Source organism: Gopherus evgoodei, chromosome 4 (genome assembly GCF_007399415.2).
Source record: "Gopherus evgoodei ecotype Sinaloan lineage chromosome 4, rGopEvg1_v1.p, whole genome shotgun sequence".
In the NCBI taxonomy this organism is placed as follows: domain Eukaryota; kingdom Metazoa; phylum Chordata; order Testudines; family Testudinidae; genus Gopherus; species Gopherus evgoodei.
This window is the reverse complement of record NC_044325.1, coordinates 153,826,488-153,928,698: the sequence shown is the minus strand read 5'-3', so window position 1 is coordinate 153,928,698 and position 102,211 is coordinate 153,826,488. Positions and strand designations below refer to the sequence as shown.

At 48.8% G+C, this 102,211-nt stretch overlaps 3 protein-coding genes across 3 annotated transcripts; all 3 read left to right on the top strand.

The window, feature by feature from the left end:
• The first annotated feature begins 5,651 nt into the window (after positions 1-5,651).
• LOC115651474 (pyrin domain-containing protein 1-like) lies at positions 5,652-11,521 on the top strand. The gene is made up of 3 exons (XM_030562564.1): positions 5,652-5,814; positions 9,378-9,683; positions 11,331-11,521. Exons 1-3 carry the CDS (start codon positions 5,706-5,708, stop codon positions 11,366-11,368), a joined length of 453 nt encoding a protein of 150 aa, XP_030418424.1. The 5' UTR covers positions 5,652-5,705; the 3' UTR covers positions 11,369-11,521.
• A 4,591-nt stretch (positions 11,522-16,112) lies between these two features.
• Positions 16,113-83,506, top strand: LOC115651398. The gene is made up of 21 exons (XM_030562348.1): positions 16,113-16,211; positions 27,057-27,159; positions 27,254-27,299; positions 28,104-28,456; positions 38,236-38,469; positions 39,372-39,620; positions 43,110-43,271; positions 51,014-51,250; positions 52,151-52,399; positions 56,104-56,271; positions 63,568-63,624; positions 64,146-64,208; positions 64,539-64,595; positions 65,111-65,187; positions 68,798-68,862; positions 69,995-70,218; positions 73,038-73,291; positions 76,608-76,736; positions 79,933-80,074; positions 82,743-82,784; positions 83,080-83,506. Exons 4-21 carry the CDS (start codon positions 28,174-28,176, stop codon positions 83,334-83,336), a joined length of 2,949 nt encoding a protein of 982 aa, XP_030418208.1. The 5' UTR covers positions 16,113-16,211; positions 27,057-27,159; positions 27,254-27,299; positions 28,104-28,173; the 3' UTR covers positions 83,337-83,506.
• Positions 83,507-94,908: 11,402 nt separating this feature from the next.
• LOC115651308 (apoptosis-associated speck-like protein containing a CARD) lies at positions 94,909-97,887 on the top strand. Its single transcript, XM_030562243.1, has 4 exons — positions 94,909-94,928; positions 95,844-96,157; positions 96,581-96,646; positions 96,841-97,887. Exons 1-4 carry the CDS (start codon positions 94,909-94,911, stop codon positions 97,095-97,097), a joined length of 657 nt encoding a protein of 218 aa, XP_030418103.1. The 3' UTR covers positions 97,098-97,887.
• The last annotated feature ends 4,324 nt before the right edge of the window (positions 97,888-102,211 follow it).

The following is a 102,211-nucleotide window of genomic DNA, read 5'->3' as shown; positions in this document are numbered from 1 at the left end:
AGATAGTTTTTAATGAGTTTTAGTTTTGAGAAACTCCGTTCTCCTGATGCTCCTGTTACAGAAATTGTCAGTAGAATACGAGTGGCAATGTACAGGTTAGGATATATGTCAACAAGTTTGCTGGTATGAATAAACTGTACAATGTCCATCATCGATTTTGCATGTGTCAACAACTCAATTCTTCGTACAGTTCAAGTCCATTTAAATCAAAACAATCACCGTGCTTCAGGAGGCTCTCTAGGTCAGGGGTCCCAATGCAGTGCCTGCAGGTGCCATGGTGCCCGCAGGGGCCTCTCAGTGCACTTGCGTACTGGCCGGAGGACGAGCATCTGCCGAAATGCCACCAAAATTCGGCGGCATTTCAGTGCTGACACCCCTGGATGTCACCGCTCGATGCCGACAAGCAGTGTCATCCAGAGGCTTCGCCACCAAATTTTGGCAGCATTTGGGCAGATGCACATCCGCCACCACAGTCCTTCGTCTGGTGCCCGCCAGACGAAAAAGGTTGGGGACCACTGCTGTAGGTTCTTGCATTTTGTCATTAGTTGCTCTTGTTTTCCCATTTCGTTGAATTTGGTCCCGCTCACCCCGCTGCCAGCTGAGTGAATGGAACCCCAGGCTGACAGCGGGTTGAGTGGCTCAGCTGGGATCTCAGCCACTGGCCTGCTCAGCCCGCTGCCAGCCTGGGGTTCCTTGGGGGTCCCTAGGCCAGCAGTGGGTGCTGAGTGGGGCTGGCAGCCAGGACCCCAGGTGGCAATGGGGCAGCAGCCGGAACCCCAGAGCAGCGGCAGGCTGTGCCGCTCAGCCTGCCGCTGCATGCCATCAAAAATCAGCTCGCGTGCCACCTTTGGCACGTGTGCCGTAGGTTGCTGACCTTTGCTCTATACACTAGTAAGGAGATGAGCATATTACAGTTGTTTGGAGGGCTCTATTTAGCAGTAACAGGGCTGTGGAAGAGTCAGTCAACATTTTTTTGACAGGTATCAGAGTAGCAGCTGTGTTAGTCTGGATCTGCAAAAAGAACAGGAGTACTTGTGGCACCTTAGAGACCAACACATTTATTTGAGCATAAGCTTTCATGGGCTACAGCTCACTTCTTCGGATGCATAGACTGGAACATATGTTGAAGAGATATATATATATACATACAGAAAGTATGAAAAGGTGGGAGTTGTCTTATCAACTTTGAGAAGTCAATTAAGTAAGAGAAAAAAACTTTTGAAGTGATAATTAAGATAGCCCAGTACAGACAGTTTGATAAGAAATGTGAGAATACTTACAAGGGGAGATAGATTCAATGTTTGTAATGGCTGAGCCATTCCCAGTCCCTATTTAAGCCTAAATTGATTGTATCTAGTTTGCATATCAATTCCAGCTCAGCAGTTTCTCATTGGAGTCTGTTTTTGAAGCTTCCCAGCAGCCAATCCCCTCCCTCAGACTGTGCTGCATTCGGCTCTCTCTAGGACCCAGCAGCCCTGCTCTTACATGCTCCACTGTTTCTCGTCCGTCCGGGCTCCCAGCATAGCGGTGCCCCCAGACCTAGTGGTGCCCTAGGCGGCTGCCTGTTCTGCCTATGGCTAAGGATGGCCCTGGACCCAGGGCCCCTTCAAGGGCTATCAGTGATCTGACAATGAGGGATGCTTAAGGCTGCCCTCTCTGGGCCTCTTCCAATCATATCCCTCCCACACAATTGTCCCAAGGTTTCTGGCTGGACTCAGACTGTGTGAAGAGCATGTGCTCACCACCAGGGACCTTCTCTCTCGGCCAGCCACTGCCTCCTCCTGTGGCATGGCCCAGCCTCCTCGGACAGCTCAGCCCTTGGACTTTCCCCCGCTGGGGTACCAAACACAGTAAAGGGGAATTAACAAAACCCAGAGTCCGTACGAGAGAGGGGAATGCTTCCCTTTCAGACTGTCTGTGTTGCAGGCCGTCTCTTACCTCAGGGAGGGACCTTCGGGCAGTTATGAGGAGAGATTCTGTCTTGCCCTCAGCCCTTCTCTGCTGCAGCTGCAAGTCTGCTCTCCTCCCAGATCTGCCCCTAGTGAGCTGCTCCTCTGCCTTTTCACTCTTCCTCTAGCTGATGTGTTTCCCACAGACATGGCAGGGCTGGGCAGGGCGGGCTGAGCCCACAGTAGTTCCAAAACCCCTAGTTGCCCAGTGTGGAGTTTGTAACCCCCATCACGGTATCACGGAAGGGCTGGTTCTGACTCCACCACTCATATTGATGTCTGCATTGTGGTGAAAATGGGCCATGATTTCCTGTTCTTTCTGTGCAGGTGGCTTGTTAAGGTGCAAGGCTGTGGGTCCCAGGCTTGTGAACGCAGTGTTTCCAAGCTCGCACTTGATCATCCTTGCTGCATATAAATTTAGGATTATATGGGCAGGACTGGCCTTAGGGAAAATGGGGCCCTGGATGAACTTGTATTTTGGTGCTCTCAATGCTTCCTTCAATGCCCCAGAGCTCCATAAGCCTGGACAGCCAGCTCAATCCCCTCCACCACCCATCACTACTTGTCCATGACTGATACGCTGCATGGATGGAAAGATCAGCATCATGCCCTGATCCCCTAATGGCCCCAAAGACACCCTGCCCCAGAGCTTTATGGGACCACAGTCCCTCCCACAGAGGCACTCACCATGGAGCCTGGGGGAGTCCAGATTCTGAGGTGTCAGCAGGATAAGGGCTCTAGTCTGTGTCCCAGGGTTCTTTTCATGGAATCATAGAATATCAGGGTTGGAAGGGACCTCAGGAGGTGATCTAGTCCAGCCCCCTGCTCAAAGCAGGACCAACCCCAACTAAATCATCCCAGCCAGGGCTTTGTCAAGCTGGGCCTTAAAAACCTCTAAGGAAGGAGATTCCACCACCTCCCTAGGTAACCCATTCCAGTGCTTCACCCCCCACCCCCATCTATGTTCTCTTGATTGAAATCCTTGTGGCTCAGGACTCCAGCTGGGAGTGGGCATTCCTGTGCAGCTTGGGGCTGGAGGGAGACACAGCACAAGGCGGTGTTCCTCATCTTCCTTCGCTGGCTAGCCCCTGCCACCCAGCCAGGGGCAGGAGGGTGCAGGGGGAGCTCGTGGCAGCTCGAGCCAGTGGCAGCGAGAAGCCCCAGACAGCAGCAAAGAAAACAACAAGCCTCATCCATGCCCCTCTCCCCTGCCCCATACTAGCCTCCCATGGCCCTGCTTAAATCCTCCCTAGGACCCTGCGTGAGATCTGAACAAACACTGGGACAGGCATCTGGCACCATGGGCCAGCAGTGACCTCACGGCAGGTCCAGCCTTGGCCATGTGTGGAATTTGCCCCGACACGCAGCCCCGTTCTCCTGGCTGGAGCTGCCTCACCAAATAGAGATGTCAGACTATGCCTGCGGATAACACATAATTGAATGGTATTTGGGTATAAAACTGCAGTTCCCACCTATAGAGACGGCACAGGCTGTAGACAAAGGTGCTCTATTCTATAGGTATTGTCTGCATTCCTCATGTGGCCAAGGTTGCTGTCTGCCATAAATAACTTTATTCGATTAACAGGTTTTTCTGTTATTTGATGAGCCCTTCTGTTAAAATGGTCCTAGTTACACACACAGTAAATGGAAATGATTGTGTATGTTTACACAGCAGCTCCTCTCAGCGCTGTCACTCGAACATTGAGGAATCATGAGTCAGGCCCACAAATTATCTGATTGACTTTAAAATATTATTTCACCATAAAATAATACTTGGTTTTGTTTTTGTTTTTTAAATTTCCATTTTGGTTTCTGAGTCTCCAGGATACTTTCAGGTCAATTGTCAGGCTTGTATCTGTACTTATGAGGTCTAGGAACTTACTTTTCTGAAGTGAAAGCTGCAGTTCTTGCATAATGACATGAAGCCAGGAACTGGGGCTTTAAGAAGGACACCAAATATCGTGATTTTCCTAATACAGTTGTGACAGTTGGCAACACCGCCTAACTTCAGAAATATGTTGGCATTGGCTGTTTGCATGAGAAGATCTGTGCAAATGCACAGACGTAATGGAGCTCTCCTATCTGGTATTTCCGTGCTCAGAAAGGGAGAATGTTCTTTGTCCCCGTTGGCTTCTCTCATTACTATCAGCGTTCTTCTAACAAACGTTTTGGAATACGAGGGAGGTAAACAAAAGGAGGGATTTAGATGACCAGCAAGTCACACTTCTGGGTGTTGTTAAATATTATATATTTGCTTCTCTATTTGCATTGCTGCCACAATCGCTAAAGCTCTGACCAAGCTATGAGCAGATACCTGCTGTTCGTGGAATTAATTCCCATTTCTCAACTCCTACTCTGGCAAACTCCCACTGACATCAGGGGAAGTTTTGCCTCAATGAGGACTGAGTAAAAATTGAGTCGAGCTGAGGATTGGCCCAAGCTTTTTCATTCTAGGTTAATTTCAGATCGATTGTAATAAAGAGCAGGGCCTCCTTTCTGTTCTCTGTTGGTGATCACATCTGGCTCCCAAGTTGTCTGTCTGACCTGTTGGCATCTCTGAAGGACAGAGATAAGTCAATACGGATCTGAAATTAACAGTTTCTCAAACCAGGAAGTGCAGTAACTTCAGGGAAACTGCTTTGCAGTTTTTATTCTGCTATTCCTGGAAGTGATTTAGTGAGAATGGAATTTCAGCATCTGGAAAGATTGTTCCTCGCCCTGACACGTAACACCAAAAGTAGATCAACACTCTAGTAACTTGCTTTTAACCATTTGGAGACATTCTCATCTAGCCTAGCTGCACCAGGCATGCCTGAGATTGTAGTTCCTCTGCTGTCCTACCCATGTGTGCCTGATCACACCTGCCATGTGGCATAACTCTGATCAGATGAGTAGATGCTGTATGCAGTTGCAGGGGTAATGCCACTTCCCCCCACTCATCCCCCATTTCCCTCCCCCAGTCTCTGCCAATGGTGTTATATTAGTGATTAAAATGCCAGGTTTTGGGAAGCCAAAAATAATATAGAAAACAGGAAAAATGTAGTCAGGAAAGTCCTCAGACCAGACCCTTCGGCCCAGATTGACCAAGGTATGCTGGTCATGACTCTCATGGATTTCAATGGGTACTAGGTGCTTCAGTATCGGGGGTGGGGGGTGGAGCTTGGATTATTTCAGGGATGGTTTATTAAGAAGCAACACAACTCATTATTAGTGGTGACCCCTAGGAGCCCTAGTCACAGTCCAGGACCCCGTTGTGCTGGGTGCTGTTCAGTATTGGTTAGACATATTATGGTAGCACGAGGAGCCTCAGGCATGGCCCAGGACCCCAGTGTGTGAGGTGCTAGGCGCTTTTTATTAGTTGTGCCTGATATTAAGAGATGGTCAGTTAAGGCACTGGATGGGACTGGAGGAGATGGGGAGAGGGCAGGAAATGCCACAGAGCAGAGAGTTAGAGTGACTGTGGAGTGTATTGTGGGCCCCTCCCATTTCTTGTAATCACTTTCTCAGTTGCTCTTTGACAGCACAGAAGCTGTTTCCTGCTTCTGCTCTTTGCTCCCATGGCAGCTAGCACAGGAGTCATCTGTGAAGGCAGCATGCCCAAGACGGTGAGGGATCACCTGCTCTCTACCCTGGCTAACCTGGGAGAAGCTCAGCTGAAGAATTTCTAAACTCAATGAAATCCCACTGCAGAACAGTTATGATAACATCCCGAAGGGCGTGCTGGAGAAATCACATCCCATTGAGCTCACTGACAAGATGATCCAGAGTTACCGGGAGACCTATGCAGTGGTGGTGGCTGTGGACGTGCTGAGAGCCATCAACGAGAGCCAGCTGGCATCAAGGCTTGCTACAAACACGAAAATCGGTAGGGAAAGAACCAGGGAGGGGAGATGAGCCCAGGGCCAGCACTTCCATTTAGGCAGCCTAGGCAATCGCCTAGGGCGCCAGGATTATTGGTGGGCAGCATTTTGCCGGAGGGGGCGGCAGGCGGCTCCGGTGGAGTTGCCGCAGTCTTGCCTGTGGACGGTCGGCTGCTCGCGCGGCTCCGGTGGACCTCCCACAGGCACCACTGCGGCAGCTCCACCGGAGCCGCGGGACAAGCGCGCGGGGCGGCGAAATTGCCATGCGCCTAGGGCGCTAAAACCCCTAGCGCCGGTCCTGGATGAGCCCCCTGCATCTCCTTCCCTGCAACCTCCCTGGCTGCTCTTCCTAACCTGCAGGAACCTAGCGAATCTGTTCCCTGCTCCTGTCCAGAGCAGCTATGGGAAGTTCAGTAGCAGGGGGACTCCTTAAATAGCCCAGGATCAGGGGCAGTGAGTTGTATGGGCCCGTGGTGCCTGTGCTCCACCAAAATGAGAGCATGGGGACCTGGCTCCACCAAAGTTCAGGGCTGGGTCGCTTCCTGCCTGCCCTCTTTGCTTCCGGAAGGTGCTGGAAGCCGCTGGAAGCCGCCAGCACATTCCGGGGGCGGGGGGGCGGTGGTCAGGGCTGGCTTTAGGAAGTGCAGGCCTAATTCGAATATTTTCGGCAGGGCCCCGGCAGGGATGACTTAAAAAAAAGCCTTTCATTTCTTAGCAACCAGTTCCCTATAAAAAGTTCTGATTTAAGGAATGTGCCACAGTATGTATTTTTTGTACGTCCGTATTTTCCTCCTGGATGGTGATTTAAGAACCAAAAAGCCTGACATGTCTGGGAAAATACAGATTTATGTTAACCTTGCCTAAAGTTCTTTTTAAAAAAGATGGACCTGAACTAGAAATGAGCTAAGTTCCACATGTGTGGGTCCCCGCCACTCCCTGGGAGTGTGCTAGGGTGACCGGATGTCCTGATTTTGGGATCTTTTTCTTATATAGAGTCTTATTATCATATAGGGTCTTATTATCCCCCACCCCCTGTCCTGATTTTTCACACTTGCTATCTGGTCACCCTAGAGTGTGCACATGTGTGGGTCCCAATTGCTCCCTGCCCCCCTCATTGAAGCAGATGTGCAAGGTTACTGCCCTGGGAACTGCAGGGCACCAGTGGACATGGGGCTGACTGGAGGCAGGACAGGGGCTGACTGGAGGTAGGGTCTGGCTGCAGGCAGGGCAAGGGGTGCGGGGTGGTCTGGCTGGTTTTAGGCAGGGCCACAGGGTGGTGCGGCATGGGTTGGTTGGAGACAGGGCAGGGGGTGCGGGGCTCCCTGCGCGGTAGGGGGTGAGGCAGGGGGTGGATGGAGATGGGCTGGCTGCGGGCAGGGGGTGCAGGGCTGGCTGCAGACAGGGGCTTGTGCGGGGCTGGCTGCGGGCAGGGCAGGGGGTGTGGGGCTGGCTGCAGACAGAGGCTGGCTGGAGACAGGGCAGGGGGTGTGGGGCTGGCTGGAGACAGGGGCTGGTGTGAGGCTGGAGGCAGGGCAGGGGGTGCGGGGCTGGCTGGAGACAGGGGCTGGTGTGGGGCTGGAGGCAGGGCAGGGGGTGCGGGGCTGGTTGGAGACAGGGACTGGCTGCGGGCAGGGCAGGGGGTGCAGCAGGGGCTGGCTGCAGGCGGGGGTGCAGGTACAGGGGGCTATTTAAAGGACCAGGGTGGCAGAGGCAGCTGGAGCACCATCCCTTTAAATAGCCCCCGGAGCCCCCTGCTACCCCAGGACACTGGCGGCTCTGGGTGCAGGTACAGGGGGTACAGCCCACCCTGTATGGTGAGTGCCCCCTCCTCCTCCCTCCCCCACCAGGGTAGCAGCAGCAGCCCAGGGCTCAGGGGCTATTTAAAGAGCCGAGGGCTCCCCTTCTTCTACCGCCCCAGCCCTTTAAATAGCCCCCGGAGCCCCCTGCTACCCCAGGCCACTGGGGGTTCTGGGTGCAGGTACAGGGCGTACAGCCCACCCTGTACGGTGAGTACCCCCTCCTCCTCCCTCCCCCACCAGGGTAGCAGCAGCAGCCCAGGGCTCAGGGGCTATTTAAAGGGCCGAGGGCTCCCCTTCTTCTACCGCCCCAGCCCTTTAAATAGCCACTGGAGCCCTGGAGAAGCGGTGGGGCTCCAGCGGCTATTTAAAGGGCTGGGGCAGTAGAAGCAATGGGAGTCCTGGACTTTTTAAATAGCCCCCAGAGCCCCACAGCCCTACTCCAAGGCTCCAGCAGTGGGGCTCTGGTGGCAATTTAAAGGGCCTGGGGCTCCAGCCTCTGCTGGGAGCCGCAGACCCTTTAAATTGCCTCCTGGGGAAGCTGGGCCACTCTGGTGCAGCACACTGGCTCTTGCTGGTACACCGTACTGGGGCTTGGGTGTGGGGCCCTCTTAGTGGCGGGGCCTGATTTAGGGGAACTGGTTGAATTGGCCTAAAGCTGGCCCTGGGGTGGTGTGGTGTGGTGTGTCTGTGCGCTGCCCCCACCCCGAGCACCGACTCTGCAAACTGCAACCAATGGGAGCTGCAGGGGTGGTGACTGCGTGCAGCGGCATGCAGAGACCCCTCCAGCCATCCACCTAGGAGCTGCTGTCAGAGGGGGCTGCGGGTTGCTTTTGGGAGCCGCCTGAGGTAAGCGCTGCACCGCTCACCCTCTCCTGCACCCCAACCCCTTGCCCTAGCCCAGACTCTGCCCCCAAACTCCCAGAGCCCATCCCCCACCCCTACTCCCATCCCCCAACCCCCTGCCCTAACCCGCACCACGCACCTGCTTCTGCACTCCAACCTCCTGCCCCAGCCCAGACCCTGCACCAAACTCCATCCAGGATCCTGACCCCTCCCCACTCCTGCACTCAAACTCCCTCCCAGAGCCTTAGGCCTGTTCTGGGCACCACCAAAAATTGTACAAACCTGCGGCCCTTGCCCAGGATGTATACCTTCAATCACTTTTGTGTGTTCACCTACTGTGCTCGTCAGCTGCAGCACTTTCATTGTCACCCCTCCCCTTTTCCTCACCGATTCCTGCTCACACTCATCAGTCTGGGGTGTGTTTGCTGACTGGGGGCTGGACTGGAACAGGCATGGTCCAGGGGATATTGTCAACAGGGAGGAAGTAGGGGCCTGCCACTGCCTGCCATGGTCTGTTAGTTACTCAGAGGCATCTGCCCCGGGCAACCAGAAAGGTGCATGAATGAGAATGAACAGTGGTCCCCATCCTCTTTACGCAGAGCCAGGGTGTGTCAGGTCACACCACAATGAGAGGGGGAGCATCCGGCATGCTAGATCATGTTCAGGAATAGCAGACTAAAAACTGGAAAACATTTCTGGATACTTTTTATTAATTATGCCTAGTGTTAAGGGATGATTTTGTGGCTAAGGTACTGGATGGGACTGGGGGAGACAGGAGAGAGAGCAGAAAATGCCACAGAGCAGAGAGTCAGAGTGACTGTGGAGTGTATTGTGGGCCCCTCCCATTTCCTGTAATAATCACTTTCTCAGTTGCTCTTTGACAGCACAGAAGCTGTTTCCTGACTTGCTCTCTGCTCCCCTGGCAGCTAGCACAGGAGTCGTCTGTGAAGGCAGCATGCCCAAGACAGTGAGGGATCACCTGCTCTCTACCCTGGCTAACCTGGGAGAAGCTCAGCTGAAGAATTTCAAATCTAAACTCAATGAAATCCCACTGCAGGACAGTTATGATAACATCCCGAAGGGCGTGCTGGAGAAAGCAGATCCCATTGAGCTCACTGACAAGATGATCCGGAGTTACAAGGAGACCTATGCAGTGGTGGTGGCTGTGGACGTGCTGAGAGCCATCAACGAGATCCAGCTGGCATCAAGGCTTGCTACAAACACGGGAATCGGTAGGGAAAGAACCAGGGAGGGGAGATGAGCCCCCTTCTCCTTCCCTCCCTGGCTGCTCTTACTGACCTGCAGGAACCTAGCGAATCTGTCCCCCGCTCCTGTCCAGGGCAGCTATGGGAAGTTCAGTAGCAGGGGGACTCCTTAAATAGCCCAGGATTTATACCTTCAATCACTTTTGTGTGTTCACCTACTGTGTTCTTCAACTGCAGCACTTTCATTGTCACCCCTCCCCCCTTCCTCACTGATTCCTCTTCACACTCATAAGTCTGGGGTCTGTTTGCTGACTGGGGGCTGGACTGGAACAGGCATGGGCCGGGGGACAACAGGGAGGGAGTAGGGGCCTGCCACTGCCTGCCATGGTCTGTTAGTTACTCAGAGGCATCTTCCCTGGGCACCTACAGGGGTGGACACAGCACCCAGAAAGGTGCATGAATGAGAGTGGATAACGGTCTCCATCCCCTTTGCATAGACTCTGGGTGTGGCTCACCACAGCACGACGAGCAAGGAGCATCCGGCATTTGGGACAGACTGGGCCTTTTTTTTCTGGAAAATTTCCCACGGCAGCTAATAGTGCAGCAACTGATTCAGTGTTTTCCACAGTGGGGACAATTTCAGAGGAAACGCCAGTATCGGCAGGGTCCCTGAGGCACAATCTGTCCCCAAACTCTACATGGAGCAATGTGGCTCTGCAGATGCTCTATTCAGCCCAAGGGCTCTGTCCCATTCTGGGGTGCAATTCAGCCCAATGGGGGCTGTGTCACCTCCTGCCCTGCAACCTTGGGTGCCTCTCAGTGCTTTGCTGCTGTAACTCCCAGCCTGGGCTGCCTGCAAAGAGCCTGCAAGTCACACCCTGAGTGGCTGTGTATAGCTACTGCCCACCAGCAACACTTCAGTCACACTCTCTGGCTTCCGCCAGCCTTGGTTACCACTTGCAGAGTGACCCCCAACACATGCCCAGTCCTGGATTCTCCCAAAGGACGTGTGTTTTGCACTGTCCAGGTATTAGAGGTCCATTGATCTTGTAAGGGATCAATATCCAAGAGTTTGGCACTTGAATTGGCGTTACCAAGCAATTCATTTTACACACAACCATGAATTAGTTTTGAGTAAAGAATGAAATACATTTATTTAAGTACAAAGAGACAGATATTAAGTGAGAAATGGTTACAAGAGAAATAAAGATAAAACACTTTCCAGTAGCTAAAGCTTAATATGCCAGGCTTGGTTCAAGGTACAGTTCCTATCACAAGTTCACAGCAAGATTGCTGACCAAATTTTCAGGTCAGGATTCCCCTCCCCCAGGTCAAAGGGCGTGTGTTTGTGTGTGTGAGAGAGAGAGAGAGAGTGAGTCTTTGCTCCTCACTTTTATAGTCCTGTCCTGCTTTGAAATGCATGTCCTGAGGGTTACTCCTAGATACGGTCTGTAAAAGCAACACCCTTTAGCAAAAAGGGATTTGATTACAACATTATTTCTGCTCTATACTCTGAACTCTATATATTTGGCTCTGTTTTCTTACAGCAAATGTGGAGAAGCTGCCATTTCTTGTGTATGAGCTATAATATGCAGATCAGCAAGCTAGTTCATGAAATTCTTTCATCCTACTATTCTGAACATAGTTCTTCTAACTCCTTTTTCTCTGTCTCAGGTTCTGAAAGCTCCTCAAGCAATGGCGACCTCAAATAATTTCTTTGCGTTAAGATGGGCTTCGTTACCTGCAATACTCTGTGACTCAACAGCTACTTTCAACTTGGTTCCTATTGTCAGTTACTGAGTTAAATTCCTCTCCAGGAATTTATTTATGATTTACTCATACAATAAGAACAACATTTCATTCCCCGCCCCTGCCCCCGCATTCAAGTGATTTGTAACCCAACCGCAGTCTATCACCTGGGCAACACAGCTCTGTTTGCTGGATACTTAGGTAGATTAGGTGTGAATGTAAATATAATCTGGCCCTGAAGCCTTTCCCCCTAGCCCCAGCTCATCGCTAGCTGTCAGGGAGAGCTCATTTAGACTTTGCTTACAAATCATCATTTGAAATTATGATGTTGGCCAACATCACCAAAATGAATGCACTGACATTGTCATAAAAAAACAGCTGTATAAGGAAGCTAGTCTATGTTCATACTTTTCAAATCTATTATGCTTTTTCAGATACACATAGTTTATCATACACTGCATATGTTTTTAAAGTGTATTAATGTTTCAGTTTCATTCAAATTTCCAAACAATCACTAAATTAGCATGTAAATAGTTCACAAAACTGAGGCCAGGGGGGAATTCAAGGGGGATATACAGCCCCATAGAGGGATGTAGGGAAATCCCTGTTGGAACATCAGCTCTGAGCCCAAGAAACAAGCACCAACTGGTGGGATCGCATTATAATGCAGGCTTGGGATGATGAGCACTGGCTGCAGAATGTTTGGATGCACAAGCCCACATGCCTGGATGTGTGTGCCAAACTCGCCCCAGCCATACATAGCAGGGACACCAGCATGAGTGCTGCACTGACCAGGAAGAAGCAAGTGTTGATTGCACTGTGGAAAGTTGCAATGCCAGATTGCTACCAATCAGCCAGAGGTCTGGTCTACACCACAGTGTTGGGTTGATGTAAGGCAACTTACGTCAACCTAACTCTGTAAGCATCTGCGCTAAAATGTTCCTCCCACCGATGTAACTCACCCACTACACCGACCTAACTCCACCTCTGTGAGAGGCATAGCGCTTAAATCTGTTGTTAGGTCGATGCAGTGTCAGTGTAGACACTGCATTGCTTACATCTACTGTTGCTGCCTTTCAGAAACCATCCCCCAATGCCCCACATTGGCAGTTAAATTGGTACAAGCGCTCCTGGTGAGGACGTGCACCGCTGACACCAGAAGCGAAGTGTGGACGTGTAAAGCCAATTCAATGACTGCAGTGGCTGAATGCTGACATAACTTAGTTTGACATAAGTTTGTAGTGCAGACTTGCCCAGAATATCTCAACTAAATACAAGCTGGAATAGATTGTTTATCATAAGTAGTTCAACTGAATGATCTCCTACCATAGGAGTTAAGGGGCCTGTTAACGTCTCTCAAGCCATGTGACAACAAAACAGTGTTAGTGGGTTTCAGACTGTTGTCTCTTTACAACTTTCCTAAGTTACAGTAAAACTGTATAAGAGTTGATGATTGTGATAGCCCCAAAGCTGTGAGGACACTTTCTGACAGGCTGCAAGAAAAATGTAGTCAGCTCACTCATAATTCTGTGATGTTGTGTCTCTGCACGTGAGCAGAGTGCAGGGCTATCAATACCCCAGAAACATCCATGCGTGCTATGTCTTTTTTCCTGACAGTTTTTGTTATGGGCATGTTGCTCCCTGTTTATTCACCTGATAGCTGAGCAAATCAGGTCTCCAGGGACCTGCGGGTCCCTGACTCCAACTACACCAGGCTTTTCTGTAGGATTGTATGGAGGAAAGTCTGAGGGTGGAGTGACTATTGGGGGAATAGAGTGTACAGTTGTTCTAGATAATGGCTACCAGGTCACTGTCATCTTCAAACCCTTTTAACAGCAACATCTGCCCCTGCAAACCCTAGCTGGATTGTTCATATGTGGGTTAGGAGAGGACCAGTACCCATACCTGAGATATGTGGGTCACATTTTGGGGTTGTGATAAATGAGGGGGGGGGTAGCACCCTTGTGTAACTCTCTAAGGTGCCATAAGGACTCTTCATTGTTTGTGCTAACAATGTAGCATCCTGACATTGATACTTCAGCCCAAGTGACCTGTGGGTTGGATTCATTGTAGTGGGACATGGGACATGTGGAGGCTAATTTAAACTCTATTTCCTTACGGTTTGCCTTCCATATACTTCTATGCTGGTGCGACTTCCGACCATTACAGTTCATCAACTCATCAGGGAGGCACAGGCAGCAATGCACTTGTCCTGTTGCCTTGACTGAGAAAGGTTCTGATCAAAACGAGCATAGATTTCAGCCAGCTCCTGGGGTAATATCTCATTGGAGATGAAAGGGCTTGTCCACCAGCACAAACATCCCTCCTACCACCATTGCTTGAAGATGTACCACTGTCTCCTGCTCCACACCATTGCTCAAGATTGAGAGCCGTAACTGAGCTGTTGGTAAAGTGCTCACATGACGTAGGATGATTATAACTGTTGCTACTGAGGATCGCAAACTCAGATAACTCTTAGTGGGAAAGCAAAGAGTTCTATTGAAAAACTGATGTGGTGTTTTTGGTGAGGTGAGTAGCTTTTTAGAGGTTCAGGCTTCTCCCATGAACAAACAAATGAAGCAGCCTAGCAAAATAAACAAACCTACCCTGCTATTTACATTAGGACGATAACTGATGTTGAGTACTGCAGGTGACAGGAGGTTGTATAAACAAGTATCACACAGATCTATCAGTCCCAGAGCTTTTGGCTCAGCTCTGCACATGGCCAGCCCAGTCACACACCCTAGTTTCATCTGACTTCTCTCACTCAGCACAAAACCAAATGCACACAAGATCACAGTTCGAAAGATGAGAGTTTCAGTTTATGAACCTGCTAGATAATAGCTGCTTATGGAAATACATCAGGGGAGTATACCAGAGAGATTAAATTAATCAAGCCTTTGGACAATTTACAACGAGAATACAGAAAGTTTATAAATTGAGATTCTGCAGAGAAGTACAGGGAATTAAGAGCCAGGATTTACACTGACTTGCTGTGTAACCTTGGGCAAGTCACATCACCTTGTGCGCCTCCAGTTTCTCTTCTCAACTTTTAACTCCTTCTGGTCCAGAGGTAGCAAAGTGTGACCAAGGGGGTACCTCTGTTGCAATTTTCTGTGAATGTGACAGAGCATCAACTCCAGAACACAGCATAAGAAAGTTCAGAGGTAGCGAAGTTTTATGAATGATTGATGCCCTTTCACAATTTGTTACTATTGTGAAATCTCCATTGTAAAAGTGGACACAACTATAGAGAGGTATTTTTCAGAATATAAAACCTTTATTATTGTAACAAGCTATATAAACAAGAACATTTTAATTTTCATTTCAACAATTTTTAAAAACCAAGCATCTGAACGTATTCATAGTTAACACATTTTTTCTTTACTGAAATGTACAGTAATGTTACTGTTCTCTACTTCTCATTTATATTTCAGCTGTGTTATAGGAAGAAAGCCAAAATACTTCTCTTAACAAAATCATTGTACAATGTACAGTTTAGTTAAATATCTGAACTATGCACACTTGTTGCTCCTGTAGTCTTTCTTCTCATCAGTTAGGTTTTCTTCATCGGTTCCCTCTGGAAGGCAGGGAACATGTGACCACCTCTTACAAGAGTGACACTGGACCTCTGCTACGTAATAGGTGAGAAGATGAAATCACAAAACTAACAACAGTACAAATAATTTTAATTAAATGGTAAAACTTACAAAATAATATTCCTTGAACACATAATCATTCCTCAGGATACGAAATACTTGCTCCTGTGGAATTATTACAAGAATCCTGATCCTTAGGTTATTATGTTGGGTCAATAGGCAACTGGCTACATCTTTGGCCATGAGTTTTGTTCTTGTACTGCAAATAATCATATTCTCCTTACTTATCTGCTCCAACATATGGTGTATGTTTCTCATACCATTTTGTGTTTCTTACCACCATGCCATTTTTATTTTATTTTTTGCAAATCACATCATTGCAGTATAAGCAGTAGTCCTCCATGCTGTCTGAAAAAAAAAATCAATCACATTTAGTCAAATGATGATTGTGACCAAAACTGTAAATAGACATCTTGATTTATTCATTAGTGTCAATTACTCAAAAATTTAATTGGTTTGCAAATACTTTTTCTTTTGGGGGGTCTTATTTTAAATTATATTTGGAGCCCCAGTCTATGTTTCTCCAAATTTTGGTTTACAGCTGGTGGATATAACGATATCCAAATAGATTTAACTGCTTTATCAATAGCAACCATTCACTCTGGCCACATTTTTAACAGTACTTAAAGATATTATTCATACAGATTCATGATTAAAGAACCAAATCTGTGACATCTTAATACACCTACAATGGGATAACTTTGTGATATGACTTTATTCCACCCTTTCTGTTATCCTCCCATATACTATGGGCTCACTAAGTATATGTAATAAAGTTATTACCTGACTCTTTCATTAAAATAATTGCTATGTTTCTTCTAAACATACTTAGATCCTCCTGTGTGATTTCTATAGTACTGATGTCTTTATGCTATAAATATGTTTCTGCAAACTAACAACACTTCTGTAGCAAGGAGGCATGGCCCCACTCAGAAGTGGATGAGGAGGGAACGTCGTAAGCCACCAGGTGGGCGGGACCAAGAGGGTTGTGGTCCACATGCTGGAAGCAGAGGGGCGGAACGGGAAGGGAATATAAAAAAACAGCCCAGCAGCTCAGTTGGGAGGGAGCAACCGGATGAGACAGACATTTCTTCCCTGCTGCTGGACTGGAGCACCAAGGAGAATCACTGTTGCCCCAAGGACGAAGGTGAGATTCCAGGGAGCCCTGATGCTCTTAACGTGGAGGAACTGCTACCGCTACCCTTGGAGTGTATCCCAGGGAATCTGAGGATGACCCCTGGCCACAAGACATCCGAGGGGGAGAGTAGGAAGCAGCCCAGAAGAACCAGGCAATGGTCTGGTGGAGAGCGAGCCTGAAACAAGGTCAGCGTGTTGTGGGTGGGTCTCCACTGACCTACTGGTGGACCACTTTGCCACTGTCAGGGCCTGGGTTGGGACACAGTGGAGTTGGGCAGCCTGCGTCCCCCCTGCCACCTCACCCCAGGGGTGGCAGCACTCTGCCTCCTTCGGCTCACCCCTACCTGAGCCCCATAGACTGGGCTGGGGCTACAGCTCTGCCTGCAGGCCAGAGCTTTAACTGCTTGTTGCCTTGGCCCAGTGAATAGACTGCTGCAACTCTGCCTGATTGCTGGTTGCTGCCCCTCCCTGCTTAACATCTGGGCTGACAGCCTGCTACCACTTTCCCTGGCTACAGGCCAGAGCCCAGATTGTGTACTTCCTGCCCTGCTTGAAGGACAGGCCCCTTGAGAACAGTTCATTTCCCCTCCTTTTTCGCTGCTCAGAAAAGGCTTTAGCAGACCCAAATTGCGAGGAGGCATGCCAACCCCCCCCCCCCACCTGGCTCTGATATAGAGAGACGGCCTGCCAGTCTACAACTTATCATTAGAAAAAACATGCCTCATTAAGAATCAATATTGAACATTTGGCATTGAATACCTTTAGGACAGTGGTTCCCAAACTGGGGTTTGGGAACCCCTGGGGAGTTGCAAAATGTTACAGGGGGTTCTCAGGGGGGAAAATCCCCTAATGGCGGACAGAGCTGTCCCTAGGGACCCTGGGCAGCACAGGGCCAGCAGCCCGGAGCCCCTGGACTTCCAAGAGCTGAGCAGATCAAAGCCAGCATATCTATCACACTGAGGAGCTTTAAACTTCACGACTCCTTATAAGAAATGGAAAGGGAGGTGGATATTTTTTGCTGTTTTTAAAATGAAATAGGCAGCTAATATAGTTTTTAAAATTATTATGAAGAACAAGTTGAAGCTTTGCTGTAACGCGCGTTGTTTGCCTGGACTGCTCAAGCCCTGAATGCTTGTGTAGGAGGAACTCTGTGAGTTGGCTTCTTAGATACCTTTATGCTGTTTCACATCTGATACTCCGTAATGAAACATAGGAGCCTTGTCTTAGAACAGGCTTATTCAAAGTGATACAAGCTATGAAAGTGAGATCTTGGAAGAGTGGTGCCGTTTTCATAATGTAATAAAAATACTGTAATGATAATAAATAGTGTGTAATAAGCATGTCATAAAAACAAATGTTCTATTTCCAAGATCGCTGCTTTTATAATTTATACTCAGGTAAAGGAGAAATTCCCTGGAAATATTTGTTTTTAGGAGGAGGTTCGCGAGACTTGACATTTTAGTGAAAGAGTCTCACAGGTTGTTAACGTTTGGGAACCGCTGCTTTAGGATTAGTGGTCCATAGTTGTGCCCACTACTTTGTCTCTTGTGTTCCACTATTTTGATTTTCCAATCTGCTGTGAGTTTTCCAGTTCCTTGGTTGATGAAAGACCTGAAATTTAAAGGGAGGCCAGTAGCTGAATGTATAAGAGGATTATGCTTTTTCTTTCAATTTCTGTACATGTTTTGTTACCCTTTCTTTTTCTACTTCCAATGACAATGTTCATATATATATATATATATCCACTTGGTTTCTTATTATGTGTATCTGAGTCTTATGCTTATATATATCACTTGATCTGATGTCGCCAGTATTGCTACTAACACCCTATGACTCATGCAAAATGCTAATATTTTCTGCCCACGTTCAATGAAATAGTTAGCCAGGATCAAATTGCATGAGTTGGGGGAGGGATAGCTCAGTGGTTTGAGTGTTGGCCTGCTAAATCTAGGGTTGTGAGTTCAATCCTTGAGGGGGCCATTTAGGGAACTGGGGTAAAAATCTGTCTGGGGATTGGTCCTGCACTGAGCAGGGAATTGGACTAGATGACCTTCTGAGGTCCCTTCCAACCCTAATCTTCTATGATTCTAAATTCACTCAATGTCCATTGTTAAGCACCATCAGCACAAGTGTATGTTTCCATTTCTCTTTGTCTCTATCTGGAAGATACCCTCGTTGTTACAGTTTTTTTAAAACAATTTTCACAATAACACTATATGTGAACTCTGAAAATAAGTGTCTAAAAAATCACCTTCAATTCCTTAGGAATTTGCTTTCATATGTCATCTCATTACCCAATTTTTTGGTTTCCATTAATGTTATCTGGAAGTGTACATGCATAAATATAGGTTGTTGGTAATATGATAATTTCAACAATTTTATAATGATTTTTCTAAACATTGCATGCAGATAACATTTGTAATGTTTCACTACCCCAGAGAAAATCATGTTGTCAATTCCTTGAATACAACAGTGCAGCCTGTATTCTTTACATTTACAGTGCCAACAGAATAACACAGTCTTTGCACTTGCATTTTATTTTCTAAACTGCAGTCCTCAGAATTTCAAGGCTTCTATTACAATTCCATTTTCATGTATTAAAGTTATTAAAATCCCGCAATACAGGAAATTGTATCACTGGTACACAGCTGTATTTGAATCTTATGTATAAATTAAGTGCAGACAATCCCAAAGTATACCAATGGAAAACATCTTAGCACAATAACCCAATGATTTGGTGCATTGAAAGGAAGCAATAATATATTACTTTGCAGAATTCCACTCTGTGATCATTGAAAAAAGAACTGAAAATGTGGTTATACTTGCCTGTGAAGTAAAGCAGTCAATGTGGAGTATATTGTTTTCCTAGTTTCGGGACATGCTTACTTTTACACATTCCCCAACATAGCATTGTTTTTGCTGTTTAAGACTGTGCTTAACTGCCTTCCTGAAAATGGGATTTGCCCATGTTGGACATGAAAGCCTGTCAACATTTATCTTCTCCAGTTTCATTTGCCTTGGACTTCTTGACAGAGGAATCAATCCAGTCACCTTCCATGTTTACAGCTATTTCAATTACCTCATCACCTAGCCATCTTCCTAGCATCAGGTCACGAAATGCAGTGTCATACAGACCCATTTTTTTAACTTTGGTGTCCACGCTCCATGTAACCTTGTGGGTTTGTACAAATTTTGCTAGAAAAAAAATGTAACGCATATTATATGCATGGTAACACAATTACTTATTCCTCTGTTTGACCATCATGAATGCTGCCATTCTAACATGGAAACTTTTAACATGCTTCACAAATGGAAATATGTTAACAAATTGTTTAAAAACAAACATGTGATAAGCAGTAGCTTTTGAGAAACCGTTCTTTGTCTTCCCCATCCTCCATAAACACGGCATTAACATGGCTTGGATCTCTGCTTGCAACTTCTGCCACTAGACATTTCTCGTCTTCTGCGCCTGTCTTGATATAAACCCCCACTCTGAACCTTAGCGTCCAAAAGATAGGGTACCAGCATGCATTCCTCTAAGCTTAATTACCAGCTTAGAACTTGTAGCGCTGCCACCAACCAGGAATTCCAGTGCCTGGTACACTCCGGTCCCCCCCCCCAAAACCTTGCCCAGGAACCCCCAAGACCCAGACCCTCTGGATCTTAACACAAGGAAAGTAAACCCTTTCCCTCACCATTGCCTCTCCCAGACTTCCCCTCCCTGGGTTACCCTGGAAGATCACTGTGATTCAAACTCCTTGACTCTAAAGACAGAGAGGAAAATTCACCTTTCTCCCTCCTTCTCTCTCCCCCTCCCAGACTCTCCCTGAGAGAGAAAGTAATCCTAACACAGAGAGAAATTAGCCTTCCCTCCTTTCTCCCCACCAATTCCCTGGTGAATCCAGACCCAGTCCCCTGGGATCTCACCAGAATAAAAAAACAATTAGGTTCTTAAACAAGAAAAGCTTTTAATTAAAGAGAGAAAAACAGTAACAATTATCTTTGTAAATTTAAAATGGAATATGTTACAGGGTCTTTCAGCTATAGACACTGGGAATATCCTCCCAGCCTAAGTGTACAAGTACAAAGTAAAATCCTTTCAGCAAGATACAAATTTGAACTCCTCCCAGCCAAATACACATTTGCAAATAAAGAAAACAAACATAAGCCTAATTCGCCTTATCTACCTAGTACTCACTATTCTGAACTTATAAGAGCCTGTATCGGAGAGATTGGAGAGAAACCTGGTTGCATGTCTGGTCCCTCTGAGAACCGAGAGAGAACAACAACCAAACACTAAGAGCACACACAAAAACTAACAGCACACACACAAACTTCCCTCCCTCAAGATTTGAAAGTATCCTGTCCCCTGATTGGCCCTCTGGTCAGGTGACAGCCAGGCTCACTGAGCTTGTTAAGCCTTTACAGGCAAAAGAGACATGAAGTACTTCTGTTCTATTAACCCTTAACTACCTGTTTATGACAGCGCCTTCCACCTTTATCATTTTGCTGTCATCAGGCTTGTGAGATACATCACCTCCCATTTCTCCTACCTCTTCTGGGGCGACTGTTCTCCCAGTATCACTCACTGCAGTTTCTATTTCCATGTTTTCCTGCAATCTGTTTTCAGTGTCTAATGTTGGAGGCTCTTTAAATAGTTTTAAGTGGGAGATACTGTACATAAATCCTTGAAGTTTCCCCGAGATGGTTGCCAATGTAACTCTTTCCCCCTCAATAGTGGAGACTTTGTATGGTTCATGGTATGTAGGTTGCAGCAGCCCTCTCTTTATTGTTTTCCTTCTTGCATTCAGTAACATGACACTGTCCCCGGCCTTCAATATTATTTTCCCCATGTTTACAAGTCTTAGTTTTGGCATCCTCTATTTGTTGTTTATCTTGTGCTTTAGAAATATTACTAATAGCCAGGTCAATGTCAGCATCATTTCAATAATTCAAATTTATGCTGTACTCTTTGTAGTATTCTTTACCGAGTTCCTCAAAATTTGGTGGCTTTGTAAACAAATGGAGAAGGAGTTGTACTTGCAAAATGAACAATCACAAATAACATATGCACCTGAAAGCTGATGGTTTTTAAAGACACTTATCCTGGAAAGCTGATGGTTTTTAAAGACACTTATCTGTCATAAACAGATAGCTAAGGGTTAATGTCTCTTTCACCTGGAGCACCTGACCAGAGGACCAATCAGGAAACCGGATTTTTTCAACTTTGGGTGGAGGGAATTGTGTGTCTGAGGTCTTTGTTTTCTGGCTGCCTGCTTTCTCTGAGCTTTGGAGAAGTAGTTCTGTTTTCTAATCTTCTGTTTCTAAGTGTAAGGACAAAGAGATCAGATAGTAAGTTATATGGTTTCTTTTCTTTGGTATTTGCATGAATATAAGTGCTGGAGTGCTTTGATTTGTATTCTTTTTGAATAAGGCTGTTTATTCAATATTCTTTTAAGAAATTGCCCTGTATTGTGTCATCTTAATACAGAGAGACCATATGTATTTTTCTTTCTTTTTTTATATAAAGCTTTCTTTTAAGACCTGTTGGAGTTTTTCCTTACTTCAGGAAAATTGAGTCTGTACTCACCAGGGAATTGGTGGGAGGAAGAAATCAGGGGAGATCGGTGTGTGTTGAATTGGCTAGCCTGATTTTGCATTCCCTCTGGGGGAATAGGAAAGTCCTTTTTGTTCCAGGACCGGGAACGGAGAGGGGGAGTCACTCTGTTTGGATTCACAGAGCTTGTGTCTGTGTATCTCTCCAGGAGCACCTGGAGGGGGGGGGGAGGGAAAAAGGATTATTTCCCTTTGTTGTGAGACTCAAGGGATTTGGGTCTTGGGGTCCCCAGGGAAGGTTTTTCAGTGGGACCAGAGTGCCCCAAAACACTCTAATTTTTTGGGTGGTGGCAGCAAGTACCAGGTCCAAGCTGGTAACTAAGCTTGGAGGTTTTCATGCTAACCCCCATATTTTGGACGCTAAGGTCCAAATCTGGGACTAAGGTTATGATATGGTGTAGCAGCGGTGGGATATAGACAGAATCCAGAAGCCAGTAGGAATATTATATTTTTCTTTTCTCTGCTAAGGGCTTTTTAGCAGAGAGAAACAGTTTGGTTTTAAAAGGGAACCAGAGAGAATTTTTTTTTCTGCTCTTTTCTGCGGGCCAAGAGAGTGGGAATGGTTACACGTAGCCAAACCAGGCAAGCTTCCAGACTCATTCCTGTTCCTGAGCCGTCCACAGAGGCCCCGTCTGTGTTACCAGAGACCCAGACAGAGGCAGTGGACCCGGATTCCATGCCTACCACTGAAACAGCCACAGCATCTCCAGTCCCAGGCCCGGAACTGGAACAGCAACCAGCACCAGCAAGTGCAACTACATCTTCAAACTCAACGCCAGAGGGCGCCAGCGAGCCAGAACTGGCAGAAGCAAAAGACAGCCATACCCAAAAGGCTCGGCCAGAGCCTGAAATACCCTCAGGTGCACCAGCGGAGAGCGGTTCACCAGCAACGGAAACAACCCCATCACCTACATCGCTTCCAGAGGGACCAAGCCCAAGTCCACAGTCTGAGGAAGAACTGGTGACCCCAGCCTCAAGGGAACAGTTCCAGGCTGAGCAGGAAGCAGATGACAGCCTTCAGAAAGCGTGGGCGGCGGCACGGAGCACCCCACCGCCTCTCAGCTCTTCTAATCGATCCCGGTTTGTTATAGACCAAGGACTTTTATACAAGGAAATTCTTTCTGGTGGACACCGGGAAGAATGGCAGCCGCAAAAACAGTTGGTGGTTCCAACTAAGTACCGGGGGAAGCTCTTAAGCTTAGCCCATGATCATCCCAGTGGCCATGCTGGGGTGAACAGAACCAAGGACCGGTTGGGGAAGTCCTTCCACTGGGAGGGGATGGGCAAGGATGTTGCCAAGTATGTCCGGTCTTGTGAGGTATGCCAAAGAGTGGGAAAGCCTCAAGACCAGGTCAAGGCCCCTCTCCAGCCACTCCCCATAATTGAGGTCCCATTTCAGCGAGTAGCTGTGGATATTCTGGGCCCTTTCCCAAAAAAGACGCCCAGAGGAAAGCAGTACGTACTGACTTTAGTGGACTTTGCTACCCGATGGCCAGAAGCAGTAGCTCTAGGCAACACCAGGGCTAACACTGTGTGCCTGGCCCTAACAGACATCTTTGCCAGGGTAGGTTGGCCCTCTGACATCCTTACAGATTCAGGGTCTAATTTCCTGGCAGGGACCATGGAAAAACTGTGGGAAACTCATGGGGTAAATCACTTGCTTGCCACCCCGTACCACCATCAAACCAATGGCCTGGTGGAAAGGTTCAATGGAACTTTGGGGGCCATGATACGAAAATTCATCAACGAATTCTCCAATAATTGGGACCTAGTGTTGCAGCAGTTGCTGTTTGCCTACAGGGCTGTACCACATCCCAGTTTAGGGTTTTCACCATTTGAACTTGTGTATGGTCACGAGGTTAAGGGGCCATTACAGTTGGTGAAGCAGCAATGGGAGGGGTTTACGCCTTCTCCAGGAACTAACATTCTGGACTTTGTAGGACTACAAAGCACCCTCCAACACTCTTTAGCCCTTGCTAGAGAGAACCTAAAGGATGCTCAAGAAGAGCAAAAGGCCTGGTATGACAGACATGCCAGAGAACGTTCTTTCAGGGTAGGAGACCAGGTTATGGTCTTGAAGGCGCAACAGGCCCATAAGATGGAAGCATCATGGGAAGGGCCATTCACGGTCCAAGAGCGCCTGGGAACTGTAAACTACCTCATAGCATTTCCCAATTCCTCACTAAAGCCTAAAGTGTACCATGTTAATTCTCTCAAGCCTTTCTATTCCAGAGATTTACAGGTTTGTCAGTTTACAGTCCAGGGAGATGATGCTGAGTGGCCTGACGGTGTCTACTACGACGGAAAAAAAGACGGTGGCGTGAAAGAGATGAACCTCTCAACCACCCTGGAACGTCTGCAGCGGCAACAAATTAAGGAGCTATGCACTAGCTTCGCCCCATTGTTCTCAGCCACCCCAGGACGGACTGAACGGGCATACCACTCCATTGATACAGGTAATGCTCACCCAATCAGAACCCCACCCTACCGGGTGTCTCCTCATGCCCAAGCTGCTATAGAACGGGAGATCCAGAACATGCTACAAATGGGTATAATCCGCCCATCTACCAGTGCATGGGCATCTCCAGTGGTTCTGGTACCCAAACCAGATGGGGAAATACGCTTTTGCGTGGACTACCGTAAGCTAAATGCTGTAACTCGTCCGGACAACTATCCAATGCCACGTACTGATGAGCTATTGGAGAAGTTGGGACGTGCCCAGTTCATCTCTACCATAGACTTAACCAAGGGGTACTGGCAAGTACCGCTAGATGAACCTGCCAAGGAGAGGTCAGCATTCGTCACCCATGTGGGGGTGTATGAATTCAATGTCCTTCCTTTCGGCCTTCGAAATGCACCCGCCACCTTCCAGAGGCTGGTAGATGGTCTACTAGCTGGACTGGGAGAATTTGCAGTTGCCTACCTCGATGATGTGGCCATTTTTTCAGACTCCTGGCCAGAACACCTACTACACCTGGAAAAGGTCTTTGAGCGCATCAGGCAGGCAGGACTAACTGTTAAGGCCAAAAAGTGTCAAATAGGCCAAAACAGAGTGACTTACCTGGGGCACCAGGTGGGTCGAGGAACCATAAACCTCCTACAGGCCAAAGTGGATGCTATCCAAAAGTGGCCTGTCCCAAGGTCAAAGAAACAGGTCCAATCCTTCCTAGGCTTGGCCGGATACTACAGGCGATTTGTACCACACTACAGCCAAATCGCTGCCCCATTGACCGACCTGACCAAAAAGACCCAGCCAAATGCCGTTAAGTGGACTGATGAGTGTCAAAAGGCCTTTACCCAGCTTAAGGCGATGCTCATGTCTGACCCTGTGCTCAGGGCCCCGGACTTTGACAAGCCATTCCTAGTAACCACAGATGCATCTGAGCGTGGTATAGGAGCAGTGCTCATGCAGGAAGCAACAGATCACAACTTCCATCCTGTCGTGTTTCTCAGCAAGAAACTGTCTGAGAGGGAAAGTCACTGGTCAGTCAGTGAAAAGGAATGCTATGCCATTGTGTACGCCCTGGAAAAGCTACGCCCATATGTTTGGGGACGGCGGTTCAAACTACAAACTGACCATGCTGCACTAAAGTGGCTTCATACTGCCAAGGGGAACAACAAGAAACTTCTTCGTTGGAGTTTAGCTCTCCAAGATTTTGATTTTGAAATTCAACACATCACAGGAGCTTCTAACAAAGTTGCTGATGCACTCTCCCGTGAGAGTTTCCCAGAATCCAGTAGTTAAAAAGTGTTCTTAAAATGTAAAAGTCTGTTAGTTATATACTTAGTAGTATATGTAAAGGTGCATGTGTTGTATTAATCTGTTTATTTTCAACTTCTAGAAGGAAATCGCCGCCAGTGAGCTTCCCCACTGTCTGCAATTTGGGGGGCGTGTCAGGCTTTGTAAACAAATGGAGAAGGAGTTGTACTTGCAAAATGAACAATCACAAATAACATATGCACCTGAAAGCTGATGGTTTTTAAAGACACTTATCCTGCAATTATCTGAGACTAGGTCTGGGAATGTTGCTTCAAAGCCATACAGTAGTCAAAAGGGTGACATTTTGGTAGTTATGTTTGGTTTCGATCACAAAGAAAATGTCACCAAGAAATTCATCCCAATCACTCCCAGTGTCATCAACCAACTTCTGCAATGGTCTGTAACAAATGGTGATGGATTATTGAAGGGGCTATCTTTACTGAGACAAATTATATGGAATCCAAAAAGGCATAAGGAGAAGGCCATCCTAGTGCATTAACATGCACTGCATTCATTGCGAATTAAAGGCCATATTATGTAGCAATGATAAAAACAGATAATGATAAACAATTATCTTTGGCTCTCTCTTTATAAGATTTCTTAAGTTTTTAAAGGAAGTGAAAGAGACTTGTTATCATGTATATGCAATCCACACTGGAAGGAAGGTAAAAAAAATTTCTGAAGAAATTTAGTAGATATCTCAAAGTCCAAAATTCATCTTTATGCTTGTCAAGGTGGTATTCAGATTTAATTCCTTTCTCACTTTCTGGCAATGCAGACATCATGAAACCTAGCTTAGATGGAATAATAAGATGACAAATTCTTTCATGAAAATATTACTTCAAGGGAAGGGATTGTACATTTTACAGCAAAGGTAAAATTATTATTCTTTGCAATGTAAATATAAATTTTGCATTTAAAATGTAAATGACATATTGCAGGATTTAGTTTTATTCCAGTACAGACCCAACTGGCGATGGTTTTTGTCATCTCAGGCCAGTAGTATCTTGTGCTCAGGGCCATTGTCGGTTTGACTGTTCCTTGATGTCCACCCCATAGACTGTCATGATACTGTTCAAAGAGTTGTAGGGCTTGTTTCATGGTGTGCATGACAACGGTTCTTTCTTTGGCAGAATGGAAAAGTGCCCCCTCTGATAATCAGAGAAGATGGTGATGTGATGCTGACATCACCTGCTGCACTTAAGCCATGATCAGATATTTTCAAAGTCATAGATTCATTATAAGGCGTATGCATATGAAAGATATCTGAATGCAGAATGGGTAATCATGCCTTTGGTAAGGTGGGGTGGGGCGGGATCAATGTCTTACTATAAGTAGATGTTGAAAAAAATAAACTAAAAGTAATTGCTCAAAGAACATAAATGGACTGTTTGTAGGATACCCTGGATGACATACTTAGGAAAGACAAATACATTTTAGACTTTTCTGGTAATATTCCATTTCATACACTTTTGTCAGGTAACTGAGAAATACATTGCTACAGCGCCTACATATGTAGGCAAAGGAGATTTTTCTTGGAAATGTGAAGAAAACTGTGATCCTAATCCTGGTCCCAGAGAAAGTAAATTTAACACTTCAAATAATCCCCATGTTGGAGGATCAGGACCATCATGTACATGCTGAAGATTCCCTTGTGTTATGTGTCTTTATTACAGGAGAAAAAGAACCTTCCAAAGAAAAGTTTGCAGCAAATCGACATAGGTTATTATTGCTTTATTCATTCCTTCAGGAGATGTGTTATGTCTCTTATTTGTGCCTTTAAGAATGGAGCCCTGGGAAGCCCATGCTGAGAGGTACTGTCTGAGGGGAAACAACCAAAAAAAACCCCTCTGCACCTCTCTCATTTTTGCAAACACTGGTGTCTCAGTCCACCAGGGTAATTTGCTCCCTCTGCCCCTGCCTGTGCCAGGATTTTGCCCTCTGTCACCCTCTGCAGCGCCTCACCCCTGGGTTTAACTGCAGCTCTTTCTTCCCATTCCTGATTTTGCCCCTCAGCCCCTATCCTAACCCAGGCTCCAGAATGACACTTCCCCCCAATCCTAGTGAATTCCCACCCTCTGCTAAGACCCTGGCCACCCTCCTCCGATTGGCTCCCTTTGCCATATTATAAACCCTTGTAAAACTCAGTCTGCAGCAGGGCCAGCTCTGGCCTTTTTTTTTTTTTTTTTTGCTACCCCAAGCAAAAGAAAAAAAAGGGCAGCCATGTTGCCCTAAGATTGGCTGGAATGCTGCCCCATAGAATCTGTCGCCCCAAGCAGGAGCTGGCTCGGCTGGTGCCTGGAGCCGGCACTGGTCCGCAGATTCTCATGCCAAGTGACGGGAGGGTGAAAGGCAGTGGTATTAGCAGATGTTACTGAGCCTGCTCAGCTCCTGTGCATGCCGGCTGCACCCTAAGTAGCAAATTCATGCATTTTCCAGCTGTTGCTGGGCATGCTCAGACCACTCCAGCAAACCAGGAGCGGAACTGAGCAATGTGTAATTTCCTGCTGCTGGTTTCTGTCTCAGATGCAACAGCCGTTCTCTGTCTCTGCAGTTCCTGTCTCTTTGAAGAACCATCGCAAGTGGCACTGGCAGCATGGAGCGGGCCGAGAGAGAACTGCTGGCGACCCTGGAAAAGCTGGGAGAAAGGGAGCTGCAGAGATTCAAGGACAAATTGAGTGAAATCCAGCCAAAGAAGGGATACCAACTTCTCCCCTCTGGGAGCCTAAAAGATGCCGATCCCCCAGCCCTCACGGACCTCCTCCTCCTCTTCTATGGGACGGACTATGGGGCGAAGGTGGCTGCAGAGGTGCTGAGAGCCATCGACCAGAGAGTCCTAGCAAAGAGAATTGAGAAACTCATTAATGCACTGAGACATGGTAAGGAATGACCCAGGGAGACTGGCCCCCAGTCTGTTTCTTTCCCTGCAGCCTCGCTGTTACAGGTGGGATACTAGCTAGAGCTGTCTGCAGTGCTGTTGTCACCCTGTTGGTGCCGGGTTTCCGGGAAATGGGCGGGCGGAAGCCCAATCATTGCTAAAGGATCCCCCCCCCAGCCTAAGGGGAGGAACTACAGGACCTCAAAAACTCAAGGGATTTTGGGGGACAACTAATAAAAGAACAGGAACAGGAGAGTGGTCAAAGGGTCATAAGAAGGGGGCCTGACGGGGACACCAAGCAGAGAACCCCGGACAGCGGCCACTGCTCCTCAAAGGCATCAAGGGAGCCAGTGGATGCCGCCCAGAGGAACTCCACCCGGATACGTGAATGGACTAAGGATCGGAAACAAGCCCCACAGTCACCGGAGTCTCCATTGGCCAACCTCCTCTCCCTGGTTGAGTAGATGGCCATTTTAGCCAGGGTGAGGAGGAGGTTGACCAGGAGGTCCCGGGACTTTGTGGGGCCACGGAGAGGGAGTGCATAGAGAAGGAGATGAGGGGAAAAATGCAACCAGAAACGTAAGAGGATGGCAATGAGGAGCCGGTGTAGGGGCTGCAACCTGGCGCACTCTAAGTAAACGTGCGCCAGGGTCTCCCTCACGCCGGAGAAGGGGCAGATGTCCGGGACAGGGGTAAACCGCACCAAGTACACGCCCATGCTCACGGCCCCATGAAGGAGCTGCCAACTGATATCCCTAGTGGGCCTTGGGACCAGGGTGGAGTAGAGGCTGACCCACCGGGGCTCCTTACCCTCCAGAGGTGGCAGGAGGTCCCGCCACTTCGTATCGGGATGGGACACAAGGGTGAGGAAGTGAAGGGTGTGGAGCACGAGCGTGTAGAGCTGTTTCCTCGGCGCGGTTTGGAAATGGACTGGCTGCAGGTCGTGCAGCCGGCTTGCGGAGAAGGGGCACGGGGGGGCTGGTCGGGCCTACGGGGCAGAGGCCCGATGAAAAGGTCCGGAGGGCTTGGGGTGGGGAGTGGGAGGGGCGTGCCCTGCCGCAGGACCCGGTCGAGGTAGGCCCGAGCAGAGGGCGGCAAAGCGGCCTCCACCTCCTGGAGTACGCGCCGGGGAGTGCAAGGTCTGGAGAGCCCCATGCGGTGAGCAAGCGTCAGGGGATCCAGCCAGCCTCCCCGGTCGTAGTCCAGGAGGTCTCCGACCCTAGTAGCTTCTGCCAAGGGTGGGTGTATCTATTGGGCATCTGGGAAGTGGGCGGGCAAAGCCTGCCCACTGCTAAAGGATCCTCCCCCAGCCTAACGGGAGGAGCCACAGGGCCACAGAACCCACTGAGTGCGGGGGACAACTAATAAAAGAACAGGGACAGGAGTGAGGTCAAAGGGTCAGAAGGAGGGAACCTGACGGGGACACCGAGCAGAGAACCCCGGACAGCGCCCACTGCTCCTCGAAGGCGTCAAGGGAGCCAGTGGACGCCGCCCAGAGGAACTCCGCCCGGATGCGTGATCGGACCATGGAGCGAAAGCAAGCCCCACAGTCACCGGAGTCTCCATCGGCCAATCTCCCCTCCCTGGTCGCGTGGATGGCCTTTATTGCCAGGACGAGGAGGAGGTTGACCAGGAGGTCCCGGGACTTCATGGGGCCATGGATAGGGAGTGCGTAGAGAAGGAGGTGAGGGGAAAAGTGCAACCAGAAACGTAAGAGGATGGCTGTGAGGAGCCGGTGTAGGGCTGCAACCTGGCGCACTCTAAGTAAACATGCGCCAGGGTCTCCCTCACGCCGCAGAAGGGGCAGGTGTCTGGGACAGGGGTAAACCGTACCAAGTACACGCCCATGCTCACGGCCCCATGGAGGAGCCGCCAACTGATATCCCCAGTGGGCCTTGGGACCAGGGAGGAGTAGAGACTGACCCACCGGGGCTCCTCACCCTCCAGAGGTGGCAGGAGGTCCCGCCACTTTGTATCGGGGCGGGACACGAGGGTGAGGAAGTGAAGGGTGTGGAGCACGAGCGTGTAGAGCTGTTTCCTCGGCGCGGTTTGGAAACGGACCGGCTGCAGGTCGTGCAGCCGGCTGGCAGAGAAGGGACGAGGGGGCCGGTCGGGCCTACGGGGCAGAGGCCCGATGAAAAGGTCCGGAGGGCTTGGGGTGGGGGGTGGGCGGGGCGTGCCCTCCCGCAGGACCAGGTCGAGATAGGCCCGAGCAGCGGGCGGCAAAGCAGCCTCCACCTCCTGGAGTACGCGCCGGGGAGTGCAAGGTCTGGAGAGCCCCATGTGGTGAGCAAGCGTCAGGGGATCCAGCCAGCCTCCCCGGTCGTAGTCCAGGAGGTCTCCAACCCTGGTAGCTTCTGCCAAGGGTGGGTGTAGCAGGGTCACCAGCCACTCCAGCCCAGAAGGGGTTGGAAAAGCCCTGCTGAGGGCTGGGGCTGGGCAAGGTAAAACCCTGGCTGATTGGGGGAAGTGGCTGCAACTGGGACCATGCCCCAAACTGAGCAATAAGGCCTTATAAGAAGGCCAGGGAAGCCAGAAGGATCAGTCTTTGCCTGTGGAGGGAGATGGGCCTGGCTGCAGGGAGTCAGACACAGGGTACCTGAGTGGAGCAGGGCTGGGGAAAGGCTGGGGAGCTCCAGCCTGGAAAGCCTCAGGCTGCGGTCTAGCATTGGGCCAACAGGTCCTGGGGGTTCCAGAAGGCAGCCCAGGCTAGGCTGGGCAGCAGGTCCAAACCCAACCTTGCCAGTGATGAGTGGCTGATACCACAGTCTGCCCCAGGGTGTGGGGCTAGACGATGACTGGCAGTAGCCTGATACTGAAGCAAGATGTGAATAAGGGTTGGGGGTTCCCCAGGGAAGGGGAGACCCTAAGACTAAGGGGTTACTGCCAGGGGGCAGCACCCCAGGTAAATGGGGCACTGGGGTCCAGGGAGGGGCATGGGGGGCCAGAGGACAGGCAGATCACTGGCCTGCAGAGGGCGCTCCGGGGCTGGAATGAGCTAATTCACAGAAGTCACCAGCAGGAGACCACGTGGGAGTGAGTCTGCACCTCTGCAGTGGGGGTGAGGTAATATCTTTTATTGGACCAACTTCTGCTGTTGAGAGAGACCAGCCTTTGAGCTGCATGGAGCTGTTCTTCAGCCCACAGCTCTGTGGAGCTTGAAAGCTTGGCTCACTTAGTTGGCAGCAGAATTTGTCCAATAAAAGATATTAACTCACCCACCTTGTCTCTGTCATTAGCTAGAGCAATGGTGTGTGTTTGTGGGGAGGGGGGGAACGCCCTCTCAGCAAAAGAGGTCCCGGGGGAGGGAGGGCACAAAGAAACTGCGATCCTGTGGGTCCCACAGGACCTGCTACTATACTAGCAGGAGCGGGATAAAACTGGAGTGGGTATTGCTGGGCGGGACTAAAAGAATAGCCTTCCTGTGCTGCAAACAACATGAACTCCCCAATCGGCAGCTGCTGCCTGGGAACTGCCTTCAGCAGTGACACAGGAGTAAGGGTTTTTTTCAGTTTACAAGTAAAGGGGGGAGGGGACAAATTCCGTGAATAGTAAATGGGGGGGATGGCTCCCAAACCTTCCTGGTTTACCTACCACCCTCTCAAAAACTGGTGGGTGAGGTGCCACATGCAGATTTCTCCTTTTTGTGAACATTTGCAATTTTAACAGGTTGAATTTAAGTATCAACAGATCCCTAGCAAAGTAAGTTTTGATTGTGGCCGGTCGAGTTCTGCCTGGGGAAAGGTTTCAGAGTGGCAGCCGTGTTAGTTTGTGCCAGCAAAAACAACAAGGAATCCTTGTGGCACCTTAGAGACTAACAAATTTATTTGGGCATAAGCTTTAGTGGGCTAGAACCCACTTCGTCAGATGCATGGAGTGGAAAATACAGGAGCAGGTATAAATACATAAAAAGATGGGAGTTGCCTTACCAAGTGTGAGGTCAGTCTAAGGAGACAATTCAATTAACAGTAGGATACCAAGGGAGGAAAATTAACTGTTTTGCAGTGGTAATAAGCAGAGAGAGTTAGAAGAGCAGGAAGTTTGGTCAGGGAACTCCAGGGGGACAGTTAAGATTGGGCATTTTTGAGCTGGTCAGGAATTTTGTTTGTTTGTTTTAAATAGGGAAATGTCAATTTCACAAAACTGAAATTGTCAGGAGCTGATTGATTCTGATAAAACTTTCCTCAGGGCAGGCTTGTCAGGTCCAGCCTGGGATTTCTGCACCAAGAGAGACCCAGCCCAGAATAGCCAGGTGGTCAAGGCACTCATCTGAATCAGGCAGAGCAGAGACTTAAACATGAGCCTCCCCCTTCCCCGGTGAGTGGCCTGACCAGCTGGCTGTTGGCTACTCTGGGATGGGTTGCTCTCTCTCTCCCATCCCCCTGGTTTGTGCTGAAACCCCTTGAAATGTCTCAGTTCATTCTGATGCAGAACAGGAAACTTTTGAAACCACAGAAAGAGTTTCCAGCCTAGCACTAAGGAAGTGAGAGGGAGGTGATAGCGGCTGAAGGGCAGAGGGGGCTCAGGTGTGTGTGTGCGAGTGGGGGAAGGGCAGGGAGGGCTCAGAGGAGAGAGATAGAGAGGTGGGGCATTTTGGCTGGAATTGGGGTCTTTATTGGGGAACGAGGCAAGTTAGAGCTCCAAATCACCTTTCTTTCAAGACTTCAATTTCCCAGGTCCCCTCAGATTCCCTCTCAGCCAGCGAGATCTGCCAGTCCCACTGCTGCCCCGGCCTCTCTGTAGAGTCTTTCCCACAGATCTGCTCCTACTCTGCTCTCACAATTTCTCCCTCTTGGGTATGGCTACACTTGCTGCTGCGGGAGCGCTCCCACGGCAAAACTTTGAAGTGCGAGTGTGGTCGCGGCGCCAGCACTGGGAGAGCTGCAGGTACTCCACTTCCCCATGGGGATTAGCTTACAGTGCTGGAAACCGCACTCCCAGCGCTGGGGCACTGTTTACACTGGTGCTTTGTAGTGCTGTAACTTGCTGCGCTCAGGGGGGTGTTTTTTCACACCCCCGAGCGAGAAAGTTGAAGCGCTGTAGAGCGCCAGAGTAGTCGAGGCCTCAGTTGAGGAACCCCACAGCTCTCCTCCATGGGGCAGTGTGTGATTCAAGCAGGCTGCCTCTCTGCCCTCTCGCCTTTAACCTCTTAGTGAGGAAATTGCAGTAGATTTCTCTCTGCTTTGGGGAAAGAAGCTGCAGTGATTTACAGAAGGGTGGAGGGGAGCTAACTCCTGTCCCCACTCCATTTGTATCTCACTCACAAAGGCACCTTTAATTCAATCAATTTAGCACGTGCTAAGTACACCTTGCCTTGGCTTGACTAGAACTTCAGCAGGCATTGGTTAGATGGAGCTGGCTAACGTGCTCTAACACACCTTTAATTCCTAGTGAAGACAGGGCCAGTGGGAGGGGAAAGAACACAACCTCCATCTCAGGGATCCCTAACAAAGAAACCTCCCCGCTCTCATTCCCAGCTCGGCAATCTCCTGGGCCCTTTCATGGGCAGAACCAGCAAAAGAGACAAGAAAACAAACACACATTCCCAGAAGATGCATTGCTCTTGCACATTACTTCTCTGCACATTTTGATCCCTGTAATAGAGCGCTCATCTGGAGCGTGGTGTGCAGTACTGCTCACCCCTTGTCAAGAGGGAGGTTGCAGACTTCAAGGGGCTTCAGAGAAAGGTGATAGGAATGATCAAGGTTCTGGAAGACTGGACAGGGACTGTTCACCTTACAGAGGTGACTTGTTCACTCTACAAAACAAAGAAGGGGGTAGAGAAGAATGATCGGGGTGTCTGTTCTCCCTCTGTCACATCTGCTACTGTGGGATTCTCACATCTTCCTCTGCAGCATCTGGTCCTTTCCACTCCTAGAGACAGGACACTGGACTTGTAGGACCTAGGGTCTAATCTTGTCTGGCCATTTCTGTGTTCCCAGAGCTTGGCATCTGTTGGTTGACATATGTTTGAATGATTGCATGTGCCCATACCACAACAAGTATGTGTGTGCCCAATGCACAGTTTTTGCTGAAGACTTTTTTTCCCCTCACTGGTACCCATCGGGGTGGAATGAATGCCCTCTGGCACCTCACACAACTATGTGCAGGTATAAAGGGCAATATTGGTCCAGGGTCTGAACATCCTCCCGGTTCAGACAGCACCATTGACAGACGCTATCCCACTATTTGGCCATTGATTATGTCCATTCTACTCTGCGTGGAAGTCAATCGCGATGGACCGTTGAGTCTTACAGGTCTATACAACTGGGCTATGCTATCCCCCTTCTCTCCTCCCCACCTACCTTATCGCTTACCCCATCCCTCTTCAGGGGCCATTCTCACTAGCATCTGCTGCGAAAGGAAGTGAACCATCTTCTCCAGCTTGGTGCTGTGGAAACTGTATCTCTGCAACACAGGGGGAAAAGGTTTCCATTCCCACTACTTTTTGACCCAGAACTAAAATGGAGGACAATGTCCCATTCTCAACCTCAGGAAACATAACAAATTTGTCCTATCCCAGAGGTTCAAGATGGTCACTCTAGGCACGATTTTTCTTGGCTGGAACAGGGGGACTGGTTTTCAGGCCTTACCTACAGAACTAAACTGGGAGGAGTGGTAGATATGCTGGAGAGTAGAGATAGGATACAGAGGGACCTAGACAAATTAGAGGATTGGGCCAAAAGAAATCTGAAGAGATTCAACAAGGAGAAGTGCAGAGTCCTGCACTTAGGATGGAAGAATCCCATGCACTGCTACAGACTAGGGACCAAGTGGCTAGGCAGTAGTTCTGCAGAAAAGGACCTACGGTTACAGTGGACGAGAAGCTGGATATGAGTCAACAGTGTGTCCTAGTTGCCAAGAAGGCTAACGGCATTTTGGGCTGTATAAATAGGGGTATTGCCAGCAGATTGAGGGATGTGATCATTCCCCTCTATTTGACATTGGTGAGGCCTCATCTGGAGTACTGTGTCCAATTTTGGGTCCCACACTACAAGAAGGATGTGGAAAAATTAGCAAGAGTCCAGGGGAGGGCAACAAAAATGATTAGGGGGCTGGAGCACATGATTTATGAGGAGAGGCTGAGGGAACTGGGATTGTTTAGTCTGCTGAAGAGAAGAATGAGGGGGGATTTGATAGCTGCTTTCAACTACCTGAAAGGGGATTCCAAAGAAGATGGATCTAGGTTGTTCTCAGTGGTACCAGATGACAGAACAAGGAGTAAGTGCGGGAGGTTCAGGCTGGATATTAGGAAAAACTTTTTCACTAGGAGGGTGGTGAAGCACTGGAATGGGTTACCTAGGGAGGTGTTGGAACTGCCTTCCTTAGAAGTTTTTAAGGTCAGGCTTGACAAGCCCTGGCTGGGATGATTTAGCTGGGGATTGGTCCTGCTTTGAGCAGGGGGTTGGACTAGATGACTTCCTGAGGTCCCTTCCAACCCTGATATTCTATGACATGTACTTTCACATTACCATACATCCCACTCACAGATGATTCCTCCGTTTCATGGTAGGCAATGACCACTATCAATACAGGGTGCTCCCTTTTGGTCTATCTACTTCACCCAGGATCTTCTCCAAGACCCTCACAGTTGTCACAGCACACCTTCGGAAACAAGGAATAATGATTTTTCCAAACCTCAACGATTGTCTCCTGAAAAGACCTACACAGATCGCTACCTGCATGGTTTTCCATAAAGACAAAATTTACCTTCACTCTCACCCAAAATTCCTTACTAAGGTGGTTCCAATTTTCATCAAGCAATTTACTTACCTACTTTCTTTCCAAAGCTCATAAACATAAAAATGAGGAAACGTTCCATATTTCAATATTGGAAGAGCTTTTGCATTTTACCTTGATCTAACCAAGCCACTAAGATCTACCTCGCAACTATACACTGTGGTTGCAGATAGAATGAAGGGCAGTCCAGTGTTCTCGCAAAGAATCTCTTCTTCAATTTCCTCTTGCATTTTTTCATGCTATCACTTGGCTAATGTGACTCCTCTGAGTAAGGTATTTGCCCAGGCAACCTGGACTCATGCATCTTCTGCAGTTTGTCTCGCTCATGCTTGGACATCTGTAAGGTGGCAGTTTGGTCATTAGTCCATACATTCACTCTCATTATGCCATCTCTCAGCAGTCCAGGGATGATGCCAGAATTAGTTGTGTGATTCTCCAATCCCTGTCCAAGTAGCCTCCAAATGCACCTCCAGTTTGAACTGCTTGTCCATTCCACTACATGTGACTCACATGTGCAGTCACTCAAAGAAGATATGGTTACTAACCGACTCATACCTGTTGTTCTTTGAGATGTGTTGCCTGTGGCCATTCCACAACCTGCCCTCCTTCCCTGCTCTACACTCATCCCTCCAGGAAGAAGTAACTGAGGAAGCAGGGGTGGCTCTTCCCTTTGTACTCGCACATAGTGGTGTGAGGCTGCAGAGGGTGCTTGCGCTATCCTGAAAGGTACCGCTGAGGGAAAGAATCTTTGACAGCTGAGTGCCCATAAACCTACAGTGGAATGGACGTGGGCAACACACCTCCAAGAACAACAGTTATGAGAACGTTAGTAACCTTCCATCTTTCTGCCTCTCTCCCTTCATTCCTTTTATTCTGTATTTCCCTGTGATATGTTCTTTCCCTCCTACCCCATCTTTTTAGGTGTTGGCAGAGCACAAGTCACTTACTATCTCAGCATTATCAGATTCTCTCTCCCCATCCCCAGTAATGAATCCCTGATTCCCAGACCTTTGTTCCCATCCAACCTTGATCTTTCCCTCTCTCTGCACTCACCCCTCTATCCCCATCTATTCACCCTACCAAATACCTACACACCACTTCCTCAATCCCCCCACGTTCCTACTGCCCTCCTCAGCCAAATGCCACACACATCTCACCCCCAACACAGACCCTGTGCCCAGCATGTACTTCTATGTGGTCAGGAGCTGGGGGAGTGATGGTGACTCCTCAATGCATAATCCATCCCCAAACTCTGCTCAGATTTCTAGCTAAACAGCAGCAAAAGCAACCAAAAAAGGTGAAGGTGAGGATGGTCTGGGAACCAGAGGAAGTCCCTCTGAGGGACAAGGATCTTAGACCCCAGGCTTGGGGTTCCCTGTGTCTTCATAGCTAGCCCAAAACTGAAACCAAAACCCCTCCATTAGGCTCTCTCCCCCTCCGTCTCTCCCCCTCTTCCTTTTTCCAGTTTCCTGGGCAAAGGTGTCGCCTTGTCCCACCTCCTTCCTGGCTCAGGTACCTTCCCTCAATTAAAGTCATCCCCTGCTCTCCCATCCCCCATGCAGACAGTCCCAGTAAAACTAGATGACATTCCCAGGTCAATCCGCCCCACTCCCTACTGCGTCACAACTCCCTTAAAAGTGTGCATGCCTGCCTAATTCTGTGTGTGCTTGTGTGTATATGTGTCTCCTCACTGCTTTGTGCCCACGCACCAGGAGGAGGTAGTGCTGCAGCCTCTGGTCTTCCTCCTCCCCTGCAGGATCTGATCCCGGCCACATCAAAACAGCCAGCACCAGCAGCTAGGGTAGGGAAACAGACAATGGTTTGGTCCAGATAAACATTAAGTGGGGATTCACAACAGGAGGAGGACGCTTTAGAGGAAAAATTCTTTTAATTGTTTCCTCCCCAGCCACAGAGGAGGCAGAGTTGGGAGGAAGGCGTGATAAGTTGGGAGGACATGACTACTCCATCCATTGCCATGTGCCACAAAACATATGTTCCCTAAAATCATTAGTTCAGGATTTATTTTTAATGACTCCTCAGAGAAATTCATTTTCAAGCGGCAGCTGCTGCAGCATGGCTACGCGAGAGGAGGTTTCATGTATGCGAAATACACACTGAACAATGAGCAGTACCAGACAATCAGAGCTGAGAAAACCAGCCAGGAGAAGATGCGAAAGCTGTATGAGCTGATGCCAAGCTGGGGCGAACTGCAGAAAGACCGGCTCTACGAGGCACTGAAGAAAACAAACAGAGACCTGGTTGAAGAACTGGAGGGTAAATAAAAGACATCAGGGAAATCCGCTTCCCATGCTCCCCATCATGAACCCTGATCCCATCCCAAGGGGGACACTAGATCACCTCTCTGGCTGTTTATCCCTCGCCCAACACTGCAGCATCAGAGCTTGGCACGGATTATTACGTCACCCTCACGACAATATAATGTGCAGTGAGTCTGTGGGAGCATTTGCCCCCACGTCTGAGATTATTTGGTGTTGTTGGGTCCATTCCAGACAGAGCCGGCTCTGGTTGCACAGTGCAGAGCTGGGCTGCACATTGCCTATTGGTCGGGTCTCAGTTCCGTTCCTCTTCCCATCCATAGGAGCTACACACCCACTTCTGACTGGGGGATTGGGTCCCTGGGGGTTGCTTTGGCTTGTTATGTAGGTTGGGGTATTTGTAACCTGCCATCAGATTCTAACCCCCCCAGAATATAGGAGGGGTGAAGTTTGGCCCAGGCCAAAACCCCAGATCCAATCTCTTTAACCAAAGAGGACGGGTCTGAATTAAATCAGGCAGTGAGGGGTGGAACTAGAGTAAGTGGTGGGGTTGTATTTACCTTCCCCCTCCTCTCTACCTGGGACCACCTACCTTCTTTGTTGGATAAGTGACATTTGCCCCCATCCCTGCTCATGTCTCTTTCAGGGTCTGGATTCCTTGTGATGATGAAGCAGGTGAGGGGAGAGAAGGAACTCTTGGTCCCAGAGAGAGGGGCAGGGCCCATCCAGGGGTGGGGAATCACAGAATTGCTCTTCATGTGATCCTGGGGGAAAATTCACCCTGGAGACGTTTTCATGGGCAGGGAGGAGGTGGAGCCAAGGCCCTGCATGCCCCCCTCTACTCTGTGGAGCACTAAAATCAGCAATTGCCATTTATTTTAATGAAATGTCTCTCTCCAGAGGAACACTTTGTTGACCGGCACCGAGAGAAGCTGATCCAGCAAGTCTCAGAAGTGGACAGAGTCCTGAAGCTACTTCGGGGGCACACACTAACCCCTGAGCAATACCAGAGCATCAGCACTGGGAGATCCAATGTGGAGAAAATGCAGAAGCTGTATGAGCTGGTGCCGAGCTGGCCGAGGAAGCGAAAGGACCGGCTCTACCGGGTACTGTGGATAACAAACAGCGCCCTTGTTGATGAGTGTGCAGGTAGATAATTATAATCTCTTTCCTCAAGGCAGAGTTTTCAAACTGTGAGGCACATTTCCCGCCTTCCCTCGCCTTCGGAGGGTGTGAAGGAACATTTGGGGCATGAGTGGCAACGCCAGGTGGCTAGTGCCAGCCCCACACTGACTCACCTCAGTGGGGACACCCAACCTGTGGGTTAGTGTCAAAATCCACCATGACTGCACCGATTTCTGCCCCCCAGCAGCCTCCCCGTCCAGCGCTGGCCACCCTGAGCACCCAACATGGGAGGAGCAGGCATTGACCCTGCCATAGCAGCTGCAGTTACCCTTCTCTACTGGAGAGCCACCAGGGACTCTGCAAGTGGAAAGTGGCACCACAGGTCTAGTCACTGTCCTGCCACCAGAGCCCCTTACCCACCCTGGCCCATCACTGCAGATCCAGGGCACAGAGCCCTGTCCTCTGCTGGGAAGAGCCTGTGCAGGGCAAGCAGATGGGGCTGCGCTCAAGGGCTGGGGACAGCAACAAACTGTGTTCCACAGGGCGCCAGTGCTCAGTGGGTGCAGCTATCTGCTCCCCTCCTGACGTTGGCCTTTCAGCTCAGCTGAACACAGTGGTGGGTGGGGGAAAGGCAGGGATGTGAGTCCAGGCACCCAAGACCACCCTAACCACTGCAGGGAGCAGAAGGCTTCCTCAACTGCCATATGGTGAGTACTCGCCCCTGGCAGGTACCAGACACCCCTTGTGGGTACAGGGCACCCCTGTCCCCTTAGAAAAAGGGGGGCATGCATGTGACTTGACTCTCCAGAAGGTGGTTCATCATAAAGTTTGGGTACCTCTACATTAGAGAGTTGCAGGCTAGTGTGCTGTAGGTTTACACCGGTTTGCCACACATTAACTGGCCATCTGGACAAGCCCGTTAACATGTGTATTGGCCCACAGCAGCCAAAGGTCCTTCTTCCCTCACCGTACAAATGGGCCACTGTATTTGCTCTTTATTCCCAACTACAGTTCCATGGCAGTTGATTCATGATTCCTGTCCTAGATTCCTTTCACTTCCTGTCCTAGATTCCTTTGTGCAGTGTCACTGCCTGGCTGTTTGTCAGCTGCCACATCCCATCCCAGAAGTGGCTGCATTTCAGCACTAGATTAAAAGCAATTCTGTGAGTGGGTGGGTGGCAGGGGAAAATAGATATTGGGCCAGATGGGCCCATGAGTTTGATCTGGGGTGGCAGGGAGCAGGTGGGGTCCCAGGCTAGACAGGCCATAGATCTGATCCAGTTCTCATCCTAGCTCCCCAGGGCTTTATAACTGTTAATTGTGTCCATGGGTGAATCCATGACAAAGGGGGCAGGATCCATTTTCCTCACTGCCCTGTGCAGAGTTCAGCAGCTTTCACTCTCACTGGGCTATGAGGGGATCCAGCCTATGGGGGGTTCTGGACTGTAGGTGACTTGTCCTCTCTCACTTGTGCTCCATGAGGAACCAGGGCCCGGTGTGTCAGGCCTCCAAGGCTCACACTATGCTCCTGAGTGAGGGCAGCCAAAGCACCAGGCAGCTGGTGGGCTGGACACCACCCCAGAGATTGCAATGCCCCATCCCCTCCTCTTTCCATCTCTGCATAGGCCCAACTTACTGAGGCCGTGCAGGGACAGCAGCATCGTTTCCCCCATGGCAGTGAGCTCCTGTCTCTTTAGCCAGGTCTTGAGGACTGGAAGGGACTTTGTCTGAGCTTAACCAATGGCTCTGATGAATTGCTGGGGAGAGCCTGTGAGGGGCACTAGGACAGACCATGCCCCCCCAAGGAGAGCCTCAGTCCTAGGGCAGCCAGTCCCCCCTCAGGCTCTGGGCATCCCCATCTAAGGCGCGAATTTCCCCACCCACCGAGGAAGTGGCTGGAGGGGCCCCACTCTGTAGACAGGAATGTCCGACCCCCACGTGTCCCCAGCAATTTCCCCCATCCCTAGGCCAGCTCTTCCCAGTGCCCGGACGCCAGCAGAATCTGCCTTCCAGACGTCAAACCCTGGATGGTTTTTCCTCTCCTGTGATTGGCTGCTTGCTTCTCCCCCACCTGCCAATTACAATCCTCTGTGAAATCCCTGCTGACCTTATTCTCTCGGATTGGCTGTTTGCTCCACCCCATCCCTCCATCACAGCCATGTCCCCACTGCTGAGTTCACTCCCTTTGCCCCCCCTCCCCGGCTCCTTTTCCTCTGCTGTTACATCCCTCCTCCCTTCCTCACCTTTTCTCACTCCCTCGCTCCAGTGGACCCATTCGTTCCTGCCATCGCCCCACATCCATGCCCCTGCCTTGCCTCTTCCTACCACTGCTCCACCTCTTCCCCCGAACCCTGACCCTGCTTGCTCCTGTCTGCCTGCTTCCTCCCCTCCCCTCTTGCTCATACCTAAGGCAGGAAAAAACTGAGGTGTAGTGTGTGTGTGTGTGTGTGTGTGTGTGTATGTGTGTGTGTGTTGTGCAGGGGAGTATAGTGTAGGAAGGGATGGATAGGGGGTGAGTGCTAGACAGCCACGTAACCTGATTCTAGCCCCTTCAGAAATTGGGAGGCAGGATGGAGTTTGACCCAGGCCAAAACCTCAGGTCAAATCTTTTTTACCAAAGAGGGCAGGGGTGTGAATTAAATCAGGCAGTGATAGGTGGTGTCTAGAGTGCGTGGTGGGGTTGCATGTACCTACCCCCTGCAATCCACCCTTGAGCTCCTACCATCTTTGCTGGGTGAACAGCATTTCTCCCCTTCCCTGCTCATTTCTCTAACAAGGTCTGCATTCCTCCCGCTGAAGAAGCAGGTAAGGGGAGAGAAGGGACTCTTGATACCAGAGAGAGGAGCAAGGCCTGCCCAGCAATGGGGAATTGCAGAAGTGTAGGACTGAAAGGGAGCTCATCATCATCTATCATCTAGTGCAGTTCCCTGTACTCAAGGCAGGACTAAGTCATAACTGGACCATCCCTGACAGGTGTTCGTCTAACCAAAATATGGGAGCTGGATTGAGGGGCTCCCATGGGCTGGGAGAGGAGGCCAGCAAGATCCCAGGGTGTGGGGTGGCCCTGACAGGAGGAAGCTCATGCCCCCAATATGGCCCCTTGGCACTAAGATCTCTTCTGTTCCAGTGAGTCAGCCCTTGCGTGCTCTCTCTCCCACTTGCTCTCTCTTGCAGGTGCCAGTACCCCAGCACAGGAGCTGTCCTCCAGAACTAGCCCTGGAGCTACACATGAGTGATAAATCAGCCAGCGGGATTAACCCTTAGTGAATCACACTGGGGCTGTGCAGGGGAGGAGGCTGCACCATGCACATGGGCATTGGGTCAGCACATCCCCCTGCTTATCGGGATGGGAGGGTGAGTCGAGGCACAGTTTGTCCAGGAGCTCCCCCTAGGCAGGGCAGCTTTGCCCCACCCCAGCTCAGGGCTCTGGCTAAACAGCCCTAGGTAGAAGCTGAAGGAGCCTTGCAACCAAACCCAGTGTTTAAGTGGGTGTTTTTATGTCCCTCGGCTCAGAGGAACATTTTGTGGAGCAGCATCGGGAGCAGCTGATTCAACGCGTCTCTTCAGTTGACGCAGCCCTGGATGTGCTGAAGCGGGGCTATAACACATCGTTCGAGGAGCAGCCATACTCGCTGGTGCACTCACCATATGAAAGCCCCATTGAAGAGGTAGAAGGTAAAATCAAATAGGGGAAAATAACTTCCCACTGCACTCCAGGAGGCTGCACCCCAAACCCCTCACACAAGGGTCCCTAGCTAGGGGTTGCCAACTCCCCCGGACCAGACGCCATTTTGTGGCAATGGTGTCCCCATTTTCAGCAATGGCGTCCGGTCCGGGAGCGTTGGCAACCCGATCACTATCTCTGCTCTAGGCTTTTACCCCACTTGCTGGGGCTGGACACTGTTTTTTAAGCAGCTGGGTGGTGCCAGAGCAGGAGCTGCAGCTTTAACTCTTCAATGACCAAACTAGTGACTCTGAAAATATCCTGAGACTTCATGAATTCCAGTGAGCCGTTCTCTGCTGCTATTGTATTAAGGGGAAGGTGTCTGGATGCTATGGCGATGGGGGGGCAGGATGAAACTGATGACAGCAGAGATCTGCAGAGCTGCCCTGTGTCAGGTTAAGTAGAAGGGGGTGGGGCAGAGAGAAAGCCGCTTCCCGACACCTGCGTGGGGTCCATAGGGGAAACAGCCACTCTGCTAAGCCCCTCGCTGTTGGCACAGCTGATGGCAAAGCAACAGGAGATCAGGTCCGAGCTCCACCCTCAGCTCTTCCTACTCTGGTTCTGACACCCTTGGGCCTGCTTCATCTGTGGACTGGGTCCCTGCAAAGATGGCACAGGGAGCAGTGGGCTAGAACGAAGGGATCTCAGGCATAGGCTTTGACTCGGTGGGTGCTCTGGGGCTGTTTGGCAGTGTAGCAAGCTCCAGTAGGGAGGGAGGAGGAGCAGGAACGTGGCACGCTCAGGAGAGGAGACAGAGAAGAAACAGAGCTGGGGTGGGGATTTGGGGAAGGAGTCGGAATATGGGTACGGATGTGGCGGAATTGGGGCAGGGACTTTGGGGAAGGGGTTGTAATGAGGGCGGGGCACGGATCAAGTTGGGGTTGGGCGGGGGGCAGACAGGGGTCAGGCACCCACCAGCACGAGCAGAAGACGGCCCTGTGATCTGAGGTTCAAATCCAGCTTGCAGGCTGTATGTTGGACACCACTGCTCTGTGCCCTTCTGATCCAGCGAGTGATGCGATCCAGAGTCCTGTTCTGATTCCCAACTGCCAAAACCTGCTGCCTTCATTTCTTGCTTTAAATTTGTGCAGTGATAGTAAATGTTTTTCATGCAGTAGCATTTCAGTGCAGAGCAGGTGATCTCATCTGTACAGCTTGGAAAGTGCTTGGGGATTGCTCTGGGTGAAAGGCACCAGAGGGATGTTTTGTTTTGAAGAACTAGATTGTGTCCCTGCTGGTTGTGTGTGTTTGAGGGGAGGGGGGAGATGGAGGGGGGGCCAGACACACATAGGAGTCTTGTCCCTTGTGTGCCGTGTCAAGGACTGGGGATGGGTACAGCCCCAGCACTCCAGGGAGCAGAGGGGCAGCTTTCGGTGTGACCCTGGGGGAAAATTCACCCTGTCAGGGTTTTTAAGGAGTGGGGAGGAGGTGGAGCCAGGACTTGCGTACCACCCACTGGCCTGTGGAGCACTAAAATCAGGAATTGCAATTTATTTTTACAAAGTCACTTTCCTCAGAGAAGAGATTTTCAAAATGTGGAGCAGCCCCCCACCCCACTCTCCTCAGCGGGCCACACAGTTGACTGGTGAATGTCAACATCCACCGCTACTGTTCCCATTTCTGCGCCTGGCAGCCTCTGCGCCCAGCGCTGGCCACTCTGAAAACCCAAGGGAGGAGGGGCCAAGGGACAGGTATTGTCCCGCACTAGCAGCTGCAACAGCCACCACCTCTATTGGGGAGGCCACCAGGGACTCTGCAAGTGGAAAGCTGTGCACAGGGCTAGTGACTGTCCTGCCACCAGATCCCTTTGCCGACCCCGGCCCTCCCACAGCTCCAGGGCACAGAGCCCAGTCCTCTGCTGGAAAGAGCCTGCACAGGACAAGCAAACAGGGCTTCATTTCAGGGCTGGGGTCAGCAGGGAACTGTTCAGCAGCTGTCTGCTCCCCTCCTGGCCCAGGCCTTTCAGCTCAACAGTTTGTATCCCATGTGCACAGGGGCAGGTGGGGGGACAGTCAGGGAGCTGAGTGTAGACAGCCGAGACGGCCCTACCACTGCAGGGTCCAGTTGCCTTCCTCTAGTGCAACATGGTAAGTACCTTCCCCCAGCAAGTATCATGTACCTCTTGTGGGTACAGAGCACCCCTCTCCCCTGCCACCTTACAAAAAGGTGGTGGTGGAGTGGGGGGTGGGGTGGAATTTGCAAGCAACATGAATCTCCAGAGGAGCTTAGGAAAAAAAAAAAAGTTTGGGAACCTCTGAGTTGGAGAGTTGCAGGCTAGTGTGCTGTAGATGTATACCCATTTGCCAGGCACCAACAGGCTATCTAGACAAGCCCTTTAACATGTTCATTGCCTCATGGTAGCCAAAGGTTCTTCTTCCCTCACCATACAAATGGGGCCAGTATATTTGCTCTTTATTCATGACAAGCCCAGTTTGATAGAAGTAATGAGGGTTGTGCTCAGCCTCAAAAACCGGTTGATTCACACTTGGCTTTCACTCCCTGACCTAATTTCCTTTTGTGCAGTGTCGCTGCATGGCTGTTAACCAGCTGCCACGTCCCATCCCAGACTTGGCTGCATTTCAGCACTGGATCAAAAGCAAGTGTGTGTGTGGCAGGGGTCGGGGGAATAGATACTGGGCTAGATGGGCCCATGAGTCTGATGTGGGGTGGCAGGCAGCAGGTGGGATCTCAGATTCGATGGGCCTATTGATCTGATCCAGTTCTCATCCTAGCTCCCCAGGGGGGTGTATCTATTAACTGTGTCCATAACAGAGGGGGCAGGATCCCTTTTCCCCACTGCCCCGTGCAGAGCTCAGTAGCTGTCACTCGCAATGGGCTATGAGGGGATCCAGCCCATGGGGGACTCTGGGGTGTGGGTGAATTGCTGTCTCTCATTTGCTCTCTGGGCTCAAGGAAGAACCACGGCCCCATGTCTCAGGCCTCCAAAGCTCACACTATGTGCCCAGGTGAGGGCAGCCAAGGCGCTGGGCAAGCTGCTGGGCTGGACACCACACCAGAGATTTCAATGCCCCATCCCCTGCTCTTTCCATCTCTGCATAGGTCCAACTTACTGGGGCCATGCAGGGGCAGCAGCATCGTTGCCCCCATGGCAGTGAGCTCCTGTGTCTTTAGCCAGGTCTTGAGGACTGGAGGGGACTTTGTCTGAGTTTAACCAATGGCTCTGATGAATTGCTGGGGAGAGCCAGCTGGGGGCGCTGGGATAGACTGTGGTTCCCTAAGGACAACCTCAGTCTTAGGGCATCTGGTTTCTCCAACTACGTCGGCTCTGGGGATCTCCATCTTGGACCCTGTTTTCCCCCTCCTGCCCTGGAAGTGGCTGGAGAGGGTGAGGCCCAGCTGGGCACCGCACTCCGGAGAGAGGAACAGATGCTCCATCTGCGTCTCCAGCCATTTCCCCCATCCCCAGGCCAGCTGTCCCCAGTGCCTGGAGGTCAGCAGACTCTGCCTGCTACAATTCAAACCCTGGATGTTCTTTCCTCTCCTCTGATTAGCTGTTTGCCTTTCCTTCTCAGCCAATCACCATCCACCCCACCTCCTGCTGCCAATCTTATTCTCCCTGCCAATTGGCTATTTGCCCCACCCCATCCCTTCATCACATTCTTGCCCCCACTGCTGAGTTCTCTCTCTCTTTGTGCCCCCCCCCATGCTCCTTTTCTTTCGCTGTTACATCCCTCCTCCTTTCCTCACATTTTCTCGCTCCCCTACTCTCATGGACCCATCCGTCCTGCCATACCCTCCTCATCAATCTCTGATAATTGTAGCTCCCAAGAGATATCCATCCACCACACGTTTTTCTCGGCTAACACTATGTCTACATGAACATAGGGTGACCAAATGTCCCGATTTTATAGGGACAGTTCCGATATTTGGAGGTTTGTCTTGTATAGGTGCCAATTACCTCCTCACCCCGGTCCCGATTTGTCACACTTGCTGTCTGGTCACCCTACATGAACACTTAGTTTGCAGCAAGCTGGGATGTAAATCTACCCTGCACTACCCTGCAGTGCACGATGTGTCCATGTGGACCCTGCTGCTGTGCACTAAAAGTCCCCTAGTGTTCAGTAACAGTATCCTCAATGACACTCAAGGTGGGGTAGATTTAAACCCTGGCTTGCTATGAACTAAATATTTGTGTAGGCAAGTCTCAAACTAGAACTTGGTTAGTGTTTTTCAGATTTCAAAATTTTAATTTCAAAATTTACTCCCAATTTTAATGAGAGAAATTGTGGGAAATGTTTTTTTTTTAAGTATGGACTAGCAAAAAAATCAAGAAAAAAACAAACCTCTTTTTAAAACTTTTTAATTTGTTTAACCAAGTTATTACTATTAGAATTGTGAAAGCACCTACAGGTGCCCAATTGGAGATTGGTCACTATAAAGCTGGTGGAAATATGTCAGATTCCAACAGTTTTGAATTTTATTCAGGAATCTGGAGGAAAATTGGACCATTTTTGCCATTTTATTCTCCTGTTTTTTGACTGGCTGAATTCAGTCTGGATGCTTCGTACTTAATGCCTTTGGAAAGATGTTGCTCGAAAGAGATACAGGAAGTGCTTCTAAATAATAGAAAAGCCTTCCACTAGGAGAACTTACCTGGCAAAATGGAAAAATTTCTCCATCTGGTTCCTGAAACAACAAGGTTGGCTATAAGTTCAATCAGGGTTCATCTAGCGGCTATCTTGGCTTTCCACCCTGCTGTGGGTAGAACACTCCTACTTTTCCCATCCCAACGTCTGTCAGGTTTTTAACAGATCTGGGCAGGTCATACCCACAGGTAAAGGACACAATTCTTCTGTGGGGCTTGAATGTATTACTAGAAATCTGATGGATCCTCCTTTGAGCCGCTGGTGTCCTGTTTGCTGCTAAACTTGTGTATGAAAGTGGCCTGTATGATAGTGATTATTTCAGCCAGGAGATTATGGGCTCTGATATCTGAACCTACCTACATGGTTTTCTATACAGACAAAGTTTACCTTCAGCCTCATCCAAAATTCCTTACTAAAGTAGTTTCCAATTTTCATATTAATCAAGCAGTTTACTTACCTGCTTTCTTTCTAAAGCCTCATAAACATAATGATGAGGAATATTTGGATTTTGGGAGAGCTTAGGGGTTTTACCTTGATCTAACTAAGACATTTTGATCGACCTTGCAACCGCTCATTGCGGTTGAAGGCACAATGAAGAGCAGTCCAATGTCTTCCTGTCATAACATTTTTTCCCAGATCTGGACCTTAGCGTCCAAAATATGGGTGTTAGCATGAAACCTCCAAACTTAATTACCAGCTTGGATCTGATAACGCTGCCACCAATCAGGAATTTGTAGGGTCCTGATACCCTCTGGTCCTCCCAAAACCTTCCTCCCCCTCCAGGTATTCCCTCCCTGGGCTCCTGGAGAATATACAGACTCGAGCTCCTTGAATCTAAACAAAGGGATTCCCCCCTCCCTGCTTCCAGTCCTGGAACCACAAGGTCTAATCTCTCCCCCCACTTCACCCAGAGGATATGCAAAGTCAGGCTAGTAAATCTAACACAAAGAGACTTTCCCCCCTGACTTCTTCCTCCCACCAATTCCCTGGTGAGCTGCAGACTTAATTCCCTGGAGTCCCCACTAAAGAAAAACTCCAACAGGTCTTAACAAGAAAGCTTTATATAAAAAGAAAGAAAAGGACATAAAAATGGTCTCTATATTAAGGTGACAAATACAGGGTCAATTGCTTAAAAGAAAAAAATGAATAAACAGCCTTATCCAAAAAGAATACAATTTAACATTCCAGCAACTACACACATGTAAATACAAAAAAACAATATAAACATATTGTCTTACTATCCTTGTACTTACAACTTGGAAACAGAAGATTAGAAAGCTTGGAGATAGAGAGAGATCACTCTCAGAGCTGAGAGTGTCACCGAACCAAGACAAAGAACAAAGAACTCACACCCAAAACTTCCCTCCACCCAGATTTGAAAAATCTTGTTTCCTGATTGGTCCTCTGGTCAGGTGTTTCAGATTATTGTTGTTACCCTTTTACAGGTAAAAGAACATTAACCCTTAGCTATCTGTTTATGACAGTTCCCAAGGAATCTGTTCTTTGATTTCAGCTAGCATTTTTTCATGCTACCACTTGGCTAATGTGACTCGCCTGAGTAGGGTGTTAGCTCAAGCAACCAGGTCTCATGCAGCTTCTGCAGCCTCTCACTCATGTGCCTATCTTGGACATCTGTAAGGTGGCAGCTTCGTCATAAGTCCGTATGTTCATTTCTCACTATGACATCTCTCAGCAATCCAGAGACAATGCCAAATTTGGTCGTGTGATTCTCCAATCCCTGTTCAAGTAGACTCCAAGCTCACATACAGTTTGAACTGCTTGTGAGTTACCTACAGCGGAATGAACATGTACTGTCACTCGAGGAAGAAGAAATGGTTACTAACCGACTTGTACCTGTTGATCTTTGAGATGTGTTGCCCATAGCCATTCCACAATCTGCCCTCCTTCCCCTCTCTACAGGAATCTATCCAGAAAAGAGTAACTGAGAGAGATTGGGGGCAACTCCACCATTTGTACCTGCACATAGTAGTGTGAGACTACGGAGGGTGCTCATGCTATCCTGATGGGTACCCCTGAGGGAAGAATTTCTGATAGATGTGTACCGGATGCACATAAACCTACAGTGGAAGACCTTGGGCAACATATGTCCAAGAATAACAGTTACAACAAGGTTAATAACCGTATCTTTCCTCTTTCTGCCTGTCTGCCTTCATTCCCCTTATTCTGTCTTTCCCTTTGCTGTGTTCTCTCCCTCCTTACCCATTTTTCTGTCCCTCTGAGATATTCACAGAACACAAGTCACCTAGTATCTCGGCCCAATTTCAGATTCTTCCTCTCCATCCCCAGTGATCACTGCCTCATTCCCAGCCCTTTGTTCCCATCCATCTCAAACTCTCTCTCTCTCTCTCTCTCTCTCTCTCCCCTAACCTAGGCCTCTCCCTCCTGTCTCCTCTGCCCCCTTTATCCACACCCATCCACCCTACCATATACCTACTCACCACTTCCTCGATCCCCCCACATTCCTTCTGCCCTTCCTCAATCAAATACCACACACACCTCACTCCCAGCATGTCTCTCTGTGCGCTGAGGAGCTGGGGAAGTGATGTTGACTCCTCAAGACACAATCCATCTTGAAGCTCCCCCCCGGGCCAAGACAGTTTTACCCGAAGCCCTGCTCAAGGCTGTGGCCAAACAGAACCAAAAACGACCAAAAAAGGGTGAGGGTGGGGAAGGACCAGGAACCAGAGGAGTCATATTTGGACTGAGAGATGATTTGAGGCACACAGAGCAACAAGTAACCATTGGAGACTTCCCTCATTCCTCAAAGTACCCTTAAATGTGTGCATGTCTGCATGATTTGGGTGGGTGGGCACTGGGTCTCCTTCCTGCTTTTGTGCCCACCCACCAGGAGGAGGCAGCGCTACAGTTCCTGGGCTGCCCCCTCCCCTGCAGGATCTGTGCTGCCTGCCGCATCCCAAGAGCCAGCACCAGCAGAGGAGACAGAGCTGTGGGGGTGGGGGGATAAGTGAGAGGGGGAACATGAGCACCCCACCCATTTCCCTGTGCCAAGTAACACATGATCCCTAAAAACATTAGTTCAGGATTTATTTTCAATGACATTTCAGAGCAACATTTTCTCAAACGGTTTCGAGAACCATCAAAGTCATCTACTGGCGGACTCCTCCAGAATTGGGCATACATACTGAACGATGAACAGTACCAGACAATCAGAGCTGAGAAAACCAGCCAGGAGAAGATGCGGAAGCTGTATGAGCTGGTGCCAAGGTGGAACGAATGGCAGAAGGACTGGCTCTACCACGCACTGCAGAGAACAAACAGAGACCTGGTTGAAGAGCTGGAGGGTAAATAAATGACATCAGGGAAACCCGCTTCCTATGCTCGCCATTATGAACCCTGATCTCATCCCAAGGGGGACACTAGATCACCTCTCTGGCTATTTATCCCTCGTCCAGCACTGCAGCATCAGAGTAGGGCACAGATTATTACGTCACCCTCACGACAATATAATGTGCAGTGAGTCTGTGGGAGCGTTTGCCCCCATGTCTGATATTAGTTGGTGCTGCCAGCTCCATTCCAGACAGAGCCGGCTCTTGTTGCACAGCGCAGAGCTGGGCTGCACATTGCCTATTGGCTGGGTCTCAGTTCCGCTCCCCTTCCCATCCATAGGAGCTACACACCCACTCCTGATTGGGGGATTGGTTCCCTCGGGGTTGCTTTGGTTTGTTATGTAGGTTGGGGTATTTGTAACCTGCCATCAGATTCTAACCCCCCCAGAATATGGGAGGGGGTGAAGTTTGGCCCAGGCCAAAACTCCAGATCCAATCTTTAACCAAAGAGGACAGGGGTGTGAATTAAATCAGGCAGTGAGGGGTGGAACTGGAGTAAATGGTGGGGTTGTATTTACCTTCCCCCTCCTCTCTACTTGGGACCACTTACCTTCTTTGTTGGATAAGTGACATTTGCCCCCATCTCTGCTCATGCCTCTTTCAGGGTCTGGATTCCTTGTGGTGACGAAGCAGGTGAGGGGAGAGAAGGAACTCTTGGTCCCAGAGAGGGGCAGGGCACATCCAAGGGTGGGGAATCACAGAATCGCTTTCCGTGTGACCTGGGGGACAATTCTCCCTGGGAGAGGTTTTCAGGGACAGAAGGAGTTGTAGCCATGGCCCTGCATTCCCCCCACTACCCTGTGGAGCACTAAAATCAGCAATTGCCATTTATTTTAATGAAATGTCTCTCTCCAGAGGAACACTTTGTTGACCGGCACCGAGAGAAGCTGATCCAGCGAGTCTCAGAAGTGGACAGAGTCCTGAAGCTACTTCAGTGGCACACGCTAACCCCTGAGCAATACCAGAGCATCAGCACCGGGAGATCCAATGTGGAGAAAATGCAGAAGCTGTACGAGCTGGTGCCAAGCTGGCGGAGGAAGCAAAAGGACCGGCTCCACCGGGTACTGTGGATAACAAACAGCGCCCTTGTTCATGAGTGTGCAGGTAGATAATTATAATCTCTTTCCTCAAGGCAGAGTTTTCAAACTGTAGGGCACATTTCCTGCCTTCCCTCGCCTTGGGAGGGTGTGAAGGAACATTTGGGGCATGAGTGGCAACACCACGTGGCTAATGCCAGCCCCACACTGACTCACCTCAGTGGGGACACCCAACCTGTGAGTTAGTGTCAAAATCCACCATGACTGCACCGATTTCTGCCCCCCCGGCAGCTTCCCCGTCCAGCGCTGGCCACCCTGAGAACCCAACATGGGAGGAGCAGGCATTGACCCTGCCATAGCAGCTGCAGTTACCCATCTCTACTGGAGAGGCCACCAGGGGCTCTGCAAGTGGAAAGTGGCACCACAGGTCTAGTTACTGTCTCATAGACTCTAGGACTGGAAGGGACCTGGAGAGGTCATCAAGTCCAGTCCCCTGCCCTCATGGCAGGACCAAATACTGTCTAGACCATCCCTAATAGACATTTATCTAACCTACTCTTAAATATCTCCAGAGATGGAGATTCCACAACTTCCCTAGGCAATCTATTCCAGTGTCCTGTCCTGCCACCAGAGCCCATTGCCCACCCTGGCCTGTCACCACAGATCCAGGGCACAGAGCCCTGTCCTCTGCTGGAAAGAGCTTGTGCAGGGCAAGCAGATGGGGCTGCGCTCAAGAGCTGGGGACAGCAGCAAACTCTGTTCCACAGTGCACCAGTGCTCAGTGGGTGCAGCTGTCTGCTCCCCTCCTGACCCTGGCCTTTCAACTCAGCCCTGTTTGTTTCCCATCAACACAGTTGTGGGTGGGGGACAGGCAGGGATCTGGGTCCAGGCACCCAAGACCACCCTAACCACTGCAGGGAGCAGAAGGCTTCCTCAACTGTCACATGGTGAGTACCCGCCCCTGGCAGGTACCAGACACCCCTTGTGGGTACAGGGCACCCCTGTCCCCTTAGAAAAAGGGGGGTATGCATGTGACTTGACTCTCCAGAAGGGGTTCATCATAAAAAAGTTTGGGAACCTCAGCGTTAGAGAGTTGCAGGCTAGTGTGCTGTAGGTTTACACCGGTTTGCCGCACACTAACTGGCCATATGGACAAGCCTGTTAACATGTGTATTGGCCCATAGCAGCCAAAGGTCCTTCTTCCCTCACCGTACAAATGGGCCACTGTATTTGCTCTATATTTCCAACTACAGTTCCACGGCAGTCGATTCATGATTCACTTTCACTTCCTGGCCTGGTTTGGTTTTTGTGCAGTGTCGCTTTGTGGCTGTTTGTCAGCTGTCACGTCCCATCCCAGAAGTGGCTGCATTTCAGCACTAGGTTAAAAGCAATTCTGTGGCTGGGTGGGTGGCAGGGGACGACAGATACTGGGCTAGATGGACCCATGAATGTGATCTGGGGTGGCAGGGAGCAGGTGGGGTCCCAGCCTATATGGGCCCATTGATCTGATCCAGTTCTCATCCTAGCTCTCCAGGGCTTTATATCTATTAACTGTGTCCATGGGTGAATCCATGACAACGGGGGCAGGATGCATTCCCACCTCCCCATGCAGACCTCAGCAGCTGTCACTCTCACTAGGCTATGAGGAGATCCAGACTATGTGAGGGGGGGTCTGGGCTGTAGGTGATTTGCCTCTCTCACTTGTACTCTCTGGGCTCAATGAAGAACCAGGGCCCTGTGTATCGTGCCTCCAAGGCTCACACTATGCTCCCGAGTGAGAGTAGCCAAAGCACCAGGCAACTGGTGGGCTGGACAACACCCCAAAGATTGCAATGCCCCATCCCCTCCTCTCTCCATCTCTGCATAGGCTCAACTTACTGGGGCCATGCAGGAGCAGCAGCATCGTTGCCCCCATGGCAGTGAGCTCCTGTGTCTTTAGCCAGGTCTTGAGGACTGGAAGGGACTTTGTCTGAGCTTAACCAATGGCTCTGATGAATTGCTGAGGAGAGCCTGTGAGGGGCACTAGGACAGATCATGCTCCCCCAAGGAGAGCCTCAGTCCCAGGGCAGCCAGTCCCCCCTCAGGCTCTGGGCATCCCCATCTTAGGTGCGAATTCCCCCACCCACCGAGGAAGTGGCTGGAGGGGCCCCCACTCTGTAGACAGGAATGTCCGACCCCCACGCGTCCCCAGCAATTTCCCCCATCCCTAGGCCAGCTCTTCCCAGTGCCCGGATGCCAGCAGAATCTGCCTTCCAGATGTCAAACCCTGGATGGTTTTTCCTCTCCTGCGATTGGCTGCTTGCCTCTCCCCCACCTGCCAGTTACAATCCTCTGTGCAATCCCTGCTGACCTTATTCTCTCGGATTGGCTGTTTGCTCCACCCCATCCCTCCATCACAGCCATGTCCCCACTGCTGAGTTCACTCTCTTTGCCCCCGCCCCCCGGCTCCTTTTCCTTTGCTGTTACATCCCTCCTCCCTTCCTCACCTTTTCTCACTCCCTCGCTCCAGTGGACCCATTCGTTCCTGCCATCGCCCCACATCCATGCCCCTGCTTTGCCTTTTCCTACCACTGCTCCACCTCTTCCCCCGAGCCCTGATCCCGCTTGCTCCTGTCTGCCTGCTTCCTCCCCTCCCCTCTTGCTCATACCTAAGGCAGGAAAAAACTGAGGTGTTGTGTGTGTGTGTGTGTGTGTGTGTGTGTGTGTGTGTGTGTGTGTGTGTGTGTGTGTGTGTGTTGTGCAGGGGAGTATAGTGTAGGAAGGGATGGATAGGGGGTGAGTGCTAGACAGCCACCTAGCCTGATTCTAGCCCCTTCAGAATTTGGGAGGCAGGATGGAGTTTGACCCAGGCCAAAACCTCAGGTCAAATCTTTTTTACCAAAGAGGGCAGGGGTGTGAATTAAATCAGGCAGTGATAGGTGGTGTCTAGAGTGCGTAGTGGGGTTGCATGTACCTGCCCCCTGCTCTCCACCCTTGAGCTCCTACCATCTTCGCTGGGTGAGCAGCATTTCTCCCCTTCCCTGCTCATTTCTCTAACAAGGTCTGCATTCCTCCTGCTGAAGAAGCAGGTAAGAGGAGAGAAGGGACTCTGGATCCCAGAGAGTGGAGCAAGGCCTGCCCAGCAGTGGGGAATCGCAGAAGTGTAGGACTGAAAGGGAGCTCATCATCATCCATCATCTAGTGCAGTTCCCTGTACTCAAGGCAGGACTAAGTCATAACTGGACCATCCCTGGCAGGTGTTCGTCTAACCAAAATATGGGAGCTGGATTGAGGGGCTCCCATGGGCTGGGAGAGGAGGCCAGCAAGATCCCAGGGTGTGGGGTGGCCCCTGACAGGAGGAAGATCATCCCCCCAATTTGGCCCCTTGGTACTAAGATCTCTTCTGTTCCAGTGAGTCAGCCCTTGCGTGCTCTCTCTCCCACTTGCTCTCTCTTGCAGGTGCCAGTACCCCAGCACAGGAGCTGTCCTCCAGCACCAGCCCTGGAGCTACACATGAGTTATAAATCAGCCAGCGGGATTAACCCTTAGTGAATCACACTGGGGCTGTGCAGGGGAGAAGGCTGCACCATGCACATGGGCATTGGGTCAGCACATCCCACTGCTTATCAGGAAGGGAGGGTGAGTCGAGGCACAGTTTGTCCAGGAGCTCCCCCTAGGCAGGGCAGCTTTTCCCCACCCCAGCTCAGGGCTCTGGCTAAACAACCCTAGGTAGAAGCTGAAGGAGCCTTGCAACCAAACCCAGTGTTTAAGTGGGTGCTTTTATGTCCCTAGCCTCAGGGGAACATTTTGTGGAGCGGCATCAGGAGCAGCTGATTCAACGCGTCTCTTCAGTTGACGCAACCCTGGATGTGCTGAAGCAGGGCCATGACCCGTGGTTTGAGGAGCAGCCATACTCAGCGGTGCACTCACCATATGAAATCCCCACTGAAGAGCTAGAAGGTAAAATCAAATAGGGGAAAATAACTTCCCACTGCACTCCAAGAGGCTACACCTCAAATCCCTCCCACAAGGGTCCCTAGCTAGGGGTTGCCAACTCCCCCGGATCAGACACCATTTTATGGCAATGGTGTCCCCATTTTCAGCAATGGCGTCCGGTCCAGGAGCGTTGGCAACCCGATCAATATCTCTGCTCTAGGCTTTTACCCCACTTGCTGGGGCGGGACATTGTTTTTTAAGCAACTGGGTGGGGCCAGGGCAGGAGTTGCAGGTGGGGTATAAATGGCCCAGCAGCTTTAACTCTTTAATGACCAAACCAGTGACTCTGAAAAGATCCTGAGACTCCATGAATTCCAGTGAGCCCTTCTCTGCTGCTATTGTATTAGGTGGAAGGTGTCCAGATGCAATGAGGGGCAGGATGAAACTGATGACAGCATAGATCTGCAGAGCTGCCCTGTGGTTAAGTAGAAGGGGGTGGGGCAGAGAGAAAACCGCTTCCCAGACCTGGCGGGGGTGGGGTGGTCCATAGGGGAAACAGCCACTCTGCTGAGACCCTGGCTGTTGGCACAGCTGATGGCAAAGCAACAGGAGATCAGGTCCGAGCTCCACCCTCAGCTCTTCCTACTCTGGTTCTGACACCCTTGGGCCTGCTTCATCTGTGGACTGGGTCCCTGCAAAGATGGCACAGGGAGCAGTGGGGTAGAAGGAAGGGATCTCGGGCATAGGCTCTGACTCGGTGGGTGCTCTGGGGCTGTTTGGCAGTGTAGCAAGCTCCAGGAGGGAGGAAGGAGGAGCGGGAATGTGGCACGCTCAGGAGAGGAGACAGAGAAGAAACAGAGCTGGGGCGGGGATTTGGGGAAGGAGTCGGAATATGGGCACGGAGGTGGCAGAGTTGGAGCAGGGACTTTGGGGAAGGAGTTGTAATGAGGGCGGAGCACGGGTCAAGTTGGAGTGGGGCTGCGGGCAGACGGGGGTCAGGCACTGAGCAGCACGAGCAGAAGACGGCGCCTGTGATCTGGGGTTCAAATCCAGCTTGCAGGCTGTATGTTGGACACCACTGCTCTGTGCCCTTCTGATCCAGCGAGTGATGCAATCCTAATTCCCAACTGCCAAAACCTGCTGCCTTCATTTCTTGCTTTAAATGTGTGCAGTGATAAATGTTTTTCATGCTCCACCCCAGAGGCAGCAGCATTTCAGTGCAGAGCAGGTGATCTCATCTGTACAGCTTGGAATGTGCTTGGGGATTGCCCTGGGTGAAAGGCACCAGAGGGATGTTTTGTTATGAGGAACTAGATTGTGTCCCTGCTGGTTGTGTGTGTTTGGGGGGAGGGGGGAAATGGAGCGGGGGGGCGGACACACATAGGAGTCTTGTCCCTTGAGTGCCATGTGCAACGACTGGGGTTGGGTACAGCCCCAGCACTCCAGGGGGCAGATGGGCAGCTCTCTGTGTGACCTTGGGGGACAATTCACCCTGTCAGGATTTTTAAGGGGTGGGGAGGAGGTGGAGCCAGGACCTGCACACCACCCACTGGCCTGTGGAGCACTAAAATCAGGAATTGCAATTTAATTTTACAATGTCACTTTCCTCAGAGCAGAGATTTTCAAAATGTGGAGCAGCCTCCTCCTCCCACCCTCACTTCAGCGGGCCACACAGTTGGCTGGTCAATGTCAACATCCACCGCGACTGTTCCCATTTCTGTGCCCAGCACTGGCCACTCTGAAAACCCGAGGGAGGAGGGGCCAAGGGACAGGTATTGTCCCACACTAGCAGCTGCAACAGCCACCACCTCTATTGGGGAGGCCACCAGGGACTCTGCAAGTGGAAAGCTGTGCACAGGGCTAGTGACTGTCCTGCCACCAGATCCCTTTGCCGACCCCGGCCCTTCCACAGCTCCAGGGCACAGAGCCCAGTCCTCTGCTGGAAAGAGCCTGCACAGGACAAGCAAACGGGGCTTCACTTAAGGGTTGGGGTCAGCAGGGAACTGTTCAGCAGCTGTCTGCTCCCCTCCTGACCCAGGCCTTTCAGCTTAGCGGTTTGTTTCCCATGCGCACAGGGGCAGGTGGAGGGACAGTCAGGGAACTGAGTGTAGACAGCCGAGACGGCCCTACCACTGCAGGGTCCAGTTGCCTTCCTCTAGTGCAACACGGTAAGTACCTTCCCCCAGCAAGTACCAGATACCTCTTGTGGGTACAGAACACCCCTGTCCCCTGTCACCTTAGAAAAGGTGTTGGTGGAGGGGTGCCAGGATTTGCAAGCAACATCAATCTCCAGAGGGGCTCAGCAAAAAAAAAACAAAACAAAAAAAAACACCACATTTTGGGAACCTCTGAGTTGAGAGTTGCAGGCTAGTGTGCTGTAGATTTATACCCATTTGCCAGGCACCAACAGACCATCTAAACAAGCCCTTTAACATGTATATTGGCCCATTGCAGCCAAAGGTGCTTCTTCCCTCACCATACAAATGGGGCCAGAGTATTTGCTCTTTATTCATGACAAGCCCAGTTTGATAGAAGTAATGAGGGTTGTGCTCAGCCTCAAAAACCGGTCGATTCACGCTTGGCCTTCACTCCCTGTGTGCAGTGTCGCTGCGTGGCTGTTAGCCAGCTGCCACATTCCATCCCAAAAGCAAGTGTGTGTGTGTGGCAGGGGTGGAGGGAACAGATACTGGGCTAGATGGGCCCATGAGTCTGATGTGGGGTGGCAGGCAGCAGGTGGGATCCCAGATTCGATGGGCCTATTGATCTGATCCAGGAGGGTATATCTATTAACTGTGTCCATGACAGAGGGGGCAGGATCCCTTTTCCCCACTGCCCTAAGAGAAATGAGCAGCTGTCACTTGCAATGGGCTATGAGGAGATTCACCCATGGGGGGCTCTGGGCTGTGGGTGACTTGCTCTCTAGGCTCCATGAGGAACCAGGGCCCTGTGTCTCACGCCTCCAAGGCTCACACTGTGTTCCTGGGTGAAGGCAGCCAGGGCGCTGGGCAAGCTGCTGGGATAGTCACCACACCAGAGATTTCAATACCCCATCCCCATCTTTCTCCATTTCTGGAGAGGCCCAGCTTACTGAAGGACATGCAGGAGCAGCAGCAACAGACTGGAAGGGACTTTGTCTGAGCTTAATCAATGGCTCTGATCAATTGCTGGGGAGAGCAGTGTGGGATGCTGGGACAGACTGTGGTTCTCTAAGGACAGCCTCAGTCCTAGGGCCAGCTATGTGGGCTCTGGAGATCTCCATCTAGGACCCGGTTTCCTCCTCCTGCCCTGGAAGTGGCTGGAGAGGGTGAGGCCCAGCTGGGCACCGCCCTCCGGAGAGAGGAACAGATGCTCCATCTGCATCTCCAGCCATTTCCCCCATCCCCAGGCCAGCTGTCCCCAATGCCTGGAGGTCAGCAGACTCTGCCTGCTACAATTCAAACCCTGGATGTTCTTTCCTCTCCTCTGATTGGCTGTTTGCCTTTCCTTCTCAGCCAATCACCGTCCACCCCACCTCCTGCTGCCAACCTTATTCTCCCTGCCAATTGGCTGTTTGCCCCACCCCATCCCCTCATCACATTCTTGCCCCCACTGCTGAGTTCTCTCTCTCTTTGTGCCCCCCATGCTCCTTTTCTTTCGCTGTTACATCCCTCCTCCTTTCCTCACATTTTCTCACTCCCTCGCTCTAATGGACCCATCCGTCCTGCTGTACCCCCCTCATCGATCTCTGATAACTGTAACTCCCAAGAGAGGCCCATCCACCACTCACAGTCCCTGACTTTGTTATAGAAAGGACATTTTTGCTTGGTTAACACTAGAGTCTTGTCTATATGAACACTTAGTTTGCAGCAAGCTGGGATGTAAATCTACCCTGCACTAGCCTGCAGTGCAACAGGTGTCCATGTGTACCCTGCTGCCGTGCATTAAAAGTTCCCTAGTGTGCAGTAGCAGGGTCCACAATGACACTCAATGTGGGGTAGATTTAAACCTGGCTTGCTGTGAACTAAGTGTTTGTGTAGGCAAATCTCAAACTAGAACTTGATCAGTATTTTTCAGATTTCAACATTTTAATTTCAAAATTTACTTGCAATTTTAATGAGAAATTTTGGGAAATCTTTTTTTGAGTCATGAACTAGCAAAAAATACATCAAGAAAAAACACACCTCTTTCTTTAAACTTTTAATTTTTTTTAACCAAGTTATTACTATTAGAATTGTGAAAGCACCTATAGGTGCCCAATCAGAGATCAGTCACTAAAAGGCTGGTTGAAATGTGTCAGATTCTAACAATTTTGAATTTTAGTGAAGAAGCTAGAGGAAAATTCAGCCATTTTTGCAATTTCATTTTCCTGTTTTTTGACCATCTGGATTCAAAATGACTGAAGCAAAAAGGTTAAATCTGACTTCTATTGTAGATCTCACTGAGATCCAGACATCAATCCCAGTTTGAAAAAAAAACTGGCTTCCTTTATAAAGTGCTATGATACCTAATGAGGAAAAATGCTATATTGCCCTCTCTCTCATCTATAGGACATTCAGATAGACTCATAGACTCTAGGACTGGAAGGGACCTTGAGAGGTCATCGAGTCCAGTCCCCTGCCCTCACAGCAGGACCAAATACTGTCTAGACCATCCCTAATAGACATTTATCTAACCTACTCTTAAATATTTCCAGAGATGGAGATTCCACAACTTCCCTAGGCAATCTATTCCAGTGTTTAACTACCCTGACAGTTAGGAACTTTTTCCTAATGTCCAACCTAAATCTCCCTTGCTGCAGTTTAAGCCCATTGCTTCTTGTTCTATCATTGGAGGCTAAGGTGAACAAGTTTTCTCCCTCCTCCTGATGACACCCTTTTAGATACCTGAAAACTGCTATCATGTCCCCTCTCAGTCTTCTCTTTTCCAAACTAAACAAACCCAATTCCTTCAGCCTTCCTTCAGAGGTCATGTTCTCAAGACCTTTAATCGTTCTTGTTGCTCTTCTCTGGACCCTCTCCAACTTCTCCAAATCTTTCTTGAAATGCGGTGCCCAGAACTGGACACAATACTCCAGTTGAGGCCTAACCAGCGCAGAGTAAAGCGGAAGAATGACTTCTCGTGTCTTGTTTACAACACACCTGTTAATGCAACCCAGAATCACGTTTGCTTTTTTTGCAACAGTATCACACTGTTGACTCATATTAAGCTTGTGGTCCACTATGACCCCTAGATCTCTTTCTGCCATACTCCTTCCTAGACAGTCTCTTCCCATTCTGTATGTGTGAAACTGATTGTTCCTTCCTAAGTGGAGCACTGTGCATTTATCTTTATTGAACTTCATCCTGTTTACCTCAGACCATTTCTCCAATTTGTCCAGATCATTTTGAATTTTGATCCTGTCCTCCAAAGCAGTTGCAATCCCTCCCAGTTTGGTATCCTCCGCAAACTTAATGAGCATACTTTCTATGCCAACATCTAAATCGTTGATGAAGATATTGAACAGAACCGGTCCCAAAACAGACCCCTGTGGAACCCCACTTGTTATACCTTTCCAGCAGGATTGGGAGCCATTAATAACTATTCTCTGAGTACGGTTATCCAGCCAGTTATGCACCCACCTTATAGTAGCCCCATCTAAATTGTACTTTCCTAGTTTATCTATAAGAATATCATGCGAGACCGTATCAAATGCCTTACTAAAGTCTAGATATATCACATCCACCGCTTCTCCCTTATCCACAAGGCTCATTATCCTATCAAAGCTATCAGATTAATTTGACATGATTTGTTCTTTACAAATCCATTCTGGCTATTCCCTATCACCTTACCATCTTCCAAGTGTTTGCAGATGATTTCTTTAATTACTTGCTCCATTATCTTCCCTGGCACAGAAGTTAAACTAACTGGTCTGTAGTTTCCTGGGTTGTTTTTATTTCCCTTTTTATAGATGGGCACTATATTTGCCCCCTTCCAGTCTTCTGGAATCTCCCCCCTCTCCCATGATTTCCCAAAGATAATAGCTAGAGGCTCAGATACCTCCTCTATTAACTCCTTGAGTATTCTAGGATGCATTTCATCAGGCCCTGGTGACTTGCAGGCATCTAACTTTTCTAAGTGAATTTTTACTTGCTCTTTTTTTATTTTATCTTCTAAGCCTACCCTCTTCCCGTAAGCATTCACTATACTAGACATTCCTTCAGACTTCTCAGTGAAGACCAAAACAAAGAAGTCATTAAGCATCTCTGCCATTTCCAAGTCTTCCGTTACTGTTTCCCCCTCCTCACTGAGCAGTGGGCCTACCCTGTCCTTGATCTTCCTCTTGCTTCTAATATATTGATAAAAAGTCTTCTTGTTCCCCTTTATTCCCATAGCTAGTTTGAGCTCTTTTTGTGCCTTTGCCTTTCTAATCTTGCCTCTGCATTCCTGTGTTATTTGCTTATATTCGTCCTTTGTAATCTGACCTAGTTTCAATTTTTTATATGACGCCTTTTTATTTTGTAGGTCACACAAGATCTCGTGGTTAAGCCAAGGTGGTCTTTTGCCACATTTTCTATCTTTCCTAACCATCGGAATAGTTTGCTTTTGGGCCCTTAATAGTGTCCCTTTGAAGAACTGCCAACTCTCCTCAGTTGTTTTTCCCCTCAGTCTTGATTCCCATGGGACCTTACCTATCAGCTCTCTGAGTTTACCAAAATCCGCCTTCCTGAAATCCATTGTCTCTATTTTGCTGTACTCCCTTCTACCCTTCCTTAGAATTGCAAACTCTATGATTTCATGATCACTTTCACCCAAGCTTCCTTCTACTTTCAAATTCTCAATGAGTTCCTCCCTATTTGTTAAAATCAAGTCTAGAACAGCTTCCCCCCTAGTAGCTTTTTCAACTTTCTGAAATAAAAAGTTGTCTGCAATGCAGTCCAGGAACTTATTGGATAGTCTGTGCCCCGCGGTGTTATTTTCCCAACATATATCTGGATAGTTGAAGTCCCCCATCACCACCAAATCTTGGGCTTTGGATGATTTTGTTAGTTGTTTGAAAAAAGCCTCATCCACCTCTTCCACCTGATTAAGTGGCCTGTAGTAGACTCCCAGCACGACATCACCCGTGTTTTTTACCCCTTTTAGTCTAACCCAGAGACCCTCAACACTTGCATCTCCTATGTCCACCTCCACCTCAGTCCAAGTGTGTACATTTTTAATATATAAGGCAACACCTCCTCCCTTTTTCCCCAGTCTATCCTTCCTGAGCAAACTATACCCATCCACACCAACATTCCAGTCATGTGTATTATCCCACCAAGTTTCAGTAATGCCAGCAATGTCATAATTGTATTTATTTATTAGATCACATGGAAGTTTCTCATGATCAAATTTCCACTGAAGAACTGACATCAGCATCAGGTGAGTGAGCACAATTGCCCAGGTGGTTGGAACATGCCCCAGTGGAAATTCACTGCAGAGAGGGACAAAAACAGTTCCAGGCCTGGGTGTCACAACACTGTTGCTTCAGGGGCTTGGGCTAATATTCTAAGGAAGGTGCCATATGGTGCTAGGATTGGATCTATTTTCCTCAGCCTGGATTAGACATGAGAAGTATCCTGGATTTCACCACCTCTGACTTCTTAAAATACCAGTTTTCAACCTATTCACCTCCTCCTGTATGAGCACAGAGCTAAGGTGATTTGGGGATATCTTGAGTGACCCCACTAAGGTCAACAGAGTTAGGACCAGGTTCTGATCTCAGTGACCGCGGGGTTAGTCCATTTGGAGTCACTCCAAAATTGTCATTGTATCTGAGATCAGAATCTAGCCCTGACTCCATTGTCATCAGTGGGGTCACCCTGGATTTACATCAGGGTCATTGAGATCAGAATCTGGCTCAGATTGTTTGGAATTTTGCCAGTTTCCATTTTTCTTTTCAGGATTCACCAGTGAAGAGACTAAGTCCGACTCTAGTTCTGCTGCAGGGACAAAGGGGGCAGGAGGTGGTTAGAGCAGAATATAGCTCTGCTCCTCTTTATCTAACATGCACACTGTCCCATTGCAGCCAATGGTGCTTTTGTCTTCACAGGACCAGTGGGGTCCCTGTTTGCTCTTTCTTCCCGACAATCACAATGCTATACAAGCAGGTGGCCTCAAAGTCCTGTTGATTCATGCTGTGCTTTCACTTCCTGTCCCAAGCTTCTATTTGTACAGCTATTAGCCAGCTGCTGTGTCCCACCCCAGAGGTGGCTGCCTGTATATTCCTTAAAAGCAATTGACATGGAAAGGGCTGGGGAAAGATGACAGTTTGTTAATAATTCATCCCTCCCCAGGGATCATCTGCCAACAGACCCTCCTAACCTCCACTGGCTCTGTGGCAGTAGCTGCAGGTAAGTGAAGTTGAAACTGACTGAGAGGTGGGGAGGGGATGATTTGATGGACCTTGCTCACGGTGGAGCAGAGAGCAACCAAATGGTCCGCTTGGCCTTTAGTTCTGACCATCTCCTGATCAGACTCTGCCACTGCCCCCGTCTCCTGCATCAGGTTTAATCTCCAGTACCTGCAGGATCTGTCTGGGCTCCCCCTCCCATCACTCCCCCAACCCACATCCTTCCCTCTCCTCTTTACACCATGATCCCCTTCCCTGACTCCATCTGCCCCACCCCAGCCTCTCCTCCAATGCAGAGCTCTTCCCACAGGCCTCATGAGCCCAGCATTCCCTACATAGCAGAAGCTTTGGAGTTGGGCAGACACACAAAACAGACCTGTCTGCAGGGCAGTTTGTCAGTGGAAATTCCCAGGTCCCATCACTCTGATTCAGGGATGGAGGTGAGGAAGGGGCTTGTTGTTTGGTACTGCAAGAATGTGACACATGAAAGGGCATTAACCCTCCTCTCTGTCACAGGTGAGATCAGCCGGAGTCAGAGTCCCACTGCCTGCCTCAGGGGACAGCACAAATGTAACTGGTGTGCCAGAGAGGAGGTGGGGTTTGTGGTCTCGCTTTCTCTCCCTATCCCTCACCTTGTTTGTCTGTTGGACTATTGAGCTCTCTTGAAATTTGTCTCTCTCAACTCTACCCCTGAGAATCTTGTCCCTGCCTGTTCAGACCTGGGAAATACCCCAACTGATCACTGGTTCCCTCTGCCATCCACACTGCCAGGGTCCCAGGCCAAAGAAAGAGCCCCCAGCTTGCCCACAGCTGCCCACATTCCTTCCTCACCAGAGCTATTCACTTATCAGAAAAACCTACCTGAACACAGAATCAAGGTTTCCCAGAGATATTTTGTGCCCTTTCAGCATGCCAAACTCAACAAAACTCAGACTTGTAAAAACTAGAAAATACAGCCTGAAGGTACCTGCCCCCACAAACTTAACTCCACCCTTTTTTGGACACTGTCCCAATATGCCCATTCTTGCATTCTGCCTTTACTGATAGTGCACATCACATATATAGCACTGAGGCAAACACACTCTGTTTGTCAAGCTAGAATTTCTTTTTGGTAAGATCTTGTCGTGACCCACAGGTGTCAGACCCAGGTCTACAGGGGAGCAGCCACCCTCCAACCCTCCACCTGACAGTCTGCTGATGTTGGCTTACCTAGGACCCATGAAGCTCAGCTCCAGCGTGAGGCTCTGCCCTTGAGATCCAATTAGCAGTGCGCCAAAACTGCAGACTGCCCAGTGGCCCTACTTCAGCCAAAAGCAGGAACAGAAAGCTGTCTGAATGACTGGGCTTCACTCTGGAATGTGTGCATTGTGCTCCTTGATTTCCTGGCAGCCAGATCCAGCTTGATTCTTCATATCTGGCTTATGATTTCTGACCTCCAGTTTGTCTCCTGCTTCTGATCTCTTGGTATCCTGACCCAGCTGGCTCATGCCTCCTGTCTTGTGACTGTAGCTCTGACCACTAGCTTTGCTTGCCCACCACCCAGCTGTCACAGCTGGATTCAACAGGAGCTGCATGCACCTGCTCAACACTCAAACACTGAACCTGCTCTTCAGAAATAACCCCCCACTGGTTCAGTTTTACAATTCCTTCACTCCCTCTGTTACATCCCTTACTTGCAGGATTCCATCTATTGCTCTGCTTTCACCTACCCTTCATTTAACACAGACTGCTCTCAATTCCATCTCACTGCTGACAATCCCCATGGCAAGAAGAACTGTGTCCTGCCAGTGATCTATTCTCAAGTTACACAGGCACCTCCTTCCTTTGAGCACCTACCAGGGGCTCAGACCCACATCCCCTCATATCATAGTCACACCAGGCAACTCCAGCTAACATCTCCATCAGTCAGAACAGCTACACCTAACAGTGAATGCAGCTGGAGTGCATGCAGACAATTGCTAGTGGCTAGAGCCAGCTCCAGCATAACACAGTTAAGGTTGCGTATGAATTTAACTGTATAGTTTCTGCTTTGCAGAGGCTTGAGTTTTACTAAACTCAACATTCTGGAAGAGCATGAGATGCCACCAGGCAATTTACGCTCTGCATTATTGTAGGCTTTTTTTTAGTGAATTACCTACTTAAAAAAAGAAATAAAACAGAAATATTGTAGGAGTCGGTGCTCATTTAGATAGTTGTTCAGCACGCTGAGGTTTGCCGTTGATACATGACTGGGGGTAGGTAATAACAAAAAAGACCTAGCTTTTATACAGCACTTTTCATTAATAGAGCTCCATGAACTTTACTCCAATATCCGCATTCCACAGATGGGAAGCTGAAGCACAGATGCAATGATTTATCTAAAGTCATCCAATGGGCCAGTGGCAGAGTTAAGAATAGTTTCAGTCCAAGGGTTTCTCCACGAGGCCACACAGTTGCTCTGTGATTCCTCAGTGCTTCTGCTCCCCGCTCTGCGTTTTGTTGTAGTGGAATGGGGATAAAGGCCATGCTGTGAAATGTTTGCAATGTGCAGTTGTTAACAGGGGTCGGTGAGAGAAATCTCAGCCATGGTCTGTGTCTCAAACCTAGGCAGTTTTATTCTATGGTTGTTACAGTAACTTTAAGCAGCTGAGTGGAGAGACTGGGCGCCTCTCCTTTTCCAGACTCTGCACAACAATTCTCTACAACTTGTTGTCCCATCACTATTGCCAGCTCACCCTTCCCATCCCATTAAGATGTTAGTTGCACTGTAGAAACCATTAACATGAAATAAGTTGCTCCTTGCTGTCTCCTGACCTGTGCTGCTGTGTGAACATATCACAAGCAGCGGTTTGCTCTAGGGCCATACGTTCCCCTTTTTAATGTAGCCTGAGCTTGCCCCCCACCCCTTCCCACACACATATTTCAGCCAGGCTTTCCAGCCGTACCTCAGGCTCACCCAGTTCATCCCATCCACCAACTGGATCACTTCCCTCAACCACCCTGTCTCCCACAGAGGGACAGGGCCCGCCATATACCTGCTTACAGGGAGGGGGCAAGAAGAGAAGCTGATACACCCTGAGAGTGTGATGGGCTTCCCCCTGGGATGCAACCTGGAACTAGGGTATTGCTGAACCCTCTTTCTTACCAGCCTGGGCTCCCTCTCACACTGTGAGAAGTTGCAAAGCCCTCCAAGCTTCCCTCACACAAACAGCCACAGGCAGGGACCGCACCCAGTTCCATTAATAAATGCTCTGGCCAGTCATTGCATGAACCAACATTAGAGAGGCTCCAGCCATCTTACCCCTAGTTCCCCATCCTAGGATGCTGGAGCTGTCCTGTCCTGCCCTGGTCAAAAGCCTGACCAGTATATAAGGTGTTATTCAGTCTGCCACTTCTACAAAGGAAAGTGGACATGCACCATTCCATGCTCCTGGCTTTTAGCACCACAAAAACCACCCCGACTTCATTGGTTGTGAGTCCACACCATCACATTTATTTAGGTTCCCTCCACCATCAGCTTTACAGTCTCAGGCAGCAATGCTGTTTGCAGTGTCCCCTGGGCTTTCTGTCCTTCCCCTTGATCTAAGAGGAGCAGAGCTCTCCCTCCTCCAAGGTCTTTGTGAAACTAGGCAGCTAGACATCTCTCCTCCCTTCGTCTCCTTCTGTGCCGTTCTGATCAGTCTTGAATTGATGGGCTAATTGGCTCTTTAGTAATCACCACTAATTAGATAATTAGTTTCCATTACCCCAGTCTGGCTTCTCCAGGGGAACTAATAGGTTTCAGAATGATCAGAGCACACACTCGCCTGTGAACTCCCAGCATTCCATCCCACTCCCACACAAGCTATTGGGTGACAGTCACTCTGTGGGTAACTCTCAAGTCACTGAGACCCTCGTGTAACAATCCTGCCCTTGGTTTGAGCCTTATCTGTGGGGGGAAATACATAGATAGAATTCATGAGCTGTAGGCAAACCATTGTTAGGGGGCTGTATCTTAGGAACCTATGGTCAATTGGATCACTAACCATCTTCAACCATCACTCCCACAAGGCACACCAAATTTCAAGGCAATCTGAATAACCATGTAGATTTTAGTGGATTTTGAAGACTCAAGCTTAAACAGAAAGCTGGTGTAAATCTTAGCTAGAGCAGTCCTGACAGTCCACTATAATCTTGTGGGAAATCCCCAGTGGGGCTGAGTTAATGCCTGTTCCTGTGGTTTAGGATCTTCCAGAAGAAATAAAACCAGAGATTATTCAGGATTTAGATGCGAACCAGGAAACGTACAGGTGAGAACTGGGGCTGGGAGTTTCGTTTCATCCCCTCTGCAGCTGTCTGCCTCTGGGAGCGCAGGTCACACCCTATCACACATGACACAGCATCTCATGGGGATAGGATCAATATAAACAGATACAGTCCATACAATCAGTCCAACAAACAGAGTAAAGTACTATTAAGTGTGGTGTATATCAGTGGTTCTCAAAGCCAGTTGGCCGCTTGTTCAGGAAAAGCCCCTGGCAGGCTGGTTTGTTTACCTGCCGCTTCCGCAGGTTCGGCCGATTGCGGTTCCCACTGGCCATGGTTCACCGCTCCAGGCCAGTGGGGGCTGTGGGAAGGGCGGCCAGCACATCCCTCAGCCCGTGCCGCTTCCTGCAGCCCCCGTTGACCTTGGCCAGTGAACTGCGGCCAGAGGGAGCCGTGATAGGCCAAACCTGTGGACATGGCAGGTAAACAAACCGTCCCAGCCCACCAGGGGCTTTGCATGAACAAGTGTTGGACTGGCTTTGAGAACCATTGGTGTAGATCAGGCTGACTCCTTCACTGGAGAGGACCCGTCTATTTTATTGGAGAAAACACTTTAGGACATTCTGCCAACTCATAGCATAGGATGAGGAATTCGAGCCTTTGTACATTATAAGAGGAATCTCTGAAATGTATTAATGACGGAGAATAGGGGGTCTAGTAGGTCAGAGCAGGGGCATTGAGAATCAGGACTCCTGGGTTCTAGGCTTAGCTATAGGGGGGCCTGGTGTTGAGAGCAGAGGAACAGAACTCCTGGGTTCTGTCCCTGACTCTGCCACTGATTGTCTGTGTGCCCTTAGTAGCAACTAACTGCCCCTCCCCTGTGTTCCTCAACTTCCCCCTCTGTCAGATTTACATACCTATCTCCCAGTGGGATTTACAATGATTAATTTATTAACAACTGTAAAGCACTTTGGAGTCCTTGGACCCTAGGTGCTAGAGAAGGGAAAAGGAGTTTTACTAACTTGCCCCATCTTCCTCCTCATCTATATATAAAGAAAAGATCATGATAAATGGCAGTGATATCACCTGTTACAAGTTAGACCAAAAGCTGGTCTGGTTCTATCTAGCATTGTCTAATCCTGCTCTCCCCTCCCATTGTCAACCCCGGATACGCAGGGTTCATTTCTCTAGGGCAGGCTGGTTCTGTTGCCCTGAAACTGAACTGGAGTTTGAGGTGAGGGCACCAGTGACCATACAATATGGCTACGGCTCCTGGAGGCAGCATCTGACTGAATCACAGGCAGAGCAGTGGATGGTGGCTGGCCCTTTGTTTGACATCAGAGCGGAACAGAAGGAGGCTGTGGCAGCCGTTCACCTCCCGCACTTCCTGTGTCTCAGAGGTACGGTGTGACTTTAATCACCATTGTATTAGTATTTAAAAATAAGGGTAATCTTGATTGTAACCTTAAAGCAGAGTGGCCCAGTGAATAGTGCCCAGGAGTCATAATCACACTCTTAAAGAACATCATAATCACAGCTATTAATATAACGACACGTTAAAAGAATGTTAAGGTTGCAAAGTCGAACATTCAATAGTTAGGAAATGCTGGAATTAAGGCTGCCTATGCAATCTTAATTCAGTTCCCTCTGTGATTAACTGTTAGCAATTGTAAGTTGTCATCTTCTATGTGGATCAGACACTAGCGGGGGGTGGGGACACACACTTATCCCATGGCTATCACAATGATTTGCCGACAGCCGAATAATGTTGAGAATTGGGAATATAGGATTGGATTCCAGGCTCTGGAGGGGACTGTTGGCTTCTGGTCACAGACCTTTCTGCCTCCATCCCTCCCAGCCTGTCCCTGTTCCAGTCCTGTCTCTCCACCTCCCTCCAACTACTTGTTTCAGTTTCCTTGCCTAGCCAGACCTAGTCTTTTCCAACTGCCCCCCAAATCTGTTCCCCCTCTCCTCCACTACCTGTTCCCAGTCTCTGTGGCCCACCCTCAGGCTCCTCATCCCATCCTGCTCTCTCTGCCTCTCCCCCAGATCTGACTTTTGTCCCATTTATTTCCAGTCAGAAGGCCTCGTCCTCTGCAGCCTCGATGCCCACAAGGGGGCATTGATAGCACAAGAGAGACAGGCTCCCTACTCTCAGTTCTGGTGACAGAGTCATCCTTGGCTGTTGAGCGGATGATCTGCAGGGAGAGCACAGCTCAGCACCTGCAGCCCCACGTTGGAGCATGCCCAGTGCAGAAGAGCATAACGAGTGGGATCCCGCAGGGATCAGTTCTGGGTCCAGTTCTGTTTGATATCTTCATCAGTGATTTATTTGATGGCATAGAGAGTACACTTATAAAGACTGTGGATGATACCAAGCTGGGAGGGGTTGCAAGTGCTTTGGAGGACAGGATTAAAATTCAAAATGATCTGGACAAACTGGAGAAATGGCATGAGGTAAATAGGATGAAATTCAGTAAGGACAAATGTAAAGTACTCCATGTAGGAAGGAACAATCAGATGCACACGTACAAAATGGGAAATGGCTACCTAGGAAGGAGAACTGCAGACGGGGATCTAGGGGTCATAGTGGATCACAGACTAAATATGAGTCAACAGTTCGACACTCTTGCAAAAAAAAAATTAACATAATTATGGGCTGTATTAGCAGGAGTGTTGTAAGCAAGACACTGGAAGTAATTCTTCTGCTCTACTTAGCACTGATTAGGCCTCAACTGAATATTGTGTCCAGTTCTGGACATCACATTTCAGGAAAGATGTGGTCAAATTGGAGAAAGTCCAGAAAAGAGCAACAAAAATTATTAAAGGTGTAGAAAACATGACCTATGAGGGAAGATTGTAAGAACTGGGTGTGTTTAGTATGGAAAAGATACAACTGAGAGGAGATGTGATAACAGTTTTCAAGTACCTAAAATGTTGTTAAAAGGAGGAGGGAGAAGAATTGTAGTTCTTAATCTCTGAGGATAGGACAAGAAGCAATGGACTTAAATTGCAGCAAGGGCGATATAGGTTGGACATTAGGAAAAACTTCCTCACTGTCAGGGTGGTTAGGCACTGGAATAAATTGCCTAGGGAGGTTGTGGAATCTCCATCATCGGAGATTTTTAAGAGCAGGTTGGACAGACACCTGTCAGGACTGGTCTAGATAATAGTTAGTCCTGCCATGAGTGCAGGGGACTGAACTAGATGACCTCTCAAAGTCTCTTCCAGTCCTATGATTCTATGACTCATCGGGGTTTAGCTGGCACACTCTAATGAATTTCTAGTGAATATGTACAAGGTGAGATGCAAACTCAACCAAACTTGGGTGGATTTTCACGGGAACAGCATAAAGCACAACCCTGGCACATATGCAACCCCCTACCAAATTTCAAGCCCCTGCTGCTAATCATGGAGGTATTTGAGCTTCACAAACAATAAGAATATTTTTAACACTGGCAAAACAATGTAATTTCTCCTTAATATTATTCTTGGAAATGGCTGAACCATTTTTTCTGAAATTAAGAAAACAAAACAAACACCCCCATATCCATCTGAGGCAGGGACCCGGCATGGGAAACTTCAGTCTGAATGATTAAAGTTTGTCAAAGTTATAAACAATTCTAAAGAGTGTGACAGGTTTAGTCACAGAGACCCCCTTGGGACTGCTACCTGATGTGCTGAGACTACCTCCAACTCCACTTTCCCTTCCAGTTTGGGCCTCCAGAAACCTGCCTTGCTGAGCCAGACACTCAAACCTGTAAGAGGATCTCACATTTCTCATTATAAGGCAACCTTAGCTTAGCACCACCTACACTGCTGTGTTCTGCTAACACAGCCGATTTCATCCAGCTCTTTCATCTCTCAAAGTAATTTACAAAGAATGACTGGACTGTGGGTTTTGGTTATGCTCCAGGAGTATAGATGTTATAGGACCCTGCTCCCATTTCCAGGATCAGGACAGACTGCCTGGATATCCGGGTGTTCATGTGTAGTCAGGCAAGCAATGGGCTGAGATGTCCTTGGGAGTTGGGGGTCAGGGCAAGCAGTGGAGGGAAGGTGGCAGAGGGACCTTGTAAAGGTCAGTGCAGAATCCAAGCAACCCCTAAAGCTACAGGGATAGGTATTTCCAGAACTCAGGTGGACAAACTGCCTTTCTGATGATAAGAGAATGGGGACAGGCTAATGGAGCTTTGTTTGCTTTGTGACCCACTGGCAGATGCTGACAATTCCCGGATGCAGATTGCCCATTTCATCGATGAGGAGATGACCCTGGAGAACCCAACATGGGTGAGGTCATTCCACGCCGTGCTGGAGAACCCCAGCTTCTCTCTGATTGGAGCATTTTGGAGGAGGGTGAATTCTGATCAGCAAACTCAGCTCCATTCCATTGTACTGCTCTACCAGGCACAAAGGAGAGTTAATCTAACCCTCCACCTCTACCTGATACCCGATGATGGTTCACGGGTCAAGGTAATCTATCGTGTGAGCCTTTTGGGAACACAGACTTACCCTGTTACAGTTTAACTCTCTCAGGAACAACGGGGCTTTTGTGAAGCACAGAACACACACGGGTTTCAGTGGTAGCCACGTTAGTCTGTATCAGGAAAAAAAAAGGAGTCCTTGTTGCACCTTGAAGACTAAAAAAATTTATTTGAACATAAGCTTTTGTGGGCTGGAACCCACTTCATCAGATGTATGAAGTAACACTTTGCTCAGAGACTAACTCATTATTGCTCTTTCGCTTGGTCATACAAAGCACAAGAGAGTACAGGTCATATAGAAAACAATAAACATCTTAGCTGCAATACCCCTCACTAGCTCACCCTTCCCTTGGGAGACTGTCTGGGCTCAGGAAAACAGACAGGTCTTGCAGCTGCTCCATGCTGCATGGCTTCTCCCTCATCAAGGCTTCTTCCTCAGCTCATGTGACCTTCCTCTTTCCTTCCCCAAGGTTCCTGTGGGTCTCCCTAGCTTATATGCTGCCTTCCAACATCTGCTTTTCTTTGTTCTGTTTCTTGGTAACTTTCAGCTGCTTCAAAAACTGTCCCCTCAGACAGAGGAGGAAGTATCTTTTCTTTTGGAATGAAGTTGCTCTTTCATAGCACCATCATTCTCCTTAAGTACCTTCCTACTGTATCTGTTCTAGGAGGATCTGACGCAGCCATGCTAGCCCTTGGTGGGTCCACACACAGGGTAGCATTGGTGCTGTCACCGTTTTCCACAGTAACATTTCAGAATAGCTCCATAATATCAATCAGAATTCAAAAGTTGTACACACAGAGCCCCCAACTTGTCACAACTCTCGGGGTGAGGTGGCCATTAACAAGGGCTTGGGGCTCACCTCTCCAGGTGAATGGAATTAAGAGGAGAGTCACTAGACAGAGTCATGTGACCAAATAAGGCCTGTTAAGGGGGATAAATGCAGTCTTTGGGCAAAGGGGAAGCAGATCATGGAGACAGATCAATACAGCAGTGCACAGACAATCCAGGACGTTTTTGGAAACTGTAGGGGACAATTTCCTGGTCTAAGTGCTGGAGGAACCAACTAGGGGCAAAGCTCTTCTTGACCTGCTGCTCACAAACAGAGACGAGTTAGTGGGGGAAGCAAAAGTGGATGGGAACCTGGGAAGCAGTGACCATGAGATGGTCGAGTTCAGGATCCTGACACAAGGAAGAAAGGAGAGCAGCAGAATATGGACCCTGGACTTCAGAAAAGCAGACTTTGACTCCCTCAGGGAACTGATGGGCAGGATCCCCTGGGAAAATAACATGAGGGGGAAAGGAGTCCAGGAGAGCTGGCTGTATTTTAAAGAATCCTTATTGAGGAACAAACCATCCCAATGTGTAGAAAGAATAGTAAATATGGCAGGTGACCAGCTTGGCTTAACAGTGAAATCCTTGCTGATCTTAAATACCAAAAAGAAGCTTACGAGAAGTGGAAGCTTGGACCAGGGAGGAGTATAAAAATATTGCCCAGGCATGCAGGAGTGAAATCAGGAAGGCCAAATCACTCTTGGAGTTGCAGCTAGCAAGAGTTGTTAAGAGAAACAAGAAGGGTTTCTTCAGGTATGTTGTAGTATCAGAGGGGTAGCCGTGTTAGTCTGGATCTGTAAAAGCAGCAAAGAATCCTGTGGCACCTTATAGACTAACAGACGTTTTGGAGCATAAGCTTTCGTGGGTGAATACCCACTTCTTCAGATGCATGTGGTGGAAATATCCAGGGGCAGGTATATATATGCTAGCAAGCAAGCTAGAGATAATGAGGTCAGTTCAATCAGGGAGGATGAGGCCTTGTTCTAGCAGTTGAGGTGTGAAAACCAAGAGAGGAGAAACTGGTTCTGTAGTTGGCAAGCCATTCATAGTCTTTGTTCAATCCTGAGCTGATGGTGTCAAATTTGCAGATGAACTGAAGCTCAGCAGTTTCTCTTTGAAGTCTGGTCCTGAAGTTTTTTTGCTGCAGGATGGCCACCTTAAGGTCTGCTATAGTGTGGCCAGGGAGGTTGAAGTGCTCTCCTACAGATGTTTGTATATTGCCATTCCTACTGTCTGATTTGTGTCCATTTATCCTTTTCCGTAGAGACTGTCCAGTATGGCCGATGTACATAGCAGAGGGGCATTGATAGCATATACGCCATCATCAGTTTTGTTCAATATCTTCATTAAAGATCTGGAGGATAGCGTGGGCTGCACTCTCAGCAAGTTTGCAGATGATACTAAACTGGGAGGAGTGGTAGATACGCTGGACGGTAGGGATAGAATACAGAGGGACCTAGACAAATAGAGGACTGGACCAAAAGAAACCTGATGAGGTTCAACAAGGACAAGTGCAGAGTCCTGCACTTAGGACAGAAGAATCCCATTCACTGTTACAGACTAGGGACCGACTGGCTAGGCAGCAGTTCTGCAGAAAAGGACCTAGGGGTTACAGTGGATAAGAAGCTGGATATGAGTCAACAGTGTGTCCTTGTTGCCAAGAAGGCTAACGGCATTTTAGGCTGTATTAGTAGGGGCATTGCCAGCAGATCGAGGGACGTGATCATTCCCCTCTATTCGACATTGGTGAGGCCTCATCTGGAGTACTGTGTCCCGTTTTGGGCCCTACACTACAAGAAGGATGTGGAAAAATTGGAAAGAGTCCAGCGGAGGGCAACAAAAATGATTAGGGGACTGGAGCACATGACTTATGGGGAGAAGCTGAGGGAACTGGGATTGTTTCGTCTGCAGAAGAGAAAAATGAGGGGGGATTTGATAGCTGCTTTCAACTACCTGAAAGGGGGTTCCAAAGAGAATGGATCTAGACTGTTCTCAGTGGTACCAGATGACAGAACAAGGAGTAATGGTCTCAAGTTGCAGTGAGGGAGGTTTAGGTTGGATATTAGGAAAAACTTTTTCACTAGCAGGAGGTGAAGCACTGGACTGGGTTACCTAGGGAGATGGTGGAATCTCCTTCCTTAGAGGTTTTTAAGGTCAGGCTTGACAAAGCCCTGGCTGGGATGATTTAGTTGGGAACTGGTCCTGCTTTGAGCAGAGGGTTGGACTACATACCTCCTGAGGTCCCTTCCAACCCTGATATTCTATGACTCTAGGGAGAGTAGACCTGGGACTCATTGCTCCATCCAGAGCTGGACAACTGGTAGTGTGTTGGAAGAGCCCAAGGAAGAAGCCAGGTATTCTAGATTACGGGACATACAACTGGGGAACCAGGAACCTGACAGCTCTAGCTGAGGTGCCTCTGCAGTGTTTTCTTTTTGTATCTCCCAGACGTGACACTGCTTATGTTTCACAGGCAGTGAAGGACTATGAAAAGGAGTGCCAGTCATGGTTTGTGTCTAAGTCTCATTTCACTGCTAAACCCTTGTGCTTTGGCTCGTTCTACATTGTGTCCAGTCCATCGGAGATAACAGTAACACCCAAGGTGAGTGAAATTATGGAAGTGAACATAGAGTTCTGGAGCACTGGGATGCAGGAATCTGGGCAAAGCACTCTCTGAATCAGTGCTGACCCCAATGCTCCAGTATGGCATGAGGGTGCCTGTGCTGCAGGGAGTGGGGCTGGGTGCTCAACAAGGGACACTCTTCTCTGGAGTCAGTGCTGACTGCTGTGCCCCAGCACGGAGCTAGGGGGATACTGTGCTGCAGGGAACAGGGTAGGGGACGCACTCCCCTCGCAGTCAGTGCCGGCCCCAATGCCCCATCACAGCACTAGGGTCACTGTGTGGCCAGGAGTGGAGGGAGAGGTTACAGTGGATAAAGCAGAGTCCTGGGCATCAGGATGTTTTGGTTCTGTCCACTCTATCTGGCTGTGTGACTCAGTTTTCCCATCTGTAAAATGGGGATAATGATACTTGTCCTGCTTACTAAAGAGCTTTGGGATCCATGGAAGGAACGAGGACTGACAAGTGCATAGTATTAAAATTATACTGCTGATGTAATCAATCACTAAGACCAAGTACTGAACAGTGGTGTCAGACACTCAGTGAATAATGCACAGACTGCCAGCTGGTTCCATGTTATAGCTGCTGAACATTTGCAAACATATTCACGGAGTTGGGGGCTGGCTGGAGAATGTTTTGTTGAAGCAACAGTCTTCTCTGATCAGCTCTGACTAACATGCCTCGCCCCCTTTTTCAGCCCTGCTTACTTGGGGTGGAGGAGGATGAGCATGATGAGTGTCCCATCCTCCCACGCCCCCCAGCATGCAACCTGGAACTGGGATACCACTGAGCCCTCTGTCTTATCAGCCTGGGCTCCCTCTGACACTGTGCTACTGTGACAAGCTGCGGACCACTCCTGGTCCTGCACTTACACCAGCATTCACACAGGCCAGAAAACACAAAGCTGCAGTTCCATGAATGCTTTTCCTCAGCCACTTTGGTCCATCTTTCCTTTGTCAGATCTTTTACAACCTGGAAGGCTAGTTTGCTATTTTTATTATTGATACACTCTTCAATTTTAGAGCATTGTTTTTGTTTATCCACATCTCCTTGGCCACCTTCATTCCTTTCTTGATCTTTCTGCTGATTGCTCTGTATTTATCAGCTCCCTTGGTGCTATTCTTGTCTCGCTTGAGTTCTCTTCTGATGTCACACATTTGCAGTATTTCATTTGTGACCCAAGATTTTGTCGTCTTACCATGTTTCCAAAGGATGTCCATTGCTGCCTCATTTATTACAGCATTGAAATTGCTGGTCATTGTTTCTACATCTTCCTCTGAAGCAAGCAATGGGACAAAATTTCCACTGATCATTGCTTGGAATGACTTTGCAATGCTTCAGTCTCTGAATCTTTCTAAGTCAAACTTAATTCTGGTGAACTTTGGCCTGACGATTTTCCTTAGCTGCAGCTGAAGTTTAACATCAGAAGGTTGTGATCACTTCCAGTATCAGCATGGGGGAAGCTCCTTATTTTAGGTTTGTTGATCCCAGAATGAAATCGGTTTTGCACCATAATGTAGTCAATCTGGCTGTGGTGTCAACCATCAGGTGCATGTCACGTTCAGCATCTGGATGTTTTACGTGCTCCTAATGTGTTTGCAAGAACCAGATTGTTATAACTGGCAAACGCCAAAATTCTCACTCCTCTCTCATTGGTTACTACATTACAGAAAGGGCCACATTAAGCTTGCTAATCTGCCCGTGCATCAGTACCCACTTTAGCATTCCAGTGTCCTTGTACAATCAGGATATCTTTCTTGTGTACCTTATCAATGATATCTTCACGTTGGTTGTAAAAATCTTCTTCAATTTGCTCATTGTCATAGTCTATGGTAGGGGCATAGACTTGTACCGTTGTGATATTAAACAGGACTGCCTTTAGATGGATGGAGATAAGCCTGCTGGATATTAGGCAGCATTCTGATACTGAATTCTTGATATCTTTATGCACAAGAAATCCTGCGCTGTTGATATGTTTGTCTTCTCCACTGTGATAGAGTACATGGCCTTCTTCTGTTATTATCTCTCCAAAGTTCTTCCATCTCTGACTTCAGAGATTCTTAGGAGGTGCCAGGTGTATTGTTCCATTTCATACATGAGTTCCTTCAGTCTTTCTATTTGTCTCTATGTCTTTACATTCCATGTGGCTATGGTGATGTTATCTCTTCAACGGATCCTCTTTGTTGGGGTTACACCAGTAGTATACTTGTCACGTCCAAACTGCTGGGAGATGGATGGCGCAGTCATTATTAACTAGGGCTGTGACCAGTCTGGTTGACTTGCTCATCATATGGTGTGTCTTGGGCAAATTTCTAACCCAGCAGAGCCCATCCCTCTCCAGGCAGCCCCCTTTTAATCTCCTCTTGCGAGGCACAGGAGGAGCAGTGGGCCTTATTCTGTCCCTGGACCCACAGGGGGAAGTAGATAACCATAAGGAATAAAACAAAACTGCAATCTAAGTTCTCTATCCTGGGTAAGATTTGAATCAAGCAGTGTCTCCCCTTATTAGATAGTATAAACAGTTCGCTAAGCTTCCATCCACAGGCAGTTCCTTCTTTCCTGCCTGGGAACCCCCCTTCCTCAGTTCAGTCTTTGTTCCTAAGGCGTTTCCAGGTGTTGTGTCATAGGGGAAGTGAGGCCAAGTGATGATGTCGCTTCTGCCTTTTATTGCTTCTTCCATGTGGAGGGAATTTCCATTGTCCCAAGCAAAGTTTCCAGCACATTTAGTGGAAAAATACAAGCACAAGAAGGAGTTTAGTATCACCTGATCTAGTCACATGCCCTTCTAAGAGTCGTGGCAGCCATTACTTAGACATTGCCTGAAGCATCCACGGGAAAGCTTATCAGATGAGGCCAAGCTTTTCTTGTCTTTGCTGGTGAACCATTAACTTTGGATAGTCCATTCACAATGTGCCTGCTACCCATGAGCAAACACATTTGAAATACAGATGCATAGACAATATTCATAACTTCAGATACAAAAATGATACATGCATACAAATAGGATAATCATATTCAGCAAGCCATAAGTTTTCCAATGACACCTCACATGATATACATTGTACAAGATACAACATAATTATATTACAACCATATCATAACCAAATCACTATGGTGGGTGTAGGATGTTGAGTGTCACAGGGGGTCACCCCTAATATAGCCCTTGGTTTTCCTGCAGGAACTGCCATTTTTGGATAAACCTGCAGAAGCTTTACAACCATTCACAGAGGTCCACACCATAGATGTGAAGAAGGAGCTGGAGCTCAGCCTGGTGGAAAAAACGGATGGGACGCCAATCTGGGAGGCTGTTATCAGACCAGGTAGGCTCAGTCTGGCAGGGGGAGATATTTGTGTAGGCAGCCCCTAACCAACACCTCTTATGATGGCTGGCACATACCTTCAGTGCACACTGAGGCAGGAAGTGTGTGAGGAGACTGGCAATTAGGTGGGAGAGGCAGCGAGGTGAAGAACTAAAGATTATTGCCCTAAATCTGTGGCTGAAGACAGGTTCACTGGTGTCCTGCTGCTGCAAACTGTGAACACCTGGAATTGCACGGTGACCGCAGGGATATAGCACTCACCCTCTGCGGTGGGCAACCCCAGGAATGAAGAAGAATCCCTTGTAGCTGTAAAGTGCATAGGACTGTTGCTAAATGTATAGACAATTGTTGGCCTACACTTGTGGTTCGTTATGAAAAATATTCAAGAGCCCAAATAACCCAGCTTAGCCAAGTATTTATTGTCTAAAGACCATTCAGTCCACAAAAGAAGTCATACATAGCCTTTTGGGAAGCGATCGCACAGGGTTGACCTTACACAGTGGGTTTACTTCAAAGCTACAACCCCATCTTGGTCACAGTTATATTATGGTTGTTTATAAGTGAAAGGCACTGCTTATTTCACCAAAAGATTACGTTTAACCCACTAGTTTGTGCCAGCTTTGTCTTTAAACTTCCCTGTAACTTTCCCATATCTTGGTTTGAACACATTTTAAACCCTTGTCCATGAAAGCACCTGCTAAGCTTGCACTAGGATATAGAACAAATGTATCTTGCCTTTGACAAGTTCTCTCTTAGTTTTTGCCAAACACTTGTTACAAGGTATTGTGGGAGACACAACTTTGTCATAAACAGATAGCTAAGGGTTAATGTCTCTTTCACCTGAAGCACCTGACCAGAGGACCAATCAGGAAACCGGATTTTTTCAACTTTGGGTGGAGGGAATTTTGTGTCTGAGTCTTTGTTTTCTGTCTGCCTGCTTTCTCTGAGCTTTGGAGAAGTAGTTCTGTTTTCTAATCTTCTGTTTCTAAGTGTAAGGACAAAGAGATCAGATAGTAAGTTATATGGTTTCTTTTCTTTGGTATTTGCATGAATATAAGTGCTGGAGTGCTTTGATTTGTATTCTTTTTGAATAAGGCTGTTTATTCAATATTCTTTTAAGCAATTGACCCTGTATTGTGTCACCTTAATACAGAGAGACCATTTGTATGTATTTTTCTTTCTTTTTATATAAAGCTTTCTTTTAAGACCTGTTGAAGTTTTCTTTACTGGGAAATTTCAGGAAAATTGAGTCTGTACTCACCAGGGAATTGGTGAGAGGAAGAAATCAAGGGGGAAATCTGTGTGTGTTGGATTTGCTAGCCTGATTTTGCATTCCCTCTGGGTGAAGAGGAAAGTACTTTTTGTTTCCAGGACTGGGAACAGAGAGGGGGAGTCACTCTGTGTAGTTTCACAGAGCTTGTGTCTATGTATCTCTCCAGGAGCACCTGGAGGGGGGAAGGGAAAAAGGATTATTTCCCTTTGTTGTGAGACTCAAGGGATTTGGGTCTTGGGGTCCCCAGGGAAGGTTTTTCAGGGGGACCAGAGTGCCCCAAAACACTCTAATTTTTTGGGTGGTGGCAGCAAGTACCAGGTCCAAGCTGGTAACTAAGCTTGGAGGTTTTCATGCTAACCCCCATATTTTGGACGCTAAGGTCCAAATCTGGGACTAAGGTTATGACAAACTTAGCATGGGTGAGCAGAGCAGAACTCTGGGAAGAACATAATCCATTTGGTTAATAGAACTGCCCCCATGCAATATAAGTACTCACAACTTGGCTATCAGGGCCCAGCATGATACACACTTGAGCAGATCTGATTCCTACCAGCAGAGAGCATGAGAGCACAAAACACACTAGTTGGTGCACTGTCATATATAAGACAAAGCCCTGAATATCGAGACTGTTGCTATAAAATTGGGAAATCTGGTTATCCTACAGCAGTGGTGCTCAAACTTTTTCAGTCACCTCCCCGTCTTATTAGTAACTGAATCTGTCCGTGCCCTCCCTTCATTATTGCACAGCCAAGGCTTCCTCAGCAGCAGAGCTCGGGCTAGGCAGAGCTGGAGCAGAACTGGGGATGAGGAAGAAGCTGGGGCTAGAGGTGGAGCTAGTCTGTGGGTGGAGAGGTAGTGAGAGCTGAGCTGGGCCTGGACCCAGAGCAGGACTGGGGCTGGGGGAGAAGTGAGGCTGGGGGTGGAGTGGGGCTGGATACCTGGCTGGTACTCCCTCCATGCCTCTTGTGGTGGCTGGCACTCCTTCCCCTCTGCATGCCCCCCAAATGTTGCTCCATGCCCCTCTAGGGGGTTGCACCCCACAGTTTGGGGACCTCTGCACTAGAGGATGGGGAGCTGTGTATTCATATCTTTAGGCCACCTCAATGTGGAGTGAAGTCTTCCAAGTTCAGACTTAGCAGCTTCTGCACTTCCCTTTCTCTGAAAACTGGGGACTCTGTACGAGAGGGATCCTCAGGGATAGAGCTCAGCCCAGATTTTGATCTCAGAAACTCCACGCACATCAAGTGGAGTCATGGTCCGATTCTGATCTCAGTGACTCTGGTGTAAAATGGAGTCCTCAGTGCCTCTCAAGCCAATCAAGTGTAAAATGGTACCACGTGACATATTAGTGAAAAGTAAACACCTGCTGACTCCCTTTTCCCCTTTTTCTTCCAGAGGACCTGGCACCTTCTGTTTCATCCATTAAGATGCAAATAGGTGAGTAGGGATTCACAGAGCTGCAAATGCCAGTTTCTAAATCCAGTTATTCTCTCAAACAGGCTGATTTCTCCTTTCTGAAGCAAAGAAATCAGGTGGAGAAATCCCTATTAAAGTCTTGTCCACATGTTGTTCAGCATTGCTGCCCCAGAGGTGGCTGCATTCGGGCACAGGGTGAGCAATCCCTCTGTATCCAGACTGCCAAGTGCTGAGATGAAACTCACTAGGGAAATGTAAAGATTTATGTTAGCAAACATGCGAATGCACCCCAATTCATTCTCTCTCTTCCACTCAGATACACATTTTGTTGACCAACACCGAGAACAGCTGATTAAGCGGGTGACTGCAGTGGACAGCATCCTGGATTCACTGCATGACGTCGTTCTGGATACTGAACAATACCAGAGTATCAGAGCTGAGAGAACCAACCCAGACAAGATGCGGAAGCTGTACGAGCTGGTCCCGAGCTGGAATTCAGGCTGCAAAGAAAAGCTCTACCAGGCGCTGAAGGACAAACACAGATACCTGGTTGAACAGCTTGAGGAGAAATAGATGGAGGCAGCTCTCCCCCTTCTCAAAGATTGTTTGTTTGCATTGGGAGGGATTACTCCAAAGGTTTTTGGCGTGAATCACGTAACTCACAATATGCAAACCGCCAGGGCCGGTGCAAGGATATTTTGTGCCCTAGGCGAAACTTCCATCTTGCGCTCCCCCTCCCCCAAATCACATACATTATACACAATACACGGTCACAGAGTAACATGTTATAATTTAGAATTTATGTTTCTGCGCTTTAAGTTTAGCAAATTTAGAAACAAGTTCCTCCAAGTCAATGCTGTGAGCAATGTCATGTTCTATTGACAAGGCAGATAGCCCAACAAGTCTTTGTTGCAACATTGATGTTCGCATGTATGTTTTTATCAACTTGAGCTTTTAGAAGCTTCGCTCACCACTGGCCACAGAAACTGGGAGAGTCAAGAGGATGCGAAGAGCAATAACTGTGTTAGGGACACTATCTGTTAGCTTATTTTCCCATATGAAGTTCAATACATCTTGCGGTAATGAACTCCTTTGGACTCGTCTTGCAATAGTTTGCAATTCACTGCACAAGTCAAAGGCATCAATATCCTTGGATTCACCATGTTGCAAAGCTTTCTCCAGATTCAAGCAATGTTCCATAATTTGCTTTGGTGTTTTATTTTGCAAACTCTAAACATCATATATGAAGCCAAATACTGAACTAATTGGCTGCATCATTGTGAATCTTTCTTCAACCAAATGTATTGCTGTGTCAGTGACTGCAAAGTAAAAGTTCACTTTGAATTTTTCTTTCGGATCATAAATAGGTTTGTCATCTGCTTCATATGTGAACTGCTTCCTCTTCTTTCTAATACGGATCGGATCTGGTTCAAAAAGTGCCGGTACATCCAACTCCTCCGCAAGTTCACCTGCATCTACCAATGATTTCTCAAAGGCTGCGTCACTTCTGCGGCCCACAAGAAACTTCTTGGTTTCTCCAAGTTGATTAATGGCATCACATCTATCAAATTCTTTTGCCTGAAGTTGTTTGCTAGTTATGTTGATCTCAAACAATATGTCGTACCACAAAACAAGAGAAACAAGAAACTTGAAACTAGAAATGGCTTTTGTAAGAGCCTTTGCATCAACTCGTGATGTATTGCCAGATGATCCTGGCAGAGTATTGTCTTCATAGATGTCTACCAGAGCATCACAGATGTCACCAATGAAAGCAGGATGGAAAAGCTCCCCCCGCAGAAGACCTAAGACATGATGGCTGGATACATAAACAGACACCTGTCCCTCACAGGCACTACCTCATAACATGCCAATTTTGCTCAGGACAGAATATCATAGAGGAATACTGCGCATTCAGTGGTTTCTACACTGGCCAAGCAACAGCATGACAACTAACCTAACCAGTCCATCCAACTTTTTTGACTGCTTCTTGGGCACTGGTGAGGGGTAACGGTGTCAGACTGAGCCCGGTGATGGGTGCAGTACAAGTCTACAAACTGAGGCAAGGTGCTGGGCCTAGAGTCCTGCTGAGACTGCTGTCCTGCACCAAGTGGAGCACAGCCTCCATGAGGAGAGAACTCAAACAAATATCACGTTCCTTCTGCATGATTCCTCCAAGCACTTCTTCAGGCAGTTGCTATGGGGTCACTGTCATGTTCATGTTTTCTCTGTTTTTCCTTCTCTTCATTTTCTTTTTGTTGTTTTTCCATGTCTCGGCGGTGGGCCGCCTCTTCTTCTTCGTGCTTCCTTCTGTGGGCCAACTCTTCTTCTGCTTGTTTCCTTCGGTGGGCCACTTCTTCTTCTTCTAGTTTTCTTTTGTGTGCTGCCTCTTTGATTTGTTCTTCTCTTTCTTTCATCTCCATTTGTCGCCTGTGTTCAGCTTCTTTGAATTGCTCTTCAAAGGCCTCAATTTTTGCATTAGAAGTCATGATTCCTGTTTTCTTGTGTTGGGGTGCCCTCCGGTGGTTATATTCTGAACTGCAGGTTCTCTGTTGCCTCCTGAAGTCTGCCTAGCAACAGTGCCTTTAGCTAATCTTCAATGTTAAATAAACCTGAAAAACCACTTTATTTGCATGTATATAGTGCTGGTATGACTCTCAATGGGAGTGCTATTGTGTGACAAAAGACTCGTGATAGCACCTTAACGACTTCTTGCTTAACATGCAAGCCACAAACTGCCAGAGAGAGCAGAAAAAAAATTCTCTCTGGTTTCCTTTTAAAACCAAACTGTTTCTCTCTGCTAAAAAGCCCTTAGCAGAGAAGAGAAAAATATAATATTCCTACTGGCTTCTGGATTCTGTCTATATCCCAACCACTGCTACTCATGTCATAACCTTAGTCCCAGATTTGTACCTTAGCGTCCAAAATATGGGGGTTAGCATGAAAACCTCCAAGCTTAGTTACCAGCTTGGACCTGGTACTTGCTGCCACCACCCAAAAAATTAGAGTGTTTTGGGGCACTCTGGTCCCCCTGAAAAACCTTCCCTGGGGACCCCAAGATCCAAATCCCTTGAGTCTCACAACAAAGGGAAATAATCCTTTTTCCCTTCCCCCCTCCAGGTGCTCCTGGAGAGATACACAGACACAAGCTCTGTGAATCCAAACAGAGTGACTCCCCCTCTCCGTTCCCAGTCCTGGAAACAAACAGCACTTTCCTCTTCACCCAGAGGAAATGCAAAATCAGGCTAGCAAATTCAACACACACAGTTCTCCCCCTGATTTCTTCCTCCCACCACTTCCCTGGTGAGTACAGACTCAATTTCCCTGAAGTAAAGAAAAACTCCAACAGGTCTTAAAAGAAAGCTTTATATAAAAAGAAAGAAAAATACATACAAATGGTCTCTCTGTATTAAGGTGACGAAATACAGGGTCAATTGCTTAAAAGAATATTGAATAAACAGCCTTATTCAAAAAGAATACAAATCAAAGCACTCCAGCACTTATATTCATGCAACTACCAAAGAAAAGAAACCATATAACTTACTATCTGATCTCTTTGTCCTTACACTTAGAAACAGAAGACTAGAAAGTAGAAACTACTTCTCCAAAGCTCAGAGAAAGCAGGCAGACAGAAACAAAGACTCAGACACAATCTTCCCTCCACCCAGAGTTGAAAAAATCCGGTTTTCTGATTGGTCCTCTGGTCAGGTGCTTCAGGTGAAAGAGACATTAACCCTTAGCTATCTGTTTATGACAGTCACTCACAGGCTTAGGTCTGCCTGTTGCAGGCAAAACACAGCAGCAGAGCTTAAAACTCAGACAGGGCCACCCAGAGGACTCAGGGGGCCTTGGGCAAAGCAAAATCGGGGTCCCCTTCCCTAAAACATTTGCAATACTATAGTAACATGTATTAGGAAATGTAAAAAATAACTAGTGAAATACATTCAAAAATTAACTTGTAATAATTTGAAAATAAACTAAATACATTATTTAAAAACATTAAAAGCTGTAATGGTCTGTATACATTTGCAATTACATAATGGGCAGTTGCTGGGTGATTGTGATAGTTGGTACCAATGGGCTGTCGTTGCCTGGGGATGGTGCTGTTGTTGCCCACGGCTGGGTGGGGAGATGGGCTCTGGGTTCAGGGGTGCCCATCTCACAGGGGCTGGACTCAGAGATGTGGGGAGATAGGGTCGAGGGGTGTCCAGCTCAGAAGGGCTGGGCTCAGAGCTGCGGGTCAGGGCTGTGGGGGGGATGGGCTCGAGGGGGTTTCCAGCTCAGAGGGGCTGGGCTCGGAGCTGGGGGTCAGGGATGTGGGGGGGATGGGGTCGAGGGGATTTCCAGTTCAGAGGGGCTGGGCTCAGAGCTGGGGGTCAGGGCTGTTGGGGGGATGAGGTCAGGGGGTTTCCAGCTCAGAGGGACTGGGCTCCGAGCTGGGGGTAAGGGCTGTGGGGGGACGAGGTCGAGGGGGTTTCCAGCTCAGAAGGACTAGGCTCGGAGCTGGGGGTCAGGGCCGTGGGGGGGATGGGGTCAGGGGTGTGCCTGGGGGCACTGGGGCAGCTCAGCTCTGCAGGCTGCTGTTCTCTCCAGCCATCCAGGCACAAGGGGAGCAGGAGCAGGTGTTATAACCTTAGTCCCAGATTTGGACCTTAGCGTCCAAAATATGGGGGTTAGCATGAAAACCTCCAAGCTTAGTTACCAGCTTGGACCTGGTACTTGCTGCCACCACCCAAAAAATTAGAGTGTTTTGGGGCACTCTGGTCCCCCTGAAAAACCTTCCCTGGGGACCCCAAGACCCAAATCCCTTGAGTCTCACAACAAATAATCCTTTTTCCCTTCCCCCCTCCAGGTGCTCCTGGAGAGATACACAGACACAAGCTCTGTGAATCCAAACAGAGTGACTCCCCCTCTCCGTTCCCGGTCCTGGAACAAAAAGAACTTTCCTATTCCCCCAGAGGGAATGCAAAATCAGGCTAGCCAATTCAACACACACCGATCTCCCCTGATTTCTTCCTCCCACCAATTCCCTGGTGAGTACAGACTCAATTTCCCTGAAGTAAAGAAAAACTCCAACAGGTCTTAAAAGAAAGCTTTATAAAAAAAAGAAAGAAAAAATACAAATGGTCTCTCTGTATTAAGATGATACAATACAGGGTCAATTGCTTAAAAGAATATTGAATAAACAGCCTTATTCAAAAAGAATACAAATCAAAGCACTCCAGCACTTATATTCATGCAAATACCAAAGAAAAGAAACCATATAACTTACTATCTGATCTCTTTGTCCTTACACTTAGAAACAGAAGATTAGAAAACAGAACTACTTCTCCAAAGCTCAGAGAAAGCAGGCAGCCAGAAAACAAAGACCTCAGACACAAACTTCCCTCCACCCAAAGTTGAAAAAATCCGGTTTCCTGATTGGTCCTCTGGTCAGGTGCTCCTGGTGAAAGAGACATTAACCCTTAGCTATCTGTTTATGACACGCCCCCCAAATTGCAGACAGTGGGGAAGCTCACTGGCGGCGATTTCCTTCTAGAACTTGAAAATAAACAGATTACTACAACACATGCACCTTTACATATACTACTAAGTATATAATTAACAGACTTTTACATTTTAAGAACACTTTTTAACTACTGGATTCTGGGAAACTCTCACGGGAGAGTGCATCAGCAACTTTGTTAGAAGCTCCTGTGATGTGTTGAATTTCAAAATCAAAATTTTGGAGAGCTAAACTTCAACGAAGAAGTTTCTTGTTGTTCCCCTTGGCAGTATGAAGCCACTTTAGTGCAGCATGGTCAGTTTGTAGTTGGAACCGCCGTCCCCAAACATATGGGCGTAGCTTTTCCAGGGCGTACACAATGGCATAGCATTCCTTTTCACTGACTGACCAGTGACTTTCCCTCTCAGACAGTTTCTTGCTGAGAAACACGACAGGATGGAAGTTGTGATCTGTTGCTTCCTGCATGAGCACTGCTCCTATACCACGCTCAGATGCATTCGTGGTTACTAGGAATGGCTTGTCAAAGTTCGGGGCCCTGAGCACAGGGTCAGACATGAGCGTTGCCTTAAGCTGGGTAAAGGCTTTTTGACACTCATCAGTCCACTTAACGGCATTTGGCTGGGTCTTTTTGGTTAGGTCGGTCAGTGGGGCAGCGATTTGGCTGTAGTGTGGTACAAATCGCCTGTAGTATCCGGCCAAGCCTAAGAAGGATTGGACCTGTTTCTTTGACCTTGGTACAGGCCACTTTTGGATAGCATCCACCTTGGCCTGTAGGGGGTTTATGGTTCCTCGACCCACCTGGTGCCCCAGGTAAGTCACTCTGTTTTGGCCTATTTGACACTTTTTGGCCTTAACAGTTAGTCCTGCCTGCCTGATGCGCTCAAAGACCTTTTCCAGGTGTAGTAGGTGTTCGGGCCAGGAGTCTGAAAAAATGGCCACATCATCGAGGTAGGCAACTGCAAATTCTCCCAGTCCAGCTAGTAGACCATCTACCAGCCTCTGGAAGGTGGCGGGTGCATTTCGAAGGCCGAAAGGAAGGACATTGAATTCATACACCCCCGCATGGGTGACGAATGCTGACCTCTCCTTGGCAGGTTCATCTAGCGGTACTTGCCAGTACCCCTTGGTTAAGTCTATTGTAGAGATGAATTGGGCACGTCCCAACTTTTCCAATAGCTCATCGGTACGTGGCATTGGATAGTTGTCCGGACGAGTTACAGCATTTAGCTTACGGTAGTTCACGCAAAAGCGTATTTCCCCATCTGGTTTGGGTACCAGAACCACTGGAGATGCCCATGCACTGGTAGATGAGCGGATTATACCCATCTGTAGCATGTTCTGGATCTCCCGTTCTATAGCAGCTTGGGCATGAGGAGACACTCGGTAGGGTGGGGTTCTGATTGGGTGAGCATTACCTGTATCAATGGAGTGGTATGCCCGTTCAGTCCGTCCTGGGGTGGCTGAGAACAATGGGGCGAAGCTAGTGCACAGCTCCTTGATTTGTTGCCGCTGCAGACGTTCCAGGGTGGTTGAGAGGTTCACCTCTTCCACGCCACCGTCTTTTTTTCCGTCGTAGTAGACACCGTCAGGCCACTCAGCATCATCTCCCTGGACTGTAAACTGACAAACCTGTAAGTCTCCGGAATAGAAAGGCTTGAGAGAATTAACATGGTACACTTTAGGCTTTAGTGAGAAATTGGGAAATGCTATGAGGTAGTTTACAGCTCCCAGGCGCTCTTGGACCGTGAATGGCCCTTCCCATGATGCTTCCATCTTATGGGCCTGTTGCACCTTTAAGACCATAACCTGGTCTCCTACCGTGAAGGAACATTCTCTGGCATGTCTGTCATACCAGGCCTTTTGCTCTTCCTGAGCATCCTTTAGATTCTCTCTAGCAAGGGCTAAAGAGTGTCGGAGGGTGCTTTGTAGGTTGCTTACAAAGTCCAGAATGTTAGTTCCTGGAGAAGGCGTAAACCCCTCCCATTGCTGCTTCACCAACTGTAATGGCCCCTTAACCTCGTGACCATACACAAGTTCAAATGGTGAAAACCCTAAACTGGGATGTGGTACAGCCCTGTAGGCAAACAGCAACTGCTGCAACACTAGGTCCCAATTATTGGAGAATTCGTTGATGAATTTTCGTATCATGGCCCCCAAAGTTCCATTGAACCTTTCCACCAGGCCATTGGTTTGATGGTGGTACGGGGTGGCAACCAAGTGATTCACCCCATGAGTTTCCCACAGTTTTTCCATGGTCCCTGCCAGGAAATTAGACCCTGAATCTGTAAGGATGTCAGAGGGCCAACCTACCCTGGCAAAGATGTCTGTTAGGGCCAGGCACAGTGTTAGCCCTGGTGTTGCCTAGAGCTACTGCTTCTGGCCATCGGGTAGCAAAGTCCACTAAAGTCAGTACGTACTGCTTTCCTCTGGGCGTCTTTTTTGGGAAAGGGCCCAGAATATCCACAGCTACTCGCTGAAATGGGACCTCAATTATGGGGAGTGGCTGGAGAGGGGCCTTGACCTGGTCTTGAGGCTTTCCCACTCTTTGGCATACCTCACAAGACCGGACATACTTGGCAACGTCCTTGCCCATCCCCTCCCAGTGGAAGGACTTCCCCAACCGGTCCTTGGTTCTGTTCACCCCAGCATGGCCACTGGGATGATCATGGGCTAAGCTTAAGAGCTTCCCCCGGTACTTAGTTGGAACCACCAACTGTTTTTGCGGCTGCCATTCTTCCCGGTGTCCACCAGAAAGAATTTCCTTGTATAAAAGTCCTTGGTCTATAACAAACCGGGATCGATTAGAAGAGCTGAGAGGCGGTGGGGTGCTTCGTGCCGCCGCCCAAGCTTTCTGAAGGCTGTCATCCGCTTCCTGCTCAGTCTGGAACTGTTCCCTTGAGGCTGGGGTCACCAGTTCTTCCTCAGACTGTGGACTTGGGCTTGGTCCCTCTGGAAGCGATGTAGGTGATGGGGTTGTTTCCGTTGCTGGTGAACCGCTCTCCGCTGGTGCACCTGAGGGTATTTCAGGCTCTGGCTGAGCCTTTTGGGTATGGCTGTCTGTTGCTTCTGCCAGTTCTGGCTCGCTGGCGCCCTCTGGCGTTGAGTTTGAAGATGTGGTTGCACTTGCTGGTGCTGGTTGCTGTTCCAGTTCCGGGCCTGGGACTGGAGATGCTATGGCTGTTTCAGTGGTAGGCATGGAATCCGGGTCCACTACCTCTGTCTGGGTCTCTGGTAACACAGACGGGGCCTCTGTGGACAGCTCAGGAACAGGAATGGGTCTGGAAGCTTGCCTGGTTTGGCTACGGGTAACCATTCCCACTCTCTTGGCCCGCCTCACCTGATTGGCCAAGTCTTTTCCCAGTAGCATGGGGATAGGATAATTGTCATAGACTGCAAAAGTCCACATTCCTGACCAGCCTTTGTACTGGACAGGCAGTTGAGCAGTAGGCAAGTCTACAGCTTGTGACATGAAGGGGTAAATTGTAACTTTGGCCTTTGGGTTGATGAATTTGGGGTCAATGAAGGATTGGTGGATAGCTGACACTTGTGCCTCCGTGTCTCTCCACGCAGTAACCTTCTTTCCGCCCACTCTCAAATTTTCCCTTCGCTCCAAGGGTATTTGAGAGGCATCCGGGCCTGGGGATCTTTGGTGTGATGGAGGTGTAATGAATTGCACTCGCATGGTGTTCTTTGGATAGTTGGCCTTGATATGTCCCAGTTCATTACACTTAAAGCATCTTCCATCTGATGGGTCACTGGACCGAGGTGAGTTACTGGAGACTGGTGAGGTTGAAGGGTAGGGTATCTGTGGCTTTACTTGGGTGGTATGTGGGGTCTTTGGCTGTCCTCGGTTGTAGGGTTTATGGTCTGTGTGCCCCCTGGGGTAATCGTTCCCCTTGACAGTAGCTTTCTTGCTTTCTGCCAGTTCCATCCATTTGGCTCCAATCTCCCCCGCCTCAGCGATATCTTTGGGATTTCCATCTTGTATGTACCGTGTGATGTCTTCAGGAACACCATCCAAGAACTGCTCCATTTGTATGAGGAGGTTCAGTTCTTCCAAGGTTTGAATGTTGTTTCCTGTTATCCAGGCCTCATAGTTTTTTGCAATGTAGTAGGCGTGTTTGGGAAATGACACCTCTGGTTTCCACTTTTGGGTTCTGAAGCGCCGACGGGCATGATCTGGGGTTATCCCCATCCTGTATCTGGCCTTGGTTTGAAAAAGTTTATAGTCATTCATTTGCTGCTTAGGCATTTCAGCTGCCACCTCTGCTAAAGGTCCACTGAGTTGTGGCCTTAATTCTACCATGTACTGGTCTTCGGGAATGCTGTACCCAAGACAGGCTCTTTCAAAATTTTCCAAGAAGGCCTCGGTGTCATCACCTGCCTTGTAGGTGGGAAATTTCCTGTGCTGTGGAGCAATAATTGGCGCCGGGTTGTTAGGGTTGGCTGGCACATGCAGCCCAGCTTTTGCCAACTCCAGTTCATGTTTTCTCTGTTTTTCCTTCTCTTCATTCTCTTTTTGTTGTTTTTCCATTTCTCGGCGGTGGGCCACCTCTTCTTCTTCTTGCTTCCTTCTGTGGGCCAACTCTTCTTCTGCTTGCTTCCTTCGGTGGGCCACCTCTTCTTCTTCTAGTTTTCTTTTGTGTGCTGCCTCTAAGGCTGCCTGTTCTCTTTGGTAGGCTGCCAGTTTGATGCTTTCTTCTTTTTCTTTCAGCTCCACCTCTTTTTGTCTTTTTTCCAGTTGTCGCCTGTGTTCAGCTTCTTTGATTTGTTCTTCGGCCTCCATCTTTGTCTTGGTAGACATGGTTCCTGTTTTCTTGTGTTGGGGTGCCCTCCGGTGGTTATATTCTGAACTGCAGGCTCTCTGTTGCCTCCTGAAGTCTGCCTAGCAACAGTGCCTTTAGCTAATCTTCAATGTTAAGTAAACCTGAAAAACCACTTTATTTGCATTTATATAGTGCTGGTATGACTCTCAATGGGAGTGCTATTGTGTGACAAAAGACTCGTGATAGCACCTTAACGACTTCTTGCTTAACATGCAAGCCACAAACTGCCAGAGAGAGCAGAGAAAAAAAAATTCTCTCTGGTTCCCTTTTAAAACCAACTAAAAAGCCCTTAGCAGAGAAAAGAAAAATATAATATTCCTACTGGCTTCTGGATTCTGTCTATATCCCACCACTGCTACACCATATCATAACCTTAGTCCCAGATTTGGACCTTAGCGTCCAAAATATGGGGGTTAGCATGAAAACCTCCAAGCTTAGTCACCAGCTTGGATCTGGTACCTTCTGCCACCACCCAAAAAATTAGAGTGTTTTGGGGCACTCTGGTCCCACTGAAAAAACCTTCCCTGGGAACCCCAAGACCCAAATCCCTTGAGTCTCACAACAAAGGGAAATAATCCTTTTTCCCTTCCCCCCCTCCAGGTGCTCCTGGAGAGATACACAGACACAAGCTCTGTGAATCCAAACAGAGTGACTCCCCCTCTCCGTTCCCGGTCCTGGAACAAAAAGGACTTTCCTATTCCCCCAGAGGGAATGCAAAATCAGGCTAGCCAATTCAACACACACCGATCTCCCCTGATTTCTTCCTCCCACCAATTCCCTGGTGAGTACAGACTCAATTTCCCTGAAGTAAAGAAAAACTCCAACAGGTCTTAAAAGAAAGCTTTATATAAAAAGAAAGAAAAATACAACAAATGGTCTCTCTGTATTAAGGTGATACAACACAGGGTCGTTTGCTTAAAAGAATATTGAATAAACAGCCTTATTCAAAAAGAATACAAATCAAAGCACTCCAGCACTTATATTCATGCAAATACCAAAGAAAAGAAACCATATAACTTACTATCTGATCTCTTTGTCCTTACACTTAGAAACAGAAGATTAGAAAACAGAACTACTTCTCCAAAGCTCAGAGAAAGCAGGCAGGCAGAAAACAAAGACCTCAGACACCAATTCCCTGCACCCAAAGTTGAAAAAATCCGGTTTCCTGATTGGTCCTCTGGTCAGGTGCTCCTGGTGAAAGAGACATTAACCCTTAGCTATCTGTTTATGACATCTTCCCCCCCTTTCCACAACACACACACTGTTCTTAGTTCCTGGCAGGGCTGTGATTAGCCTCTCCCATGGAATTACATACGTTCTCTGGTCCACAACGCCACATAAACTTAGACCAGTAAATGCTCCCAGAGACAGTGCAGAAAATTGCCAGATCTGTCACATCATCACTTTTCAATTAAAAAAACATTTTGTCAAAATGTTCCTGATCATCTGGTCATGGACCAGAAGCCCAGTGCACTCAGGATTGTACAAACCTGGGACAACTTCCTGCCCCAAAGAGCAGCTGGCCATCTAGATAAGGGTCCAAGAGTTAATTTCCTTTTCTGTTAGAAAACATTGCATTTCCCTTCCTGTTTGCATTTGTCGAGTGTCAGCGTCCAGCCACAGGGCACGGATGGCAAGGATGGAGCCAGGCTCAATTCCCTGCTCTGCCACAGACTTTCTGCATGACCTTGGGCCAATCACTTAGCCTCTATGTGCCTCAGTTCCCCGTCTGTTCAATGGCGATAAATAGCCCTGCCCTGCACCACAGGAGTGTGTGGGGATAAATACACTGAAGATTATAATGCACTCAGATACTATGGAGATGGTGCCAGATAAGTACATTAGATAGATAAAGCGTAAGAGGGTCAAACACTCTAGTTCAAATATGAATTAATCCAGGGACTTTCTATGGCCTGTGTTATTCAGGGGTCAGATTAGATGATCTTGATTACTGTTCTTTCTGACCTTAAAATCTATGAATGAATATTTATCAATTTCTTGATGGGTAGAAACCCTGAATGAGCAGAGTATCTAAAAGTAAAATTTCTCTTGGAAAGCTGGAAAAGTTAAATATTAAGGTTGGATTTAAAAAAACTGTGATTTTTTTCCACCATACAGGAATTGCCAGAAGGGGTCAGACCTGAGGTCCACATAGTCCAGTGTCCTGTCTCTGAGCATGCTGGTATCAGATGCTTCAGAGAAAAGCATAAGAACCCGCAGTAATAGATGTAGAGTAATCTACCCACAACCTTCTGTCTCATCCTGGTCTGTAATAGTGAGAGATCAGTTTAAGTCCTGAAGCACAGGGTTTGGTGTCCCTTCCAAAATTGTTCTCAGTTATGATAACTGGATATTCTTGATTGCAGTGGTGTTGTAGCCCTGTTGGTCTCAGGATATGAGAGAGACAAGGTGGATGAGGTAACATCTTTTACTGGACCAACTTCTGTTGATGAAAGAGACAAGCCTTCAGCTTCACAAGACCTGAAGAGCTCTCTATGGCTCGAAAGCTTATCTTTTTTACAAACAGAAGTTGCTCCAATTAAAGATATTACCTCACTCATCTTGTCTCTCTGGATATTCTTGTTATCTATCTAAAAGGCCAGTCCCTTAGTGAATCTTGTTAAATTCCTGACCTCACTTCATGGCTAATTACTCGTTATGTGATTAAATCCCTAGATACCAGCATATCTGCAGGGAACTACCACACATACAATTGTCTTCTTGTACAGATGTATTTCCATTCCATTCCAGGCACGGTGACTGGCCAGCAAAGGTGTCGAGTGGGGGCTCCTGGGAAGTGATCCAGTGGCTGAGAAGCGAGTTAACGACAATCCTCCAGAGCGATGCAGAGACTGTGGTCAGCGCTGCCGACGCCCACCTCCTCCTCACGCAGGGAGAGTACCTCGCCCTGAACCGGCTGGAGGATCCGGAGATGAGGGTCGCTACACTGATTGATATGGTGCTGGCCAAGGGGGACCAGGCCCATCAGCTGTTCCTGGACTGTCTGAGAAACCTGTTCTTCACCTTCCCTGCCCTGGAGCCTATTGTCACGGGGTTACAAACCGGTGAGATTCATCAGTGGCACTTATATTTTTTGTTAAGTTAAAAATAACATGGGTTTTGATCTGGTCAGATCCAGTTTCCTGTGCTCTGCCCTTGAGAGGACAAACTTCCCATTGACCTCAGAGAACCTGAGTCAGGACGCTGAGCGCTTGAGTTAAGGCTTATTAAGACCTGCCACTTTGCCTGAACAATGTAGCATGGTGAAGGATGCGTGGGAAATAAAGGCCCCTCTCTGCGTTGCCGCAGCCCCTGGTAGCCTGTTTCCTGCAGAAAAAGCTCCCTCAAGTGGTAGAATGTTGAAACTGCAGAGAGAGAAGCCTCTAGTGGCTGCGGAAAGCTGGTGGGTCCTCTCCTTTGTGGTTTCCCTACAAGCCCAAAAGGCATCAGTGGCTTTTGTAATGGTTTCTTCTGGTCTTCTCCTACAGGCTTCCAAGAAGATGTGGCTAACTCCAAGCCTGGAGCACAGATAGGAAGCTCAGTCAGTGCTGAAGGTGAGATATGGGGCTCAAGGTACAACATCTCTGGATTATAACAGGCAAACCTCCTGGGGAGAAGAAGCAGGGAAGGGCAGGGGAGAGATGGAGGAGGGGTTCCCGTGCATCCTGGTCGAAGCTTAGGTGCTCCAAGGAAGCAAACAGCATGAGATGCTGTATTAATTCACTGCCTTCTGGTGTCTTCTCCGCAGGGGAACATTTTGTGGACCGGCACCGAGCAGAGCTGATTCAACGGGTCTCTATGGTGGATGGGGTCCTGGACATGCTGTGTGGCACTGTGCTGGATAATGAGCAGTACCAGAGCATCCGAGCCGAGAGAAGCAACCTGGAGAAGATGCGGAAGCTGTACGAGCTCATGCCGAGCTGGAACCGGGTCTGCAAGGACCAGCTCTACCAGGTGCTGAAGGCCAAGCACAAGTTCCTCATTGAAGAGCTTGAAGGGAAATGATCGCAAGAAACTGTCCCTCCTGGAGCGACTGTGCCTAGAGTCCATTCCATGGCACTCAGGAGTCCAGCTCTGGTTCTTCTCCTTCTTCACCCAGGAACCATTGTGGTGAGGGTCCGGAATCTGGTTCTGGTCCTTCAATCTGTCAATCAGTGCTTGTCTGGTCTTTATGCACCCCACTATGCACATCCTCTATCATCGCCATAGCTGGGTCTTCAATAGGGGTTCCATCCATGCCCCTCCCCCTGGCCTCTGCTCAGGCTGAACCTGGGTGGAGAGTCCATCAAAGACCCCAGTTCCCTGCTCATTTTCCGAAAGCAATGGCGCTGCAGCACCATCTCCATTCTCTGGCTGGTTTTGCTCCTAACTCCCATCCCCAGAGCCCTCAGCTCCTGCCCTGCCCTTGTGGCTGGCTCTGACACCGCAGCCTCACACTGCCCCTTAGCATCTGTCTGGGGCAACCTTCCCCTACCACTGCCTGGGGCACAGACTTCTCCCTGACTCTGCAGCCAGGGTCCCCAGCACAGACACAGATTTTATCTATGGGTCTCAATGCACTGAACTCTTGGTAAGTAAATAGCATTACGTATCTGTGATAGGCCTCGCTTGGGAGGAGGGCTGGTTGGTAGGGTAGCATCACCAAGTGATCAGGGCTTAGGCCCAAGACCTTTAGGAAGTTGTTGGTAAAGGAGCCTGGTCTCTCCGACTCCAGTGGGCTCAGACTCAAGCAGGGCCGTCCTTAGGATTTATGGTGCCCTAGGCGGGATTATTAAACTGATGCCCCTGTGTCTGTCTTGCTCTTAGCAACACAAACATAAGCTTACACTACTGGAAAACTTGCCACAGGCATGTTATTAAAACCAGTTGAACGTAGTTAAGCCACTGTCATGCTGATGGACTAGCACTAAAGAAGTAGCACTATAGAAAAAAATCTGATTTGACAGAATGATGCAAATAATATAATTTTTTAAATTTTTCACCATTTTATTGGAAATTTACATGAAGAAATATTGAAACAAAGATTTGGTTTTAATTAAAAGCAATCGTTCTGGCTTTTTTGGCTGCAAAATCAGTAATAATGTCATCGTATGACAAAGACAAAGTGATGTCTTGTTTGATTGCAAGAATAGCAAGACCAGTCTCATAGACTCATAGACTCATAGGTCAGAAGGGACCAATATGATCATCTAGTCTGACCTCCTGCACAAGGCAGGCCACAGAACCCTACCCATCCACTTTTATACAACCCCTAACCCAGGACTGAGTTATTGAAATCCTCAAAACTGGTTTGAAGACCTCAAACTGCAGAGAATCCACCAGCAAGCGACCCATGCCCCACGCTGCAGAGGAAGGTGCAGTCAACTGTTCTTGACTCATTGTAGAGTGGAGATAGTTTTTAATGAGCTTTAGTTTTGAGAAACTCCGTTCTCCTGATGCTCCTGTTACAGGAATTGTCAGTAGAATACGAGTGGCAATGTACAGGTTAGGATATATGTCAACAAGTTTGCTGGTATGAATAAACTGTACAATGTCCATCATCGATTTTGCATGTGGCAACAACTCAATTCTTCGTACAGTTCAAGTCCATTTAAATCAAAACAATCATCGTGCTTCAGGAGGCTCTCTAGGTCAGGGGTCCCCAACGCAGTGCCCGCAGGTGCCATGGTGCCCGGAGGGGCCTCTCAGTGCACCTGCGTACTGGCCGGAGGACGAGCATCTGCCGAAATGCCACCAAAATTCGGCGGCATTTCAGTGCTGACACCCCTGGATGTCACCGCTCGATGCCGACAAGCAGTGTCATCCAGAGGCTTTGCCACCAAATTTTGGCAGCATTTGGGCAGACGCACATCCGCCACCACAGTCCTTCATCTGGTGCCCGCCAGAAGAAAAAGGTTGGGGACCACTGCTCTAGGTTCTTGCACTTTGTCATTAGTTGCTCTTGTTTTCCTATTTTGTTGAATTTAGTCCCGCTCACCCCGCTGCCAGCTGAGTGAATGGAACCCCAGGCTGACAGCGGGTTGAGTGGCTCAACTGGGATCTCAGCCACTGGCCTGCTCAGCCCGCTGCCAGCCTGGGGTTCCTTGGGGGTCCCTAGGCCAGCAGTGGGTGCTGAGTGGGGCTGGCAGCCAGGACCCCAGGTGGCAATGGGGCAGCAGCCGGAACCCCAGAGCAGCGGCAGGCTGTGCCGCTCAGCCTGCCGCTGCATGCCATCAAAAATCAGCTCGCGTGCTACCTTTGGCACGTGTGCCGTAGGTTGCCGACCCCTGCTCTATACACTAGTAAGGAGATGAGCATATTACAGTTGTTTGGAGGGCTCTATTTAGCAGTAACAGGGCTGTGGAAGAGTCAGTCAACATTTTTTTGACAGGTATCAGAGTAGCAGCCGTGTTAGTCTGGATCTGCAAAAAGAACAGGAGTTCTTGTGGTACCTTAGAGATCAACACATTTATTTGAGCATAAGCTTTCATGGGCTACAACTCACTTCTTCGGATGCATAGACTGGAACATATGTTGAAGAGATATAGGGCTTGTCTACATCACAAAGTTGCAGCGCTGGTGAGGGGGTTACAGCGCTGCAACTTAGGAGGTGTACACATCTGCAGGGCATCACCAGCGCTGCAACTCCCTGTTTGCAGCGCTGGCCGTACTCCCGTTTTGTCTCGGGTGTAGAGGATCCAGCGCTGGTGATCCAGCGCTGGTAATCAAGTGTAGACACTTACCAGCGCTTTTCTTGACCTCCGTGGAATAAGCAGGTATCCCAGCATACCTGAGGAAGCGTCTGGTAATCAAGCAGGTCTCCTTCCCTGGTTTGCAGGGGGATTCGGGGAACGTGAGAGCAAACCGCGGCGAAGCTGGTCTCCTTTCCCGGTTTGCTCTTGCGTTCCCCGAACCCCCGTGCAAGCAGGTCTCCTTCCCTGCGGTTTGCAGGGGGGTTCGGGGAACGCGAGAGCAAACCGCGGCGAAGCTGGTCTCCTTCCTCGGTTTGCTCTCGCGTTCCCCGAACCCCCGTGCAAGCAGGTCTCCTTCCCTGCGGTTTGCAGGGGGGTTCGGGGAACGCGAGAGCAAACCGCAGCGAAGCTGGTCTCCTTCCCCGGTTTGCTCTCGCGTTCCCCGAACCCCCGTGCAAGCAGGTCTCCTTCCCTGCGGTTTGCAGGGGGGTTCGGGGAACGCGACAGCAAACCGCGGCGAAGCTGGTCTCCTTCCCCGGTTTGCTCTCGCGTTCCCCGAACCCCCCTTGAAGCCGCCCAACAGCGCTGCAGTGTGGCCACATCTAACACCACTTGCAGCGCTGGTTGCTGTAAGTGTGGCCACTCTGCAGCGCTGGCCCTATACAGCTGTACTAATACAGCTGTAACAACCAGCGCTGCAAAATTGTAGATGTAGACATACCCATATACACATACAGAAAGCATGAAAAGATGGGAGTTGTCTTACCAACTTTGAGAGGCCAATTAAGTAAGAGAAAAAAACTTTTGAAGTGATAATTAAGATAGCCCAGTACAGACAGTTTGATAAGAAATGTGAGAATACTTACAAGGGGAGATAGATTCAATGTTTGTAATGGCTCAGCCATTCCCAGTCCCTATTTAAGCCTAAGTTGATTGTATCTAGTTTGCATATCAATTCCAGCTCAGCAGTTTCTCACTGGAGTCTGTTTTTGAAGCTTCCCAGCAGCCAATCATCTCCCTCAGACTGTGCTGCATTCGGCTCTCTCTAGGACCCAGCAGCCCTGCTCTTACATGCTCCACTGTTTCTCGTCCGTCCGGGCTCCCAGCATAGCGGTGCCCCCAGACCTAGTGGTGCCCTAGGCGGCTGCCTGTTCTGCCTATGGCTAAGGATGGCCCTGGACCCAGGGCCCCTTCAAGGGCTATCAGTGATCTGACAATGAGGGATGCTTAAGGCTGCCCTCTTTGGGCCTCTTCCAATCATATCCCTCCCACACAATTGTCCCAAGGTTTCTGGCTGGACTCAAGCTGTGTGAAGAGCATGTGCTCACCACCAGGGACCTTCTCTCTCGGCCAGCCACTGCCTCCTCCTGTGGTATGGCCCAGCCTCCTCGGACAGCTCAACCCTTGGACTTTCCCCCGCTGGGGTACCAAACACAGTAAAGGGGAATTAACAAAACCCAGAGTCCATACAAGAGAGGGGAATGCTTCCCTTTCAGACTGTCTGTGTTGCAGGCCGTCTCTTACCTCAGGGAGGGACCTTCGGGCAGTTATGAGGAGAGATTCTGTCTTGCCCGCAGCCCTTCTCTGCTGCAGCTGCAAGTCTGCTCTCCTCCCAGATCTGCCCCTAGTGAGCTGCTCCTCTCCCTTTTCACTCTTCCTCTAGCTGATGTGTTTCCCACAGACATGGCAGGGCTGGGCAGGGCGGGCTGAGCCCACAGTAGTTCCAAAACCCCTAGTTGCCCAGTGTGGAGTTTGTAACCCCCATCACGGTATCACGGAAGGGCTGGTTCTGACTCCACCACTCATATTGACGTCTGCATTGTGGTGAAAATGGGCCATGATTTCCTGTTCTTTCTGTGCAGGTGGCTTGTTAAGGTGCAAGGCTGTGGGTCCCAGGCTTGTGAACGCAGTGTTTCCAAGCTCGCACTTGAGCATCCTTGCTGCATATAAATTTAGGATTATATGGGCAGGACTGGCCTTAGGGAAAATGGGGCCCTGGATGAACTTGTATTTTGGTGCTCTCAATGCTTCCTTCAATGCCCCAGAGCTCCATCAGCCTGGACAGCCAGCTCAATCCCCTCCACCACCCATCACAATTTGTCCATGACTGATACGCTGCATGGATGGAAAGATCAGCATCGTGCCCTGATCCCCTAATGGCCGCAAAGACACCCTGCCCCAGAGCTTTATGGGGCCACAGTCCCTCCCACAGAGGCACTCACCATGGAGCCTGGGGGAGTCCAGATTCTGAGGTGTCAGCAGGATAAGGGCTCTAGTCTGTGTCCCAGGGTTATTTTCATAGAATCATAGAATATGAGAGTTGGAAGAGACCTCAGGTCATCTACTCCAACCCCCTGCTCAAAGCAGGACCAACCCCAACTAAATCATTCCAGCCAGGACTTTGTCAAGCTGGGCCTTAAAAACCTCTAAGGAAGGAGATTCCACCAC

Excerpts from the sequence above, each read along its gene's own strand:
- LOC115651474 (XM_030562564.1), top strand. The coding sequence starts at position 5,706 with ATGATCCAGAGTTACCGGGAGACCTATGCAGTGGTGGTGGCTGTGGAC. Across the intron at positions 5,815-9,377 it reads TGCTACAAACACGAAAATCG|CTAGCACAGGAGTCGTCTGT; the intron begins GTAGGGAAAGAA and ends CTCCCCTGGCAG. Across the intron at positions 9,684-11,330 it reads TGCTACAAACACGGGAATCG|GTTCTGAAAGCTCCTCAAGC; the intron begins GTAGGGAAAGAA and ends TCTCTGTCTCAG.
- LOC115651398 (XM_030562348.1), top strand. The coding sequence starts at position 28,174 with ATGGAGCGGGCCGAGAGAGAACTGCTGGCGACCCTGGAAAAGCTGGGA. Across the intron at positions 43,272-51,013 it reads CCCCATTGAAGAGGTAGAAG|AGCAACATTTTCTCAAACGG; the intron begins GTAAAATCAAAT and ends ATGACATTTCAG. Across the intron at positions 65,188-68,797 it reads ACTGGTGTGCCAGAGAGGAG|GATCTTCCAGAAGAAATAAA; the intron begins GTGGGGTTTGTG and ends CCTGTGGTTTAG.
- LOC115651308 (XM_030562243.1), top strand. The coding sequence starts at position 94,909 with ATGGAGATGGTGCCAGATAA. Across the intron at positions 94,929-95,843 it reads ATGGAGATGGTGCCAGATAA|GCACGGTGACTGGCCAGCAA; the intron begins GTACATTAGATA and ends ATTCCATTCCAG. Across the intron at positions 96,647-96,840 it reads AAGCTCAGTCAGTGCTGAAG|GGGAACATTTTGTGGACCGG; the intron begins GTGAGATATGGG and ends TCTTCTCCGCAG.